At 47.0% G+C, this 140,194-nt stretch overlaps 5 protein-coding genes across 7 annotated transcripts; all 5 read right to left on the bottom strand.

Moving 5' to 3' along the window:
• Positions 1-11,176: 11,176 nt before the first annotated feature.
• Positions 11,177-12,043, bottom strand: RNF186 (ring finger protein 186). The gene has a single exon (XM_063145431.1). The coding sequence runs from the start codon at positions 12,041-12,043 to the stop codon at positions 11,177-11,179; it is 867 nt and encodes a 288-aa protein (XP_063001501.1).
• Positions 12,044-30,755: 18,712 nt separating this feature from the next.
• On the bottom strand, positions 30,756-41,766 carry YBX1 (Y-box binding protein 1). Its single transcript, XM_063145367.1, has 8 exons — positions 41,502-41,766; positions 39,255-39,318; positions 35,815-35,848; positions 34,258-34,347; positions 33,789-34,091; positions 33,173-33,255; positions 32,820-33,085; positions 30,756-31,134 (listed from the first exon to the last, which is right to left on the bottom strand). The coding sequence occupies exons 1-7, from the start codon at positions 41,749-41,751 to the stop codon at positions 32,851-32,853; spliced, it is 1,059 nt and encodes a 352-aa protein (XP_063001437.1). The 5' UTR covers positions 41,752-41,766; the 3' UTR covers positions 30,756-31,134; positions 32,820-32,850.
• Positions 41,767-46,280: 4,514 nt separating this feature from the next.
• PPIH (peptidylprolyl isomerase H) lies at positions 46,281-69,195 on the bottom strand. Of its 3 annotated transcripts, XR_010026347.1 has the most exons (11): positions 69,102-69,195; positions 68,954-69,018; positions 66,004-66,027; positions 64,376-64,420; positions 62,637-62,679; positions 54,651-54,743; positions 52,529-52,616; positions 50,217-50,257; positions 47,701-47,801; positions 47,085-47,259; positions 46,281-46,396 (listed from the first exon to the last, which is right to left on the bottom strand). XR_010026347.1 is itself a non-coding variant. In XM_063145299.1 (10 exons), the coding sequence occupies exons 1-9, from the start codon at positions 69,165-69,167 to the stop codon at positions 47,733-47,735; spliced, it is 534 nt and encodes a 177-aa protein (XP_063001369.1). In that variant the 5' UTR covers positions 69,168-69,195; the 3' UTR covers positions 46,281-47,259; positions 47,701-47,732. The 3 variants fall into 3 exon arrangements, 2 of the variants coding, with proteins under 2 accessions (XP_063001369.1, XP_063001368.1); XM_063145299.1 differs by having other exon boundaries at positions 46,281-47,259; XM_063145298.1 differs by lacking the exon at positions 47,085-47,259.
• Positions 69,196-71,378: 2,183 nt separating this feature from the next.
• Positions 71,379-113,289, bottom strand: CCDC30 (coiled-coil domain containing 30). The gene is made up of 21 exons (XM_063145308.1): positions 113,205-113,289; positions 111,195-111,248; positions 109,673-109,788; positions 106,387-106,497; positions 102,693-102,772; positions 100,788-100,980; positions 95,782-95,877; positions 95,498-95,623; positions 94,325-94,462; positions 93,226-93,395; positions 90,551-90,797; positions 89,056-89,229; positions 87,125-87,334; positions 85,246-85,403; positions 82,905-83,070; positions 81,081-81,202; positions 79,160-79,301; positions 77,382-77,518; positions 75,706-75,820; positions 73,659-73,726; positions 71,379-71,638 (listed from the first exon to the last, which is right to left on the bottom strand). Exons 3-21 carry the CDS (start codon positions 109,784-109,786, stop codon positions 71,431-71,433), a joined length of 2,775 nt encoding a protein of 924 aa, XP_063001378.1. The 5' UTR covers positions 109,787-109,788; positions 111,195-111,248; positions 113,205-113,289; the 3' UTR covers positions 71,379-71,430.
• Positions 113,290-119,335: 6,046 nt separating this feature from the next.
• On the bottom strand, positions 119,336-135,773 carry LOC134411564 (involucrin-like). The gene is made up of 5 exons (XM_063145428.1): positions 135,652-135,773; positions 130,203-130,385; positions 125,326-125,446; positions 120,529-120,719; positions 119,336-119,446 (listed from the first exon to the last, which is right to left on the bottom strand). The coding sequence occupies exons 1-5, from the start codon at positions 135,667-135,669 to the stop codon at positions 119,336-119,338; spliced, it is 624 nt and encodes a 207-aa protein (XP_063001498.1). The 5' UTR covers positions 135,670-135,773.
• Positions 135,774-140,194: the final 4,421 nt, after the last annotated feature.

The following is a 140,194-nucleotide window of genomic DNA, read 5'->3' as shown; positions in this document are numbered from 1 at the left end:
GAGAATTGTAGCTCCAGATATCAGCTGCCTCCTGTGTGCATTTTAAGAATTATTTTGCTCAACCAAGCTTGTTTCCTTCAATTTACTGTGGTCAGAGGAAGATTTGTTAAACCAGAGTTGGATGCCACATCTGTACCATTGATGTAATTGAGAAAAGGAGACCATATTTCATTGAATGGGTCATAGCTAAGTTGGCCCGACGAGTTGGTTCGGCATCTACAGAAATCGTGTTTGTGTATTTATTAGAAACGCTGTCTGACTTGTATGTTTTTATATATATTTTTAACTTTTTTAAAACTGCTTTGTTAAATAGAGTTTAATAAATAAATATTTTTTAAAAAAGAATTATTTTGCTCACTGTATTTATAGACTATGTTTATCTCCATGTGCTCTGCGGACTTTGTGATTTAAAACCATTCCTTTCGCTCTTCACAGGCATGATTCCTGTATTGAGTGGGGGGTTGGACTCAATGGCCTCTTAGGCCCCCCTTCCAACTCTACTATTCTACGATTCTATGATACAAAAGAGGGGGAAGTGACAGCGACAAGAAGAGGTGCAGAAGCCACTTTGGGTATTAACGTTTTCACAGCGTCGCATAGTGAGATTAGAGAATGACCAGGGGTGTGTCCATACGGCTTCTTTACCCCAGCCTAAATGCGCATATTCACGTTTTAGGTTACATGACACAGCCGTCCATTCGCCTCAGCACTGGCTTTTAACTGCAAAAATGCACAAATTTGCATTCACAGTTTACCGTGACTTAGATCGGGTCCAAGTTTGCACCGCGTTATGGCTGTGTGTCTTTGGGGGAGTTATGTCGGATTTTGACACGTGGGCGGAGCTTTGAGGGTAGGATAACGTGATTGGCCCATTTCCCGATTTTGTACCAATCTGCTGCCTCCTTCGTTCACGCCGATTTTAGTTTGAAGTCTCTCTGCGGAGCTCTGCAGAGAAAGCTTAAAACAAATTCATTCCTCTATTTATATATAGATTTATTGCATTTCTGTACCGCCCAGTATGGGAAGCTCTCTGGGCGGTTCACAAAAAGAAAGAGAGGGAAATGGGCAGACAGATGAGGAGACATGTTCAGCTGCCTCCTTCCTTTCCCTCTGTAGCCTCGTTGTCATCCCCCACCCCACCCCAGCTCGATTTGTGTGTTATATTAGTCTGCAGAGCTCCGCAGATAAGGTTTATAGCTTTGTTGGCTTCTACTCTTTATCATCGTATATGGGATAATGTGCATGTGCACATTAATAACTCACTATAAAAAAAATCAGGAAATAAATTGCTCCTGCTGCAGTGTGACACTCTTTACCGACATTCAAATCAACAAAAAATCAGGTTTTTATTTAATGAGGAGCTATCCCACTGTCGTATAGACAAGGGCAAAGTGGAAAAGCCACGATAATGGCTCAGGAGTGAAGAAATGTCTGGTGCTTGAAATATCAAAACGATTTTTTTTTATTGTAATCCAAACTCTGAGAGAGTAAATCTTAGTTTAAAACTTGCCACAGAAATTGTATGCTGCTCAACGTTTCGGGTCCGAGCACCCTTCATCAGGAGCTGTATAGCGTGACAGTTTTTTCTCTATAGTAGTCATAAATTCACAAGCCTTCTAAATAAATTTTAACAACTCGCAGTTGAGTTCATTCACTCCTTCTTGACTGCTTAGAAGGAGTGAATAAACTCAACTGCGGTTTGTTAAAATTTATTTAGAAGGCTTGTGAATTTATGACTACTACAGAGAAAAAACTGTCACGCTATTCATCTCCTGACAAAGGGTCCTCGAACCCAAAACGTTGAGCAGCATACAATTTCTGTAGCAAGTTTTAAACTAAGAAGATTTACTTTCTCAGAGTTTGGATTACAATAAAAAATCATTTTGATATTTCAAGCACCAGAGCTTTCAATCTCTTACTCACACAGTTTCCCTCCCCCCACACCACTTTTTTCGCATCAGGAGTGTGAAGAAGCCAAATGGCAGAGCTGACAGTCACCTTGTAGAATTACAGAGTTGGAAGATTATTATTATTATTATTATTATTATTATTATTATTATTATTATTATTTATTTATTTATATAGCACCATCAGTGTACATGGTGCTGTACAGATTACACAGTAAATAGCAAGACCCTGCCACATAGGCTTACAATCTAATAAAGTTGTAGTAAACAGTAAGGAGGGAAAGAGAATGCAAACAGGCACAGGGAAGTGTAAACAGGCACCGGGTAGGGTGAGGCTAACAGTATAGAGTCAGAACAAACTCAATATTTAAAAGCTATAGGGAAAAGAAAAGTTTTTAGCTGAGTTTTAAAAGCTGTGATTGAGTTGGTAGTTCTCAAGTGTTCTGGAAGAGCATTCCAGGCGTAAGGGGCAGCAGAAGAAAAAGGACAAAGCCGAGTAAGGGAAGTGGAGGTCCTTGGGCAGGCAAGAAGCATGGCATCAGAGGAGCGGAGAGCACGAGCGGGGCAATAGTGTGAGATGAGAGAGGAGAGATAAGCAGGAGCTAGACCGTGAAAAGCTTTGAAGGTCAGCAGGAGAAGTTTATATTGGATTCTGGAGTGAATTGGAAGCCAATGAAGAGATTTCAGAAGTGGAGTGACATGGTCAGAGCGGCGGGCCAAGAAGATGATCTTAGCGGCAGAGTGGTGGACAGAGACCAGCGGACTGATGTGAGACGAGGGAAGGCCAGAGAGAAGAAGGTTGCAGTAGTCCAACCGAGAGATAACCAGTGCGTGAACGAGAGTCTTGGCAGAAGCGACAGACAAAAATGGTCGAATCCTGGCAATATTATAAAGGAAGAAAGAGATCTTGGAGGTCATCTGGTCCTACACCACCACCCCACACACACACCCTTGCAAATGCAGATCATCCTTGGCTGCAGCATCCCTGATTGATGGAGCCATCCAGCACAATAGTCCAACAGTCGCTAAGAAATACCTCTGACAAAAGAAGAGTCCACGCCCCTCCACGCCAGTCTATTCCACTGTCAAGCAGGTCATCAGGAAGTTTTTCATAATGTAGAGTCAAAGTTCCCTTTCTTGATATTTGGACCTATTGGTTTCGGTTCTACCTCTTGGAGGAGGAAGGAAAAACAGGAGAAAATATGCCCCATCATCTAGCCTTCAAATATTTGGTTTACCATCTCACCTCTTTTCCAAGCTAAACATAATAAAATCATAAAACATTAGAGTTGGAAGAGAACCTTGGACATCTACTCCAATCTCCTGTTCAGTGCAGGATCTGCAAAGCAAGATGCAGCTAGAGCATCCCTGACAGAAGACCTCTGCTCAAATATCTCCAGCGAAGGAGAAACCGCCCCAGGCAGCCTGTTTCACTGCCACATAGCTCATACCGTTAGGAATTTTTCTCCTGATGTTTAGCTGAAATCCGCTGCTCTGCCATGTCCAACCATTGTTTTTGCCCTCCGGAACAAGAGAAAATTCTTCTCCGTCACGTGTGTGACAACCCCTCACAATGAAGGCCACTAACATGTGCCCCTTTAACCTTCTCCAGACTAAACATACCAAGTGGTTTCAGCTGCTGGTCTGTCGGGTGCTAAACTTGCACGTAGACATAACGTGATGAAGCCGTTGTGTGATAAACTTGCACGGAGGTTGATAACGCCACTGTGCGATAAACTTGTATGCCGTTTGAACCCAGGCCACCCACAGATTATCATGCAGGTTACATGGTTTGGATCAACCTTGAGACACTTGCAACCGTTTCTAACATCATTCCTGCCGTCTGCCTGCCCTCTTCCAGCCTGGCCTTTGTATGAAGGCCGACCCACCTGGCACCAGTTGGAGTTTTACGCTCTTTCCCAAGCAATAACCTGTGTTCAATTTATTTATTGCCCCGACCTCTGTACTTTAATTATTGCCTTGTTGTTTTCATTAGCTCCTGATAACGTTAATAGAATTCGCCAAGTTTCAGGACCACTTCACTGACTTTCTCCATTTCATTAGGGCAGCCTTCCTCAACCTGGGGTGCTCCAGATGTGTTGGACGGCATTCTGGGAGTTGTAGTCCAACACATCTGGAGCGCCCCAGGTTGAGGAAGGCTGCATTAGGGTGTGCACCCAGGGAATATTTTCAAAATTTTTTTTAAAAAAAAAGGCAAACATTTATTGAATACTCCCGTCGCCAAGCACATTATTTTGATTCTTTTTTATATTAAATACTGAGGCCATACTCTGCGCTCGGCTTGCCTGACCATGGGAGGGCCATTGCTGGTGAGAGGGGGGGGAGAAATGAGAAGACACTCTTCAAGCCCCAGCATTGGTGGGACTTTGTGGTGACACTGACCAGAGGAGGGTCTTATGAGGCGATATTAGCCTTTGGGGGACCTCCTCCTGGCCTTTTTGAAGCACGGCTCCTGGCAAAAAGGCTCCCAACAGACCAAGGGTCCATCCAGTCCAGCACTCTATTCACACAATGGCCAACCAGCTGTCAAACAGGGACCAACAAGGCAGGACATGGTGCAACAGCACCCTCGCACTCATGTTCCCCAGCAACTGGGGCACATAGGCTTACTGCCTTGAATAGTGGAGACAGCACACAACCATCACGGCTAGTAGCCATTGATAGATCCATGGTGCCTGTTCACGCCCGTGAGTGGCATACGCTCAAATGGTCACCTGTGACCTGATAACCTCCAGACTAGACTACTGCAATGTGTTATACGTGCAGACGGCCTTTGAAGACTTCTCAGAACTACAGTGAGTTCAAACTAGAGTGTGTTGATTCTCTTTCGATACTATCAGCCGTGGTATCCTTTCGGATTCGTTGTCTGGGTTGGGAGTTGGAGGCACTGCATTGCAGAGGTTCTGATCCTACTTCGATGACCGATTCCAGAAGGTGGTGCTGAGAGGTTATTGCTCTGTGCCTTGGAAGCTATGCTATGAGGTTCAACAGGGTCCTTTTCTGCCCCACATGTTGTTCAATATCTACATAAAACTGCTGGGGGGGGCGTTATCTGGAGCTGTGGGTTGAAGTGTCATCAATATGCAGATGACATCCAACACTATCTCTCCTTTTCATCAAATCCAGGTGAAGCAGTAGCTGTTCTGAATCCATGCCTGGGCACAGTAATGGACTGGATGAGGGCCAATAAACTGAGACTCAATCCAGACAAGACGGAGGTACTCTTACTGGGTAGTTCCTCTGTGCAGCAACAGGATGCACAAGCTGTTTTAGAGGGGGTTGCGCTCCCCCTAAAGAAACGGGTTCTTAGTTTGGGGGTGCTCTTGGATCCAGAACTGTCACTTGAGGCACAGATTGACTCAATGGCAAGGAGCACCTTTTATCAGCTTAGGCTCATACACCAGCTATGTCCTTATCTGAACAGAGATACAGTTATCCATGCTCCGTTACCCTCATCTGGATTACTATAATTTGTTACGCAACTGACATCATTTTCCCGACTTCAGAGTGAGAAAACTCAGAAGCTTTTTCATGTGTGTGTGACCCACTCAGAGAACTCTTCCATGTCATCTGAATATTGGGTTTCTTTACTGTTCACTGATCATGTTGGTTTAAAAACTTTTGTTGTTGTTTCTGCTTCTTTTATGCCTTGAATGTTTTGATTAGGGTTGTGTTAAGTTTCCAAGTATTTGAGGATATGTCGAGTGGCACTGTTATTACAACGGTAACGTTATTGCATTGTAGTAAACCAGTGTTTTTCATTTGCTGTCAACTGGCCTGGAAATGTTTTAATTGAAGGATGGCATAATCATAAATAAAACCATAAAGGAATTGTCCTTGGTTTTGCAATTTGGGGAATGCTTGGGGTTGTGGGCCTTTTTTCTGTCTAAACATGCATACGATTATGCTCTAAGCTGAATGGCTGCAGCTCATCTTTCATATACGTAGGATTGCAGCACTAAGGCTGCAATCCTATGGTCCCCGGAAGGCCATCCCAGAAAGCCGATTGGTTTTCCCCATCCAAAGGTGGAGAGAGAGGTCAGCCCCTAGTTAGAGGGACAGTTCCATGTTCTTGTTAATCCCCTTTTGGCTTTTATTAAGCCAGTGGCTATTGCAGAGCAAACCAATATGGTACACAATAATGGGGTTGGCTGTGTGCTCACACGGGGATCCTTTGGATGAGAACTGGAGTGTTCCGAGCCGAACCCCCGTTTTTATCTGTGAAATGTTAAGAGAGAATGGAATAGCAGATGCTGAAGAAGTGTTACAAAGATAGCTTCAGGACCACTTCTGATAAGAAGAAGCAGCTCAACAATTTAAGAGATTTTCCTACTTCCAGTGGCTTTATAATGGGAGCTTAAATAGAGGGATTTATTATCAGCTTGAGAGATAATTTTAACAGTGTGTGCCTGTCTGTGTAGAATCTATAAAACTACCTCCTAGGGGAAAGGCAAATTCAAAGTATCCTGAAAAGGAAAGGGGGAAAAACAGACATACGCCCTAAGAGAAATATAGGAGTGAATTTCATTTATGTATGTATTTGTTAGTCTATTTATCTGGCTGCCCCCTAACAGAAGTTCTCTGGCAGTCTCTCAAACAGGCACACCATTCAAATGCAGTATAAAACTAAAACACAACAAAAAATGGATTTTAACCCAGGCAAAAAGACAAATTGTGTTAAAAGCCTGGAGGAAGCTGAAGGTCTTCACCAGGCACCAAAAAGACTGTGAAGATTGGTGCCAGGTGAGCCTCTCTGGGTAGGCTGCTCCATAACGGGGTGCCATTACTGAAAAGGCCCTCTCCTTAGCGGTCAACCGCCTCACCTCATTTTGAGGGTGTGCTTGGAGCAGGGCCTCTGGAGAAGATCACGTGGTTCATGTAGGTACATGGGTGAAGGTGGTCCTTCAGGTAACCTGCTCCCATGCCGTTCAAGGCTTTAAAGGTTGGCACCAGCCCCCCCCCCTTTTTTTAATATATTGAGCTAGCCCATGATTTGCAAAAATAAAATCTTAGAATCATAGAATAGTAGAGTTGGAAGGGGCCTATAAGGCCATCCAGTCCAACCCCCTGCTCAATGCAAGAATCCACCTTAAAGCATCCCCTGACTCCAGCTGCCACTTGAAGGCCTCTAGTGTGAGAGAGCCCACGACCTCCCTAGGTCATGGCTTCCATTGTCATACTGCTCTAACAGTCAGGAAGTTTTTCCTGATGTCCAGACCAAATCTGGCTTCCTGTCACTTGAGCCCATGATTCCGTGTCCTGCACTCCTCTGTGTAACAACCTTTCAAGGATTTGAAGAGTGCTCTCATGTCTCCCCTCCATCTTCTCTTCTCCAGGCTAAACATGCCCAGTTCTTTCAGTCTCTTCTCATAGGGCTTTGTTTCCAGACCCCTGATCATCCTCGTTGCCCTCCTCTGAACACACACAGTTGATTAATCATTTGCCTTCTGGATTAATCGATGACTTTTTAATAAACCTGTATGTTACCAAACCGTCCATGTTAGACTCTCCTTGTGAGACTGAAGGAAACATGAGAAAAATGCAGTAAAAAAAAGCTGTCAGACTGGAGAGGGGGGGTCATCTTTCACACGTGTGGGCTTTTCCATTCCTGCTACAGCCCTACAGATTAAACTCGGCTCACGACCACTTTATCATCGCTTAACATTTACAGATTAAACCTTTATTTATTTGAAGCATTTTCCCCTTGCCCTTCAATCAAAAACAGAGTGGCTTCCAGAGATAAGTAATGAAATGACCCTTGTGCTCCTGGTTACAATCAGAAAGACATGGCACAAAAGGAAATGCAGTTGGGAGGGAGGAGGAGAAAGCAAACACTGGCACAGGTTTATTATGGACAACGTTGCTATAACAACCACCTGGAATGGAAAATAGATCAAGGGAAAATAGATTAGTACTGGCACTCTTATGCAGGAAGAAGGCCTATTAACCTCAGTGGGGCTAAGAATATGTTGTTGCAATGCTTATTATTCAAGATCTGCCAGACCGATTTTGCGTATTTTTTTAAAAAATGAAACTTCAAAAAAGTTCAAAGTTTGAGCTTTAATAGCAAAACCAGTAAGGTTATTTGCTCTGCGTCTAACAGTCTCCTATTACTCTACGGTTCACTGCCAGTTTATTTCCTCTGCGCCAAACGGCCCCTGATCTAACATCATGTGTTTTCAACCTGAAACTTAAAGAAATGCTAAATTAACTTTTTTAAAAAAAGAATGTCATTTGTTCTCACTTTTGCTGGTTTATTTGTGTACCAGACACATTTTGCTCACTTTTGGTTTTCCCTCTGAAAAGCCGGGTTCAGTGCTGGTTTTGCGTATCGGACTAGTTAAGCTAATTTTTGTTTTGTGTTCTCAGATTACTAGCTCTATGGCGACACAGGATTTTCACTTAGGGTGACCATATTTTGGAAACCAAAAAGGAGGACAATATGGCTGCCCTCAGGAGGCTTGGCTGCCCCAACATGTCCAGCCTCCAAGGGGGCGTGGCCTTGGTTAGCATTCATTGTCATCGTCATCCTCATAATCACCATCATTAGCTGTTCTCACCGCCGCTGCCACCACTGTCCTCTTTCGCCAGCTGGCCAGGTGATCTGGTCTGCCGCCGCTGTCCCGGTACCTCCGCTGCTGGTGTCCACCGCCTGGGTGGTCTGGTCCGCCACCACCGGGCCAGGGAGCAAACTGACCCCCGCCCCTTGGCTCTCGTTGCATGCGACGAGACCCAAGGGGCGGACCTCTGTGTTCGCTCCCTGTCCTGGGCGGCTGGGCCTGGCCCAGCCGGCCAGGGCAGGGAGCAAACTGCTGCGCTGAAGGGATCATGTCAGCGCAGCAGAAGGGCTAGATCGACCCTGGGGAGAGGCAGGGGCTGGGAGATGCATTCCTGGAAGTCCAGGAACGCGTCTTCCAGTCCCCGTCCCCAATACCAATCTAGCCTTCTGCTGTGCTAGATCGGCACTGGGGGAGGGCTGGAGCACCCATTCCAGCCCTTTTCCCCAGTGAATTGGGGGCCAGTCCCGGTTGGCCCGGAGACCTCCATTTTTCCGGAGGTCTCCGGGGTTTCCTGGTGCATCTGGTCACCCTATTTTCACTAGTAGTGGCATAGCGATAGGGCTAATGTTGCAACCCACCTTAAATCAGCCTTGTCTATGGGACATCACAACGTCTCTTAAATAAGGGTTTGTTTATGTCGGCTAATTGCTGGAGGTGTAGCACAGCTACTGCTTCTTTTAACCATATGTGTTGGTTAGCAGTAGCTGTGCTACACCTCCAGCAATTATTTGGGGAGAAGCTTTATGGGAGAAGATTATTATATGGATAAACCTTGTATTGGAACATTCTTTAGTATTTACTGATGTACATGTCCTCTTCAATTATCTACCTACATCCTGGAAGTTAACGCACAGTCGGCACAAATGGATTTTTCCGCACCATTTTGACAGTTAAAAGACTGATATCACATTGGAAGGAGAAACACTCAACTCCTATTGAGGACCTAATTAAGCATTCAACATCTGAATGGGTGGGATATGGACACCACTTGCGAATGGTTACACATATGATTACACATTTGGTCTGCTTTTGTTGAAGTTTATGCATAATTCCCAGAAAAGTGTATTTTCTATCCCTAACCTGTGGCTCCTTCATCTCACCTTCATTTGGAGGTACATAGCAATGAGAAAGATAACTTGATAACTGCAAGGAGATCTTTGGGTTATTTGCAGTAGATAACGAGAATTTCTGACTCTTTTTCTTTTCTTTAAACAAAAGCAATTCTATCCCACTACCCCCTGCAAAAAGAAAAAGAAACCCAGCTGCTGAAACAAATAAAACTTGGGGAAATCCAGGAATGGATTTTTGTATGAACCGAGTTCTGGTACTAGGCTGAGATGCATTCTTAATTCTCAGTGTATGTCCTCCCATCTGTCTAAGCCACTCTTTTATTCTTGGCTACAATTGGTGGACTTCTGGGATCGGAGTGGTGGTGGGGAATAAAGTAGATCCCATAAGCTTGATGTGCACCCACTACCGGACTAGAATACCCCACTCAGTGGTGCTGACTGCCAGAAGTGATTCTCCACCCAACGCCCGAGCAAAATCTTTTATCACCACGTAAGAACCTCAACCATCACAGCAGTAGTAACAGCAACAGCACCATCATCTGGGGCTATTTAGGTTTTATTTAGCTAGTTATAACGTCTCAAAGCTGTGCAATACACAAAGCTCTCTGGCGATTCACAAAACGAAACCTCAACCCAAAACATTCAATATCGTAGTCCAACGGAGTATAAAAATAGATGCATGATGGATTTGCTGGGAGCGTCCCTGAGACATCAACAGCAAGGAAGGAGAGTCTTCTGCTTCTGGCACCTTCATGAGCAAAGCACTGCAGAAATGCTGCCGTGAGGTGGAAGAGGAGAGGCAGCTTTTATCTCGATCATGATGATCAGCGGCATTAACAACAGGAATAAAAAGCAGTACTTAGAGTCCTGGCAAAAGGAAATCTTGGAGAGGCCTAAAGCATCCCTGGGTAAGGAACCTGCCCTGCTGAGCGCATTTTGCTCCACAAGCACAAAATGCTATGGAGTCAGGAAACAACCAAGCCTACAGGTGGTTGGCCGATGGGGTCCAGGCTGCTACAGAGGTGGTTTAAATGCAGGCAGAAGTCAGGACACAGGCAGTCAGGCAGACAAGAGGGATCAGGCAAGAATAGGAGCCATCACAATCATAGGCAGGAGGTCAAACACAGTAAATCAGTCGGGTACATTACACAGTCCAGAAGCAGAGTCATTAGGCAGTCCCAAAGATCAGAGCATCAATCACAGGCACAATTCAGGAGACACAGCAAAAGCAGGTTGAACCCAATTGTTCCAACACCAGCTAGGTTTCTAGCGAAGGCTTTTAAGCCAAGAGCCTGCTGGGCCCCACCCAGGGCTCAGCTGCAGTCATCAGAGCTCCTTTTCTAGAGCCCCGCTCCTGAGGAGTCACTTTCTCCTGAGGAGACCTTTGTTGGAGGTGAGCACTCCTTCACACAGGAACCCTACTAGCCTGGCTCTTGAGATGAGGACACTTCCGGGGGCCAGAGGGTTGCTCAGCCTCTTCCTCAGAGAGGCCCAATCCCTTTCTCCTGACAGGAATGGTCCTGCAACCACCTCCCCCGAGGGCTCAGGCTCTTGTGGGTCTGGTGACAGCCCCTGGTCTGGGGTGCCCTGGTTTACTGGGGCCTCCCGTGGGGGCAGATCAGAATTTTTCAGACGGTGAGTGTGATGTGGACGGCTCTCTTTGGCCAGGATGAGATGGAAACGTCTGAGCAGCTGCACAGCTGTTTGGGTTCCAACACAGCACCCCAGACATTGCCAGGCCCCAACCGACGGCAAAACAAAGGGCCCACTTCAGCAGTCCGGCGTACAGGAAGGGAAGCGCAAGGATGACAAGGAACACTAAGAGCAACAGGAGGAAGAGGAGTCTCTTGGTGGCCACCCTATTGTTATTGCTGACTTCAACATCTGGGTCAATATAGAAAATGCTGTGAGGCTGGTGCTTCGCGCCCTGAGCGTCCAGGGAGAACGCCGCCTCTCCGTTTGGACCGGGGTTGGGCAAAGACCCCTGGAAAGCCTCCTCCTTCGTGCGCAGGCTGCAGACGAGGCCTCCGAAGACGGTGGTGGCTTTCCGACAGACGGGACAACTGATTCTCCACGCGTCGCCTTCGTGGTGTACGAGAAGCTTCAGGCAGACAGCGCAGAAGACGTGCTGGCAAGCGAGGAGCTTGGGCAGCCGGCTAAGGCTGTACTGGTTAACGCAGATGAGACAGTTGGTGTCCGTGACTGAGCCGTCGGAGAAACCCTGGGGGACCGCTTTCTCCGCCGAAATCTCAGAGCCACCTGGGGGAAACGACATGGACAACGGTGGCGTGAAGGAGGCCGGAGGCTCCGTGTCCGTAGTGGATTCGTTTGGGCCAACCGGACCCTGGCGTGCTGCAAGAGATGTTGAATGCACTACCTCTGAAATGGGAATCCCAACGTCGGCCGCATTTTCCATCCGTCCGTCGGGGGCCTCCCTTTTCTCCACCCCTGCAGCTGTTTCTTCAGCGGTCTCGTGCTTGTCCATCTCTCCCCGTGGCGGTTCCCGGAGCAACGGCTCCCTTTCCCAGGACACTTCCACGGGGAAAGGAGAGATCGTGCATGAATCGCCCCTGACTACACAGTAGCAGCTGCACCTTCCGCGGCTCCTTCTTTTATGATTATCACGGTGGCGTTACGATTATCGGTGAGTTGGCTTGAAGCCACTTCAGCGTCAGGAAACCGGTGACAAAAACAGCATGAATCATTAACCTCCCAGCCACACGCGTTCCTAATGCTTGGAAATAACACAAAGCCATTCCGCCCTTGAGTCCGTCAGGGATCAAAACATGCAACCGCAGCTCTACCATCAGCAGATTCTGTTCGATTTTCTAAAAGTGCAAGTGCTTTGTAATTCTTATCAATTTTCTCCTCTCGTGACTCCAGCGAGACAGGATTAAACTTCGGAGCGAAGAGCGTAGATCAGACCAAGGGTCCACTCCTTCCAGCGTTCAACACCCCATCCTTAATGATTTGTCCACAGCCTTCGGTGTTCAGAAGCGTACCACACGCGGGGTTTTCTTTTAGGCCAGTGCTGCAGCTAGGTCATTTTAAGCCTCAGACTTGAGGCACAATGCATGATTAGACAGAAAAAAAGCTCTACAACGTCCAGCATTCTTCAGCCAGCCACGCTGGCTCGGGCATGCTGGGATTTGTAAGCCTTTTTTTTTTCTCCCTCTCCCATAATACTAGAACCTGGGGTCCTCCCATGAAGCTGAATGGTGGGAGATTCAGGACAGATAAGTTCTTCTTCTCACAGCTCATAGTTAAATTCTGGAATTCACTACCACAAGGTGTGGTGATGGCCACCGATTTGGGTGGCTTTAAAATTAGATAAATTCCTGGAGAAGGCTATCCAGTTACACCAGTTTTAAAATCTCTTCACTGGCTGCCCATTAGTTTCTGGGCGAAGTATAAAGTGTTGGTGATCACCTTTGAAGCCCTACATGGTTTGGGTCCAGGCTACCTGTGGGATCGCCTTCTCCCATACAATCCGCCCTGCACATTCAGGTCCTCTGGAAGAATTTACTCCAGCCAACAGGCTGACAACTGTTACCCAGAGGACCTTTTCTTCTGCCACTCCCAGTTTGTGGAATGGCCAGCCGGGAGAGATTCATCAACTTAACAGTCTTCCAGAATTTAAGAAAGCCATAAAGACTGATCTCTTCCGGCAGGCCGACCCAGCTGAATTTTAAGATGCCTTTTAATAATGTGCTGCTTTTAATGATGTATTAGTTTTGAATGTTTTGATTATATGTATTTTATGGCATTTGAATTTGTGCTGTACCCCGCCTCGATCCAGAGGGAGAGGCGGTGGGTAACAAATTATTATTATTATCCATGGCTACTTGGGCCGATCTACACCAAGCAGGATATAACACTTTTAAAACAGTATGGAAATGGTATATGTAATGTGTCCTGGGCCTGAACAGTTGTCATAACCCTTATAAACCGTTATAAGCAGTAGTGTAGATCCTGCCCTGATGACATCACAGCCACCAGCCTGCACTGTTAACAATTCATTTTACTATAACAAACAAAAACTATCACACCCAGCATGGCAAGGAGGCCAGCCCAGAGCAGTGCCTCCTCCAGAGACACAACAGGCAGCCTCTGACAGAGGGTAATTCTGGTTCAATCGCACCCCATGCGAAACCATAGCAGAATTATGCATCTCCCGTAAAGTTCAGGGGTACCACAGGCAGCCCCCTTAGCTGATAAGTGTATGGGGAGTTTGGATGCTTTAATATATATATTTTTTGTGACATGCAGCAGCTTTTTTGCTGTACAGGTGTGGGCTGGACTTGCCAGTTTCCCCCCTTTGTCTGGTTCATGTTTTCCCCTGTGTGTAACTCCCTCAATTCATCATTGTGGAATATCGTGTAGCTGTTCTTTTTCGTTAAACACAGCCACTTTAGTTACTCGGGGTGGCTTGCCACCCAAACCTTTCTCCAGGAGCCAAAACCCAAAAAAAAAACACCCTGTGGGCCAGTTTTTTAAAATGGCTTTGGCGACTTGTTTTGCTGGCCGCGTCCCCTGCAGATGCAGCGCGACATTTTCGCTTTGCTGCAGGACGCCCAGGATCAAGACGGAGGCCCCAAAGCGCCGGCGTGCTTCTCTCCAGAGAGGCCTGCAAAGATTTTTGTTAATGTTTAAGCAAGATTGATTTGCCGGACAACCTCCCCAGGCACGTGGAGCTGTTCAAAAGCAGGAGGGAGAAAACTGAACCTTGAAGAACCCTGTGGAATGATTTGTAGCGGAGAGGAGAAATCAGTGTCCCAGAATCGCCCTCCGGAACCCACCTTGCCTTCCATACTCCAAAATCTGTGTTCAACCTCTGACCCATCACCTGTTTCCTCCTCTTGCTTTGGATGATGGCAGGATTGGGGCCCCTCTGGCCCTTTCCCTCAGCACCATGTCACCATCCAAAGCCACCAACCCTAGGAATAATTATTATTATTCATTTCTATACGGACCCATGCCCAAAGCTCTCTGGGCGGTTTACAAAAGATCTAAACATCAAACATTAAAAAACCGATATGCAAAATTTTAAACCACAAAAACGTAAAAACAGAAAGCTTACAAAGACAACGTCCATTTGAAAGCAACTTTGAGCTCTCAGGCAGACCTGGGGTCGATTAGAAAACTCATCGCATGCTGCTTAAATGCCTGGGAGAAAAGTTTTGACGTGGCACTGAAAAGATAGCAATGTTGGCGCCAGGCGGGCTTCGTCGGGGAGATCATTCCACAGTCGGGGGGCCACCACTGAAAAGACCCTCTCCCTTGTTGCTGTCCTCCAATGAAGGCAAGTAGAGCCAGAAATCAGCTTCACAGAATTTTGTGAGGCACAGACAGAGCCTCAGGCAGAAAAGACATTAATGATTTTACAAGAATGTAGCAGAACATGCACTCAAAAACAGTTACGCACTACTCTTATCTTAAGTCTGGGCTTCCAGCCCAAAAGGGGCAAGGAGAATAGACGGATTGTGCGAATTGAAAATGAGATTTGTAAAACAAGGGGGTGCTCTACAAATGAATCATAAAAATGAGTTACGAATAAAATGATGTTTAATATAGTTAAATAATGAGAAAGGGTGTATGCATGTTTAGACAGAACGAAGTCCTACAATCCTATGCATGTTGAGACAGGAAAAAAGTCCTATCATCCTGTCCATGTTTAGACCCAAAAAAAGTGCTACAACTCCCAGCATGCTGGCTAGGGAATGCTGGAAGTTATAGGACTTTTTTAAAAAAAATCTAATCGTGCATAGGATTGCACCCTAATTGCAGTACCAGAATGCACTGATCATTTTTGCTCAATATCTGGAACAACAAATGTCATTTCCCATCATTCAAGTGACGAAGCAGGTTGCAAGGGTGAAGAGGTGAAACAACTCCAGGGCGACCAGTGACCTCATGGACCAGTAACATCTGGAGGCTGGTGCCTTTTACTGAAGAAGCACCTCTGACACCCTGCGGCTTGCTGGCTTCTCTTAGATCTGCTGCCACCCAGTGGCCACTGTGAAGATGACATGGCTCGAAAAAACTAGAACTTTACACATGCCGAAATAAAAAGGTAAAATTATTTTGCATTTCCACCTTTCCTTCAAGAGTCTCAGGGCTCAAAAGTTTGTTTTCAAGATGATTTTTTTCTGTGTTCTCATGTACAGATTTGTGTGTGCATGTTGTTTATTTTAAGACGGCCCTAAGCTGGCTGGGGATGCTAGAAGTTGTAGTCCAACAGGTCTGGAGAGCCCGAGGCTGGAGAAGTCTGCTCTAAAACATTTTACCTATCTCACCGGCCCACAACATAACTTATTTAGAACCAGTTAAGGAGCAGGAAATGATGAATACTTTAATAGCAGCAAGAATCACAATAGCTGGAAAGACCAGGGGCTGGAGCAATCTTATGCATACTTAGAGAAGGAAGGAAAGGAACCTCTTGTGCAAGCACTGAGTCATTACTGACTCTTGGAGGGACGCCAGCTTTCACTGCCATTTTCTTGGCAGGCCTTATAGCAGGGTGGTTTGCCATTGCCTTCCCCGGCCGTTATTACCTTTCCCCCAGCTAACTGGGTACTCATTTTACCAACCTCGGGAGGATGGAAGGCTGAGTCGACCCGAGCCGGCTGCCTGAAACCAGCTTCCATGGGGATTGACCCGCTGAAATCAATGGAGCTTAAACCACCTGGCACTGTCCTGTCCACGTTGGCATTCAAGAGGCAGCTGGACAACCATCTGCCAGGGATGCTTTAAGGTGGATTCCTGCACTGAGCAGGGGGTTGGACTCAATAGCCTTGAAGGCCCCTTCCAACTCTGCTATTCCATGATTCTAGATGAGACAGCCAGGCTGCAACAGGCAAAACAGGGGTGCAAATTCAAGAGGAACAGTTTGCAAGAGAGCTGAGAAGAACCATTTCCCAGCACCCTCTTTCTCCTCCCCCGCCACCCCGAATCTAAGGTGGCTGCTTCGCCCTGCTTCAATATCAATGTATTTTTGTTTGCACACCCACCTTGACTCAGATGCAGGATCCATCTTCCATGAGTTTTGGGAGTTCTCCTCCCCCCACGATACTTCAATCCCATTCAGCAGGGTTTGACTCTGTGTAGCATTAGCACAAAGCCATCAGCAACTGGCATACGTGGGCTTACTGCCTCTGATACTGGCAACTCCCTTTAAAAGCCATCACCACATCTTGTGGTAGTGAGTTCCATAGTTTAACTCTGCGCTGTGTGAAGAAGTCCCTTCCTTTGATCTGTCCTGAATCTCCCACCAATCAGTTTCATGGGATAATGACCCCACTGGCTTCAAATATGATAAGAGGAAAAAAATGTCTCCCTATCTGCTTTCGGATCGCTCAATTCCCAGTCCAACACACTCCCAACCACTACAGCATACAACATTACTACAAAGTCAGAATCGCTTCGTAGCAATCCTGGAACGGTTATTTTAATCCCAATTTCATAGCATTATAGAATTGTGGAGCTGGAAGGGTCCACAAGGATCATCTACCAGTGGTTCTCAACCTGGGGCGCTCCAGATGTGTTGGACTACAACTCCCAGAATGCCCCAGCCAGCTCTGCTGGCTGGGGCATTCTGGGAGATGCAGTCCAACACATCTGGAGTGCCCCAGGTTGAGAACCACTGATCTAGTCTAACCTTCGGCAATGTGCATGAAAACCAATTCCATCATCCATGAGAGGTGGGCTGTCCAGCCTTTTCTTAAAAACCTCCAGAGATGGAGACCTTGCCAGCAGGAAAGTTGACGTGTGAAATATTTTGAAACATAAATATGCACGATTTCATCTGCTAAACCCCATTTTGAAGGGTTATCCACAGAACTAGTCTACTGTCCTGATTAACAAACAAATCCAAGCCGATTCTCTGCTGTTGCAGCTCAGTTGCCCACCCTGTTTACTCACTGGTGATTTCCATGGGGCTTACTTCCAAGGAAGCATGCTGGCTTTCGCAGCCTTCAGATGCCCCCAGATCCACTGACAAAGAGTGTTGTAAGATAGTATGCGGACTTAAAATATCTTCCTACGATCATTCCATGAAAATGGACACGGGCTGCCTGTTTATGTGCTCTTCTCCATCACCTGAACATCTAGGAACAGATCCTTTGTCGCCCTGAGCTTTCAAGACTTAATTCTTACTTCACTCCCCACACTTTGTGTGTGTGTGGAAGGGGGGGGGCGGGGGGGAAGTCATCTAAACTAAAAGAGGGCAGACAAGGTACCTAGGGAGCTACCTAGGGAGGTTGTGGGCTCTCCTACATTAGAGGCATTCAAGAGGCAGCTGGACAACCATCTGTCAGGGATGCTTTAGGGTGGATTCCTGCATTGAGCAGGGGGTTGGACTCGATGGCCTTGTAGGCCCCTTCCAACTCTGCTATTCTATGATTCTATGATTCTATGAAGGTTTGCAGGATCTACTGTTTTTGTTGTTTTACTAGAACCTGAGATCCATCAACCGAAGTCCGGTGCAAAAGAGCAACTCAAGCAAGTGGACATCACACTAGGAATGAAGGAACGGGTGCTATGTCTGCCCAGGGATTAGTGATCAGTCCCAGAAGGAAGCTCCCCAATACATTTAACAGCATTTAACAACATATGCTAAGTTTGTTTGTTTTTTAATGGACCCCAGAACTGTTGTTGTTTAAAATGGATACTGTATATACTGTTGTTTTTATATTTTTTTTGATGGTTTTAAATTTTGTATACTTTTAAATGTCTGCTGTTTTTAAACTTTTGTAAACCGCCCAGAGAGCTTCGGCTATGGGGCGGTATATAAATTTAATAAAATAAATAAATACTTTGACACAAAAATGCACTTTTCATCCAGTGCAGAACCATTCTTTTTCAGCAACCTAATTCACGGAGTGGGGGCTCTCCCGTTGTTGCGATGGTTAAGACAAATGCGAGTCAGAAATTCCTGTTTAGATGTTGCAGTGATATGGAGAGAGCCTTTAGAGGTCTGATTGAATCCCAGAGTGGATTCCCCACCCAGCTGACATTGGAGCCACCAGCATCCCCTGGACAGTTAGGATTCTAGGCAGATCACACAGATCCACTAGTAGTGCCCACTCATAGGCGTGCACACAGTGTGTGTCCAGGTGTCCAGGCACACCCTAATATCTTTGGGGTGGTCTGCTTCCCCCCCCCCCCCACCGCTCCACTGTAACTTTTGCCTGTCCCTGAACCAGATTAAACAGATGTGGTTCCCTCATCCTGTCCTTGTCTGCTCTGCAAACTTTTCCTTGCTCAGCTAAGTTATCAACACATACTTCTTGGAAATGCAGCCGGCTCTCCACCCACTGCTGACTAAAGCGATCCCGTTGCAACCTAAAATGGCAGCATTGGTCATACATGGCTCCGTGTCACATTGTTGAGTCATGTCCCGTTTGTCGACTAAAACAGCTGGCTCAGATGGAAGTGCTGAGCAAATTGATTTCATTTATTTCATTTCTATACCGTCCAGTAGCCAAAGCTCTCTGGATGGGTTCACAGAAGTTAAAACCACAAGTACAGCAGAAAATATAAAATATGGAAGCTTCAAACCACAACATAAAACCACAATATAATGCTGGCCGCCTGGGAACAATACCGTAAAGCCTTTTTAATTCAAAGTGCCTGTTTTGAGCTACAAAAGCCCTACATAATCTAGAATCAGGGTAACTCTAGAACAGACAGCTCCTCCCAAGTTTATTTATTTGAAGGATTGATAGCTCAACCCGTTGGGGTGGCAAAGGGGTCATTTGAGAAGGATTACACAGCATTGATCACACCGGTTTCGTATGGAAATCATAGTGTTAGAAAGGACCTTAGAGGTCATCTGTCCCAACCCCCTGCTCAACACAGGATATATTACTGATTTTGTGACAGCCTTTACTTAAATGCTTCCAGAAAAGGAGAGCCCCATCACTTCCCAAGTCAGTCTCTTCTATTGCCGAACAGCCTTGACCATTAGGCAGCGCTTCTCCTAATGTTCAGCCAAAATCTGCTGACCCGGCAGTTTCCACCTGTGTTTATTACAGGGAATATCAAAGGAGACAAAAAGCAGGATGTTAAACAGAACAAAATAAAAGCATACCATAAATCTAGCTAACCTGCGCTGTACTCAAAATTAGTAACTCGTGGCACACAGCTAGCTTTAGCAGGAAGGGATTAGGATTCAGAGGAACGCTATCGGTACATAGAAAACAACTCATTCTCTTCCTGCTAAGCTAGGCAGGGGAGAGCCAGGTGTTCATTAAGAGAGGTACTTCACCCAGTTCCAGCAAACAGGTTATCTTATCAACAAAAGAGGCTTCTGGTTTGCATATGATGTGGAGAACGTGATTGCCTCCCAAGAGGGCGCAGAGGCAAACAGAAAACGGACCAGAAAACTTGCAGCTAGTAGGGAAAGCAAGAGGCAGAAGGCAAGACCCACGTTCCACCGTGTTAGTTCAAGATCCTGATCTTCAGCAGAGCAAATTAAGACTTGTCTACTTGGCAGAAGGGCACGTTTTGCCTGCTCAAAGTCCCCAGGTCATCCAGGTAGGACTTAAGAACATCAGAAGAGCCCTGACGCTGGATCAGACCAAGGGTCCATCTAGTCCAGCACTCAGTTCCCACAGTGGCCAAGCAGCTGTCGGCCAGGGACCAACAAAGCAGGACATGGTGCAACAGCACCCCCCCGCCCATGTTCTCCAGCAACTGGTGTACATAGGCCTACTGCCTTGGATCCTGGAGATAGCACACAACCATCAGGGCTAGTAGCCATGGATAACCTTCTCTTCCTCCAGGAATTTATCCAACACCCTTTTAAAGCCATCCAAATTGGTGGCCATCACATCTTGTGGTAGCAAATTCCATAGTTTAACTATGTGCTGTGTAAAGGAGGACTTCCTTTTATTTGTCCTCAATCTCCCACTTATCAGCTCCATGGAATGACCCTTTTTGGGTTCTAGTACTTTGAGAGAGGGAGAAAAATGTCTCCCTGTCCACATTCTCCACACCAGGCATGATTTTGTCCACCGCTCTGTCTCCCCTCAGCCTCCTTTTTTCCAAGCTAAACAATCCCAGCTGTTGTAACCGTCCCTCATCGGGGAGATGCTCCAGTCCCTTAATCATTTTAGTTGCCCTTTTTGCAGCCCTACAATATATTTTTTTACTTGTGGTGGCCAAAACTTGGGAAAGACTCCTGCCTAAATCCAAGGACAACTGCTTTCTGTTAGTGTAGACAAGCTAAACGGACCTATGTTCAGGTAAGCATTGTTGGGGCTTGGGTCTCAGCGACGCCTCTCATGAGTTGTACCTTTATTTATATTTTTTTTTTTTTTTAATAATTTTTATTCATTTTCAACACTATATAAACATAAATGAACATTTCCAAAATATAATTGAAACAAACACAATAAGAAAAAGAAATACATCAAATATCTGCTTCATACATATTGAATAATTGTTGAGTACAAATATCAAAAACTATTACATATGCCTTATCACACTACAACATTTTCATTCTTAACATAAAAGTGCACCCCCCACCTCGGGATCATTCTTGAGTCCAAAATCTAATCGTTTCTTCTGATGGTGGTTTCCCATTTCCCTTAGTAAACACGAACACTAGGAACTGTTTCCAAATTCCTTCGAACTCATTTATTTTAGTTACGCCTTTTCTCCACTTAATATTACATGTCAGTTTATCATTAATGGCTATATCCCATACTACTTTATACCACTCCTCAATAGAATATTCCCCTTGGATCTTCCAGTTCCTAGCTATCATCAATCGTGCTGCAACCAACAAACTCGATATCAGCTCTATAGTTCCTTTTCCACACTTTATATCTTCAAATAGTGACAGCAATGCTATTTTTGGTGTTTGTTCTATTTTCATTCCCACTATTTCTTCAATTTCTGAGAACACCATCTTCCATAATCTTTGTACATATTTGCATTGCCACCACATATGTAAATACGTTCCTTTTTCCCCACATCCTCTCCAACAATTTGCTGAATGTTGATCACTTATCTTGTTCAATCTAACCGGGGTTAGGTACCACCTCCATAAAATTTTAAAATAATTCTCCTTTAATCTTACTGATAAACTTCTCAACACTCTTTGTTTCCATAGTCCCTCCCAGCTCTGTCGCCCTATTTGTATCTTCAAATCTGATTCCCAAATCACTTTCTCTGTATTCTCTCTAAACTCCTTCTCTAACAATATTTTATATATTTCACTCATTAATCCTTTTGAAACTATACTACCTCCTTTTCCTTTCTCCTTACTTACTACTAATTCTTCAAACCTCGTCATCTTTCTGCACATTCTATTATCTTTAATCCACTTTTTATTCCATTGTTCTAATTGACCATATTCTAGCCAAGATAGCTTCTTCTCCTTTAACAAATTTTCCATATCTTCTCTTGTTTTAATATCACTTACCCAATCCTTTAATTTTATTTTATTTTTCTCTTTTAATATTTTACATAATCTACCCTTTAGATCCTCTGGGAAATTCTTTAACATTATTATCGGTGCTAAGGGAGAGTTGCTCGGAAGCAGCTTCCCTTTAAATTTGCTCCAAATTTCCCATTGAGTCCTCAGGAGTGGATTATCTATACTTCCAACCCATTTTCTTCCTCCATCTTTAAAAAAAACATTCTCCAGATTCATCTCTACCTTACTTATGATTTTTTCTTCCATCCAGTATAAATCTCCTACTCCCATAATTGCTTCTACAACATGTCTTAATCTATTTGCTACGTAGTATAATTTTATGTTTGGGAGACCCATTCCCCCCTTTTTTTGGCTTAGGTACCAATTATTTTTATTCACTCTTGCTCTCTTTTCTCCATTACAATATTTATTAATAATATTTTGCCAACTTTTTATCTCGGTTTCTGATATTTTTATAGGTAGCATCCTAAATACGAAATTAATTTTAGCTAATATCTTCATTTTTATCAAAGCTATTCTCCCAAACCAAGATAAATTTAATCTTTTATATTTCTCCAATTTCTCTAATACCTCCTTCTTTAACCTCGTTAAATTTCCCTTTCTAAATTCTCTAGATTTTTTGTAATTTTAATTCCCAAGTATTTAATCTCATTCTTAACTTTCAATTCCATCCCCTTAAATTCCCAATCCTTTTCTTCCTTCTTAGTATAGTTAAACAACATCATCTCTGATTTAGACCAATTTATTTTTAACCCTGTAATTTCCTCAAATTCCCTCAACTGATATTTAATTCTTTCTAATTTTCTTAATGGATTCTTAATGGTCAATAAAGTATCATCCGCAAACATGTTTAGCTTTATCTCCCTTACCTCTCCAATTCCTTCTAATTCTTTATCCTCCCTTAGTGCCTTCGCCAAAACTTCCATAACCATTACAAAAAGGACCGGCGAGAGCGGACATCCTTGTCTTGTTCCTCTGGCTAGTCGTATCTTTTCAGTAAGTCCGTCATTTACCACCACTACCGCCGTATTTTGGGAATATAACTGTTCTATTACATTTTTAAATTTATTTCCAAATCCCAATTTATCTATAATACTCTTTAGTGCCTGCCAGCTCACACAATCAAAAGCTTTAAAAATATCTAATGCCATAATACCTGCCTTAATATTTGCTTTTTTTATTACATTTATTACATTTAAAACTCTACCCACTAAATTATGCATATGTCTTCCTACCACAAACCCACATTGATCTGCTCCTATATATTCTGCCAAAAATTTATTTAATCGTTTGGCCATAATAGATGTAAAAATTTTAGCATCCTGATTTATTAAAGAAATAGGTCTATAAGAATCAGGATTAGTCAAATCTTTATCTGGTTTTGGGATCAGAATTATCACTGAATGTTCCCATGATTCAGGTATCTTCTCTCCTGATAATATCCTATTATAAAGTTCCATTAATTTTGGAACTAAACAATCTTTGAAGACCTTATAATATTCTGGACCCAAACCATCTGCTCCTGGTGATTTACCCACTTTTAACTTATCAATAACTTCTTCAACTTCTCTTTGAGTTATTACTGACTCCATTAACTCCTTATATTCTAATTTTATTTCCTTCTTTATAAACCTTCCAATATACTCCTCCACCTTTTCTTGTTGAATTTCTTTACCCTTGTACAATTCCTGATAAAATTCCTGAAAAATTTTTATTTTAGCTTTCATTGCATGACAATAATTCCCTCGACTATCTTTCAACGTTTCTATCCCATTCCTCCCTTTTTCTTTTTGTGTGAGCTTGGCAAGCAACCTCGAGTTCTTGTCACTGTTTTCAAAATATTCCCTTTTCATATACATTAAATTCTTTTGAATCTCTTCTATATTTAAATTTTCTAATTGTTTCTTCTTAGCTTGTATTTCCACTAATTTATATTTATCTTTACTTCGCCAATATCTTTCCTCCAAGTTTTTAATTTCTATCTCTAACTTTTCCTGTTCTGCACGTTGTTGTCTTTTTAAACTACATGTTTCTCTAATACAGATTCCTCTTGCTACAGCCTTCATGGTGTCCCAAATGACTGACCCAGCTGTTCCTCCTTTTTCATTAATTTCCCATGCCTCCGACAGTTCCTTCCGAATTTTATCTACTATTTTATTGTATTTCAATATCTTTGTGTTCAACTTCCATCTATATGCCTCTTTATAATCTTTCTTAACTGTAAATTCTAAACTTAACAAGGCATGATCGGTTACTTTTATTACCCCCATTTCCATTTTACAAATCCTCGTTGCAAAGTCTTTTGAAACAAATATATAATCTATCCTGGAGTATGTATGATGAACTGGGGAAAAGTATGAAAATCCAGGCCTATTCCCGTAAAGTAAGCGCCACGAATCTAAATAATCATTTTCTTTTACTAATTTATTCAATATAGTCATATTGTTCCTCTTTTCAGCATTAGTGGGATTTGACCTGTCCCTTTTATTATCCATAACCATATTAAAATCCCCAGCTATTAATGCATACCCCTCCTTAAATTCTTCTATTTCTTTGAACAGCTTTATAAAAAATTCTCTATGCCTCTCATTTGGGGCATAAACATTAATCAAAGTATAAACCTTTCCCTCAATTTTACCTTTTAACATAAGATATCTACCCTTATCATCCTTTTTTACCTCTTCTAATATAAACCCACTTTTTTTTGAAATCAAAGTGGCCACTCCATTTTTTTTTGATGTCCCTAATGATTTTTCATAATAGGCTAACCACTTTAATTTTATCATATTCGAATTCTCGGAGCCTTGGTGTGTCTCTTGGATCATTATAATATCTGATCCCTCTTTATTTAGCATTTGTTCTATTCTCTTCCTTTTCACGACTGCCCCTAAACCTTTAACATTGAGTGTTGATACCTTTATCTTTTTATCCATAATCACCCTTTTGAAATCTCTTCCGATCCCTTGTGCTCAGCAATTCAAACTTGCTTACATAAAAACACAAACTCCATACATAAAACCCACACCCTCCTACCCCGATCCCTCCTCCCCTACCTTCCCCCCCTCCCCACCCCCCCACTCTAATCCCCCCCCCATATCCCCGTGAGTCTAATACTCCAGCCATCTACTTTAAAGGGGGAGGGGGGAGGCAGTGCTGTGCCTGGCCGGCAGGTCTCTATATTAGCATTTTTATTTGCAATTATCTCCAACATAATTAACAATTCTCTTACTCTCCAGATGTCCCAGCCTCATTCCCTCCCCCACCCACTCCAGCCCCATCTGCTTCCCCATCCAGACCCAGCCTCTTCAGCAAATCTTTACCTTGATCCAATGAGGTTACTCTGTATTCCCTCCTCCCATATGTAAATCTTAAGAAAACCGGGTAACCCCATGCATAAGGAATTTTATTCTTCATTAATGTTTCCGTTATTGGTTTAAGACTACGTCTCCAATTTAATGTGCGTTGAGAAAGATCATTGTAAATTTGCACTGGTTTACCTTTACACTGTATCTGAACCTTAGATCTCAATTCTTTCATAATTTGCTCTTTTTTGTAATAGTTGCCAAATTTCACCAATATGTCTCTAGTCCCTTTGTAGTTTTTCCCCCCCACACGGTGGACTCGGTCCAGATCCGATCCATCTATTGGAATGTCAGGCGTCAGCTCCTTGAACCAGTTCACGATAATTTCTCTAAGATCTTCTCCTTGCGTCTCCTTCAGCTGCTTTATTCGAAGCGAAGATCTACGAGATTGATCTTCCAAGGCGATCAAACGCAATTCCCATTCTTTAAATTGTATATTAGTTGATTTTTCGAAAGCCTCTTGTTTCTTCTGGTCCAGATCCACTTTAGCCTCTATCTTTTTGATCTTATCCGAATTTTCCATCGTTTTATCCATAATAGTACGCATTTGTTTTCTGAATTCACTCATTTGCTGATCCATTTTTTTAAAAATAATCATGTTATTTTCTGCTATAATAGCCTTGATTTCCATTAAAGAGGGAGGGTTACTACCACTTTCTTTCCCCCCTTCTGCCATGTTTCCTTCTTTATTTGGTATTGTATCCAAAGAGACTGGGTCTATATCTTCCTCTTCCTGTTCAACTCCAGGGGCTGTACTTCCCAGGAAGGAGAGGTAAGCCAAATTATGATTTGAAGGTTTCTTTTTTTGTTTATTAAGCTTTTCCCAACTTTTGATCTTTTTTTTAACGTTGGGCATGGGTCCCTTCTGGGTAGGGCATAAATCTTAGAGTCCAACTCTCTTCCTTAGCAACTTATGCTGGCTTCTCTATTATATAGCACTCACAGCTCCTTCTTCACGAGGAGGGGGGAAAAATCCAGTTCACAACAGCATTCACTAGAGGGGATCAGATTTAATCACTCAAAGTCTCTCACATCCCACATCTCCCTCACCGAATGCCAAATGCAGCTTTTTTCACCCCTTCACCCCCCTTCTCGCCACGCCAATAAATCCAGTCAACCACTTTAACCTTAGAAAGCCAGCATTCCAATCGTTCCCATGTGAGATAAAGATGAGAGGTTATAACACAGATCAATGTCCAGCAAACATAAATTCCTTCTTTTTAAACTGCGTCAGTCAGCGTTTACTTTCACTTTTCATAGAGTTGCCGTTTAGACAGACATTGCATTAATCATAGTTCATCTCACCTCCCTTCTCCAAATCTCTCCACTTTCCCGGCTCCTGTTGGTTTTATAATCATTTTCTGTCAGTTGCTCAAAGATTCATGCCCATTAAAAGAGAGATAATTGCCTTTTCCGGCAAGCGCCGTTCAGAGCCTCAGAAGAAACCCGCCATCGCTCAGGCTGCCAAGCTCCGCCCCCCGTACCTTTATTTATAGCCCTCCAAGGAATCCAAGACATCTTACACAGCCCTTCTCCCCTCTGTTCTGTCAGATAATAGAGTTGGAAGGGGCCTACAAGGCCATGGAGTCCAACCCCCTGCTCAATGCAGGAATCCACCCCAAAGCATCCCTGACAGATGGTTGTCCAGCTGCCTCTTGAAGGCCTCCAGTGTGGGAGAGCCCACAACCTCCCTAGGTCACTGGTTCCATTGTTGTACCGCCCTAACAGGATGTTTTTCCTGATGTCCAGCTTCCTGTAACTTGAGCCCATTTGTCTGTGTCCTGCACTCTGGGATGATCAAGAAGAGATCCTGGCCCTCCTGTGTGACAACTTTTCAAATATTTGAAGAGTGCTATCATGTCTCCTCAGTCTTCTCTTCTCCAGGCTAAACATGCCCAGTTCTCTCCACATAGGGCTTTGTTTCCAGACCCCTGATCATCCAGGTTGCCTGCCTCTGAACATGCTCCAGCTGGTCTGCGTCCTTCTTGAATTGTGGAGCCCAGAACTGGACACAATACTCTAGATGAGGCCTAATAGAGAGGAACTAGGACCTCACACGATTGGAAGCTATACTTCTATTAATGCAGCCCAAAATAGCATTTGCCTTTCTTGCAGCCACATTGCACTGTTCAGCTTGTGATCTACAATTCCAAGATCCTTCTTGCTTGTAGTATTGCTGAGCCAAGGATACCCCATCTTGTAACTGTGCATTTGGTTTCTATTTCCTAGATGTAGGAGTTGGCATTTGTCCCCATGAAATTTCATGCTGTTGTTTTCAGCCCAGCACTCCAGCCTATCAAGATCACTTTGAAGTTTGTTTCTGTCTTCCAGGGTATTAGCTATCCCACCCAATTTTGTGTCATCTGCAAGCAAATTTGGTAAGTGTTCCCTGTACCTCCTCATCCAAATCATTAATCAAAATCTTGAAGAGCACTGGGCCCAGGACTGAGCCCTGCATTTACCTCCTCTGAACACGCTCCAGCTTGTCTGCGTCCTTCTTGAAGTGTGGTGCCCAGAACTGGACACAGTACTCAAAATGAGGCCTAACCTGTGCCGAATCGTCGCATAGGAGCCGTGCTGGATGAGACCTCTCATTTGCTAAGATGGCATCTCTTAAGTCACGACAGAAATCACAGGCCCATACCCACCATCTCTGCCTCCTTTGCCCGGCCCAATCTAGCAATAAAAGATCCATAATGCTGCAGATGTTCACACCCTTGCAAATGGGGTGGATTTGTCACATTTTGCACCGCACAAGACTATCGCTTCCAAAAACGGCCACTCAGTCCAGTTACATACTTCCAGCCAGCCTATGTGTTTTAGCTGTGACTTCTTTCAATCTTTCACAAATCCATCTAAACCCATTCTGGTCAGACTCTGTAGACATTCATCTTCACACGAACAGTTGTAATTAGCTATGCCTGAACTACCTGGCTCATGCCGTAAGGTATTTCCATTTTTGTACAAAATTTTCCGAGCCATCTAAGCGAGACATTGTTGGCGCTGATGAATTTTGGGATTCTTGTCATTCATAATCCTCATTCATAATCCAAAGGCTTTCTGCTGAGAACACAATGTCCCCAGTTCAGATCATTAGAACAAATTAAAATTCAGATCAGAACCACTCATGGTTGTTAAAGTAAAGCATTTCATCTTTTTGCAATTCCTCAGGCAGTAATTCAATATATTTTGGTGTTTGGATATTCATTGTTTTTGGATTGCTCCAACAATTTGGGCTCCTCTTTAGACGCATGTAAACGCAATTCAACAACCGAACAAAGTCAAGTTGACCACAAATATTAGACGTTCTAGCTTTTCCTCCTGAGAAAACTAGCTCTTTAGGATCCAACATCGAAGATAGCCTCACCGGTCCAATCTACCACCCAGCTCAAGTTTTGGAAGGAAGGTTTTTGACACTGGCAGGAAGAGTCAAACTGGCCTAAGACAGAAGTATCGATTTTGAATTGATGACTCCCGGAAAATTCCTTGACGTTGCCGTTTTAGTTTCTTCGTATGTATTAGATTGTTTGGAAATAACATAAACATTTCCCCTCCTGCCACTGCTGCATTTAGATGTTTATAACGAAGGCAGGCGTAGGTGAAGCAAGGGCTAATACTTTAGGGAAATTATTTTTATTTTATTTTCAGTTAACATTGTTTTAATTTTTCTGTTAAAATTATTAAACTATTTTTATTATGATGCATTTTTATGAATTGTTGCAAATTGCCCAGATACAGGGCAGCATAGAAATTAAAATAATACTCAACAATGCTGCGACACCCACCCACCCCAAATTACCCCCCCCTGCACTGCAATCAAGCTTTTTTTAAAAAAAATTACATTCCTAAATTTCAAGGTGCATTTCTCATTCTGTGCAGCCCCTCTTTGCTTCCTTGCTGTTAAAACCAGGTGGGCTTAGTTCTTTCAAAGTGCTACCCAAGAAACCTTCCACCCATTCACTTGTACACCTAGCGGAAAACATCCTGTAAATAGCTTAGGAGAGAAAAGCGTTTCGCAAAGGTTCAAACAATGAACGAGTTGATTCACCAAACCAGCCCAGCTACCCAATGCAGTTTTCTTGCATTAACTGCATGCGTGCGCAGTTAATGCAAGTTTTGATACATGGGTATCTCAAAACTCGAGCAGCAGTAGCACAGAAAAGAGAGCAGAGCAATGGCAGGGGAAGATGAAAAGGACTTTGAGCCAAAAGATACACTGGGTTCAGACAACACGATAACCAAATAGTCGCTCGTTGGTTATTTAATCCACCATTGGCTATCGTGTTGTGTTTTCCTCAGCCATTGGTCATTTCGTCAGCCACAGAGTTGCACACTGGCATCACAAACCACCCTTTTCCTCCTGCACTCATTTGCTCTCCCCCTATCTCCCCAATCACAGCAGACACCAGAAGGTAGGTTTTTCCTCCCACTCATGAATAGGGGGGTTTCCATATGGCTCACGTGAAGGTAAGAGTCACAGGAACCTCCCTCTTGAACAGCTAAATATGCATCTCGAGTGGGAATCCAACCGTTTGCTCTTCAGGGCAAGGGAGATGTCTTCCTAAGCTTTATCTTTGCCAGGGTAAAATAGTATCGTTACCTGAAAAAGGCCATTCCCAAGTATCAGTACTAAATATTTAAGGTGACCATAAGAGCCAAGGATAGTCGCAGATCGGCAGCTGCAGAAATGAAAATGCAGAGCGCAAAAACCGAAATACACCCACACCTGTAAAGTTCTCACTCATCTTTCTGGTCATTCCTCAATTTGTTGAGTGCTGTGCAGAATGAGAAGGTTTGGAACGTGCTGCTCACCCTATATGTATCCACTGGAGGATTACGGGCATCTCCAGGCTTAATTGTAAGGGACACCGGATACAGAAAAGCGGCCTGTGAAGCTGGTGGTTGAACAAATTTAATTAGTCTAGATGAGTGCAAAGTGGCCTCAAAGCACCTGCTCTAATACACTGGAATCCCATGACTCTTAAAAGGCATTATGGTATTTATGACAGGCTCAAAGAATCCGTTCCTTTAATATTTGGTGCTCGTTACCTGTGGCTGTTTTTAAACTCACCACTTAAAACCTCCTCGTGCTGCTAAACTGTCCTGAGTAGACCTCAACATAGCAGCCGAGTTTTGATGTTTCTAACCTGCAGTTCCGTCAGGATCAGCTGCAAAGATTTCCAGAATCATGATTTTCCAGAGCCTTTTGGTTTTAATATCCAATTAGTCTATCTCAGAAGGTTAATTTCATCACTAAGAGCACATTAAACTCACAATACAATACGTTCTGCAATTTGGAGGAAAGGTTCTCTCCTCTGAGCTTTTGAGATGAGCTAGGTTGGAGAAGGGGGGGTGATCAGAATAATGAGAATCGTAAGCACACCACGCCAGGCAATTCTTAAGACCTTTATTAAGAGATGCTTGCAGTTTGACTTGAAAAAATCAGGTGTATATTTCATACAAATTAAAAATGAGGTTCTTAAAAATCCCAACTTGACCAGATATGAAACAATTTAAAAACCTTTAAAGGTGTATTGAGAAAAAACAGGCCTTTAAAAAACATGTTTGTCGCTCCCAAAAGGAGCAGACTGCTTTAGGTAAAAATAATAAAAATCCCATGCTGCATAGATAATGCAGAGAGTTCGAGTTATCTGGTCAACAGCAAAAAGCAAGCACTTAAGGTCTTCAGTTCCAATTCTTCTGTTCATTTCTTATTGCTGGAATTTCATACTCTTTTTATTTCATATTCTCTCTTCTTTGATGACTAAACTGGAAAGAGGAAAAAAAACACGAATATTAAATTACCAACACTCCATAATCAGAAATGGCAGGATGCCCAGATTTGGGTTTCTCATGCATGACACCACCACGTAGCAACATCACAGGTATGCAACGAAAGCCAGGAGCCTTCACAGGACGGGATGCTACTCCAACACAAAAACATTCATTGTTTATACAAAAGCAGATGTAGCCTTCATTTTGATAGGAAAAACTCAGAAATGGACCCTATCAGGTGAATCTCTACCTGCAGGCTACAATCCAGACTCGGGTTAATTGCCTCAACCGCTGCTTGAAAATCTACACCTGTCACAAACTCTCAGCCAGACCACGTGTTTCAGCAGCTCTCCGGGGGCCACGATTCAAGGATCTTAACCAATAATGCGTTACTACTCCTTGTGAAGCCATTCTTCACTTCTCAACACAATTCTAAACTTGAACTCAAAGACATAGTGACTTGAAGCAAATCCTGTTGAAGCCTTTCAGTCAATCTTCTCAACGTGTGCCTACTTTGACCTCAAGGAGATTCGTCAGACATGTTCCAAATGCCTCCCCTCGTGTAGAGTACACCACAGGCATGCCTTCGCCCCTTCCGATTACGCAAAAGCCATCTCAATTGTAGGAAGACCTCCCCAGTTCACGTGCATCTATGGTTCCCTCGTCCTTTCCCCAAATCCTCTAGGTGTGAGTCAGTCTGATCTGGCAACATGAGAGATCTGTGCAGGTTTTCTGTCCTCAATTCAAGGTCTTGGTTTTAACCTTCAAAGCCCTAACTGGCTTAGGGCCTAGTGAAGGACCGTCTATCTTCGTATGAACCCACTCAGTGACTAAGGTCAGCGGAGAGGTCCTCTTAAGGACACCCTCGCTTGCGGAGGCCCACGTGGGAAAGGCTTTCTCCTGCGTCGCTCCCAAACACTGGAACACGTGCCATTGGGAGTTACAGCTCTGGATTCAGGAAGGGGGGGGGGGTCAAGACACATCTTTTTAATTCGGCTTTTTCAATTGTTGCGGGTTTTAAGATTGTTTTAAACATTTCATTATGTTTGGATTTGTTATTATTATTCTTGTCTTGAATTCTTGCCAACCGCCATGGCTGATTATAGAAAAGTGAAATGCAATCAATAAAACCAGGAAACCAAATGCCTGGCCCAAAACACACTTGTGGCTTTAATCTTGGTATGACCCCTATGCTTCAGGGAATGAAAACCAATCCGTTCTCCAACAGGTATGATTTAAGAAGGATCAATCCAGAAATTCACATTCTTGAAGACAGCCATCTGAATTGCACAAATGCAGCAAGACTCTATCCAGCCCTAGGCACATCCTACCACCGAGGCTAATCCAGTAATGCCTGCAGGCCCCCAACTACACGGCACCTTAAAACAGTTATCAAACTGGGGGGAATACCCCAGCCTTCCTTTGTTTTGCTTACCCACCCACACTGATGAAGAGATCTGGAGAACTCAAAAGTTTGCTCGTGATGTTGTCATGTTCAGACCAACCACAATAAAGGCTTTTGATTTTTTTTCCATATAAAATTTCTATTTTTATAACCAACATTGGGCGTATTTCAAGCCCGTAGCGAAAGGTAAATGCAACGTGCCTAGGGGCTGCCTACTTCATGGGTGGCTGAATTCGCTCCCGTCTCTCCTGGCCCTAACAGAGCTCACACTCACCCGGATGATGGTAGAGATGGTAAGCCGGCATTTACTCAGCCCCGCCCTGCTCGGCCTCGGGAGCGGACGTGTTCTCAGCTGATGGTTCGGCTGCCTTTGTCTCTTTGCCATCTTGTGGTTTAGGGTTTTCTGGACGTCTGCGTCGGTAATTGAAGTTACGGCGGTACCGACGTTGGGTTGGCTGCTGACCCTGGGCCTCATCACCCTGGTTCTCTTTGTCTTCTTCATTGCCTTCCTCCCTGGGCTGCCGTTGACGAGGAGGGCCTCTGAAAAGGGCAGCAAGGCATTAAGCATCTCAACTCCGCTTCTGATGGGAAAAGCATTTCGAACGTTTCAGCGCTGAAGATGCTCACCTGCGATAGCGTGGTCTGTAACCCCGATACATGTTCTGTCTGACAGGTCTGCCTTGTTCTCCTGAACCCTGGCTGTCGGCACCCTGAAAGGTGGAAGCGGTAATGATGAGTAGAGTGCTTTTAGCGGAAATCCTGCCCTCGGCAGACTGAGAAGCTGCAGCAAACAGTGAATCATTTTATATGAAGCTCACTTTCAGCCGGAGACACGCCACTATTAAACTGAGGGTTATGCCAGTTTAATAGAAATAGAGCGGCATTACTGGACTTAATTGAGAGGAAAAACAGACGCCTGGGAGTTACTAAAACTAGGAAAAAGCAATAGTGTTGTTACTGTGTTCTCTGGAATACAGGGAATGCCTGGACATTTCAGACAGTCCAGCATGGGCACGACCGGAAACGATCCCCATTTTTCAGGCTAGCTCTGCACTAACTGGCAATGCCTACGGCAAGTGAGAATAGCATGCATATGCTGTGTCTACTAAGAAAAGGCATTTTCTAACAACACCTGGGTTACATTTCTACAATGCCCAAGAAGGAAAAATGTTAAATCTCACAGATGCAGAAGTACCTGCAATCCCTCCCCTTGAAACAACCACCCATCACGAATTCATGTTACCTCCACTATCTCTCCTTGCACAGGTGCATTGGAATACTGCGGCCGCCGGCCATAGGGCCGACGCATGTAGTAAGGTGGGTACCGCCTCCTGCGGTAGGGGCGGCGCTGTTGGGATTGGCCTTCCGGCAAGCTCTCCGACCCCTCATTCTTCTCCCCACTCTCACTATTTTGGTAATTTTGCTGGTAGTTGCGTGGAGGACCTCTACGCCGTGGATATCGTCTGTACTGGTTACGGTCTGCTGCATATTTACTGCCTTGCACTGGAACGCCACCAGGACCTGTAACGTTGGCTGCCTCCGCTCCCTAAAAACGGCCACCAGGAGACAACGCGAGCAAAGGTCAGCTACGCCAGCACAGGCACACAGAAGCATCCACCCCAGGCGAAAAGAAGCCGCCGGCCTTCGTCGCAATCCATTATTTGGCCGACATTCTGAGACGCAAAAAAGGCGCCCCAAATTGGCCCACTCACCTTTTCGCCTTCGACCACATCAAACTCCACAGTCTCTCCATCCCCTACACTGCGAAGGTATTTCCTGGGGTTATTCTTCTTTATAGCAGTCTGATGAGAAAACATTTCAGATTTAGTCTTGAGCACAAGTTGCGGTGGTTTAACAAGCATGGGTGTTTTCTAGGTTAATGTACCTGTGAAAAACGATGTTTGAGAAGAGGGTGGGGCGGACTTAAAGGTAAACACAGAACACGTGGCAGTTTGGCTCCCAGCAACTGTTCCGGGCAGCCCTGGGAGTAGGTGCTTTGTGGCACGCAGACATGGACCTCCGCCGTGCCAGGGATGAACAGGAAGCGTGTGCCCCCTTCCAGCTCTAATCCTCTCTTCCGAAGGGAAGAGAAAGGGGAGCTGTTCTGTGCCGCCTCCCAGAAGTCCATGTGTTGCAGGGAAATCAGTTTAGAAGCTCACACGAGGGCCATAAGTTAGTCTCTAACTGGCCCCCATAGAGTAAAATCCTGCCTCTGAGTGGCAGACGCTCGTATTCACAGCCACTCATGTGACAACACTCAATTAAACTGACCTTCATAGTTTGCTTACTAAGCGCTTTTTGGTGTCAATAGTAACAGCTGCACTTGGGAGCAAAGTTAAATACTGCTGACAGCATTTTCCTGGGACCCTGCCTCTGCACAAGCAAGCACACAAACCTTGTTTAACAGTATTCACAGTCCTAATGCCCTAGTTGTTTAGAAACTATAGAACAGAGAGAGACATGTGTTGTTCCACAGGAGTTCTGCATCCACCTGAGCCTTTCAGCTAGAAAGCATCAGTCAACCCAAGGAAACCTGACCAGTACTGAGAACAGATGGAAACATTTTACAGCTTGCATGAGCACAGGAGGCAAGAATGATACATTCCTTCTAAAACCAAATTACAAATTCTGAATACTCTCGAAAAGCAGTACTGAATTGAAAATTAGCATGTTTTGCTTAACCCTTTCATTGATTTCTAAAACATTTCTCATGTCAACGGCTTCAGGGCTTCTACCCTATATAAGGCACCCCTGTCCAATGGACTATGGGGAGTGCAAGGGCAGCTTTTAAAATTCTGCCCGCGAATCCAGTGAGACAAGAGGAAAAAACAGGTGCAAGCCGCTGTGTGACCCAGAATGCGAATTCTGGGGCGCAAAAGCATAATGAGGTGTACACAAAGCAGCTAAGAGAGTAAGACCGAATCAGGGGCCAGGAAGTACTTAGGTGGAAACCAGGGGATTTCTGTCTGCTTAGTCTCTGCAGACAAGGAACGTAGGGAAAGAGAACCAGGATTGAGAAAGAAGGGGCACGAGACATCAGGAAAGCCAGCACTAACTATGCTGGGGGCACTTGTAGAATCTTAGAATCATATTTTGGCTACCCTACACTATCGAGAGTTTACCGTAGAACTTCACACCGCATGAGAGAACAAACGTCTCTTTTTTTCTGAGCCAACACTGACTTTTCCCCACATCAGAGGAACTCCTGCTCTTCCACACCTTTCAGCCAAGAATCAAGTACATCTAGTGTTATAAACAAGCAATCTCACCTGGTGGACAAACACATCTTCCTTGGTGTCATTCCTGCAAAATAAGGAGTTTTCGATTCAGAAGACATGATACAAAGAAACAGCATTCTCCAGCAAGGAGCGGTCGTAAGCTTTGGACAGAGGCCAGCATGTCGTGTTGGGGTACTGCCAAAGAACAACATAGATCACTCCCCTAGTCAACGCCCATGACTTTCTTGCGCTAAAAATACAAGGAGTGTATTAACTTGGAAGTTTCAGATTTCTTTTTGCAAACTCTTGCAATTCTGCCTACAATGATCAAGCAGGCTAAGGTTAAACGCTAGCCAAAATGCCTTTTTGGACACACGGCAGCTCTTTTCCACAGAAACATTTCCATTAATATTGGATATACAGAAGCTCTCTCATGGGAACACAAACACTGACTGAGGAATAATCCAATAGATGCCCCGTTATATTATTTTACATTTCTGAAAGCAAATTCTATTGCCTACCAAAGTCAGGTCCATGTCTACATAGGGATCAAAACAGAGAACAAAATAAAAACAGTTAAAGTAGCTGGGTCGCAAAGCCCCAAGCATAGCCACCAACCCTTTGCATACTAAAATCACTATACAGCTTGACATTTTGCAGCTGAAAGCAGATGGGATTTCCGGACATGTATTTCCCATCGACTTCCAGAAGCCTCATACCAAACTGTATACTACAACAGAAGAATGCGCTGGACAGAATTTACAGCAGCACATGGAGGAGGCGACAGGTGGGACAAAGGTTTTGAAGGTCCGCTGCATGGAGAATTGACTTTCCGCAAAGGATGGCACGTGATAACGTGTTCCAGCCATCTAAGGCAGGGCTCCGAAACCTCTTTCAGTTCTCATGGGCAACACACAGTGGCCTGGCTCAGACAACACGCTAATGCTGCTTAACCACAAAATGGTTAATTGAATACATTAAGGTCAATGCATTCCGTTAACCATTTTGTGGTTAAGCAGCATGGTTTAGTGTGTTGTCTGAGCCAGGCTACTGTGTGTTGCCCATGAGAACTGAAAGAGGATTCAGAGAGAACTGAAAGAGGTTGTCACACAGAGGAGGGCCAGGATCTCTTCTCGATCCTCCCAGAGCGCAGGACACGGAATAACAGGCTCAAGTTAAAGGAAGCCAGATTCCAGCTGGACATCAGGAAAAACTTCCTGACTGTTAGAGCGGTACGACAATGGAATCAGTTACCTAGGGAGGTGGTGGGCTCTCCCACCCTAGAGGCCTTCAAGAGGCAGCTGGATAACCATCTGTCAGGGATGCTTTAGGGTGGATTCCTGCATTGAGCAGGGGGTTGGACTCCATGGCCTTATAGGCCCCTTCCAACTCTGCTATTCTATGATTCTATGAACCAGGCCAGTGGTGGGTGGCTCAAGACAGAAGAGATGGGCCAAAAATACCAGTGCGTTTTCAACCTTTTACAACGGGGAAAGAACTGATCAGAAACCAGGAAACAACCAAACCATTAATGGATGGGCTCAGGAGGTGGGGCCAAGGCAAGGCCTTATGGCCTTCGGGGGAGCCCTGGAGGGGCAAATTAGGCAAAAAGGCCTGAGGATCCGCAGCCCTGATCAAGGAAAGCCGCTAACGTGCCAACGTGAATTCAAGGAACTGGCTTGTTTCAGTGGCGGGCTTTCTGAAATATTTCAGTCGTGTGCCTTTATCTTACATTTCTAGCCCAGTTCGTTTTAGTCATGCCCAGCAAGACCCTCTTCAACTGCTTGACCCCCGGAGATCAACAAGAGATCCACCTTCATAGAGACCAAGACATACCAGAAGAACAATAGCTTCAAGCAGTTAGAGTGAATGGTTTTGCTGCTGCTATTCAGCGTGTTTCATTGCCATTAAGATTACAAGTGTTGCCAGATGCAAGAGCAAAAAGGGGGAACTGTTAGAAAAGGGAGAAAGCAGCAACCCCCATTCACCGTCCGATTGACTTTGCGTCTAATAGCAGCCGTGGGGCAAGAAAAGAGGAGCCCGGGGGGGGGGGGGGGGGGGAGACCGGGACAGTATGAGGCTAATTCCTGGCAGGCTAAAATCACATTAGCCTGTGACCTTCACTGAAATCAACACCACTCACACCACAGATTATGTACGGCGGGCTATCTACAGATACCTCAGGGTGGACAATCTGCCATAGAGCAGCCTTCCCGAACCTGTTGGTTACAGGCTAACGTTTTGGACTACAACTCCCACAATTCCTGACCTCTGACCATGCTGGCTGGGGATGCTGGGAGTTGAAGTGATGGAGGATGTATGCAGAAGAAGTGGAAGAACAATTTCAGCTCCAAGTTTTTGTTTTTTCATTAGCGACCTGTTTCTCAGTTTCTCTGAGCTATTAAAGAAAATCAAGTCCCTGAAGCGTTTCTCTGGGTTAGTTCTAATGACCTGTAATCTAATTAATATAGGGCACTTCGCATTTCCTTTGAAATCTAAACCACTAGACAGCTATACCATTTGAGGCACTTTTCTCTTTCTAGTTGATGTGGCTTTGGTTTTAGTTTAAGCTACTTCTCATTATAATTTCTACAAAATAACGAGGGAAGTTGATAAAAGCTTGAACAAAGGAAGGCTATTATCACTGGAGACAGACCTTGCCAGCAGAATCTTCTAGACCTTTGGACCACCCGTTCTACTCTATTCTCCAACTTCATTCTTAGGACTGTGGTGGCTACAAGTGAACGGAAACACCACGTGCTTTACTAGCCCTAAACCAAGGAGTACAATCATTTCCTATGTCTGGATTTCTGTCATGACACTTACGTTGAGTCATGCTCAGCTTAGCCCTCAAACTCTTTCATAAGTACTACTGTTTGGACTTCTCTCTCATACTCTATATTTAGCTCATATTTGAACTGTGGTGCCCAGATCTTGGCACCTGGGCTAAAAGGACAGCATTTACAAAGAAATGCCAAGGTACAATATATCTGTAAATAAACACTGGTACTTGCACGAAGTGATGCAAAATCAACCAAAATATACAGATAAGAAGTTTAAGCTGGATGAATAAGCAGTGTATTTGTGAGCACCTGGGCGCTGAGACAGAGACCTTTGCCAGAGAACAGTTGTGGATGGAAGACACTTATACTCCCCAATGATATATATATTATACTCGCCTGGCACCAACACTGTTATCTTTCAGGTGCCAGGTCAAGACTTTTCTCTTCTCCCAGGCATTTAACAGCATTTAACAATGCTAAGTTTGTTTTTTAACGGACCCCCGGAACTATTGTTTTTAAATGGATACTGTTGTTTTTATGTTTTAAAATTTTGTATACTTTTTAAATGTTTACTGTTTTTAACTTTTGTAAACCGCCCAGAGAGCTTCAGCCATGGGGCGGTATATAAATGTAATAAATAAATAAATAAATATTTTACTTGCCCAAATCAGTTTAAACACACACAAGGCACATTCAGCTTTTTCTCACCTGTTGATGAAGCCATAGCCGTTCCTTACATTGAACCATTTCACTGTCCCCAAAACCTTCGTTGCTACAGGAGAGAAAGGGCGATGCAAGTTAAGACATGCAAGGCCTGACAAGAACTCCACCCCCATCCTTCATCATGAAGAACCCATTTTTTCTGCATGCAAAAGGCCTGGTTCACATTCTTAACAGTTAGGAAGCCTCAGTTATGAATCCAGTGAGGAGGCCATAGGCGGGTTACTCTCGGCCTCAGTCCTCCTATCTAAAATAGGGGGAAAGTGTTCCACTTTACTGGGTTGCTTGTGGTTAAGGATTACTGAGAATGCATATGCAAGTATTATGTATATTTGAAATATTCCAGGTACATAAAGTGCAGCAATCGTATAAGCCCCACTAGACACAGTGAGACTGACTTCTGAGTAAAACTGCATAAGATCAGGTTGCATTATAAGTGAATATTTTAATTATATATAAAAACCACATTCTATGCCTACCACATTCAATAAAGCGTATTCCCAAGTATGTAGGCACATCAAAGCATATGACTGCATACGTTTTTTCTCCCCTTAAGGCTGCAACGTGCTAAGTTGCAGCGTATAAATGCATAACTGCATCCAACAGGCCTTGCAGATCCCGAATGGCTGAATAACCAAAGCATGGGAAATGAAAGCATGTGCAGGTTTGCCGACAAGTCAGGAAAAAAAACCTTAACAAAACACAGCCTGGCCTGTTGATCTGCAGAAGTCAGCAGCTGAAGGTTTTCACAGCAAGCTGCTCGTGGCTGCCAGCCTCACAGCTATTTGGAATGACACAACTTAAAAAGGGGGCAATCCTTAAAGTACGAACAGACTCACCAAAGCAGTGTCACGTAAAATGCTACTGCCACTGGCTTGAGCTTAAGAAGTAAACAAAACATTGTTCCAGACTCTATGTCTGCCTATTTCAATGGCAATCCCATAATGAATTCAATATATTGGGAAATTCCTGCCGGAAATCCCGGAGAGCCACTGCCGCCAGCCAACCAATGGGAGCAATCCCAGGCTACGTGGACTAAAGGGCCTGACTCAGGAGGAGGCAGCTGCCTGGGCGCCTTCAGACCTCGACCCTAGCCTAGGGTGACCCTATGAAAAGGAGGACAGGGCTCCTGTATCTTTAACAGTAATGTAGAAAAGGGAATTTCAGCAGGTGTCAATCGAAGGGGGTGAAATTCCCTCTTCATCACAACAGTTAAAGCTACACTAGCTATAGTAGAGTGGCCAGATACAAAAGAGGGCAGGGCTTCTGCAGCTTTAACTGTTGTGAGGAAGAGGGAATTTCACCTTCTTCAATTGACACCTGCTGAAATTCCCTTTCCTACATTGCTGTTAAAGATACAGGAGCCCTGTCCTCCTTTCCATAGGGTCACCCTACCCTAGCCTATTCTGTGGCCACTGCCCGCTTAAGCAAAGAGTGCTTTGAAAAGAGGGCTGAGGAAGAGCTCTGTCGAACGCGAAAGCTTGCACCGCCTTTATATATCTATATATATCACACACACACACACTTTTCCCCTCCCCTAATAAATGGCGCTTAAAGCCTCCAACAGCAGCCCCTGGTCATGGCTGGCATTAATATCAACACTAATGAGAGCCATTAACAACGATTAAGAGGCCTCCCGCAGCTCCTTGCCCACACACAAAGGCTGGGCGCATGGCGGACATCTTGAGCCCCCTCGCCGGCCACGCCCCCCTGGCGTAAGCACGCACGCACGCACGCGCTGCCCCGCCGGACTCCCCCCTTTTTTCCCCTTTGCGCAGGCGCGTTAGCGGGAGCGAGAAAGGGAGCGCGAGGCGAGGCGCCTCAACGGCCGGGGCACGCGCTCGAGCCCGAGGGGAGGGGGGAGACAGAGAGAGGGACAAGGAGGAAGATTAGGATACAGCGAACAGGAGGGGGGGCGCAAAAGCCCACATCCAACCAATCAGAGGCGAAGAGGAAGGGAGGGAGGGGGGATTAGAATGCAGGCGCGAGACACGCGCGCGCGGTCCAATCAGCGGGCGGGGAGCTGAAACCCGAGGGAGGGGGAGGCATGAGGGATGAAAAGGGCGCGCGCGGCGGCGCCTCACGGAGCGCGAGGAGGGGGCGCCGCCCGCCCGCCCGCCCTCGCCGAGGCCCCGCCCCCTCCTCCTGGTCCCCCCGCCCGTCGTCCCTTCTCTCTCTCTCTCTCTCCCCCCTCAGGCCGACTCGCCCGCGCGCGCGCCCTTTTCTCCCCCTCACCGATGACCTTCTTGTCCCCGCCGGCGGGGGGCGCCGCCGAGCCCAGGCCGCCGTTGGTGCCGTTGCCGCCGCCGCCGCCTCCTCCGCCGCCGCCGTTGCTGGGCTTGGCGTCGGGCACGGCGGGGGCCGGGGCCGGGGCGGCCGCCAGGGGGGGCGCCGCCGGGGGGGCCGCCGCCGCTACCGCCGCCGCCGCCGCCGCGGGTAGAGGGGCGGCGGAGGGGGGCGCCTGGGTCTCGGCCTCGCTGCTCATGGCGTCGGTGGCTGTCGGCGGACGGTGGTGGTGACTGGCTTTCGCAGCAGCAGCAGCAGCGCCGCCTCCCGCACGGTGTTGATGGTGACTCGGGGGCCGGCCGTTGGCGGGGGGGGGCTGCTCCCTTGCTCCGGGCTCGCTGGGCTCCGCTCTCCGCTCCCGATACCGATCGAACTGGCCACAATGGCGGCGCGCACTCGCTAGCCACCCCGCAGGCGCCGCCCACCGCCCCGGCGCCATTGGCTCGCCGCGGCTGCCCGTCAGGCGCCCGGCGCGCCCATTGGGCCGCCGCGGCGGGGCCGCGCGCTCGGCGGCGCCTCGTTGGCCCGGGCGCGCCGTCCGTCAGAAGCCTCGCTCGGCCATTGGCTGGCTCGCGGCCCTCGCCCTCCCCCTCCGCCCCCTTTAGGGGAACTGGGGGCTTGTAATGCCATGCTTGCTGGCTTCGCGCAGGGCGCTGGGTTCTGATTGGCCCGGAGCCCTCGCCAGCCCCGCCCCCAGGAAAGGCGCAGTCAGGAAATGCCCTTTTCGCCCAGCCTGCGGAGGGGCCATGTGGCCGAGGCGGCGTCCGCCGGGCTGCCCGAGTCGCCTCCCCTCCCCGGCACTCGGAAGCAAGCCCCACTGAGTTCAGTGGAGTTTACTCCCAGGTAAGTGGGCCTGCACGATTGCAGCCTCGGGGCCCGTTGATTCTACCGCAGTCCAAGGCATATTGACTCAGGGCTGAACCCTGGATCCTGACTCCTAAGTAGACCTACCTGGAACACAGGATTTGCTTCTGGGAAAACAAGCACGCGCTTGCAGGACTAATAACGACGATGATGATGATAATAATTTTATTTCTTACCCGCCTCTCCGTTTTGATCGAGGCGGGGAATAACAGTACTCTGTACCGGGGAATTGGCCAGCGCCAGAGATCCGCCGCTGCTTTTAAGTTTTAACTCCACTAAAGGCTGCGAGCGGCGGTGCAACGAAGGGCCAACGGGGCTTTTCTTCCCACCCCGAAATGACCCCCCAGAGATGAGTGTATCCGGAATCAAACTCCCTTTTTACCCCTGTAAATTGTGGTGCTATGATTTAAGGGGGCATAAAATACAGGACTGCATAATCTCAGGAGTATGTTTTTTGTGTGTGCTTAGGTCAGGGTTGGCTAACATTTTGACATGTTAAGGAACATACAAGCAGTTGTAAAGCAGGCGATGTAGGGGAAGCGAGAAATGAGAAGTCGTGTGCTTCACAACTAAATACACATGGCTGTCTAATTACACACACACACCCAAAAACCACTCAGTCCAAGATCTGCAATTACCTAGCTACCCTATATAAAGCCACCTGGAGTAAGGTTCATTGAATGGTGGGATCATCTCTGGAGTAGCCATACATAGGATTGTGCTGGGCATGAATTCCAGAGGGCTACCCCTGGTCGCCTACAACTGACCTAAAACTGTTTCATGGGCTACAGCCAGGTCAAAACGGCAGCTGGGTTCATTCGTTCAGCTCTACACCAAGGGCACTGGCATAAGGAAATCCTTTTGGAAATCAGAATTTGGAAAACATTAAATATGTGCAGCAGCATGCTACAAACGTTGAGATTTAATCTGCAAAATCTATTTCCAATATTAATATCCCATCTTTCTGCCAAAGATATTAAAATCAGCCAACAAAAGAATTTTAAACACTACTGGTCCGCTCTTGCTTTGATCAGTATCCTGCCGTTCCCATTTCACTCTTCTTCCAAGAAGCTCACAGGTGGCTGCTCCATCTTATTCTCACAACGACGTTAGGAGGTAGGTTGTTCTGAGAGCCCCTGGCTCCAGTTCATCTGGTAAATCTCAAGGCTGAGTAGGGGATTTGAATCTTAAGCTTCTGTAAGAGCAAGATCTTTTGGTTGTCCCTTGTAACAATTCCGTGAACTAAGGCACGATTTCCTGTTTGTAGACAGGGCAGTGGCAGCTGAGTCATGAGCCAGGGTGTGTGGATTTGGGCAAAGTCACAATAAAGTACATTACTGAAACAGCTTTTGATTCTTGATTGAAACCAGGAGTGGGGAGTTGGACTCCCAATTCCCATCAGCCTGAGCCACCATGGCCAATGCTCAGGAATGATGGGAGTTATGGCCCTCCAGATGACAGGATTGCCTGTTCCTTCCTCCTGAACCAAAATAAGAACGTAAGACGAGCCCCATTGGATCAGGCCAAGGGTCCATCTAGTCCGGCGATCTGTTCCCACAGTGGCCCACCAGCTGTCGACTATGAACCCACAAGCAGGACACGGTGCAAGTGCACCCTTCTGACCATGTTCACCAGCAACTGCCTCTGCTCCTGGAGGTAAATTTTGTGGTTGCTTAGATTTTGTATTCTTGGCTCAGCTAATTCTAGTCTTCAGCCAAAGGGCAACGAAGGGCAGGAACCAAGTCCTCCATAAAGACTAATTGAGAAGCCTCTCAGCGATAATGAGTGGAACCTCCCTGTTCAAAGGCAGGATACCACTCAATAGCAATTGGGGGCGTGGTGTGGGATGCTCTTGCCTTCAAGCCCTGCCTTTGTAAGCTTCCCCTTGTGTTAAAAAAAAAAAGTTCTGGACCAGGTGGAAACGGTGTGACCCAGCAGGGCTCTTGAAGGCCCTCCGTAAACCACAAAAGCTTCCATACAACACTGATCCCTGAAATGCAACACTAGGAGAACGTATTCCTTTCGCACGGGACCAATGGTTAAAAGGGAGGCTCTCTTGCCTCCTAGTTCAATCCCAACATATACTGGGAGGGAAATGGGAGGAGCTGGTTTCTCCCCCAGCCCCACCCTATATAAGCATTTTTCCCATTCCCCTGCTGCCCTAGACCTTGGGGGTTTCGTTACCATGCTGTCAGACAGTATGGAGATGCACCGTGTTACAATGATACATCGGAAAACGCCAGGGGTGCAGCTATGCCAGTCTTCCTCAACCTGGGGCGCTCCAGATGTGTTGGACTACAACTCCCAGAATGCCTCAGCCAGCTGACTGGGGCATTCTGGGAGTTGTAGTCCAACACATCTGGAGCGCCCCAGGTTGAGGAAGGCTGATCTATGCCCATGCACACCCAGACTAACACATTTGGGGAGTTGTTTTGCCCAGGGTCAGAGAAGCAGGTGGATGAAACGTGGGTAGGTTCCTAATCTGCAGGTACCTTCCACAACCTACCTGCAGGCTTTTAGAGAGCCACGTGCCTATGTCAGTAAAAAAAATAATCCAGGTAAGGCAGTTTCTGTAACGCAAGAGCATTGGTTATTCTCTCTGCCCTTTTCTGGTTTTGTTCATGTGGATAGACATGCAGGCTTGCAGAAAGCGTGACATGGGTGCCATTTTTTGTACACACGGCTGCACTGTGACCTGCATGGGCCTTTTCGGTGGTGGCCCCCAGACTATGGAACGATCTCCCTGATGAGGCTCGCCTGGCGCCAACGCTGCTATCTTTCCGGCGCCAGGTTAATACTTTCCTCTTTGCCCAGGCATATGGCAGCACATCTTAATCACCCACATGTTTAGTTTTTTTAACAGTTTTTAATGCTTTGTGTGTATTAAAATTTCAGTGTTTTAAAATGTAAAATTTGGTATACTTGTTTTTATCTCAATTTTAGAATTTCTGTAAACCGCCCAGAGAGCTCTGGCTATGGGGGCGGTATATAAGTGAAATAAATAAATAAATAAATTCACATCCTACTTACGTTTTCCGCGAAGAGATCCTTTTCACGTCCTGGGCCAGTCCTATTAGCATCTCTCCCTGCCCCCCCCCCCCCCGTCCCCAACCCCTCCGCTTCGGCTGGAAAATCAGCATGAAGACAGAAGGCCAAAACAAAATTCCAGCTGTCATTTCGAACACGGTAGTTGAGCTGCCCGCGGCTTACGCGTTATCTGCCACAAGTCATTGTTTGAACTGTTTTGCTGAGTTTTGTGCTTTTTAATGGTTGCGGCTTATTAAGATGCAGCTGATGACATCAGTTGTATTTTTTCTGCCTGTCTGTCAGCCACTTAGAGAGGCTCTTCGAAAGAAAGGCAGGGCAGGAAACGGAGTTAATAAATACAATTATTGTTGCTACACACGGGGGGGGGGGGGGCGGTTGGAGATCATGCTGTCTTCAACACTGCTTTCATTTCCCCCCTGTTCTTTCGGGGACGCACTGACCAAACTCCGAAGCACCCAACACTTTCACTAAACATGAGGTCACTCAGGGTTTCTTATTAGCCTGTCTGATATGGGCTCCTTTCCTCCCTTGTCCTCTTGAGTGGGAAACAGCACGCGTCGCAAAACAGTGCTATAAAGTAGCAAACTGTTTTCCAACTGAATTGCACCAAAGGGATCAGGGGAACCCCATGATTTGCAGAAGTACGGAAACATTTTTAGGAAGGCGCCCTAAGTCGAAAAAAGCCCAGCCAGCACGCTCCGTGGTCTGTTGGGGGCAAAGTCCAGAAAACCAAGGAGAAGGGAGAATTGATGGGAATATCTTAAGAGGGCGTCCCCGGCTGGTAATTCTGTGGGAAGTCTGACAAAAGACCAGGCATTTAAACAAAGCCCTTTATTTACAAGGAGGAAAAGAACAGGGTGGAATGTGGAAGGGATGAGGCACCAGAGGAGCGACAGGAAAATGGTGGCGATCCGAGATGAAGGGAGGTGAACCTGGAATTGGGAAGAGGCAAGGGTCAGTCGTAGCAACACCGCTGTACAGAATACATTCTGCCCCGCCAATAAAAGAGGCCTCGTGGCTGGATTCTCTTACCCTGGCAATCCCTCCAGAGCTCAGCCCTGGGCACTTTCACCCGCCTCTACAGTGAAGCAGGGACTCAGTGTGTGCCACAACCTCAGGGCCATGTGTGTACTCGCCTTGTGCCAACCCACACTGCAACAATGAATGCTATAAAGTCTGCGGCTGGATTCACACAACACATTAACCCGTGTTGGTGAACCGTGGGCTATTGTGTTGTCCGAACGCAGCGCGTTTTCCGCAGGGAGTCGTCTTAACCCTGTAGCATGGCTTCTGAACCACCTGACAACAAACTATGGGTTCTCAAGGTGGCTTCTTCAAGAAAAATATGCCACGCTGCAGGGTTGACAAGGCACCCTGTAAAAAACGCTGGGTTCAGACAACGTGATAACCCACAGAACAATAACAACCTGCAGTTCAACAACAACTCAAATTCAACCACTGCATGTAGGTTAGCGTGTTGTGTGAACCCCAGCTGCAAGGGAGCATGATTCTGGATAGTATTTTCTGCATTATTTCTTTTCTACAATATGTTCAGCTAGGCATAAGGTGGCCCAAGGAGTTGTGAGGGGGACTGAAGCCCCGTGCTCAACCACAGAAAACCTTGCATGTAGCGACTCCATTGGCGATGCTGCCTGGGAATGATGGCAGTTGCAGTCCAACCCATGCGGAAGGCAGCCGGTTGCGGAAGGCTGGCATACACTCAATTTCAGGGCTAGCAAAGTGCTTAAGGGTTACATTCGGTACGAGATGAAAGCGAAGTTTTCTAGGACGCATTCTACGCTTGCAGAGAAAAACAGCATGCATGAAGTTTTGGAAAAAGAACAGCTCTACCTACTCCCATAGATGGGCGCATGGGGTGTGGCCAGGCACACCCTAATTTCCCCGGGGCCATCTTGGCTTTCCTGCCTCCCCTGCTCCGATTGGAGTGAAAGGAGGGGAAAGCCCGCTTTCCAGGGCCTCCGGAAAGGGTGTAATTCCTACACACACAGTAATGGCAGTAATGGCCATTAGCGGGGTGGGGGAGAATTACACATTTTCTGGAAGCCCTGGAAAGCGGGTTTTCTTACCACCGTCCTCCTCTGCTCCAATCAGGGCCTTATGATGCACCCCCTAATGGAATGAGCTGCGCACGCCTACACCTCTCTCCCCAAACAGGATTATTATATCCACTGGCGGCTGCCGCCTCAGCCACATGGGTGAAGGTGGGTACCCATACCTGAGAGGTCCTCCTCCGCCTCCTCCTCCTCCTCACATCTCGCCGCACTGGGCAATAACCACTGGCAGCTTAGGCTTGTTATTTGGGCCGGTGGGCACGTTCTGGAAAAAGAACCATAACCCAAAGTCCAGGGTTAGCATCAGTCTCTGGGAGGAGCCAGTATAATCCTGGCCCAGCCCACAAATAAAAACTCTGGCCTGTAATGCCCTGCCTTTAACTCTCTGGGTTTTGTATGCAATGCCCTGGCCGTGCTTGCTCACGCGTCTTCCGTAACGCTGATACTCCGACGGCCAGGCGACTCCAATTTTAGGAAAGCCCCAACTGCTTTACAGAGCATTCTAAGAGCCTCTGGTCTCCAGAGTGCGGTCCAGATCCTGGAGAAGACAACCTTGCTGCAGAAGGCCGCCAACGGTTCGACGTGGACCACTACTCTGGAGAGAGGTGTGACAAGGGGAGAGGCCACAGCTCTGTTGTAGATCACAAGCTTTGCACAGACAAGGTCCTGGTTCAAACCACAGCAACTGCAGCTAAAAGGGTCCAGCTGAAGGTGATTGGAAAGAATTTGTTTCTGCCCAAGATCCTATAGAGCTGCAGCCAGTAAAGCAGACCCTTCAGCCTGGGCAGACAAATAGGAATTTTGCTTCTATCAGGTCAGACTGCAAGAAAGGCAAATGCTATTTTGGGCTGCATTAATAGAAGTGTAGCTTCCAAATCACGTGAGGTACGGGTTCCTCTCTATTCGGCCCTGGTTAGGCCTCATCTAGAGTATTGCGTCCAGTTCTGGGCTCCACGATTTAAGAAGGACGCAGACAAGCTGGAGCATGTTCAGAGGAGGGCAACCAGGATGATCAGGGGTCTGGAAACAAAGCCCTATTTGGAGAGAACTGGGCATGTTTAGCCTGGAGAAGAGAAGGTTGAGGGGACACATGATAGCACTCTTCAAAGACGTAAAAGGTTGTCACACAGAGGAGGGCCAGGATATCTTCTCGATCCTCCCAGAGTGCAGGACACGGAATAACGGGCTCAAGTTAAAGGAAGCCAGATTCCAGCTGGACATCAGGAAAAACTTCCTGACTGTTAGAGCAGTACGACAATGGAATCAGTTACCTAGGGAGATTGTAGGCTCTCCCACACTAGAGGCCTTCAAGAGGCAGCTGGACAACCATCTGTCAGGGATGCTTTAGGGTGGATTCCTGCATTGAGCAGGAGGTTGGACTCGATGGCCTTGTAGGCCCCTTCCAACTCTGCTATTCTATGATTCTATGATTCTACCTCTGCCTTGTTCATTCTATTTCTGGGTTCAGATTTTCAAATACTTTGGCATCGTCTTTCATCAAGGAACGGGGTGACCAAGAAAGGACGTTAAGATTCGATATTAAGGGCGCAATCCTATGCAGGTTTAGACAGAAAGAAGTCCTACAACTCACAGCGTTGTAGGGCTTTTTTCTGTCTAAGAAAACTGATAAAGACATTATATCAAATTTTGGTATGTGCTCATTACAATCCTGCATATCCCTGTCTATATTCGAGATATTAGTTATGCAACTAGATATTACTTGGGAGTCGAACTTCTTGAAGACAGGAGGGAGTACCTAGTTCCCCCATCTTTTTTGTTGCATGCTTGAAGATTTACAGGAGCCAACTTTGGGTCCTATAGGAACTCCCTAAATCTGGGGCATAAAAAGTTGTTTTAAACATTTGTATATAGTTTTAAAAATCCACACATTATTTTCTTCCCCCTGACGGAGACCTTTTATGGTTGAAACGCATTTGGGATTTGCGTTTGATGTTGGTTGTATGTGGACTACTCTGTTTAAATTTTAAATGTATGTATTTGTTTCAAGATTAAAGTATTTTCTACTAATAATATGATTTTTATTGTAATAAGCATAGTTATATCAAAATTTGATATATTGTCTTTATCAGTTTTCTTAAACTTATTTGGTTTTGGTTTAAGATAACTTTTTCACATTTGTTTTTTCTGTGTAAACATGCATACGATTACGATTATATAGCGTGAAACAATTTTGCCCTTGTGGGTCTCAAAAGGTTGAAACAATCACTTACATGGGGGTGGGGTTTGTCCCCTTGTAACACTTTAGACATTTTTCATAAGTTCCCAGTTGGTCTCTATGCTGTAAACTTTTTTTCTGTGCTGCTACCAGATACAAATATGTCACCTACAAAGTTGTGCAGGCTGTGGCCAACGGCCACAGTGTCTGGGCAAGTTGGTAGATACCGGTTGGGTAGCCTGCTATACTCAATAGATTGATCAATTGCCTTGGATGGTCCTAAAGACAAGCCAATGCAAGGAACGAGAGCGTTAACCCTGAACAGTCAACGCTATCATGTTTTCTGCCACAATGAGTGCTGGGATGTTGCTTCAGAAAGCTAACATTCCCAAACTTAGAAAGCTAAGATTCCCAAACAAATTCCGGGTGGGATTATCAGGATGGGCACATGAGAACTCAAGCCACAAATGAACACAGCAGTAAGACTAAAGCTAAAATACTTACTTCAATTTTTCTCATGACCAGCAGTCCATCAATTATTTTACCTGCCGGGGTTAAAAAAAAAAAGGGGGGGGAAGGCAAATAAAAAATACAAGAGAAAAGGAAGAATTAATTTTAGACCAACAGGTTTACCCCTTCCTTTTTTAAATTATTTTGGTCAGGAACAACGGTTACTGGGAATGGCGTGGTGGGAAGATTAGAATTCGACGGCCTGGGCAGTCAAAACGGCAGCGGAAGCATTGAGAGAGAATGTTGGTTATTGGATGGATTAGAGAGGGGGGAAGGAAGGAAGGAAGAAAAAAGAAAAAGAAAATGGGAAACATTCTGGACTACTGGCCAGACACTTTTGTTATTATTATTATTATTATTATTATTATTATTATATTTATTTGCATCCCGTCTTTTGCCCAATACTGGGCCTTTTGCGTGATTCCCCTATACAGCCAACATGGGAACAGAGGGCTAACGTTTGTGGGCTTAGTTATAAGGCTGCCACTGACAAGGAAATAGTTTCTAGAACTGTATAGCCAAGATATGCCTCCCCTGTACAGTTTGGGAGACAGGAAATGACCCGCTCTGCACGACACGAGCCGTGATGTGAGCAGCGGCCATTTTGAATATGCAACCCCCAACTGGGCATTGCGTCATGTGCAAATCCAGCCACCATGGATTTGCATAACCCTTGATTAGTAGTGGGTTATGTGAGGGCGGTTTAACCCGCAAATAACCCACAGTAGCTGCGTTTGCGCAACGTGGTGCAACCCCAAACTAGAGGTTGCATATTCAAAATGGTGGCCGCACACCCGCGGCATGCACCATATTTTAAATTTGTAATTTTGCATTGCTGCTGTTTTTATCTGGTTGAGCTTTTATATTGTATTTTATATTATGGTTTTATACTGTTGTTTTATACTTTGCATGGTTTTAATTTTTGTGAGAGAGCTCCAGCTATTGGGCGGTATAGAAATGTAAAAAATAAATAAATAAATAAATAATAAATATCTCACGAGAGCCTGGCCAGGTCATCTGAACCGGCCCAACATAGTGAGTTTTAAACGCCTCCTGAAAACGTACCTGCTTATGCAAGCTTTCCCTGGCTTATTAATATATTTTTTTATACTGTTGTTTTTATGTTTTTGATGCTTTTTAAATTTTGTATACTTTGTAATGTTTACCATTTTTAACTGTTGTAAACCGCCCAGAGAGCTTTGGCTGTGGGGCGGTATATAAATGAAATAAATAAATAAATAAATCGTGATACTGTTCTATTCCATTGCTTTCTATTTGTTTTTTAATCGTTTTTATTGTTTCCGCTTACTTTTTTTGTTCTAGCTGTAACTGTTCACTGAGAATGTTAATAAGTGATTTTTAATACGTCGACATGTAAGCTACTTAGGGATTTTCTTATCTCAAGCCGTATGCAAGCATTGTTAATAAATAATAATAAATACAGAAATATTGGCGACCACAAAAGATTCCCGTTGTCAACGTGTGGTGAAAGTACGGTACAAAACGAGGCTTTGGTATCAACCTAAATGATGGGTTAACCTTAACCTAAATGATGGGTTAACCTTAAAAGGACCTTAACAGAAAGTTATACAAAAATGAACACTTGCTAAAAAGAAAAAACCCAACTCCCTGGGCATTCTTTATTAGATTCTCGTAATTTGTTTGGTTGAAACTTGAACAGGGTACCCTGTTTTATTGGGTTATGTCAACGTGGTGCAAAATGATGGAAATTCTGCAAACCTAAAAATTAATAGGGGTAGGAAAAGTAACATCACCACACTCACTGCAGTCCTGAAGGCAAAGGATAATGAATAAATTTATTTATTTATAAATAAATAAATTTTAACTTGGTGTTTTAAATTTGTAATTTTGCATTGCTGCTGTTTTTATCTGGTTGGGTTTTTATATTGTATTTTATATTATGGTTTTATACTGTTGTTTTATACTTTGAACGGTTTTAATTTTTGTGAACTGCCCAGAGAGCTCCGGCTATTGGGCGGTATAGAAATGTAAGAAATAAAGAAAGAAAGAATCATGCAAAAAGTGGTGGGAGTTGGGTTGGCATGGTGAGGCACTGATGTTGCATTTCACAAATAAAAGGACCCCTTCCCAAGCAATTTTGAAATTGAGGAATCTTTCCGAAGCAGACGGTGATATGGTCGATACTGGTGTGTGTGTGTGTGTGTGTGTGTGTGTGTGTGTGTGTGTGTGTGTGTGTGTGAAGGCTATTATTCCAAAGAGTCCAAAACACCTTATCAGCCCAAGGGCACCTCTGAAGTAGCTCTTTGGATCCTGGCCCTACTCACCAAACACGACGTGCTTGCCATCCAGCCAGTCGCACTTGGAGCACGTGATGAAAAACTGGCATCCGTTGGTGCTGGGGCCGCTGTTTGCCTGGCAGAGAAGCCACACACACAAAATCACGGGAGGGGAAGCGCCGCCTGGCTCCGTCACAAGCGGACAAGGGCACAGAGGGCGCGGAGGAGGGCAAATGCAACCCTCGGTCCCGTCCAGCACCCCCTACCAACACCATGGCACGGCACGTCTACTGGCAGAACGGCTCTGATTTGGATAAAGAAATGAAAGTTCTTTTCCTTTCAGGGTCATCCAACTCAAAATAATGGGGTTGTTGTTTTTGGGTTTTTTCCTAATCTGCCACCCTGCAAGATGTTCAGGTGGCCACAATCAGTTTTCACTGGTTTCGATGGCTGGTGGCTACCTTGAGAGGAACAGGGGCAACTGCACCTGGATCTGCCACCTTTCTACACTCCGCTTGCCAAAGTATCGATCCCCTCCCAAAAATTGGATGTAACAGGGTTCCTTTTGAGGGGTGGGGCTTGGAGGAATCCAAAGCTCTGTGGATGGGATGAGGCACCTCCCTGGGTCAGAGAATGCACACCCCTGAATTAAAGCCTTCGCTGAGCCCACTCCCTGTTGAGCTAGTTTTCTTCTTGCAAGGCGATCTCTATGTCAGGGACGTTCTTAAATGCCGCCTGAAATGGAAAGATCCCCTCTGCATCAAGGTGCTGCACGTCTTGGCCAGGGCCTGCAGAGACACCTTAGGGTTGGCAAAAAAGGTTTACGGGAGGATTTCTGGGCTGCGAAGCCCTGATAAAAAGGCAGCTGTTTCAGGCAGGGAGCGCGCCGTGGGGATCCACCGGCACAAATCTCACCGCATGTGGAAATCCCACACAGGGTTAAGCGATGGCTCCCAAGAGAGTTTGCCAGAGCTTCTCCAAGGGAGGGGCGTCACCCCCAAACAGAAGCAAAACCAGCCCAGCGGCGCCTTGATCCGAAATATCCTCAAAGCCCTTCCCCCTCCCAGGCTTCCGTTCGGAATAATTGCTTCCAAGCCCAGCTGAGGATGAAGCCCGGCCAGCAAATTATCTTGCCACGTTAATGCCCGGGATTACGGCTTAACTCCGCCGCAGACGTGCTCCGGCGATTCCCCTCGGCCCGTAAGCCGCTCCGCTCCGTGGTCAGTGGCTCGCTTCGCACAGCATATGCCTTCCCACAACTGAGGAGGCGGCCTTTGGTTAACCGAGGCTGCGTTTGCACGGAGATTCTGTGCGGAAATCGGCACTCTTTTCTCCGAGGGGCTGGGGGCTCCCGTGAGCCACCCTGCGAATCTGCAAGCAGCCCAAGGTCACCCAGAAAGTGTCAGTCCCAGGTCGGTAAGGTGGAACCCGGAGCTTCCTCGGTCCAAAACTGAAGCCGCTTGTATGGAATATTCCACTTAGGGCAGTGGAATATTAGGGCAGGGGAATATTAGGGCAGTGGAATTAGCTCTGCTGGCTGGGGCATTCTGGGAGATGCAGTCCAACACATCTGGAACGCCCCAGGTTGAGGAAGGCTGCCTTAGGGCAAAAAGGCCGACAACTCCCAGCGTGCCCAGCCAGCCCCGCTGGGAAAGTATGGCTGGCTAGGCCATGCTTATTGGGGGGCATTTTGACTCGGACTCTGTGTTAGCAGAGAACACAGAGTCAAGGGGCATGTCTAGACCTACGGAGGGGAAGGATCTCACGAGATGGTGATCGCGAGATCCTCCCCTTCAGTCCACGACGTCCCGGGAGGAAGGAGGATGCCACGCCCACCATTTTGTTTTTTTTATATTATTGAAGATGAGCACTCCATCGAAAAGGTTGTTGTTGGGTGTGTGTGTTTTTTTAAAAATCCCGCTGCCCCCCTCCCACCCTCGATGGGCACAGAGCTCCTGAAGAGCTCCATGCCTCATGCCCGGCTCCTCACGTTTACTCACGAGGAGCCAGGGCGGCTGCCCTTATGTCCTGGGGTCTCGGGACGATCCCAAGACTGCATCCCCTGTGCGTCATGTGGGCACACAGGGATGATCCCGGGTCGATCCCTCGTCTAGACATGCCCCAAGTAAACCACCAAATCGGCCCCAATCCTTTCCACCTGTTCACTTACCATGGACAGCAAACCAGGAGCCGAGTGCTTCAGTTTGAAGTTTTCATCTGCGAAGGGCCCACGGTAGATGCTCGCCACTCCGGTACCGTCTCCCTGTTGAAGGAAAGAGCAGCAGGCGCTCAGTTCCGCTCCCGTAATTGAGGGAGGAGGCCAGAGTGCATCTTACACATTACGCAGAAGAAGGTGGACGAATTCGGGACTGCACCAGTCAGTCGTGTTCTTCAAGAGCTCCCTCGCGGAAAGAACTATCTACATCTGCCTTCCTCAAACTGGTGGGAATGATGGGAGCTGTAGTCCAAAAACATCTAGAAAATCAGGCTAATCTATATGAAAGGAAACGATCCAGGAGGATCTTCAAATGACCAAGGCTTACCATTTTAGGAAATTTTCCTCCATGGGCACTTTATGGAATTCGATCTTAATTTAATTAAGAAGCTCATGAGAGCATGCGCCGCCACCTTGCCAGGGAAAGCAGAAAATTGGCAGTTGGGGCTATAGGGGAAGTGAGTTTATTCTCAAACTGTCTCTCTCTCTCTGTGTGTCTTCCTGAAAGGGGGAAGCATTAATTTCCCTTTAAAAGCAGTTCAAGTGAGTCTATATCCTCCCAGTCAAGAAGTTTTCAAAAAGCTTTCCCAGGAATTTTGAGGTCTCCTCAATGACACGCAGGGCCGGCATTCACAGAATCATAGAACAGCAGAGTTGGAAGGGGCCTACAAGGCCATCGAGTCCAACCCCCTGCTCCATGCAGGAATCCACCCTAAAGCATCCCTGACAGATGCTTGTCCAGCTGCCTCTTGAAGGCCTCTAGTGTGGGAGAGCCCACAACCTCCCTAGGTAACTGATTCCATTGTCGTACTGCTCTAACGGTCAGGAAGTTTTTCCTGATGTCCAGCCGGAATCTGGCTTCCTTTAACTTGAGCCCGTTATTCCGTGTCCTGCACTCTGGGAGGATCAGGAAGAGATCCTGGCCCTCCTCTGTGTGACAACCTTTCAAGTATTTGAAGAGTGCTCTCATGTCTCCCCTCAATCTTCTCTTCTCCAGGCTAAACATGCCCAGTTCTTTCAGTCTCTCTTCATAGGGCTTTGTTTCCAGACCCCTGACCATCCTGGTTGCCCTCCTCTGAACACGCTCCAGCTTGTCTGCGTCCTTCTTGAATTGTGGAGCCCAGAACTGGACGCAATACTCTAGATGAAGCCTAACCAGGGCCGAATAGAGAGGAACCAGCACCTCACATGATTTGGAAGCTACACTTCTATTAATGCAGCCCAAAATAGCATTTGCCTTTCTTGCAGCCATATCGCACTGTTGGCTCAAATTCAGCTTGTGATCTACAACAATTCCAAGATCTTTCTCGTTTGTAGTATTGCTGAGCCAAGTATCCCCCATCTTGTAACTGTGCATTTGGTTTCTATTTCCTAGATGTAGAACTTGGCATTTATCCCTATTAAATTTCGTTCCCCGAAAGCCAGACGGCCGTCGCCCAAAAGCAACTTATTTGTCCAGTGGTCCGCAGAGGGGAAAGCCAAACGGCTGCGTGGCTCTAAGGCAGAGTCTGGGGCTTCCACCCAGATGATTTGGGAGCCCGGCACACGCGCCTCGCCCTAGCAAAGTCGGTGCCTTGTAATCTCAGCTGTAAAACAAACAATAATTTCTCAAACACTTCTGGGGCAGTTGGCAGGCTGACACCGCACGGAACGGCTTTATCCCCCACGGGAGCGGTGCCGTCTCGCCCGGAACGCTGTTGCTTGCTTAGCCAACCTCGTGCGGCGTGCCTCGAACCATTCCCCAAAACTTCAGAGCCTTCAAATCCGTCCCGTTTTGTTCAGCACGCCACAGGTTTGCCCTCCCAAAGGTATCGGCACCGTCCCTCCTTCCAGCGTCGTCTCACCCAACAGTAAGACCCGCGTGCAACAGCAACCTCTCACGTCAGGGCCCTTGAGTTTAGGGCTTTGTTCTGGAGAATGTTGAAGGCCCCAATTCCTCATCCTGCTAATCCAGCCTTCCTCAACCTGGGGCGCTCCAGATGTGTTGGACTACAACTCCCAGAATGCCCCAGCCGCCTGGCTGGGGCATTCTGGGAGATGCAGTCCAACACATCTGGAGCACCCCAGGTTGAGGAAGGCTGTGCTAATCAGACCGTTAGAAGAGCTGTATGTCTTCATTCATATGGTATAGAACGCAGAATTTTGCTTCCAAGAAATCCGTCTCTCCTTCCTGCTCTAACAAACCAAGTTTCTAGTCCTTAAGTCCTGTGAAGAGCCCGTGGGCAATACCTGCTGAAAACCCAGGAGCCAGTGGGGCAGGGGGTAATAAAATTTCAAGGGGGGGGGCTGCTTCAATACCGTGCAGAGCGCCTTAATCCCCCTCCCATGAACAGCAAAAACAGAATAAATTATGCAAAATAATTTGAATAGTTTCTCTAAAATGCCAGATTTGGACTGTCCGGGCATAGAAAATCCAACATTTTAAAGCAAACAAGGCTTTGAGTGTTTTCCTTCACATGTTCGCCGCTCCGCAATCTGTTTTAGATATGGAGCGGTCTGCAGCTTTTGTAAATAAAACGTGAAATCAATAAAATCAACAAAGCCCTGGAAACTAGTCTTGCGGGAGGGGCTGCTTTTAAGAGGGGGCCGGGCTGAGCTCTGTCCAACCTCCCCCCCACCCCGGTTCTTCTCACTTTCAATACAGTTCTTAGCAACTCAAAGGGGGTGGATTTGGGAGCTGGTATTAAAATGTACATTTTACCATGATGGAGTGGATCCTGCCAGGGTCGGGGCTGCAATGACTTTGAGCTAAAGCAGGAGACGTACAAGATACGCAGAACTCCACCGTTCCTTTACAAAAGAGGTGGGAACAGCAGCAAGTCCAGGGGTCGTTTTATGCCCCCTGGGTGCTCCCCCAGGATGCCCAAAAAAGTGTTGTTGTTTTAAAAGAGAGAGAGAGAGAGAGAGAGAGAGAGAGAGAGAGAGAGAGAGAGAGAGAGAGAGAGAAAACCCTGTTTGCTGACAAAATGCAGTGGAAAATGCTCAATACTAGGGCTGTGCACGGACCCCCCTGAACTGCTTCGTGGCCCAATTCGCAACTTTCAGATCGCACCAATCCGCTTCGGACCGATCCGACCCTCCCCCGCTCCGCGAAGCGAGATCCGGAGAAGCGGACCAACATTTTGCCCCCACTCCTTCCCTACTTACTTGCCTCTGCAGTGGAGGCAGGTAAGTGAGGAAGGGGGGCAAAATGGGGGCCCCTCCCCCCTTACCTGGCTCCGCCAGCGTCGCCACACAAACTGCAGCAGCGGAGTCAGGTAAGTCCCCCTCCCCACCCCCACTTACCTGCCTCCATCGCGGTCCGGTGCAGGCTTCAACTGAGGCCCAGGCCTCAAAGCGGAAGCAAGCCTGCTTCCGCTTTGAAGCCTGGCCCTCAGTTGAAGCCTGCACCGGACCGCAACGGAGGCAGGTAGGCCCTCCTGCCCCCTTACTTGGCTCCACCGCCATCACTGCACGGACAACGGCGCCAGGTGAGCCCCCTCCCCCCCCTTACCTGTGTTCGGAGCTCCGGATGGAAGCGAACCGCTTCGCCTCGATCCGCAGCTCCCCCGACCTGATCCAGATCCGCCTTTGGCAGAGGCAGATCGGGTCGGTCTGCTCCGTATTCATTGTGTGAGTCGGAGCAGTGCACAGCCCTACTCAATACCACTAGAGTGCTATAAGGAATAAATTTAGCTCACGTCCAAGCTAAACGTAACCCTTCGGTGCTCTGCAGTGGCCACAAATGCCTTTAACATTATTATTTTTTTAATAAAAAAAATCTCAAATTTCAGGAGGCCGCAGGGTTGGCATTGTTGCTCACCCCTGCTGTAAAACAAGAAGAGGTTCCTAGTCCTCATGTCTGCTGAGGAAACAAAACAAATACAAACACGTTTACTGCATTGATCCCAGATGGAAGCCCGAACGAAGGAAAGAGCTTGATTTGGGATAGAGCAGAAAATCACCCTGAATCAAGGCACGAGTCCAATCCTTAGCTACAGGTGCATCGGATCCCTGTTTCAAGCCGGTCGTTTCTTGTTTCGCTTTTCAAATGGCAGCAGGACACAGAAACATGCTCCCGCGAGCCGCCCACACGGGTCCGCGGGAAGAAGCTAAAATCACCAGCAAGACAGATGTTCCCGAGCACAGATTATTTACACACTGATTCAAGCGGAAACTGCAAAGGCTAATTAGACAGGAAATACGGACAGGGAATAATGTCTTTTTTTATATATTGTTCGTTTGCGATGGTCCCTTGAAAAAAGCTGCTGCGTAACTCATCCAGCGTAGAACCTCCTTCTCCGCAATGCCACGTCTCCCCATTCCTTCAAACCCTTCCTCAAAACCCACCCTTCCTAAGCGACCTTTGGCTTATCCTCCTAAATCCCTGATCCCAACATGGATCAAGCTTTAAGAACACACTGCGGGATTCTTCCATGTCCCTGCCGCCCCACCGTCAGAGAAGATTGAGGGGAGACATGAGAGCACTCTTCAAATACTTGAAAGGTTGTCACGCAGAGGAGGGCCAGGATCTCTTCTCGATCCTCCCAGGGTGCAGGACACGGAATAACGGGCTCAAGTTAAATGAAGCCAGATTCCAGCTGGACATCAGGAAAAATTTCCTGACTGTTAGAGCAGTGCGACAATGGAATCAGTTACCTAGGAAGGTTGTGGGCTCTCCCACACTAGAGGCCTTCAAGAGGCATCTGTCAGGGATGCTTTAGGGTGGATTCCTGCATTGAGCAGGGGGTTGGACTCAATGGCCTTAGAGGCACCTTCCAACTCTGCTATTCTATGATTCTATGATTCCCTCTGTTGTTTCCCCGTGGCATATTTTAAGGGTTGAGCTCTGCAGGGTCTGGGGATTGTCTAGCATACTGGTGGATCTCTGGAAGGGGACACAGATGAATCCCTCGATTTCTGATGTTCAAACGGTGAGTGTTGTTGCTTACGCAGCCAAAACGGCACCACCCACACAGAAAGACGGAGGCATCGGGAGGCCTGGGGAAACCTCCCAGGTTTGGCAGAAGTACGAAAAAAACTTTTTTTGGGGAAAGAACTTAACGGGGAAAACAAAACAACCCATTTAAGACTGAGCTTGGCCAACGGCCATGGAATATTTACTGGCTGTTATGGGGGTGGGAATGAGGAGCGGCGCAGGGAGAAGGAATGAAACAGAGGCTGGAACCTTGAAATGCAGCTCTACACGCTGCAACATTACGTTGCAGGAGCCACTTGTAATAATACATAAACACCAACTGAATTATTTGTCTGTTTTCTTTGTTTGGTGTAGCTTTTCCGGAAGTCGGCGTTATGGGCTGATCATTTATTTTAAATTAGAGACACAGTTTTCTAGCTTGACTGAAGTATCCTGTGTGACCCCGAGGCTTGCATATCCAGGCATCAATATAAATATGTCTGGCCAAACGTATTAATTGTCTGTTTTGTTTAAGGGGGTCTATGTTTAAGCTTAAGGGGGTCTATGCAGAACTTTGTGTAGCCTCCATGGGTGTGTGTGTCTTCGGCTTTGGGGAGATGAGGTTTGCTCCCACTAGAGAACATGAAGACGAGTGCAGATAGAACCATTTGGTGGAAAGAATTACAAATTTAGGGCTCATCTACACCAAGCTGGATATTCCACTATGAAAGCAGTATATAAAAGGCAGGAGCCACACGACTGCTTTATGGTGGTACTGAAGTGCACTGAGAACTGTTGGGGCCCAGGACACATCTACACCAAGCAGGATATAGCACTATGAAAGTGGTATTTGGTCTGTGTCAATGGGCCCCAACAGTTGTCAGGGCACTTCAATATTGCTATAAAGCAGCAGTGTGGCTCCTGCCTTTTATATACCGCTCTCATACCACTTCCATAGTGCATTATCCTGCTTGGTGTAGATGAGCCCTAAATTTGTAATTCCGGTGGCACGGAGTGCCTTTTACAAACTCCGGTTGGTGGCCCAGCTACGCCCCTATCTGGACAGGGATAGCCTGGCTTCAGTTGTCCATGCTCTGGTAACCTCCAAGTTAGATTACTGCAATGCCCTCTATGGTCCTACCTACGGGGTCGTTTTCAGAGAGTAGCATTGGGTGACCACTCCTCGGCCTCTTGGCGATTGAGCTACGGAGTGCCGCAGGGCACCATCTTGTCCCCAATGTTATTCAACATCTATATGAAGCCGTTGGGAGCGGTCATTAGGGGATTTGGAGCTAAATGCCATCAATACGCTGATGACACGCAGCTCTGTCTCCCTGTGACAACGGAATCAGGTGAGGCTGTGCAGGTCCTGGACCAGTGCCTAGACTCAGTGATGGGCTGGAGCAGGGCCAATAAACTGACGCTGAATCCTGGCAAGACGGAAGCCCTGTGGGTGAGTGGTTCCCGAGTCCGGGAGACAGGCTCATTGCCTGTTCTGGATGAGGTTGCTCTGCCTCTGAAAGAACAGGTTCGTAGTTTGGGGTTACTCTTAGACCCATTTCTGTCGTTGGAGGCTCAAGTAGCCGCCACGGCTCGGAGTGCCTTTTACTATCTTCGGTTGGTTCGCCAACTGCAGCCGCTCCTGGACAGGGATAGCTTGGCCACGGTGGTACAGGCATTGGTAACCTCAAGATTGGATTACTGCAACGCGCTCTATGTGGGGCTGCCCTTGAAGCTGCTCCCGAAGCTGGAGCTAGTGCAGAATGCTGCAGCTCAGCTGTTGTCGGGAGCTGCCCCTTTCCAGCATGTAACTCCTCTGCTGAGGGAACTGCACTGGCTGCCTATTCGCTACCAGGCCAGGTTTAAGGTTCTTGTACTTGTGTACAAAGCCCTAAACAACTTGGGACCAGGCTACCTGAGAGAGCGCCTTCTCCCTTATCAACCTGCCCGGTCACTGAGGTCATCCGAGGGCCTGCTCCTGGTGGTTCCACCTAGAGCCATCCTCCGATTGGAATCCACCAGGGGAAGAGCCTTCAGCGTGGTGGCCCCCCTCCTGTGGAATTCCCTGCCTCTGGAGGTCAGTCAGGCGCCAACCTTGTACTCCTTTCGGCGCCTCCTGAAAACATCTTTATTCCAAGAAGCCTTTCTTTAACATGCAGCCTTGGATTTCTGTTTTTGCTTCTTTTAAATTTTGTTTTAACTGTTTTATTCTGTTTCTATTTTCATTTTACCTTGTAAACCGCTCTGAAATTTTTCAATGGGGAGCGGTATATAAATATTCTAAATAAATAAATAAATACGTGGGGCTGCCTTTGAAGACGGTTTGGAAGCTGCAGCTCGTGCAAAATGCAGGGGCCAGATTGATTTCGGGAACCAGAAGGTTCGACCATGTAACACCTGCTCTGGTCCGCTTGCACTGGCAGCCTGTATGTTTCCGAGCCCAATTCAAGGTGCTGGTTTTGACCTATAAAGCCTTACACGGCTTGGGACCACAATACCTGACGGAACGTCTCTCTCGACGTGAATATACCCGGTCACTACGTTCAACATCTAAGGTCCTCCTCCGGGTGCCTACTCCGAGAGAGGCTCAGAGTGTGGCAACAAGGGACAGGGCCTTTTCGGTGGTGGCCCCCAGACTATGGAATGATCTCCCCGACGAGGCTCGCCTGGCGCCAACGCTGCTATCTTTCCGGCACCAGGTTAAGACTTTCCTCTTTGCCCAGGCATATGGCAGCACATCCTAATCACCCAGGTTTATTTTTTTAACAGTTTTTAATGCTTTATGTGTGTATGTTCTGTGTTTTAGAATTTAAAATTTTGTATACTTGTTTTTATCTCAATTTTAGAATTTCTGTAAACCGCCCAGAGAGCCCTGGCTATGGGAGCGGCATATAAGTGTAATAAATAAATAAATAAATAAATAAATTTGAGCCCATAGGTCCCAAGAGGGAGCACCACATTTTTCTTCACCTACATACACAGCAAAGCAGAATAAATTTTAAAAAAAGGAAAGGAAAGGACAGCAAGAAACATGGAATACCTACATTTACAAAATCGCCTCCTTGGATCATGAAATCTTTTATAACCCTTAAAAAGAAAAAAAAAGAAAAAGATGTTTTGGAACAGCCGTATAAAACAGTTACTCTTTAACACAGGCTGGGCAAGGTTGCCGGTTGACTGCCTGCCACTCCGTGGCCTTGCATTTGGCCAAACAGCAAGGTTTCCACCGCTGGCTACCTGTCCTTAATTGTAGGCGTCATAAAGCCTTTCAGCATTTCAGGAGGCTCACAATGGTATTTCCATCACGGCCGTAAAAGCTATTCATCATGTTTCTCACACACCTGCCTTAAGAGCCCAATCCGAGGCACGTTTAAGCAAAAGTCCTACAACTCCCAGCATTCTCCAGACAACATGGCTAGCTCGGGAATGTTGGGAGGTGTAGGACTTTTTTTCCTCTGTCTAAACAAGTATAGGATTGTGCTCCAAGTCTAGATTTCCACACCAACAGAGAATTATTCAAAAAGAACTCTGGGAAAACCTTCATGGCTGCCCTTAAGAGCACCGGTTCCGAAACACTGCACTGGACATTCGATTCTGGACAGGCCAAAAGAAAAATCGTGCGCCTAGTTTATGGCATGGTTATGCCACTTTTATGGAATCTACTGGCACAAGAGGTGGTGATGGTAGCCGCTGGCAGGGTGGGCAGACGGTGAGGTTTTGGACTCCAACTCCCAGAAGCCCGTGCCAGCATAGCCAACGGTCAAGAACACTGGGAGATGGAGTCCAAGAAAACCTGGCGATCGACCTTCTGCCCGTCCCTGGCTTGGAGGGCTTTAAATCCGTTAGATAAATTCATGGGTGGTGGAGCTATTCATGGTGACTAGTCAGGATGGCTACATGGAGCAGCTTCTATGTTCAGTGGGCAGATAGCTCTGAATACATGCCGCTGTGGGGGCACCAATGAGGGTGGACACCCTCACGGCTCTAAGTACGTAAGAACATGAGAAGAGCCCTGGATCAGACCAAGGGTCCATCTAGTCCAGCACTCTGTTCACGCAGTGGCCAACAGGGACCCACAACCAGGACACGGTGCAACAGCACCCTCCCGCCCATGTTCCCCAGAAACTGGTGAACATAGGCTTACTACCTCCAATCCCAGAAGTAGCAGATAGCCACTATGCAAGCAGAATTGACAAACGTGCAGTGCTGACCTGTCTACACATGTTCACACAGAGGTGTTCTACTCTTCTATAAGCACTCTTGGAAAACCAAGGGCAGCCTTCCTCAACCTGGGGCGCTCCAGATGTGTTGGACTACAACTCCCAGAATGCCCCAGCCAGCTCTGCTGGCTGGGGCATTCTGGGAGATGCAGTCCAACACATCTGAAGCGCTGCAGGTTGAGGAAGGCTGACCAAGGGGGAAACAGTTGGTCTGTGCCACCGTTGGGTCAGGGGCTTGTAAACCGCCCAGAGAGCTTCAGCTATCGGGCAGTATATAAATGGAATAAATAAATAAAATAAATAAATAAATAAACATGGCCTTCATGGTTGTCTCAGCGATGGCTGCCCTCTGATAAAAGGGGTATGAAACATCAGAAGAGCCTTGATGTTGGATCAGACCAAGGGTCCATCTAGTCCAGCATTCAGTTCACGCAGTGGCCGACCAGCTGTCGACCAGGGACCCACTAGCAAGACACGGGTGCAACAGCACCCTCCCGCCCATCTTCCCCCAGAAACGAAGGTATGTGGGTTTACTGCCCTGGATACTGGAGGTAGTGACGTACCTGTGAAAAGTGCTGCCTTTGTAACCGATAGGAACGCCGTCTTTCCTAGGAGACAGATAGAACAAGCACGGTCTCAGAGACTGTGCCCTGCAGTGGCCCTTGAACTGGGGATCCAAAGGTAAGGATACACCTGTGCGCTATCAGTGAAGGGATGCAGGGAGATTTGACTTATTGGGATGAAGAAGCACCCTTCCCCAAACCTGGTGGCCTCTGGATGTCTTGGACTGCTGTTCCCATCATTCCCAGCCAGCTGGGAATGATGGAATTGACTGCCCAAGACATCCGGAGGCCACCAGGTTGGGGAAGGGTGATGTACGGCCAAGGGGAAGCCCAGCAAAAGCTCCCAGGTCTCTTTGTCACCGTGGCTTTCCTGTGACAAAGAGAGACTGGCCTTCAGGAGGAAGGGCAGGAAACAGCCAGGAGAGGTGCAGCGTCTTCACCCTGCCTCCTCGAGGGCAGTTTGAGACTGCCTTGCATAGGCGTGCACAAGGGGTGTGCCCAGGCACACCCTAATGTCTCAGGCAGTAACGCCTCTCTGCCGGAAGCCATATTTCAAAGGAGCCAGGAAGAGGGCCCCCAAAGGCTAATATTGCCTCATACACCCTCCTCCGCCCAGTGTCACCACAAAGCCCTGCCAATGCTGGGGCACGTGGAGTGTCTCCTCATTTCCTCTCCCTCCCCTCACCTGCAATGGCCCGCCCACAGTCAGAGTAGGGCATCGGTATTGAATAAAAATAATGTCCTTTATGATTGAGAATTCAATGAATGTTCACCTTTTTTAAAAAAAATCCCTGGGTTGCACGTCCTAATGAAATGTGCTGCGCACAGCTATGCTGCCTTGGCAGACGTTTTAGCCATCCTTCCCAACCTGAGCACCACGGAGTCGACCACCCATCACGCCATGGGGCGGGCAGTGGGGCAAGGCCCTATTCTTCACAGTCTTCTCGCTTCCTTGGAATCTCCCAAGTCCAGATCAAATTACGCAACAGACTCGCCCTTTTGCTCCCCAGTCAGCACATCCCAGAATACTGCCCATAGTGACGCTGGCCTTTCAGTTACATTTAGAGCTTATTAGGCTAAAATTCAAAAACCCACATGGGACTCAGATGGGAGAAATAGTCTGCTGTGGGCGTAAATCAGGTGGGGAAGGTGTCTACGCAAACCATCTAAGTATCTAAGCATACTTATTTAAAATAAGTTTCTAACTCTCAAGGTCTAAACAGGCCAAACAATTTAACAACTCCTGGCTACTATAAAGGAAATTCAGTGTGAGTTCCTCTTTTTGAGACTTTCCTTTTGCACTCTCAGCGACTGAAGATTAAAAAGAAAGAAAGATCCAAAGAAATTGTGTACACATGCAGGGATGAGCCATGCGCAAATCCGGATATGCTTTCGGTCACTCCTGGATATGCTTTCTTTTGTTTTTGCATTACCAAAGAGGCAAGCCACCATTTCATTTTTTAAAAAGGCTTGTCTCCTTGATAATGAGAATCGCTGGATGGAAAACAACAAAGAGAGATGCAGCATCTCATGCATACATTTTACTCCTGCAGAACACTGTGTGCACTGCTGGCTTTCCAGATTGCTCAAATATTTATTGTTTTGAGAGATCAACAAAACCAACATACCTGAATTCACCTGTACAAAACTGCCTGAAAAGAAGGAAAACAGCTCTATGTTAAATCCACTCACAAAGACGCCCAGTTTTCTGGCCACTGATTTAAGTTCTGCTGAATATTGGAACAACAGTAAGCTTTACAATTCAGAAGGAAGGATGTACAAAAAAAGTGTTAAATCATTTTACTATGCAATGATATAAATATCAAGTCGGAAAGGACCAACGATAATGAAGTCTACCCCTGGGCAAATAGTTTTCGACAGTGAGCCAAGAGGCATAGAATCAGAGAATCAGAGAATAGTAGAGTTGGAAGGGCCACCGAGTCCAACTCCCCTGCTCAATGCAGGGATCTACCTAAAAGTATCCCCGACAAATGGCTGTCCAGCTGCCTCTTGAAGGCCTCTAGTGTGGGAGAGCCCACAACCTCCCTAGGTCACTGATTCCATTGTCGTACTGCTCTAACAGTCAGGAAGTTTTTCCTGATGTCCAGCTGGAATCTGGCTTCCTGTAACTTGAGCCCGTTATTCCATGTCCTGCACTCTGGGAGGATCGAGAAGAGATCCTGGCCCTCCTCTGTGTGACAACCTTTCAAGTATTTGAAGACTGCTACCATGTCTCCCCTCAGCCTTCTCTTCTCCAGGCTAAACATGCCCAGTTCTTTCAGTCTCTCCTTTGTTTCCAGACCCCTGATCATCCTGGTTGCCCTCCTCTGAACATGCTCCAGCTTGTCTGTGTCCTTCTTGAATTGTGGAGCCCAGAACTGGATGCAATACTCTAGAAGACAATTTCCCTTTCCGCTTCCATGGCACAGCATATTCTTTCAAATGCAGACAGAGAATCATACTGAAAGTGACTTTCAGCTTAATACTAGAAGTTCAGGCTGTGTCCAACTCCAGCCTTTTTCTCTCTTCTCCACAACCTGTGGCACGAAGTCTTCCTTTTGTCCTTCTTCACACACTTATCTTGCTCACCTTCCTAGCTGGAGAGGTCAAAGCAGAGAATGTCTTGATTTCCACCTACACTCCTTTTGGGGGGGGGGGGGGGGAGACAGAAGAACGGCAAGAGGACAAATGCTCTCTCATACCCCCGTGTGGCCACTGTGAGGAACAGAGGAGAAGGATGGGTACCTGGCAGTGGTTGGGGTAAGAGGTCAGCCTCCCACTGGCCAGGTTCAGCCAGAAAGCTGCCGCTTGAAAGCCTGAACTGAAGGGCTCAAGCACAATTCATGGGGAAGGCCGGGAAGTCACCACCGAGAAGGCCGTGACTCTTGTGCCAGGCAACCTTATTGGTTGGCACAGGAGTGCGGTTGCAAATACTATGATTACCAACAATAAACCAGGCAAATTACGGACACGCCAGTCACTGAGTCGGAGGGAGAGAATGAATAAGACTTCAAAGGGTTTCACATTTCACGAATTTAAGCCAGGGATGGAAGTCTGCATTAGCGGCTGCAGAACCCTTTGGGGGCTGGGGGTTGGAGTGGGGCCAAGATATACATTCATTCACACACTCTTGCCTGCAGATATTGGGGGGGGGGAGATAAAGGCTTCTCCCCTCCTCCAATGATTCCTATTGCTAAAAGCAGCACCAGATCAGTGCTCTGTTCCTGGATGCCTGTCTGATCAGGTAGGAGTGGTTGGGGCTCCCCTGGGCCATGTACAGAGTGCCCACCTATGTCCTACAGCAGGGCAGTGCTGCTACCACACAGTGTTTCTGCATGGAGGGCTCCTAGCATTAGCAACCAAAGGTCACCTTCTTTTCTTCCTTAGGGCACAATCCTACACACGTTTAGACGAAGGCCTAAAACTCCCAGCATGGCCCAATTGCCAGGCATGCTGGGGATTTTAGGACTTTTTTTCTGTTTAAATCAGCACAGGGTTGAACCCGTAATGGCCTCTTTTTTTTTCTTTTTTGGTAAGAAGGGCTGGACAACCATCTGTCGGGGATGCGGTAGGGTGGATTCCTGCCTTGAGCAGGGGGTTGGACTCGATGGCCTTGTAGGACCCTTCCAACTCTGCTGTTCTATGATTCTAAGATGTGACGGGGAAAACACAGGAGGGTAACAAGCGGACGACGGACGGGACCTCCTGTAAAATTCCACGAACGAGCCTGGCCGCAAAAGCCTCATCCAGAACCACCCCGGAACATGTCAAGTCCTTAGGCTGAACCATCCCGCGCCGTACACGTTTGCTGTGTTAATTATTACACCGAAGACAGGTTTAATGGCATTTCTGTTAGCTACCCAAGGAATGCGGGAGGGCAGAAGATGCAGAAGATAAATAAAAATCAACGGCACGCGCCACTAACTGAGTTGGGACCTCTTTGCTCTTTCTTACACAGCTCTTGTTTGCAAGTGGGGAAAATTGATTTGATTTTAATGCAGAGGGAAATCATGGTTAGTGTGTGTGTGTGTGTGTGTGTGTGTGTATGCATATATGTGTATGTATATATATATATATATATATATATATATACATACACACACACACACACACACATATACATACATATATACATATACATATATATATATATATATATATATATAGTGTGTGTGTGTGTGTGTATATATATATATATATATATATATATATATATATATATTTCCAGACGAAATGACTCAAGAGCTCCTCCCTTTGCTGGTACCATTTACTCGGGGATGCATTAAATCACAACTATATTAAAATCTTCGGTTTCTATGCAGAGCACGAAAGAGTTCTTTTGAGGTCGGAAGCCAGCCCTGCGGTTCACTCTACTTTTTAACGTAAGTCTATAAGCACAGAGGCGTCGCTCTAGGCGTGTGGCACCTCAGTGGTGAGCGCGCGCGCGCCCCCGCCCACCCACCCACCCCGGCTTCACATTGATAATTCTCGGCCGGAAGTCCCGAGGAATAGGGGCAGGAAGAGCCGCTCCAACCAGACGTCTCTATGGCTCCTCCGCCGAGGCCTTCTGAGGCTTACCTGAAGTTCTCCGCCGTCTTGGGCACCACGTCGGCGAAGAGCTCCACCTTCATGCGGCCGACCTCCTGAGCATGGACAGAGCGTCAGAACCGAGAGCGGGGCTCCCTCTTCCTCCTCCTACCCGCCCCCCTCCAGCCCCGGGGCCTACCTGGCCTCCTATCGTGACATCGAAGAACACCACGGGGTTGTTAGGGTTGGAAGCCAGCACCGCCATGGCGACCACCTCTCACCCGGAAGCGGAAATTCAGCCCCTCCCAGTCGCAATAACACGGGCTGCCGGAAATCGCGTCACTTCCGGTATCATTACAAAATTTTAAAAAGGAATTATTTAAGTAGAATTCTACTTTAAAAAAAAAAAAAAACTCGTAGTTTTGGCGATGAAATATTTTACTTTTACCGGAAGTTTTGAATAGAGAGTCGCTCTACCCTCTCATCTCTATAGTGCCTCGCCTTCTTCCTTGCTGTGCGCCTGCGCTGGGAGGGACCTGAAGTGTTAACTGTGGATTTGTGGACTTTTGTTGTTACTGTGTAACAAATAGGCATGTGCAGCGTATGTTCCTTTATCAGCACAAACCAATCCAAAGCTACAGAGCCTCTGAGCATATGCAAAGTGCCATTCTATGGGAGGCAGATTTTAGGAAAGAGTGCCGTTGAGCTTGTACAGAAAACCCCACTAAAGACTGCTGTCTGTTGTTTGAAAATGCACTACCCATCCTAGCTCCACATTCTTTTGTTCTGACAACTGCCTGAGAGGATGCAGTTCCTAGCCTGTTAGCAGCCTTTTCCTTCCCGAACTAAGTTGGTGAGGACTCAGACTCCAAAGCCTGCGCATTGGGAACAGGACGGGGGGCACCGATGCCATTGCCAGGTCAGGCCTTGCGCGTCACACTTGACACTGCTTTGATATTAATTTTGGTGCCTTGCAGTCTCTTCATTTGGGCTTATGCAACACTTTATCCTAGATATTGAGGCTGGCAAATTCCAGAGGGGAAGCCTGTCAAAGACTGTTAGAGCAAAGGCAGAATGAGTCTTGTGGCATCTTAAAGACTAAGAGATTAATGTGGCATTGAGCAAAGTTAAGACGGCTGTCTCTCGCACCAAAGTGTGGATAGGAGCAAGTTATTAAAACAGCAAGACCCTTTTTTAAAAAAAAAAAAAAAAAACTCTCTGTTGTCTTCTCCACTGTTAGAATTGGGATTGTAAGTAGATCCTGACTTTCTTTTTCCTTGTTATAAAAATACCTAGATATAAAAACCGCAAGAACTCCCATCTGAACTGTCTTTTTCACAGTGTAACTAAAAGGCACATTTCCAAATAGTTCTGTGAGCTTAGGAGTTTGAACAGAATTCTAAGCCTCCTCACCAAGGTGTACAAATCTGTCATGCTGATGATGAAATTGTGTGACATACATTCTAGGAAAACGCTTCTCCGATGCTTCATTGGTTGGGTTCATGCATCACTCTCTCCGGAAATACGCGGCTTCACACAAGGAAAGGTTAATGTAAGTTGCTTCAGGGTATGTGAACCTGGAGACTATGGGTTACTCATGGGTTAAACAAGTCAAAGTTAATCTACAACTAGTTGTTAGTTTAACTTTGGGTTGTTTAACCCACAAATAACCCATAGTGTGCGAGTTTGCACATCTCAAAGTAACTTACAATTGTGCCAATCGGAGGTTGCATATTCAAAAGAGCAGCAGCAGGCAACCCAGCAAATCGTGGGTTAATTAACCCACGCTTTATGCCGTTACATGTGAACAGGATCTATATGAGTCCACTCTCCATGTTATAATGGAAGGCATAGGACTCTGCCCTAATGAATCCAAGATAAATGTCTTGAGATTGAGGGGCTATGATATGACCCCTCATTTATTCTGCGCTGAGTGCATACAGCAGCGTTGAAGAATCTCAGGCACAGGGGCTGAATCCAGGTCTCCGGGATTTCCCAGATGGCCATACGCCTGTTCTCGTGGCCCCAAACCCTTTCCTAGCTTTTAAGTGGGTTTTCCCCTTTCTAAAAGGTCGAAATGCGCCTCTTTGGAAGCCTTAGTTACTGGAAGCAAGAGCTTGATGCTAAAATGTGGTGGGATTTTGGCCTCGCTCACTGAGAGCTTCTCTGAAATTAAAGAGATTCCACCCTCCTGGCAGTGAAGATGGCAACACGTCCAATCTAAGTCAAGTTTTTACAGCCATGAGAAGGGAAGACGCACGCAGAGACTGGCGCTGCTGAGCCCCTCTTGGTCCAGAAAGTCAGTTGCAATAGCAGAAAACTTTTGAGAATGTATTTTTTAAAAAACCCAGCACAGGATAAAGACTCATGGCTACTAGTGTACAAGTCAAAAGTTTTTTTAAAAAAGGTAAGGTATTTTAACACTGTAGCTCTTTGTTTACAATTAAAAGTCTCATAAAGCCGTCTGACAAATAGGAAGCCACATCTCAGGGTCTCTGCGGTGCTCTTCAAAAAGCCTTTCTTTGCCCCTAGACGTGATCACAGCAGGAAGGCTGACTCGGTTCCTCCTTGCGGACGTCTGCGGTATCCCCCGGAGAAGTGACGTTTAAATAGCCAATCTCCGACGGCTGGAAAGGCAACGGTGAGAGGAGGGACCGTTCGGTGGCATCCTCAGTCCTGCCATCCTGGATGGCTTTCAGGAGGCCGCAAGAGTCCGAAAGCCCCGTCACCGAGAACCTGAAAGAGAAGTCATGAGCCTTGGGTGGGTCCCTCCACGTCACAGCGTCGTCTCGTCCGTCTCCATTCCTCCCCACCCCACAAGAGATCAGCCTGCTAAAGAGATCAGCAGAGGCTTAGATTTTAAGCCCAGGACCAGTTCTCGCTACGGAAACACTGGAGGCAGTTGTAGAAAAAGGCAGTGTCTCTGAGCACACTGAGAGTGCATTTCTTAACCCACAGCTAGCCCCACATATCAAAGATCCAGGGCTTGGTGGCACAAACGCTAGAAAACCACCCAAAGGTCAGCGCTTGGGGGGGGGAGCATCCAATTAATCCCTGTGCCTGAGGTTTTCCACCCCTGAAAAAATGTAATAAAAGAAATGAAAAAATGAAAACACTTTCTGTTTAATAAGCATTGCAGTGTTTTGAGAAGTGCTTCACATGCATTTTTTTAAAGATTACATTTATCTCCAGGATTTTCCTCCCAAGGAGCTGAGGGCAGCACCACTGGAGTCCTTTCATTGTACCCTCACAACAACCTTGTGAGGTAGATTGAGCTGGGACAGCAAAAGCATTATACTGGGGGGCAGCGAACCTTGCAACAGTTCTGTAAAGGGGGGGGGAGTGGGCAGAAAGCAGATCTCCAGATGTTCTGCACTTCTGCCCCCAACACTCCTGACCACGCTGGCAAAGGCTTCTGGGAGTTGAAGTCCAAAACACCTGGAGATCTACCTTCTTCCGACCCCAGCTGTAAGGAAGGCCAGTATCGATATTCCCACAATGTAGACATAAAACAGCCTGAGAGACAAGCTAATCATCTCATCTGTGGTTGGATTTGAACTCAGGACACGGCAGCTCTTGGCAACTAAATGCACTGCATTAGCACTAGAGCAGATGGACTTGGGGGCAAGGCCTCATTGTCGTTGCAACCTGCTTGTTCACCTGCCTCTCACTCTGGCCCAGACAATGGTGCAGAGGAGGAGGAGGAGACGCCATGGCCTGCTTGCTCACTGTCTCTCTGTCTGTCACGCAAGCAAGTTGGTCACAGTGATGAAAAAGAAAATGAGCCGCAGCAGGTGATGACAACGGTGATAAGAAGGTAGACTCATTGAGGAAGGGGGGGCACGGAAGGTGTCTTGCCCAAACACCCTCAGCCGACCTTAGGGTAATAGTTTCTCCATCCGCTTGCTCAGCCCTACACTGAAGCCATTCTAACCCTTTCTGCCTAGCACAGAGAAGCTACTGTTAGAGCAGTACAGCAATGGAACCAATGGCCTAGGGAGGTCATAGAATAGCAGAGTTGGAAGGGGCCTACAAGGCCATCGAGTCCAACCCCCTGCTCAATGCAAGAATCCACCCTAAAGCATCCCTGACAGGTGGTTGTCCAGCTGCCTCTTGAAGACCTCTAGTGTGGGAGAGGCCACAACCTCACCAGGCAACTGATTCCATTGTCGTACTGCTCTAACAGTCAGGAAGTTTTTCCTGATGTCCAGCTGGAATCTGGCTTCCTGTCACTTGAGCCCGTTATTCCGTGTCCTGCACTCTGGAAGGATCGAGAAGACATCCTGGCCCTCCTCTGTGTGACAACCTTTTAAGTCTTTGAAGAGTGCTCTCATGTCTCCCCTCAATCTTCTCTTCTCCAGGCTAAACATGCCCAGTTCTCTAGGGAGATCATTCCACAGCCAGTGTGCCGGAGTGCAGGACACAGAATCATGGGCTTAAGTGACAGGAAGCCAGATTCCGGCTGGGCATCAGGAAAAACGTCCTGACTGTTAGAGCAGTACAATGGAACCCATGGCCTAGGGAGGTTGTGGTCTCTCCCACACTGGTGGCCTGCAAGAGGCAGCTGGACAACCATCTGTCAGGGATGCTTTGAGGTGGATTCCTGCATTGAGCAAGGAGTTGGACTCGACGGCCTTAGAGGCCCCTTCCAACTCTACAATTCTATGATTCTAAGCAAGTGCTTTCCTTCTCCATCCAACCGATCGCTGCCTCGCAGCACTGCCCAACCCACACACCCGAGTACCTGGTACAGTACCTTACGTTGGGAAGAGGCAGCATCTTGCTTTGCAGCTGGCAGTCGGAGAAACCGAGGCTTTTCAGTTCCTGGAAAAGGGTAACATGCACAGAGGAAAGCACTTTGAACAAACCAGGATGCTGTCTGTCAGAGTGACGGCGTACTAAACTCCGGGGTACCAAAGATGGAAAGAAAATAGCCCTCTTGTGTGTGGATGTGCGCGGGTGGTCTGTTTCATTGATATTTGATTTTATTCTTTTATAAACTGCTCTGAAATTTGGTTCAAATGAGAAGCAACAGATCAACCTGCCCGGTCTCTGAGGGCATGTGTCTGGTGGTCCCAACGTAGACATACTGTCCAACTGGAGTCCACCAGGGGAAGAGCCTTCAGCGTGGTGGCCCCATCTTACGGAATTCCCTGCCTCTGGAGGTCAGGCAGGCGCCCACTTTGTATGCCTTCCGTCGCCTACTTTTAATGTGCTTTTATTCTGTTTGTATTTATGTTTTATTCAATTTCTCCATCACTCCGAAACTCTTGAATGGGGAGCGGTATATAAATATGATAAATAAATAAATATTATAAATAAATACCACCACCACTGAGATGCGGATGGGGATAGATCACATCATGGGAGAAATTCTAACTGCTTTCATGCCTGTTTATGTGTTGTAACACTGGCCCAAAACTTGTGCTCTTAAAAGTCCTGTGAAGAAACAAAGAACACTCAGGATCCTGACAACACTACATTTCCCAGGATTCTTTGACCGGAAGCATGACTGTCCTGGCTGTGCTTCCATGCCTTCACTTTTTTTCTGTCTAAACAAGAATAGGATTGCGCCCTAAATGTTGCAGCCGTACTGCCACAGTTTTCAGAGTGGGTTTCAAAATTGCCTGAACAGCAACACTCAACCCAAATTCCTTTCTGTTTTGGAGTGGGGTTTTGTTTTTTTGCAAACGTTTGTTGGCAAATAAAACACTATGAGGGAAATCACGGCTGAGATATGAGTGCAAATTGCCTTTGGTTGATCGTCTAAAAATGATTTTTGATGTATGCTGTCTATGTTGGTATGTTTTTATGTAAATGGGTTTGTACTTTGCAAAACGTATTTTTAACGGCTTTTAATTTCTGCGAGAGCTTCGGCTATGGGGCTGTATAGAAATGAAATAAATGAATTGAAATGAGTGCAAGTAATTCCTAGAGAAGGCAGAGGGAAAGCGTGGAGGGTTGACGGACTGCCGTTTGCCCTGAGGTAGGCCATAAAGACGTCCTGTCTTGGGTCAATCCGCATATGGCAGCCAGGTTGGTCACTGGTACATCTAGAGGGGGACCACATTACACCAGTTTTAAAATCTCTTCACTGGCTGCCAATTAGTTTCTGGGTGAAGTACAAAGTGTTGATTATCACCTTTAAAGCCCTACATGGTTTGGGCCCAGGTTACCTGTGGGATCGCCTTCTCCCGTACAATCCGCCCCTCACACTCAGGTCCTCTGGAGAGAACTTGCTTCACTCAGCCAAAATTAGTCTGACCACTGTTATCCAGAGGACCTTTTCTTCTGCCGCCCCCAGACTGTTGAATGGCCTGCCGGAGGAGATTCATAAACTTAATACTCTCTCCAAGTTTCAGACAGCTTTAAAGAGTAGCCTCTTCCGGCAGGCCTACCCTAATAATAATAATAATAATAATAATAATAATAATAATAATAATAATAATATATTTATTTCTTACCCGCCTCTCCCTTTGGATCAAGGCGGGGAACAACATTAGAACAGGAATCAATACATCTTACAAATTCTTGATTTTACTTCGATCTGGATAGGCCTGCCGGAAAAGGCTAGTCTTTAAAGCCGCCTTTCGATGAATGCAAAACCAAGAATTTTTAAGATGTGCTGATTTGTTGCACTAATGTTGTTCCCTGCCTCGATCCAAAGGGAGAGACAGGTAAGAAATAAATATATTATTATTATTATTATTATTATTATTATTATTATTATTGGAGAGAGATGGCGGGTCGAGGGTCCGGCAGCCAATTCTGCCGCGGACGAGATTAAACCAGCGTTTTCTTACTTCCAAGCTGTGGCTGTGAATGTTCCTCAGCGCGCGCTCTAGGACTCCAACCTGAGTGGCCAGCTGGAGGGTCCGCTCCTGGAGCTGCTTGTTTTCTTCATCCAAAAACCGCACTCTGGAAAATGCCGCGGAGAGAAAGAAGCGTCAGCGCCACGCTTGCCAATGCTTGGAGTCCAGTGTTGCCTCTGCTGGCTGGCAGAAGCTCTTCAGAGGTTCAGAGAGGGGCTTTCCTACCCCTAACCTGGAGAGGCCAAGACCTTCTGCATACAAAGCAGGCGCTCTCCCACTGGGCGATGGGCCTCGTCCATAAAGTGCCTGCCAAACCTCTACCCAAGAAACCGCGTGGAGGTTTGAGGCCTACTGAGGCCTAGAGTTTTTCAGTTGGGAGAGGGTATCCCTGAGAGGAATTGTTTCATTGCCCCAGTGAAGTTTCATTTCTTCAGAGATGGAGCCGTGCATTCTGTTTTGGGGGGAAAGGGTATAAAACAGTGAGAGAAGCAGCCAGGAAAGAGACAGAGAAAAACCAGAGCATAAGGGAGGAGCAGAAAGAAGCAGCTTGAAGGAGCATAGGTGCAGCTTAGGGTAAAAGAACTTGTGTTTTTGCAACTTCTATTTTCTTTTAATGCCCTTTGTATCCCTCTATTGACTAAGTACCTTCATTGTAATTTGGTTGTTTAATTCACTAGTAAACTGTTGTGTTAAGCCACAAGTGTCTGGGGTGTCACTCGCCCCACGTTATTGGGAAGGGGAAGGTAAAAAGAAGGAAGGTGGGACTCTTTAGGAGGCAGAGATCATTAAGGTGTTGCTCAGAGGGTCCAGGTCAAAGAAGGAATCCGAATAAGCTGCCTTGCGCTGAGTCAGACCTTTGGTCCACCTGGCCCAGTATTGTCTACACTGACTGGCAGCGACAGCTCTCCAGGGATTCATACGCAAATCTTTCCCTGCCTATCTGGAGATGGCGAGGATTGAACCCAGGACCTTTTGCATGCAAAGCAGCGGCTCTACCACTGAAGGAGGAAAGAAATCAAGGGCTGCTGTTACGGATGCTTAACACGTGTCTACAATCCAGAAGCAGAGACATGGCCTGTTCTGAGTCGTATACCGGAGATGATAATGGCTTTATATCAAGCAACCTTCCCCAGCCTGGTGCCCTCCAGATATGTTGGACTACTACTCCCATAATGCCCCAGCAATTACAGGAATTGTAGTCTCAATACATCTGGAGGATGAGAAGATAGGTAAGGCAAAAAGTAAGTAAAAAGGAAAATAAATAAATATAAAAGCGGTGCACTGCCTTGGCTGCTTTTGGAGAAAAAAGTGCAATGTACACATTTTAATAAATAAATAAAACTAGCTTAGTTTAATGTGCGCTAGTACATTAGCCTACTTTACTGGCTTTTCTGCGGGTGCTTGGAATAGCCGGGTGCGAGGCCACTGGTTCAGCAATGATAAGATTCAATGCCAGCTGAATCAGTTGTGTTTATATATCCTGTTGCTGAGCAACGCAAAGTTCTTCTCATAGCGCCTGTTGCTGAGCAACGCAAAGTTCTTCCTTGGAATTGTGCCACGCATCGCCTTAGTGTTTTATAGAGAGAGACAAGACCAAGGTGGTCGGGGTAGCTCTTCTGAAAATTGTGGGTTTGTAATCCATTCGAGATCATTGAAGCTGCTGTTACCTGCTCTGGATGGTGGAGAGGACCTGTTTGTTGCTCCGCTCGGCTTCTTCGACGTCATGGAGCTGCTGCAAAAGGTTCCTTTTCTCTTGGAGCAAACTCTCGTTCTCGGTGGTCACCCGCCTGATCAGCCCGTGGTCCTGTGTGGAGGGCAGTCGGGTAGTAAAGGTCTATCGCTGGAACCAGTTTCCAGGTTTCTACATTCTCCTCGCCTCTCAACCTACCCACCCCAAATCCCCTCCAGAACATAACCACTACACCACACTACCCATCTGCCAGGCGAGACATCTACTGGTGCAGCCTTCCTCAACCTGGGGCGCTCCAGATGTGTTGGACTGCACCTCCTGGCTGGGGCATTCTGGGAGTTGTAGTCCAACACATCTGGAGCGCCCCAGGTTGAGGAAGGCTGTACTGGTGCAACAGGGCTTTTGCCATTCTAAAAATAACCCCAGAAATGAGCGGGAACTCTGTCCCGATCCAGAAGTGAGCATTTCTGCTCGTTTCTGGGATTGTTTTTAGAACTGCAACCCCCCACCACCCCCATTGCGCTAAGCGGCCACCATGGCTGGCACAACAGGCACAGTGGGAACGCAGTTGCAGTATATCTGACCAGTATACCTGGACAGAGATAGCTTAGCTACAGTTATCCATGCTCTGGTAACCTCTTGTCTTTACTGCAATGCCGTTATACGCGGGGCTGCCTTTGAGAACGGTCCAGAAACTTCCAAAACAGGGCAGCGAGATTGTTAACGGGACTGGCCAACAAGTCCACGTCGTGCCAGCATTTTTCCAGCTGCGCTTGTTGCCAGTTCATGTCTGGGGTGCTGGTATTAGCATTCAAAGGTTTAAATGGCTTGGGGCCAGGCTATCTGAAGGAACGCTTCCCCCCATATGTACCTGCCTGGACCCTAAGATCATCTTCAGGAGTCCTTCTCCGTGAGCCCCTGCCAAAGGAAGTGAGGCAGAACGCTACCAGGAGCAGGGCCTTTTCTGCCGTGGCACCCCGGCTGTGGAATGAGCTCCCTAAGGAGGTTCGCTTGGCACCTACATTATACTCTTTCCAGCGCCAGGTGAAAGCCTTTTCTTTTCCCCATGCATTTTAGCATCCCCGTCTCGACTATTTTAAATCTTTATTTTAAATCTCTGCATTGCTGCTCAGTTTTATTCCGGCTGTATTTTTTTACATTGTAGTTTTAAGCCTCCATGTTTTATATTTTATGCTGTATGTCGTGGTTTTAATTTTTGTGAACCACCCAGAGAGCTTTGGCTATCGGGCGGTATAGAAATGATATAAATAAACAAATACATAAAATGTAAGATACTTTAATTTTTGACGTGCCGGCTACTTTGCAGTACAAGACACTGTATTGATTAGTAGATCGTAGTGGAAATTTTATTTATTTTGTCTAATGTTTTGGCTGACCAAACTAAATGGGATCAATCCAGAACTAGTCAATTTTAGAGTAGACCCACTGAAATCAACAGGTCATGACTAATTTTAAGTTCTTTTGATTTCAGATGCCTCTCTCTAAGCCTGGATACAGCACCAATATACATGTATGAACTCTGATTTAATAGGATTGAAGTTGGAGTTCTAAAATTAGCTTCAGATGATGAGGTTTTGCTGGAAAGAGGATTTTTGATAGGAATTCATTTTTTTTTACACACACGCAAAACACTTCCCCGACCTGTTTCCCTCTGGGTGTGTTGGAGGAACGTCTCCTCCTAGTATCCCCTTTTCTCTTCTCCTCGTATCCCTCCTAGTATCCCCGAGTTCTCACCTTTTCCGCTTGGTTCTTCGACAACTTGGCTTCGTTTTCAAGGTGTCGGATCCGCCCGTCCCGCTGCCTCACTTCGTAGATGAACGTCTCCTTCGCCCGCCGGAGTTTGGCCTTGTGCCGAAGCTGCCGCTCGTTGTGCTTCCTGAGGATGGAGAGTCCAGCCGACAAGAGCGTCAGAAACAGCTCAGCCGTTGCAGGGGGTTTTTGAAAGCAAATTTTCCAACTGCGCAAATGCCCTGTCAGAGACCCTCCCACCACTGCCCCTGCGCCCAAGCCAAACACATTATTTCTCTTTCACGACTGGACAGATGATCACCAACACAAGTAGCACCTTAAACTTCAAGACAGATTGACAGGGCCACACCCAGGAAGGACGACAGACCAAGAGAAGCACACCACTGGTGGTCACCTACAGCCCCCAATTGAAACCACTGCAACGGATCATCAGTGAACTCCAACCCATCGTCAGCACAGACACTTCGTTCTCACAAGCCTTGGGAGGCAGACCGGTCCTGGCCTACAGAAAACCTCCCAACCTGAAGCCGATGCTAACCAGCAACAGGACACAGGACACAGAGGGACCAGACCATGCAATAGACCCACGTCTATTCAGGCAACCCAGTCACAGGACCCAACAACGCCAGTCACACCACCAAGGGCTCTTTCACCTGCATCCTTATATAATCTGTGTCACATGCCATCCCTGACTTTGTCTGTTGTTAAGGTCTTAATAAACACATCCACATAACACGTGTCTTATTTCCCCCCGCTACTTTTTTCAACTGCACATTATCAGATTTCCAACTGCACATTTTTTTCCCCGACTGCACATTTTGTGTCCAACTGCACACTAAAGAAAACCCTGTGCCGCGGGACCCAGGCAGCCACATCCACCTGCCAGGCATGTGCAGGATACAGCCGCTAAGCTGCAGCCCCACAGCGGCTACTGCTATGGAAGTAGTAGGGGGATTGGGGCCACCCAAAAGGGCAAATCCCCGCCACACTTTCTGTAAAACAGCAGCAAGGAAAAACTATCAAGCTGAACCAAGATGATGTTAAAAACATGTCAGATCTCACTTGCAGCCGAAAAGGATAAATACATGAGAGAGTTTATTTATTATTTCTGTTACATCCTAATAATAATAATAATAATTAATTAATTTCTTACCCGCCTCAGCCTCTGGATCAAGGTGGGGAACAACATTAGATACAAATACCATAAAATACATAAAACTGATTAAAACATATCAAACTAATACAATATTAAAATAACAGTCCAATATCTTAAAATTCGACTGGGTAGGCCTGCCGGAAGAGATCAGTCTTTACAGCTTTTTTTAATTCAAAAAGAGTGTTAAATTGGCAAATCTCTCCCTGCAGGCCATTCCACAATCTGGGAGCGGCAGCAGAGAAGGTCCTCTGGGTAACAGTTGTTAATCTAGTTTTGGCTGACTGAAGTAGATTCCTCCCGGAGAACCTGAGTGTGCGGGGCGGATTGTATGGGAGAAGACGATCCCGCAGGTAGCCTGGACCCAAACCACGGCCATAGCTAGACCTAAGGTTTATCCCAGGATTGTCCTGGGGTCAAACCTGTTCATCTAACTGCCACACAGGGGATCCAGTGCTCAGGCAGGGGCAAACCCGGGATGATCCTGGGATAAACCTTAGGTCTAGCTATGGCCCATGTAGGGCTTTAAAGGTGATAACCAACACTTTATACTTCACCCAGAAACTAATTGGCAGCTAGTGAAGAGATTTTAAAACTGGTGTGACATGGTCACCCCCTAGGTGTACCCCACATCCTCCCCTTTTAACTCTTGCGAGGAACCCCAGGGGAAACCTCCTCTCCGTTTTATCCTCACAACAACCTTGGGAGGTAGTTTCTCTTGCCCTTCGCTGCAACGCCTGTGCCGCCAGTCACCTGATAGACACGTCCACCTGCTTCAGGATGTTCCCGTACTCTTCGTGGAGGGTTTCTTTCTCCTGCTGCGACGTCAAGAGCTGCTCCGAGAGCTTCTGACTATACTTCTGGCAGTGGAGATGCTGGAAAAAAAAAAGGAGATTCGGGGGTCTCAGACGGTTTCCGACCAAGCGCCGTCTCAAGGGAGCCGCTCTGAACACAGGGCAGCGATCACGCCGTACACATAACAGCCGTTCTAAAAGAATGGTGCTGGTTTCCAGTTAGTTCTGCTGGTTGCAAACTTGCACAGTTTGGAGACAGCCCCTGAAAGTCCAAGCTGAGTCCCTTCCTGTGCTGCTCGCATCCTGATTGGGCTGCAAGCCGTGTGGGAAGGAGCAACACCACTTGGCTGGGGCTTGCAGGAGCCAGCCCCTGCAAGACCCTGCTAAACCTCTTTCTCCGAGCAGAGCGAGGCACAGAGTTCCATGCCTCTCTCTGAGCGGAGGGGCTTTCTTACAGTGGGGCAGTGGCATGTGATGTCATGGGGACGGGCCTTCAGGGTGAAGCCCCACCCCCTGGACGTCAACCAGCCCAATAGTTTGCTTGTTCCAGAAGAGATATCTGGCCCCAAAACCAATATGGAAAACCATATATTTGGCCGGCCTGTCTGTCTGTGGTCTGAAGAAAAACGCAGAAAGCAGCGTTTTTCACAGCCTTCAATTGGAGGGGTTTTCTCCCCCGTGATAAAGCCTTTGAGGACGTTGAATATTCCATAACTGACGGTTTAACCTGATATGGTGTTCATTCCGATGAAGCTTGAGCAGCAAAAACGGGAAATATATTGCAAAATCCTGTCAATATCAACTTACAACGCTGGAAAGAACAAAATATAATAAGAACAAACCTTATTTACATTATATCTGTGAATATATGTTTATGTACTGATGTTATTGCCAAATGTGTCTAATACACTAAAGTGTGTTAGTGTGATTTTGTTGGGCTATATTATAGACTTGTATGGTCTTTAAGTAGGAATATCATTCCAATTATTGGTTTATTGTATTATAGTACCCAACACCACTATTGTTAAACAACTATGGGATACATCAGCCTTTTTATAACTTTTGTATAATAATAAATAGGTTTCTTGTTGATCATCTCTCTTCACTAGTGGTTTGGGTAGTTGTGTGCTTTCAGGCACCTTATATATATTAGTCATTGTATTTTATACCATGAGCTGCTTTTCAGGAACTAGCTGGGTTTATTAACGGGAAACCTTTTTTTGTTTTTTGTTTTGTTTTTAAAAGACCAATAATAAAGTGGTTCCGATATCCATTTGTTTAATTTATAAATCACATGTTATATAATCCTTCCCAGCGGTCTGAGGCAGAATAACTTTGGCAAAATAAGAGAAAAGGGGGAGATTTCCACACTTTATACTGGTTGCAGAATCCAGGTTTTCTTGAAGCAAAATATTTACTTTTATTTTTAAGGGTGCAATGCTATGCAAATTTAGATCAGAAGAAAGTCCTTCAGCTCTCAGAATTCCTAACTAGCCATGCTAGGAGTTTAGGTCTTTTTTCCTGTCTAAACAGGCATTGGATTGCAGCTTTAATTTGTTTTGAGTGCACGCAGGGTGTCCGGCACCTTGCATTGGGTGCAATCCTATGCCTGTTTAGACAGAAAAAAAGTCCTACAACTCCCAGCATTATGCTGGGAGTTGTAGGACTTTTTTTCTGTCTAAACAGGCATAGGATTGGGCCTCTACTCACTCCGTCTCTCAGCCTCACTTCTCCATCTGTAAAATGGGAGCAGCAACCGATTCTGCGGGGTTTCTCTGCTTACCTCATTAGAGAGTGTTTTCTTCTCTTCTTCCAAGACCCGCAACTGGGCCTCCTGTTGCTGACACTGGACCTGCAGCTCAGCAAAGGTCCTGGCCAGCTGCGTCTCTTTCTCCCGCGAGTGTCTCAGCTGCTGCTGCAGTTCTTCTGTCTGCTGGTCCAGGAGCTTCCTGGGAGGAACGTCACACCATGAAGAAGAAGAAAAAGCCAGAAGGTCGTGGCTAACGTGCAGCAGGAGGAACAAAAATGGCTGACGCCCCCATTTCGGGTAAGGCTGGAACCGCAATGGGGGACGGTTAGGGAAATGAAAGTGTCAGCACCTTGGAGCGCTCCTTTAGATTTCTGACTGACAGCCAGAGTGGATTTACCGCCCCACTGACCTCGAAGCCACCAGCCTTCACTTTATTCAGCCTCTAGTGCCATCGAGTCCACTAGTCTTGACCAGGGCACTTAGAATCATAGAATAGAAGAGCTGGAAGGGGCCTCTAAGGCCATCAAGTCCAACCCCCTGCTCAATGCAGGAATCCACCCTAAAGAATCCCTGACAGAGGGTTGTCCGGCTGCCTCTTGAAGGCCTCTAGTGTGGGAGAGCCCACAACCTCCCTTGGTAACGGGTTCCATTGTTGTACTGCTCTAACAGTCAGGAAGTTTTTCCTGATGTCCAGGCGGAATCTGGCTTCCTGTCACTTCAGCCTGTCGTTCTGGGATGATCGAGAAGACTCCTCTGGTGTCGTTCACGGGCTCCCCCAAATGCAGGGAACAGAACCTGAGATCGCTCATCCCTCTGAACGGCAAAAGGGGGGCACAGCACGGGGCCTCCCTGAAAAGCGACACGCCGACCTCATGAGCCAGCTGTGCCGATGAGCAACCAGTCAAAGGGGAGATCTCTGCTGCAAACAAGAGCACCTTCACCCTTGTGCTTCGCCTTGATATTCCGGACCTTTGTGGATTCCTAGAGCCTCGCCTGCCCATCTGGACCTTCTCTCAGATACTGTGATGCTTGGCACAAATGTCTTATCTGGACTGACCCCTGGACCGCTTTGGCCTCGCCTCTGCCGTCTCCTGCTAACTCTGCTTGGAATCTCGTGCCTGGGCCTGGCCTGGTTTCTCTCTTGGAGCCTCCTGGGACTACCTGAGTCTTGACCAGGGCACTTAGAATCATAGAATAGAAGAGCTGGAAGGGGCCTCTAAGGCCATCGAGTCCAACCCCCTGCTCAATGCAGAAATCCACCCTAAAGCATCCCTGACAGATGGTTGTCCAGCTGCTTCTTGAAGGCCTCTAGGGTGGGAGAGCCCACCACCTCCCCAGGTCATTGGTTCCATTGTCGTACCGCTCTAACAGTCAGGATGGAAGGAACGCCTCCTCCCATATGTACCTACCCGGACCTTAAGATCATCTACAGGGGGCCTTCTCCATGAGCCCCTGCCAAAGGAAGTGAGGCAGGTGGCTACTAGGAGGAGGGCTTTCTCCGCTGTGGCACCCCGGTTGTGGAATGAGCTCCCCAGAGAGGTCCGCTTGGCGCCTACACTGTACTGCTTTCGTCGCCAGCTGAAGACCTTTTTATTCACTCAGTATTTTAACACTTAATTTTAACTTAAATTTAAATTTTACTGTTTTAACTCTGTATTTTAATCCTATATCAACTTTGCTGTGTGGTTTTATCCTGGTTGCGCTTTTTATACTGTATTTCGTAATTGTGTTTTAAACTGTTGGATGTTTTACTGTGGTTTTAATTTTTGTGAACCGCCCAGAGAGCTTCGGCTATTGGGCGGTATAAAAATGTAATAAATAAATAAATAAAATAAATAAATAAATGTTTTTCCTGATGTCCAGCTGGCCTTGAAAGAGCACAGCCAAGCTGACGGCGACACGGCAGTGTATGGGGCCAGCGGGTTCGGCCCCACTCTTCCCACTCACGCCCCTTACGCCTGGAACGCTCTTCCAGAACACTTGAGAACTACAAACTCAATCACAGCTTTTAAAACTCAGCTAAAAACTTTTCTTTTCCCTATAGCTTTTAAATATTGAGTTTGTTCTGACTCTATACTGTTAGCTTCACCCTACCCGGTGCCTGTTTACACTTCCCTGTGCCTGTTTGCATTCTCTTTCCCTCCTTATTGTTTACTACAACTTTATTAGATTGTAAGCCTATGCGGCAGGGTCTTGCTATTTACTGTGTAATCTGTACAGCACCATGTACATTGATGGTGCTATATAAATAAATAATAATAATAAATAATAATAATAATACATGAGGGCGATCGCCCCAAATAGGGCTGCACACACACGCCGTTTTTCAGCTTTGTGGAAGGGGAAACTGAGGCACCTCGGGGCCTTGTGCTACCTTTTCCGCTGCTCCTCCTGAAACTGTCTCTGGGCCTTCGTCTCCTTTTCTCTGGCCTCCTTCACGTCCTCCTCCAGTTGCTTTCTCCCCAAGATGTGGGTCTCGGAGAGCCGCACCCGATGGTGGGATTCCTTCAGCTTCCGCTGCAGATCCGCAACCTGGGAAGGAGAAGAATGAAACCGTGGGTGAAACATTTCAACTGGACCAGAGAGGTAACAGTTAAAAACAGGGGGAATTGTGGAGAGAAGACGTCTCTTGTAGCTCTTGAAGACTGTTTCCCCCCTCAGGCCCTTTGGCACTGCTGAGGCATGGAAACAGAAGCGTGACGGCAGGTCTATGCAACACAGAAGACAGAGCATTATTATCTGACAAGGCCCAGCCCTGTGGTCAAGAAGCTTCCAGAAGTAAGTCTTGTACAGCAAATGTCCCCTGCAACTTTTAAAGTAGAAGCTTCCTGTTTGTATATGTGATATATAAGCGCACCTTAGTCGGTTCCTATTCCTTGGAATGGGGGCAGAGGTGGCTTTAATTACAGGCTTCCTCTCCCTATTTTCTTTTTCTTTCTTTAATAGAAGACCAGTACTATAAAAAAAATCATTCTAAAAATGAAAAGAAAAAATGAGAGAAAATCAGTAAAAAAAAGCCCATCCCTCCGGAGTATTTGTCACTAACGTCATAGTTGCCTGAACAGGAAGGCGCAAGGAGGAAGCTTCAGATTAAAGGCACAGTAGCCCAGAAAAGCCTCAATGGCCCTGTCCAATTCACACGGGACAGGCTAGCAGGGCAACTGCATATTGTTGTTTGCTGTTGTTAAATTTTAAACGTTGCAAAACAGCTATGAAAAAACGAACCAAAGAAAACACAGGAAGGAGGCAGGTTTGCCAGAGAGCAAAAAAACGACAGCTGTAGACTAAATGGCTAGCGTAGAAGCAACCCACGAGTTATTTTTAAAAGACGGGCCAAAACAGAAAAAAAGACCTTGTCAGTATCCAAGTCATACTGTCATGAAACCGTTCTCTGTGAACATCAGAGTTTCATCTGATATATCCCATAATCCATCTGCTCCCTCCCAATCCCCATTCCTTTTATGTCATGTTTTTTTAGACGGTAAGCCTGTGGGCAGGGACTGTCTTAAGAAATATTTTTGTAAGCCACCTTGAGAGCCTTTTTGGCTAAAGGGTCGCATAAAAGTGTTATAATAAACGAGCTGTACCCGGTGTAACATACGCCGTTGTAGCATATCTTAAAGTTTATTAATTAAATATCATTGCGGGGGTGCGGGCTGCTTGGAGGCCGCCGATACAGCGCCGTCTGGCAGACCTGGGGGGCAGGGAGGTCGGGGGGAGGGGGAACAGGTGTCCCCCTCTCCCCCGGGGTTCCTGTCAGCCTTGGGCCGCCCGCCCAGCTCGCATGAGATTAGGCCAGGGTCTCAGCTCGCAGTAGGCGAGCGGCCTTCCCACCTGGCCACCAAGGGCCCTGGCCGTGCCTCGCTCATGGACCGTGGCACTGCCTCCTTCGTGGGAGGGGGGAGGAGCGAAGAGGCAGAAATTGGGGTAGGATTACCTTGGAAAGCCCGGAGGAGTCGGGCGAGGGGCTTATTTATTTATTTATTTTATTTATTTATTAAATTTATATACCGCCCCATAGCCGAAGCTCTCTGGGCGGTTAGCAACCTGTATCAGCTGACATACATGTTGTTACTGTTGCTTAGCAACCTGTATCAGCTGAAGCCTTTACGGAAACATACCTAAGCGTTTTAGATAGATAGATAGATAGATAGATAGATAGATAGATAGATAGATAGATGAATGAATGGATATCTCTTCCTCCTGCCACTGCAGAATGGCTGGAGGTCACACGCTCAGCTTGGCGCACTGACCGTTTTCTCGGCCTCGGTCGCTCTGGCTTTCTCCTGGGCGAGTTTCTCTTGCCAGCCGCTTTGCTGTTTGGCGGCTTGGGCCTGTTTCAGCAGCTCCAGCTCCAGCTCCTTGACCTTCTGGTGGCTGAGCTCCCACTGGGAGGTGAGGGAGGAGCACGCCTGGGAGGAGTCGGACAGCTTCAGCTGCGCTTGCCGCAGTTCAGCTTTGGTCTAAAGGAAAAAGTCCGGTGACAGTTTTAGCAAGCGGGGACCGTTTTGGAGCAAAGCTCAATGAGCCGCTCGCCCCGATTCCTGCTTCAACGCAACGCCGGAAAACCAAGACCAGGCGTGGCCTCCCCAGCTTCTACAGAGAGGCCGCTACCGGCTGCGTTAGGGATACTGCATAAGCCCAGCTGGAGCAAAGCAATCCAGAGAGATGGCCTTCTCAGGGGTGGCCCCCCCAATCGTGTAACGCTCTCCCCTTTGAGCGCCACCTGCCACCGACACCGCCATCCTTTCGGGGCCAGCTCAAGACTGTCCTCTATGCCCAGACATTTGATGGCAAACCGAGGGGCTTTTAAGGCCGGTTATTTCATCACGTCCTAGTATCTTATTGGAACTGTTTCTTTAGCTCTTTAAAACTGTTTTTATATACATAAAAAATGTATTTTAAAGATTTTATATTATGTTTTCAATTAGGTTGTATTTTGGGGGTTGTAATGTTTGTGGACCGCCCAGAGAGCTTTGGCTATTGGGCGGTACAGAAATGAAAGGCAGCCAATGAGAGCCTTGCTTGAACGGCTGCTGCCTCAGGCCCACCTCCCCCGGCGGAACAACTGGAAAGATGGAATTCCCTCTCCGGCCTCGATTGGACTACACCGCCTGCCTTTGAGGAGTGGCCTCTTGACCCTTTCGTGGCTCCTTCTGATTTGTGCCTTCTACTTGCCTCTGGCCCCTCAGATGGAGCCTGCCGGGCCTTGACACTCAACACTGTCACCCAGGGGGCACACATTTGGCAATTCGAGAAATTGTCCCGGGCACCACCACAAAATGGCTGCCACGAGAGGCGTGGCTAGTCAGAAAGGGCAAGTAACCCGCCCTAAGGACATGGCAGAGGCGGGGTCTGAGCTCTAACACGCTAAACGACGTCTTTGAAGCCAGTTTTCAGTACCAACTGAAGAACCCAATTTCACAGAAGGCCTATTTCTCTCCCTACATCTGCCTGACAACTGATTTCTTTTTCTCTCCCACTTTGGATCACCACCCATAGATGTGTGTTCTCTCTCACTCACACCTACAGCCACACATACACACCTTGCTTTAAAGTGCTCCCAGCCGCCAGTAAGTTAATTTAATTTTTTTTTTAAATGAAAATTAAAAGTTCACCGTGGCGGGCACCAAGAAATGCACCCAGCGTTACGCTGGTGTCCAGGGGGCACGGCGCTGCCCACCACGGCTGTAAGCAATAAGCAGCTTGGGACCAGAGTGCCTTAAGAAATGTCTTCTTCCAAATGAGCCTGCCCAGCTATTATGAACCTTTTGGAGGTTTTCCTCTGGAGCTACCCACCTCCAGAAACTAGCCAAGTGGAGACTTTCAACAGGGCCTTTTCAGTGGTGGCATCCTGAATTTTAGACCTCTTTATTCCCCCCAACCCTGGGCCATTTTTAGCTACTATGCTTTTTAAAGTCCTGTTTTTTTTAACCTGGCCTCTCCCGCTGCTCTGCTTTTATGAATTCTTTTTCATCCGTCCATTCACTTAACCGAGCAGATTTGTCGTTGGCCGACCTTCGACCTAAGCTCTCAGCGTGGCACGCAAGAAAATGACGCCTTTGCCACTCTGAGAAGTTAGCGGGCTATAAATCTTCCCACTAGGTCACGTCGCGATCTCGTCCCCAATTGCGCCACGGCGGCGGCTTGCGTTTCCTGCAGCCGCGAAGAGCGGAACGCCCACCTTGATGTTTTCTTGCTGGAGAAGGATGTTGTGCTTCTTCAACTCCAGGTTCTTCTCCCTTTCGTACCTCAGCTCCTTCTCGGCGGAGCTGCACAGATTCTGAACCCGCTGCACGTCCTGACGGAGCTGCTGCAGCTCCTCTTGCTGCTGCAGGAGACTCTCTCTGGGTGGGCCCTGTGTGCAGGAGACGGAACGGGAAGCGTGAAGAGAGCAGCCCAAAGCGGACGCGAAGAGGTCCGGGCTGTGAAACGGCTCTGCCCAGAGCCACAGGGTGCAAGACAGTGCTGGCGCAACTTCTCTGCTCCCTGCTGGCTGGAGGAGGGAAGTGTCAGCAATGCAACCCGGGTCACTCCCAGCACAGGGCATATTTTGCCTCATTCCCTAAACGGGAGGCCACAGCAGAAAAGGCCCTCTTCATGGCAGCCGCCATTGGTCTGGCAGTTCCTAGGCTACCGTGTCGTTTCGTTCCCCATTCTAAAAAAGCAAAATGACTCTCCTTAGAAAGTGCTTTGAGCTAAAAGGCGATTGCCTTTTCCTGGGGGCTTGACCCACTCTGGGATATGGCACGGTTGTGGAGGAAAAGGCAAAATGCTCAAAAAACAGCATATACAAGCATCTAAAAAGAAGAAAATATTGTCGTTCTTCATAGAATCATAGAATAGCAGAGTTGGAAGGGGCCTACAAGGCCATCGAGTCCAACCCCCTGCTCAATGCAGGAATCCACCCTAAAGCATCCCTGACAGATGCTTGTCTAGCTGCCTCTTGAAGGCCTCTAGTGTGGGAGAGCCCACAACCTCCCTAGGTAACTGATCCCATTGTCATACTGCTCTAACAGTCAGGACGTTTTTCCTGATGTCCAGCTGGAATCTGGCTTCCTTTAACTTGAGCCCTTGTAGCTAAGGGATTAGGTTCTGAAGAAGGAGACGTCTTCTCCGAAATGTCCAATACATTTTCTTCCTTCCTTTGAGTTTGCCTCCTCCACTCTGGGATATTCCAAACACACACAAAAACAAATTAAAATTTTGAATTAAAAACAAAAAAACCACCGCCTTTTGCTTGTGGAGCGGTAAGACAAATGTATGATTCTAACCAATCGTTCAAGACGCAATAAACATCCGCCTTCCTACCGGCGTTCCGGCCACTGAGAGCAAAGGCGCTGGGATGATGGACAACCGGTACAGCCTTCTGTACAAAGGACCCAAACAAATTGCATTTTGTTAATCTCTAATGCAGCCTCCCCCAGCTGAGTTGGACTGCAACACCCAGCATCCCCCAGCCAGCATGCTGGGAACTGTAGTCCAATGCATCTGGAGGTCACCAGGTTGGCGGAGGCTGCTTTAATACAATGAAATCGCTTTAAGGACACTAGGCTGCCTGAGTTTGTGCCTTGGTCTTCCGCAAGAATCCCCTGTCGATTGAGACCTCCCCCTCCCCACGATTCCGCCGAGGTCGGAGTTTCCCCCAGGGGGATCTCTCCTCCAGGAAGCCGTTTCACCTGCTTTGTGTCTCCGTCTGTGCTCCCCATGGGACTCTGCAGCTTGCGGGCCTGACTCTCCCCAAAGCCGCCCTCGTGCTTTGGCCGTACGGTCGCCGCGCTGTCGGTGTTGAGCTGGTGCCGGAGAGCAAGGATGTCTTTCCGTAACTGAGCGTTTTCTTCCCACAAGAGCTGTTTTTCTTCATGGCTGCTCCTGACCTGCTTCTCGAGCTCCTCTGTTTTCTTATTGCTCTCTAACAACTTAACACTAGGAGTTAAACCCGGGAGGGGGGAAGAGACAGGCGGAGGAAGGCAGCGTTTAGAATAATGACACCAATTAAACCGGACCTACTTTACATAATTGTGCATCGGGAGACATTTTTCTCCCTCTCTCATAATACTAGAACCTGATGGGGTCATTATCCCATGTAGCTGATGGGTGGGAGATTCAGGACAGATCAAAGGAAGGACTTCTTCACACAGCGCAGAGTTAAACTATGGAACTCACTACCACAAGATGTAGTGCTGGCCACCAATTTGGATGGCTTTAAAAGGGGGTTGGATAAATTCCTGGAGGAGGCGAAGGCTAGCCATTGCTACTAGCCCTGATGGTTGTGTGCGATCTCCAGTATTCGAGGCAGTAAGCCTGTGTGCACCAGTTGCTGGGGAACATGGGTGGGAGGGTGCTGTCGGACTAGGTAACTGATTCCATTGTCGTACTGCTCTAACTTCCTGACTGTTAGAGCAGTACGACAATGGAATCAGTTACTTAGGGAGGTTGTGGTCTCTCCCACACTAGAGGCCTTCAAGAGGCAGCTGGACAACCCTCTGTCAGGGATGCTTTAGGGTGGGTTCCTGCATTGAGCAGGGGGTTGGACTTGATGGCCTTGTAGGCCCCTTCCAACTCTGCTATTCTATGATTCTAGGCAAGGAAGAAAGGGTTAGAATGGCTTCAATGTAGGATTGAGCAAATATATGGAGAAACTATTACCCTAAGGTCAGTTCCAGGTTTCTGAGGGTGTTTGGGCAAGACACCTTCAATGCCCCCCCACCCCGCTTCCTCAATGAATCTCCTTGTTATCACCATTGTCATCACCTGCTGCGGCTCATTGGACTTGATGGCCTTATAGGCCCCTTCCAACTCTGCTATTCTATGATTCATGCCTAGTTTGTGGGTTTCCAAAGAAGACAAGGGGAGGGGTACCCTCGACAGAAATATCAACCAGAACAAAAGGACCGCAAAAAAGTAAATAACAAGGCTAATATAGACAATTACAAGGCTAACAGTGCTAACGTAAATCAAAGTGTAATTATAAATTCACAAGAATCGTTCTAAAGTATACATACAGATGACACTGCCTGAAATTTACAATAATAAATGCAATCATATACAATGAATGCAGTTGTCTTTTCAACCCAAATTGTCTTAGGTGAAACTGTACGGACTGCTACCTCCAGTATTAGTGGCAGTCAGCCTGTGTACACCAGTTGCTGGGGAACATGGGTGGGAGGGTGCTGTTGCACCTTGTCCTGCTTGTGGATTTCCATCCATATCTGGTTTTCCACTGTGGGAACAGAGTGCTGGACTAGATGGTCCCTCGGTCTGATCCAGCAGGGCTCTTCTGATGTTCTTAATGCCCTGGGACTGGGGCAAAAAAGATAAAAATGGGATACGCCCAGAGCTATGCTGGAACTGGAAGGCCTGGCGACGCCTCTGCATGGTTTGCTGAACCCAAAAGGGGAGAGTTCTCCTCCCATCTACCATCCTGCAATTCCTCCGGTCCTTATCAAGAATCTCAAATGCGGGATTCGTGCAACAGTAGCCAAGCTCCTTCCTTGCTGCATGGGCTGGCCAGAACATGGGACTTTGGGGCTGGTCTCAACTGCTCTTTAGTGCCACCCCTGCAGATGGTGGGAAGTAGTACTGCAGCTACCAGATAGCGAGGGACATAAAAGAACAACAGGGTTCCACTCAAGAGGCAGCTGGACAACCATCTGTCAGGGATGCTTTAGGGTGGATTCCTGCATTGAGCAGGGGGTTGGACTCAATGGCCTTGTAGGCCCCTTCCAACTCTGCTATTCTATGATTCTATGATCCTCAAAAGCTTCTCACTCTGGCCTACTCTTGAGTGTCCCAAAGCTGTTCCTGGACTACCCATCCTGGCAGACCTGCTCGATTACCCCTAGGTTGGCTGAAGCATGCTGGGATTTGTAGTCCAACACATCAGGTTGGGGACGGTTGATCTAGGGACTTGTGAGTCAGACAAAGACTTTGCCCTTTGAAGCTGAGCGTGGCGCACCCGTGAGGATCTGTTCCAATTTGGAACCACTTCCTTTGTGTTTAATTCTCCCTCCACTTCCCTGTTCACAAACAACTGGGAGAACATGCCAATACAGATAGAATCATAGAATAGCAGAGTTGGAAGGGGTCTACAAGGCCATCGAGTCCAACCCCCTGCTCAATGCAGGAATCCACCCTAAAGCATCCCTGGCAGATGCTTGTCCAGCTGCCTCTTTAAGGCCTCTAGTGTGGGAGAGCCCACAACCTCCCTAGGTCACTGGTTCCATTGTCGTACTGCTCTAACAGTCAGGAAGTTTTTCCTGATGTCCAGCTGGAATCTGGCTTCCTGTAACTTGAGCCTGTTATTCCGTGTCCTGCACTCTGGGAGGATCAAGAAGAGATGTGTCAGGTTTACCACAGTTGCTCCCTTTCTTCCTCCTGGCTGTGGATCTGATCTTCCAAAACCCGCTCTTTCGCCATGAGCTCAGTGCACGCCCGTCGGCTTGTCAGAAACCTTTCCCCGTCTTTTTTCTCTTCTGTGACGAGCCGGTTCAACTGCTCACATTCTTGGGAGAGCTCTGACACCTGCAAGGTCAGGAGTGTAAATCTCGGAGGTTTCTGGCGACGTCAACATGAATGAAGCAGGCCGGCTGGGACCCAAAGGATTCCTGCGGCCAGGCCGGTGGGACTCAGCTTGGATATCTCAACAAGCAGCTCCTCATCCCATATCACGTGGCAAGAAGCTCTTAAAATGGAGAATTGCAAAAGCAGGCTGTGATATGGCATGGGAAGGGTTGTGGGGTTTTTTGGGGGGGGGGGGGCGGTCTTCCTAGTTCAAAGCTGGGCGGCACAGATGATTCATCGTAAACCCTCGGGGAGACTTTGAATAGCTTTTAGATTAGTGAATGAGGCTGGGCAGTTTCTGTTGCCCTCATATGAGAGCCAGTTTGGTGTAGTGGCTAAAGTGTTGGACTGGGATTTGGAAGATCCGGGTTCTAGTCCCCACTTAGCCATCGAAACCCACTGGGTGACTCTGGGCCAGTCACAGCCTCTCAGCCCAACCCACCTCACAGGGGTGTTGTTGTGAGGATAAAAATGGAGAAGGAGAGGGATTATGTACGCCACCTTGGGTTCCTTGGGGGGGGAAAAGGTGGGATATAAATACAAAAATAAAATATTCTGCTTGCAGGTCCCTGGTTTTGCAGGTTTCAATGTGCAGCTCGTTGGCCACTGTGTGACCCTTGGTCTGATCCAGCAGGGACCTTCTGGTGTTTTTAATTCAGCTACAGTCCCAAAGGGTGTCACCCTACACCCACTTCCTAGGATGAAACCCCATTGAGCTCAATGAAACTTGCTTCTGTGTAGACAGGGATAGACACACAGTAAAATGAATGATCTCGGGAAGGGGGGAATTACAAGTGGACAGAACTGAGCTTGAGGAACCCACCGTCCAACTTAAGAGGCAACGCCACACTCCTGAAGTCCCGGCCGCTGACGCTTCTCGCAAGACCCACCTTTGTTTCCAGCAGCAAATTCTCCTGCTGCAGTTTCTCGTGCGTCACGTGCAGAAAATCTCTCTCCTTCGCCGCCCCCCGAAGCACCTGGAGCTCACTGTAAAGCCGCAGAAGTTCCGATTTCGAATTGTGCAACTCCTGGAGAAACAGTCAGGGTTGGAAGTGAGACACTGATCCAATAAGAGGTCTTTAGCTGACCTGCTCTGCACACTTTCCTCCTCCCTAGTGAGGTCCATCTGGCACCAACATTGCCGTCCTTTCAGTGCCAAGTGAAGACTCTGTACCCAGGCGTTGGCGGTAGCGTATGAGGAGGCTTTTGCATATATTTTTAATCAGCACCTGGTAGTTTTATTGTCAATTGCTTTTAACTTGTTTTTAACCTGTTTCAACGGTTTGGAAACTAAAGGCTTTGTATTATTATTATTTTATCATGCTGTCACCCGCCCAGAGAGCTTTGGCTCTTGGGCGGTATAGAAATGTAATAAATCATAGAATCATAGAATAGTAGAGTTGGAACGGGCCCATAAGGCCATCAAGTCCAACCCCCTGCTCAATGCAGGAATCCACTTTAAAGCATCCCTGACAGGTGGTTGTCCAGCTGCCTCTTGAAGGCCTCTAGGGTGGGAGAGCCCACAACCTCCCTTGGTAACTGGTTCCATTGTCGTACTGCTCTAACAGTCAGGAAGTTTTTCCTGATGTCCAGCCGGAATATGGCTTCCTGTCACTTGAGCACATTATTCCGTGTCCTGCACTCTGGGAGGATCAAGAAGAGATCCTGGCCCTCCTCTGTGTGACCACCTTTCAAGTATTTGAAGAGTGCTCTCATGTCTCCCCTCAATCTTCTCTTTTCCAGGCTAAACATGCCCAGTTCTTTCAGTCTCTCCTCATAGGGCTTTGTTTCCAGACCCCTGATCATTCCCAAATGAACGAATAAGTTCCATTGAACTCAATGAGGTTTAATTCTGAGCACACATGCAGAGAACCACACGGTCAACAATCCGCTGGTCTTATTCAAAAGACGTTTCAGTAATATGCAAGTTATTATATATATATATATATATATTAACAGACCAGAGATGTGAACCATCCAGAAAGCTTTGGCGATGGGGCGGTACAGAAAGAGAATGAAATGAAATATGTTATATATTTTTAATTATTGGGGGGATGCAGCACCTTCTTTTCTTCTTTCAGCGCTTTCTGCGTCACTTCGAGGTCACCTGCTAGTTGTTTCCTCCACTCCGTCTCCTCCAGTAGTTTGCTTTCCAGCATGCCAACTTTCTCCGTGTGAGTTTTCAGCACCTGGGACCAGTTCAATATTACGGTCGGCCTGACGAGAAGGCCGACGGGGTCTGAGCATCCCAGGGCGGGCCTCCGCATTCATCCTCACCCACCCTCCCCTCCCATCTAGGGGGACCAACCCCCCCACCCCCAAATCCCCACTGCCCATTGCTCCTTGCCTCCTGGCAATCCGCCGCTGCTTTCGCCGTTTCGCCGTCAGCCATGCCCGATTTATCCTTCTGCGCTTGGCTTAACTCTGCCTCCAACCGTGAGATCTGGAGTGAACAAAAGAAAGGAATGTTTTCGAGGAGTTGCATCGGGTTCCTTGTTAAATGGAGTCTCTGGAAGGGATCCAGTAACACACACACACATACACACACCGCAAGCCTCTCCTTCAGTCCCCGACGTCTCTTCTACTCTGATGTTAAAATCGAAGCGGAGATCTCACAAGAGCTGGCAGAGATGTCAGCCTAGAGCGCACGGGTTCGAATGTCGCCTCTGCTATAACTCAGCTGAGCTCCGCCGTGCGTGCGCTGCGCATGGTCTGAGCTGCTACTGTTTTCAGGGGCTGGCAGCTCCATTTAAAAGGAGGGCAGGGAGCAGAGCCGGAGGAGGCCTCTACCTCCACGGGCAACTGGAGGCCATGGCACCAGGCAAGGCAGGCCACGGGTTGGGCTCGAGGCCTAAACAGACAACACGTTCAATCCGCCTTCCCCAAGCTGCTGCCTTACAGATGACTGCAACTCCCATCTTTCCCAGGCAGCATGCTGATTGCATGGGGTTCTAACTCTTCCTCTTCACCCTATCAGAAACTGCCCACTCGGGCAAGTTGCTTCTTGGTCAGTGATGAATAGCAGATGGGGACGACGATGACAATAAGGTCAGAGGAAGGGTGACTCTCATAGAATCATAGAATAGTAGAGTTGGAAGGGGCCTATAAGGCCATCGAGTCCAACTTCAGTGGAAACGAAGCCCTATGAGGAGAGACTGAAAGAACTGGGCATGTTTAGCCTGGAGAAGAGAAGATTGAGGGGAGACATGAGAGCACGCTTCAAGGACTTGAAAGGCTGTCCCACAGAGGAGGGCCAGGATCTCTTCTCGATCCTCTCAGAGTACAGGACACGGAATAACAGGCTCAAGTTAAAGGAAGCCAGATTCCAGCTGGACATCAGGAAAAACTACCTGACTGTTAGAGCAGTGCGACAATGGAACCGGTTCCCTAGGGAGGTTGTGGGCTCTCCCACACTAGAGGCATTCAAGAGGCAGCTGGACAGCCATCTGTCAGGGATGCCTTAGGGTGGATTCCTGCACTGAGCAGGGGGTTGGACTCAATGGCCTTATGGGCCCCTTCCAACTCTACTATTCTATGATGCTATGATTCTATTGTTAGACAAAGGTTCTTTTGCCCAGGGGCGAGATCTAATTAGCCCCAAAGCACGACTCTACTTTCATAATGACAGAGGGTTCAAAAAGCGCTTTATTGATTTAAATCAAGATCTGAGCTCTAAAAGGCGAGTGGTCAGACAAAGAAAACGCAAGTTAAGTACCTTTATATAGTTAGTGTCTGGGCTTTGCCCAGTGACAGTGTTAGCCAATCAGAACATAAAGTATAGCATAACAGGTGTCTTGCTCTGTATTCCTTTCGTCTTACAACAACCAACACTGTTCCTTTGTTCTACATCAACAATGACCTTCCAGGCCGGAGCTAGGAGTAACAGCTTTTGTTAGATAAAGGGGGGAACAAGCTGACACCTATGGATGGACGTGACTTCTCGCTTGCTGTGAAATGCCGGCAATTCTACTTCCTTTCTAAAATGGCTTCACTTTGGCTAACATAGCTTTCTTTTTCTAACACTATGATCCCTCCTCTCTCACTGTGGTCCCAACCCCTCGCCCAGGGCGGCTGTTGCTCATGTCATCTGTAGTGGCCCTCGGAGAAAGCCGCTTCCTATGTTTACAGGCCCAATTCCAGGTTCAGCTGGGTTTGTCCTGCGGTGGCGGCCCAGATGTTCTCCCTCCCTCCCTTGACCCAGCTTATTCCTGCTTGTCTCCCTTTCCTGCACTTTATTATTTAAAAACAGACCTCCCCAACATGACAACCTCCACATATGGTGGGCTACAAAACCCATTGTCCCCAGCTGGCACTGCCCATCGCCCTGTTGCCTAGGGATGATTTGAGTTGTACTCCACCTAGAGATGTAAAATTTCTGGAAGGGGGGGGTTTGGAGGGTTGGAAAAATTTAAAAATTTGGGGGGAAATGAAAAGAATAAGCAATATGTATTTTTAAAAAATTGTTATTTATTAAATTTATATACTGCCCCATAGCCGAAGTTCTCTGAGCGGTTTACAAAAGTTTAAGGCTCTTTACAGATCTGGGGACACTTTGTTGCTTTAAGATAGCCTTCCCCAACTTGATACCCTTCAGATATTTGGACTACAGCTCCCATCACCCTCAGGCAGCATGGCCAAATGCCAAGAATGCTGGGCACGGTAGTCCAAAACATCCAGAAGGCACCAGGTCAGGGAGGAACATAAAGCAGCCTTTCTGGGCCAAAAGTTATTTTATGTATAACTTAAGTTTGCTCACAAAATTATTGTTAGAATTTAAAATTTCTAAAAGTAAACTCAGTTAGTAAAGTTGTAGTTATTGTCTGAATAAATAAGAACGTTAAATGGCTGCAACAGCATCAAAACGCAGGACTCTATAGAACAAAACCCAAACCGTCAAGAATGCACATTTATTGTCAAGGATGCGTCACATCTGGAAGCCACTGGGTTGGGAGAAGCTGTTTTAAAGCAGGCCGCTTGCAACAAAATCTATCATATAACCCTACTTGGGTTATTTGTAAGTGTTGGGTTGTTCTTAAATGTTTTTATCTAATGTGAACCACCCAGAGAGCTATGGGGCGGTATACAAATGCAATAAATAGAATCATAGAATCATAGAATAGCAGAGTTGGAAGGGGCCTACAAGGCCATCAAGTCCAACCCCCTGCTCAATGCAGGAATCCACCCTAAAGCATCCCTGACAGAGGGTTGTCCAGCTGCCTCTTGAAGGCCTCTAGTGTGGGAGAGCCCACAACCTCCCTAGGTAACTGATTCTATTGTCGTACTGCTCTAACAGTCAGGAAGTTTTTCCTGATGTCCATCCGGAATCTGGCTTCCTTTAACTTGAGCCCGTTATTCCGTGTCCTGCACTCTGGGAGGATCGAGAAGAGTTCCTGGCCCTCCTCTGTATGACAACCTTTTAAGTATTTGAAGAGTGCTATCATGTCTCCCCTCAATCTCCTCTTCTCCAGGCTAAACATATGCCCAGTTCTTTCAGTCTCTCTTCACAGGACTTTGTTTCCGGACCCCTGATCAATAATAATACTTCTGCTTTACGACAGAATACTAAACATCAAAATGGGAAAACGGTCCCGGAAAACAACACTGAAAACGTTCAAATAATATAGCGTGGCTCTCGTCACTCTTCCACGGACTTGCACACTTTTTGTGGTAGTAATTAGAGAGAACTGGGCCGACGCTTTCCTCTCTCTGTACACCCTGACCAGGAAAACCAAGGCCCGGTGGGCCAGAAAGATGCCTGTAGGCCACGGTCTCTCATGGTAGCCCTTTATGAGGAAAGACCGAGCTGCGGCCACCAGGCTGGAGGCAAGACCTGTAGGCCACGTCGTCTCATTGTTCACTTTCCGCTTAGCTACTCTGGGCCGAGTCGCGTCTCTTCTGGGCCCTCCACCCATGACAGGATCCTGGCGCTCCTCTTACGGAGTCCCGTGCCCTCGGTTCAAGAGGATTCCAACCGCTCTTGACCGTTGGGAGCCCGTCTGCTCGGCTTCCAGGATTCCATACCTGAACCACAGCACTTCCTTTCCTGCCCAAGGGTTCGTTTCGGCACAGGGTCCCAGGGGTCGTACCCCAAAGCGAACCTTTTTACCTATCAGAGCAGAACCTTTGTGCGTCGGGCATTAGGGTACTGCCTCTGAGTCGGGACAGAGTTCTCGCTCCTTGAACAGCTGCATTGGAAAGTCGGGGACGCCTTTCCTCACGCCAGCTGAAGCCTCGGGGAGTCCGGATACTCAGGCCCGAAGTACCTGTTACTTCAGCCAACGTGAGGTTCCCAAAGACCTTCAGCGAGCGCTTTGCGCTATTCAGAAGGATAAAGTTATCAATGGTCAGCCATCAGGGTTTCCACTGCCGTGGCCTTGTGGAATGACCCTCCCTCAAGCGGGGTTCCTCTCTCAGGGCTTACAGAGAGCTCTGTAAAAGGCCATGTGTTCAGGAGTGGCCTGTTCCAAGGAGTGTTGTTGTGGTGAGGGAGAGATGTACTTTGGTTTCAGTGATACAATGGCTAGAATGTTGGCCTTAGACTGAAGAGACCCAGGTTCAAATCCCTCCTCAGCCATGAAGCCTTGGACCAGTCTTTCAGCCTAACCTACCTCACAGGGTTGTTGTGCAGATAAAAATGGGGTACGAAGAGCCATGCAAACTGAAGGAAAGACTTGATCTACATGCCATAATAACTAAAAAATGTTGGGATACCACACAACTGGGAATAGATTTGATTCAGTTTTGAAAACATAGTATAGAGGTTAGAGTAGCCTTGCAGGATTGTAGGACTTTTGTCTGTCTAACATGCATTGGATTGTAGGATTTTTGTCGGTCTAAACATGCATAGGATTGTAGGACTTTTGTCGGTCTAAACATGCATAGGATTGTAAGACTTTTGTCTGTCTAACATGCATTGGATTGTAGGATTTTTGTCGGTCTAAACATGCATAGGATTGTAGGACTTTTGTCGGTCTAAACATGCATAGGATTGTAGGACTTTTGTCTGTCTAAACATGCATAGGATTGTAGGATTTTTGTTGGCCTAAACATGCATACGATTGTAGGACTTTTGTCGGTCTAAACATGCATAGGATTGTAGGACTTTTGTCCTACAATCCCACCCCAGCCTCTGCGATTTCCCACAGCTCACTCCGTGCCCGCCAACCAGCTCACTCACACATACATTCAAGCCCAGCAGGAAACAAGCCCGCACAGAGCAAAACACAGCCCGCTTGCAATCATGTGAGTTGGACAAAGGCAACGCCTCACCAACCCCAAGACCCAGGAGAGCAAACCGGCGGCCGCACGACCCGCAGAAAAGAAGGGGTGTAAAAATGTCTGGATCTGGATTACCTTCCTCTGCAGCCCGTCCACCTCGCCCTCAAACTGCTCCCTCTCGTCTTTGGTCTGGTTCTGCGTCTCGCCCAGGAGCGACTCCAGCTCTTCGTTCCGCTCCACCAAGTCCTCGTGCTCTTGCTCCAGCTTGTGCAGCTTGTGCAGGAGCTGCGCCTTCTGGCACTCGACGCCTGCGACGGCTTGGCGGCACCTGCGTCAAAGCGCAAGAGGTTGGCGGGCCGTTCCCGAAATCGTTGGTCTCCACACCAGGAGCCCATGCGGTGAACGTGGTTAGAGGACTTGAGTTCGAATCACCCTCTAAGCCATGATTATGGCCAATCACGGTCTCTCCCCCTTCTCTTCCAACCAGATCCCCCCCGGAAGCCCATCAGCACCTTAGATAGAGGTGGCAACCAGTGAAGCGGACCGAGCGTCAGCATAAAATGATCAGAAAGTTTACCACTTTCTCCGATGTGGGAACTACACCCAAGACTGAAGCAAAATGGTGGTAACCAAGCTCACAAAATTAAGTCTGCAGAAGCATGGCTCATGGAGAATTATTATTATTATTATCTCGTGTGGCGCAGAGTGGTACGCGGCAGTTACTGCAGCCGAAACTCTCCCCACGGCCTGAGTTCGATCCCAGCGGAAGCTGGTTCTCAGGCAGACGGCTCGGGTTGACTCAGCCTTCCATCCTCCCGAAGTCGGTAAAATGAGTACCCAGCTAGCTGGGGGAAAGGTAACTTCTGAAATCTCTTCATTGGCTTCCAGTTCACTCCAGAATCCAATATAAACTTCTCCTGCTGACCTTCAAAGCTCTTCACGGTCTAGCTCCTGCCTATCTCTCCTCTCTCATCTCACACTATCGTCCCGCTCGTGCTCTCCGCTCCTCTGATGCCATGCTTCTCGCCTGCCCTAGGACCTCCACTTCCCTTACTCGGCTTCGTCCTTTTTCTTCTGCTGCCCCTTACGCCTGGAACGCTCTTCCAGAACACTTGAGAACTACAAACTCAATCACTGCTTTTAAAACTCAGCTAAAAACTTTTCTTTTCCCTATAGCCTTCAAATATTGAGTTTGTTCTGACTCTATACTGTTAGCTTCTCCCTACCCGGTGCCTGTTTACACTTCCCTGTGCCTGTTTGCATTCTCCTTCCCTCTTTATTGTTTACTACAACTTATTAGATTGTAAGCCTATGCGGCAGGGTCTTGCTATTTACTGTGTTATCTGTACAGCACCATGTACATTGATGGTGCTATATAAATAAATAAATAATAATAATAATAATAATAATAATAATAATAATAATAATAACTGAGACTGGGGAAGGCGATGGCAAACCACCCCGCTACAAAGTCTGCCAAGAAAACGTCAGCGAAAGCAGGCGTCCCTCTAGGAGTCAGCAATGACTCAAGTGCTTGCACGAGAGGTTCCTTTCCTTTCCTTTTATTATTTGTATCCTGCCTTTCCCCCCCAGCACTGGGACTCAAGGCGGCTTTACAAAATTAAAACATATACAATTAAAACCTATAAATAGAAATATACAAACGCTAAAAATATAATTAAACATGCTGCAATATTAAAACATTGAAAATACAAATAACTTTTTTTAAAAAAAGACATCCAATGCATAAACAGAGGTCCAGACGATTCCCCACAGGCCTGAGGGAACAAGAACGTTTTTGCCTGCCTCCGGAAGGGCCTCCCCTGAAGATCTCAGGGCACAGCTCAGGAGACTGTGGTCTTTCAGATAACCTGGACCCGAGCCGTATAGGCCTTTATAGGTCATAACCAGCACTTTGAATTGCACCTGGAAACAAGACAACAACACCAAAAAAGGTGCATTTGCAAGATTTAAGGAGCAGACAGGAAATAACCTGTTTTTTATTACATTCGTTTCGTTTATAATGTTTATGTGATTCACCTTTTGTGGTTATCGTCATGATCTGTGTTAGCTTCCTCCAAAACGCTCGCCTCTTCGGCCTTTGCCGTTCCCTTTTCATCCTAGAACCAAGGCATAGATAGGAGCATTAAAAGATGCTTTAGGCATCTGGACCGGTACTGTCTAGACTTGCTTTCCCCATCCTCCAGATGGGTTTCATAGAATCATAGAATAGCAGAGTTGGAAGGGGCCTACAAGGCCATCGAGTCCAACCCCCTGCTCAATGCAGGAATCCACCCTAAAGCATCCCTGACAGAGGGTTGTCCAGCTGCCTCTTGAAGGCCTCTAGTGTGGAAGAGCCCACAACCTCCCTAGGTAACTGGTTCCATTGTACTGCTCTAACGGTCAGGAAGTTTTTCCTGATGTCCAGCTGGAATCTGGCTTCCTTTAATGTGAGCCCGTTATTCCGCGTCCTGCACTCTGGGAGGATCGAGGAGAGATCCTGGCCCTCCTCTGTGTGACAACCTTTTAAGTATTTGAAGAGTGCTATCATGTCTCCCCTCAATCTTCTCTTCTCCAGGCTAAACATGACCAGTTCTTTCAGTCTGTCTTCATAGGGCTTTGTTTCCAGACCCCTGATCATCCTGGTTGCCCTCCTCTGAACACGCTCCAGCTTGTCTGCGTCCTTCTTGAATTGTGGAGCCCAGAACTGGACGCAATACTCTAGATGAGGCCTAACCAGGGCCGAATAGAGAGGAACCAGTACCTCTGGAAGCTATACTTCTATTAATGCAGCCCAAAATAGCATTTGCCTTTCTTGCAGCCATATCGCACTTTTGGCTCATATTCAGCTTGTGATCTACAACAATTCCAAGATTCTTCTCATTTGTAGTATTGCTGAGCCAAGTATCCCCCATCTTGTAACTGTGCATTTGGTTTCTATTTCCTAGATGTAGAACTTGGCATTTATCCCTTTTAAATTTCATTCTGTTGTTTTCAGCCCAGCGCTCCAGCCTATCAAGATCACTTTGAAGTTTGACTACACCTCCTATCATTCCCAGCCAGAATGGCTGAATCTTCAGTCTCGAAACAGAAGCGGTTGGCATCCCGTACACACCCTATTCATATCTAAAATTACATGAAACTCCCGTTTGAGTGACCGGTGTGGGAAGAACACAAAGACGTTGCCGGAAGAACGCCAAAGGCAATCGGAAAAGTGACAAAACTATCGATGAGAAATTATTCCATCATTAACTGATTGTTAACAACGTAATGAATTATGGTTAGCGGTTTCCAAAGAAATAAGCTTTAGGTCATCTTACCTGCCTCTCTCAGTTGTATCCAACGACATCCGTCTGCTACCCAAACGGAGACCAATGGCAGGATGGATTCCCCCCACCTCCTCGCAGCCCCCCATGTGGGTGGGGGTCTACACAGGGGAGGGAGGGAGGGAGGGAGGGGGAAGTTTGCCCACAGAAAATTGCATGTAGCCCTCTGTACTTTCCCTGTGGAACCAGGCTGAGTCGGTTTCTCAGAAAGCCAGGGCTGCTTATGAACTAAAGTTTCAATCCCATTCAATTCCATAGAGCTGGGAAAAGTGCAGAAAAGGGCAACTCAAATGAAGAAGGGACTGGAGCATCTCCCCTACAAGGGAAGGTTACATCAACTGGGATTGTTTAGCTTGGGGAAGAGGAGGCTGAGGGGAGACATGATAGTGGTGTACAAAATTATGCCTGGTGTGGAGAAGGTGGAGGGGGAGACCTTTTTCTCCCTCTCTCAAAGTACTAGAACCCAATGGGGTCATCCCATGAAACTCATTGGTGAGAGATCCAGAACAAATAAAAGGAAGGACTTCTTCACACAGCACGTAGCTAAACTATGGAACTCACTACCACAAGATGTAGTGTTGGCCACCCATTTGGATGGCTTTAAAAGGGGGTTGGATAAATTCCTGGAGGAGAAGGCTTTCAATGGCTCCTAGCCCTGATGGTTGTGTGCTCTCTCCAGTATCCGAGGCAGTAAGCCTGTGTGCACCAGTTGCTGGGGAACATGGGTGGGAGGGTGCCGTTGCACCATGTCCTGCTTGTTCATCCCTGGCCGATGGCTGGTTGGCCACTGTGTGAACAGAGTGCTGGACTAGATGGACCCTTGGTCTGATGCAGCATGGCACTTCTAATGTTCCTTGTGCTAGGGTCTGAAACCAGGTGCCTAGTGGTTTAAGCAAAACCCAACAATCAAAAGGAATGATGATTCCACTAAGTAAATGACTGCTAGAGGAGCCAGGTGGCCATTGTAGTTTCAGCGTACATCTATCTGAGACAGGAGGGAGGGGGAGAGCGACACTACTGAGCATGTGTCGCGCTATGGGTGAAGCCGGCCTTTGTATTCACTCTAATGGGGCAAAGAAATATTCATTAAAAATCAACCGAAGGGATTTTTTTAAAAAAGAAAAGCCATTCCACCAACTACAAGGAAGGAGGAAGAAGACCCCACCACTGGATTAATTACTAAGCATTTCCTGACTTCAGAAATCGTGAGCACATATCCTCGCCACCCTATGTTATCAGAGTCATTTTGATTCAGAGAGAGCTTTTTTTCCCCTTTTGTTCTTTAAACTGCTCTCCTTCCCTCAATCTTTCACCAATCTTCTTGAAATTTTCAGGGTATGTAAAACCAACATTTCTTTCTGGCACATGTAAATTTCAGCAAGATTGGTGAAACATTTTTGATTTTATGAATGTTAGAGTGACACACACACACACCCAATTACTGCTTTATAATGGTGGAATGCAGAATCGATGCATTTAAGGTGGTACAGAAGGCAGATCACCCCTATGGAACAGGAGCGACTCCACCAAAAATCTAAGAAGTGGTGGGGTTACTAGTCATATGTTGCTAAGTCTAGGACTAAAGCATCAGAAGGAACAGAGAGCAGGAGGGAAATGAATCATAAAAACATAGGATTATAGAATAGTAGAGTTGGAAGGGGCCTCTAAGGCCATCAAGTCCAACCCACTGCTCAGTGCAGGAATCTACCATAAAGCATCCCTGGCAGATGGTGGGCAAGGAAGACCGTGGTCATTCCCACTTCCAAACTGCACCCTGCCCTTACCTCTTGACCCTGACTGGGAGAAAAGCACCATGCTCATGTGATGTGCATCATCATCAGATGAGCGTTTTATAGCACGCCCGTCACTGCCCACTCACGGACGTTCACAGGTCTTTTTCACAACATCCTGCTCCGTCTGCTGGTTTTTCCATCACAAAAAAAGACCCGGAAAATCCGGACTTTTGGGGGCTGAGATGAAACTTGCCGCCATTTCCTGCTGTGTGCAGGAGAAACAGCGGGATAAAAACAGACACCGAATGGGCCACGTGGTCGTTGCTTCCTTCCTCTTTCTTCCCCGTGTGAAGAAAGAGGAAGCTGCTAGTCCTTATTGTGGGACAGGAGCAAGAGGCAAAGCGCCGGGAGGGAAACGCAATTTCCCCTGCCCCACCCCCCACCCCCCGGGTTGTAGTGGAAAGTCATAGAACCTGGAGAGACCAAGGTTCAAATCCTCCACTCAGCCAAAAGGGCTTACTGGGTAATTGTGAGCTAGTGACTCTCAGACTAACCTACCTCACAGGGTTGTTGTGAAGAGACAAAGGGGGAATCCACTTTTTGACAGTAAGTGGAGTATCCACCACTTTAGGGGATGAGGAAAGAAGAGAGAGGAAATTTGAAAAAAGAAAATACCTGCAACAAGCAGACTTCAAGCTCTTCGACTTGACCCATCTCAGCTAATAAATGTCTCCGCTCCTCTTCAGACTTCTGATACTTGGGGATCTCCTCGTCAAGCTTTTCGACCTTAAATGCCCCCCAAAGGAAATAAATTCAAGCTTCCAACGGCTTCACCCGGAAGGAAGGGGCTGAGAAAGCCTCAATCCTGCCTTCTTGTTTCCAATGAGAACTGAGCTTTCCCAAAGGGGGCTGAGTCAAAATAACTGACAGCGGAACTCGCCCAGCATCCCGTGGGCCCGTTCCCCCCACCCCACCCCGGTTAGAAAGATCCCTTGGGGCTCTTCACGGCCTCATGGGGTTTCCCCCATTCAGAATGATTTGGTGGAATCTGAAAACACAGGAGACTTCCCTGGCATTTATTTATTTATTATTTATTTAGAATATTTATATACCACTCCCCATTGAAAAATTTCAGAGCGGTGTACAAGGTAAAATGAAAATAAAAACAGAATAAAAACAGTTAAAACAAAATTTAAAAAGAAGCAAAAACAGAAATCCAAGGCTGCATGTTAAAGAAAGGCTTCTTGGAATAAAGATGTTTTCAGGAGGCGCCGAAAGGAGGACAAGGTTGGCGCCTGACTGACCTCCAGAGGCAGGGAATTCCACAGGAGGGGGGCCGCCACGCTGAAGGCTCTTCCCCTGGTGGATTCCAATCGGAGGATGGATCTAGGTGGAACCACCAGGAGCAGGCCCTCGGATGACCTCAGTGACCAGGCAGGTTGGTAGGGGAGAAGGCGCTCTCTCAGGTATCCTGGTCCCAAGTTGTTTAGGCCTTTGTACACAAGTACAAGAACCTTCAACCTGGCCCGGTAGTGACAGCTGGACAACCATCTGTCAGGGATGCTTTAGGGTGGATTCCTGCATTGAGCAGGGGGTTGGACTCGATGGCCTTGTAGGCCCCTTCCAACTCTGCTATTCTATGATTCTATGAATAGGCAGCCAGTGCAGTTCCCTCAGCAGAGGAGTTACATGCTGGAAAAGGGCAGCTCCAGACAACAGCCGAGCTGCAGCGTTCTGCACTAGCTCCAGCTTCCGGAGCAGCTTCAAGGGCAGCCCCACATAGAGCGCCTTGCAGTAATCCAATCTTGAGGTTACCAATGCCTGTACCACTGTGGTCAAGCTATCCCTGTCCAGGAGAGGCCGTAGTTGGCGAACCAACCGAAGATGGTAAAAGGCACTCCGAGCCGTGGCGGCTACTTGAGCCTCCAACGACAGAAATGGGTCTAAGAGTACCCCCAAACTACGAACCTGTTCTTTCAGAGGCAGAGCAACCCCATCCAGAACAGGCAATGAGCCTGTCTCCCGGACTCGGAAACCACTCACCCACAGGGCTTCCGTCTTGCCAGGATTCAGTCTCAGTTTATTGGCCCTGCTCCAGCCCATCACTGAGTCTAGGCACTGGTCCAGGACCTGCACAGCCTCACCTGATTCAGTTGTCACAGGGAGATAGAGCTGCGTGTCATCAGCGTATTGATGGCATTTAGCTCCAAATCCCCTAATGACCGCTCCCAACGGCTTCATATAGATGTTAAATAACATTGGGGACAAGATTTAAAACACCCCTGATCGCCTAACCATGGTTAGGACTAGGAGGCTGGCTTCACGGTGCCAAGTTGACACAGCTCCGCCACCAAACCGGTGCTGCAGGGTGGCAGCGAACAATCCCCACTCGGGGAGGCAGCGTGGGCTTTCCGGAAGGCATTAGGCTCGCTGGGCCCGACCCATCCCCCTGGCAACCAATGGGAGGTCGCCTTCTGCCCGGGAAAGACCCCGGCGCAACGCCGGAATGAGGACAAACGACGGGGCAAGACCCAAGTGTTCTGCTGCGCATCTTCGGCTCTGCACTCCGGGGCGGCTCCGAATCGACGGCTGCGTCGTGTAACTTACACGGTGCAGACTCGGAGCCCCCCTGGGGCAAAGGCGACGTTTAGACAGCCCCTGGGACCAACCCACTTCTTCCTCCTCTTATCCCACGCAAATTCTCCCTCTCCCTTCCCTTTAACTGGGGCCAAAGCTCATGTAACCCTAAACCGCAGCTCAGGCTGAGGGAAGCAGTGCGGTGCAGCGGATCACGGCAATCTCCCGCTTCGATGACTGCAGAGGCGCGCAACCTTTTCAGCTCTGAGGGCCACATCTGGCATTGGCTGGGAGACCGAGAGCCACACACGTTTGTGTGTGTACATAGAATCATAGAAGAGTTGGAAGGGGCCTATAAGGCCATCGAGTCCAACCCCTGCTCAGTGCAGGAGTCCACCCTAAAGCATACCTGACAGGTGGTTCTCCAGCTGCCCCTTGAAGGCCTCTAGTGTGGGAGAGCCCACCACCTCCCTACATAACTGGTTCCATTGTCGTACTGCTCTAACCATCAGGAAGTTTTTCCTGATGTCAAGCCGGAATCCGGCTTCCTGTCACTTGAGTCCGTTATTCCGTGTCCTGCACTCTGGGAGGATTGAGAAGAGATCCTGGCCCTCCTCTGTGTGACAACCTTTCAAGTCTTTGAAGAGTGCTATCATGTCTCCCCTCAGCCTTCTCTTCTCCAGGCTCAACAGGCCCAGTTCTTTCAGTCTCTCCTCATAGGGCTTTGTTTCCAGACCCCTGATCATCCTGGTTGCCCTAACACACCCACTCCAGCATCAGAGGCAGTAAGCCTCTACATACACCAGGGGAACATGGGTGGGAGGGTGCTGCTGCACTCATGTCCTGCTTGTGGGTCCCTGGTCGACAGCTGTTTGGCCACCGTGTGAACAGAGTGCTGGACTAGGTGGACCCTCGGTGCATCTTCTGTTCTTCTTCCCACGCACCTGAACGTGCAGTAATGGGACGGTTTCAGCCTCCCCTCCCTGCCTGCTGAGATCTAGGGATCGTTGTGGGGGAAGGGAAGGTAATTCCTCTCTTATCTCCCAACGATTCCCAGCGAGATCGCGGTCAGTAGGAATGCTAGAGCAGCATTTTTCCCTTGCTGCCCAGCTGATCGCCTGGACTGTGGGGGAAAGCGGTAGGCCACACCAGATGTGGGTTGTGCACCCATGGATTCCTGCACTGTGTTCTGCGTGGGGCTGCCTTTGAAGACTGCCTAGAATCTAGGCTTCCTGTGAAACGCAGCTACCCAGACGCCAACTAGGACGGCTCACTCAGAACTTCTCTTTCCAATTTTAAAAGAGCTTCCTTGGCTATCAACAGGGCTCTCTGCCCAATTCCAAGTGCTGCCGACCCAGGCTGAGCTGTAGCGTCCCAGACTTACCCGTTCCAAGAATATTTTTCTCTCCGAGTCAAGAAATCGGACCCTGTTGCGCAACGCCAGGATTTCTTTGTCCAGTCGGATATTGTGCTCTTGGGCCTTCTGTAGCTCAGACATTTCTAAAGGCAACCACAAAACTATGAGCCGGGGAGCATAGTCCCAACCTGCCTTCCCATTTGCTAGCTTGTTTTTTTTAATGTTTTTAACTATATACCAGGTCCCTGAGAAACAAGAGGAAGATACCTGCATTCTCAGGAGCGCCCCAAGGTTTGTACAAATACAAATAAATAAATAAATCACTTTAAAACAAAAAAAACCTCTAAGAGGCAGAGAACAACAACCCCACAGCCTGCTCAGTAGAACGTTGAGCATCATTTGGAAAAAGCAAAAGCTGTATCTTATGGTTCTAATTTTTGTGAAACGGCCTGAGAGCTTCAGCTATTGGGAGAGTATAGACATGAAATAAATCAATCCTGGAAAACGGCGGGTGTTGTTGGGGAGCGAAGTGCCCTGACTGAGTTCCTTATAGCTTTACAACATCCTGGAGGGGGACATATTTGGCTGGTAGGAACCCAGAACAGGAGCTGAGGTCACGCTGCAACATTTTGTTGCAGGTGCAGCAGGCCAGGCTGGGGAGGGAGTGAAAGGAGACCGCAGGGGACGTTGCCTTCCTGTCCTGTTGTCTCATAATAATAATAATAATAATAATAATAATAATAATAATAATAATAATAATTTTATTTATTTATTACCCACCTCTCCCTTTGGATCGAGGCGGGGAACAACGTTAGAACAGGAATCAATACATCTTAAAAATTCTTGATTTTACATTGATCTGGATAGGCCTGCCGGAAAAGGCTAGTCTTTAAAGGTGCCTTAAAATCACACAGAGAGTTAATTTTACAAATCTCCTCCGGCAGGCCATTCCACAATCTGGGGGCGACAGAAGAAAAGGTCTTCTGGGAAACTGATGTCAGCCTAGTTTTAGCTGACTGAAGTAAGTTCACCCCAGAGGACCTGAGTGTGCGGGGCGGACTATATAGGAGAAGGCGATCTCGCAGGTAGCCTGGACCCAAACCATTTAGGGCTTTGAGGGTAATGACCAACACTTTGTACTTTGCCCGGAAACTAATTGGCAGCCAGTGGAGTGACTTTAATGTTGGGGTAATGTGCTCACCCCTAGATGTACCGGTGACCAACCTGGCTGCCATATCCTGAACTAGTTGAAGTTTCCGAACTAGGTACAATGGTAGCCCTATGGAGAGCGCATTGCAGAAGTCAAGCCTTGAGGTTACCAGCGTGTGCTCTACTGTCTTTAGGTCTTCTGACTCTAAGAAGGGGTGCAGCTGGCGTACCAGCTGAAGCTGATAGTCTCCTAGAAGCAAGTGTGAACCGCCCAGAGAGCTTCGGCTATTGGGCGGTATAAAAATGAAATAAATAAATAAACAAATCTTGATAGCCGATTCAGCCAGGATATTCTCATTGCTGAAAATATGCTAAGTTGATCGGTCAGCATGCAACTTACCGCTCTCTTTCACCTTCTCCGTCTCTTCTTTCAAGGTCTCCGCCGTTGGTGGAACTGATGGGAACAAAATCAAGAGAACAAAATGGTTGATTTTATTGGGGGAAACACTATAGGTTACTGCCACTCCGATTCCTAAACATTTACCCAGTCAGCTACAAGAAGCTGTCCAAGCAATCCCTGATCAGACGGATCACAGTCAATGCAGCCTTCCCCCTCCAGTCACTACAATTCCCATCATCCTTAGCTAGAATGGGTGTCATGGGAATGGTAGTCCATCACACCCAGTAACAGTGCAAAGAATCCTTAACTTACGTTTGAGACACAAACAGACGCAACAAAAGACATTCAGCCACCGTGCGCAAAAAGCACCGGGTATATTTTCTCTTCCTGTGCAAAAGGGGTCGGAACTGTCCTGAACGCTTTCTCTCTCGTGGCACCCCGGCTGTGGAACGCCCTCCCCTTGGAGGCCCGACTGGCGCAGACACTGGCTTCATTTGGGGGCCAAGTTAAAACGTGGCTTTTTATCAAAGCCTTTGAGGGCTAGATTTGCCTAAAGCTGCACATCGTTTAATTATTTTATTGTTTAAATTTTTTACTGGTATTAGTAATACGTTTCAGCTGTGCAAATTATTTATTGTTTCACACTGCTTGAATTGATTTTCTCTGTATGCCGCGCTGAGATCCCAATGATATAGGGTGGGATATGAATGTTTTAATAAATAATAATAATAATTATTATTATTATTCCCCTCCTCTCCCTTTGGATCGAGGTGGGGAACAACATTAGTACATCAATACAATATAAATCAAATACATAAAATTAATTAAAAGAGCATATAAAACCAATACAATATCAAAATAACAATCAAGACATCTTAAAATTCTTGGTTTAAAATTCATCTGGGTAGGCCGGCCGGAAGAGGGTAGCCTTTAAAGCTGTCTTAAACTCAGAGAGAGAGTTAAGTCGACGAATCTCCACCGGAAGGGCATTCCACAGTCTGGGGGTGGCAGAAGAAAAGGTCCTACACAAATGTTGTAATAAATAATAATCAATAAAATAATGCATCAGGTGTTTGACTGAAACACCTCACAACACACACACACAATCTCTCTCTCTCTCTGTAGACATTTGCAGATTTCACTAAATGCCACTACGGGAAGACCGGACCCCAGTGAAAGATAAAACAACACACACCCCACATGGAAGGAATTGGGATTCCTAAATGTCCGCCGCATGGTGAAAAGCTCATCCAGCAACACACATTCTCATTTATCAGATCCTATCCTTGCATAGGTGCGCTCCATGTTGGCATTCCTTCTAATGATGAACTCCGTTGCTGAGTGCCAACAGGACTGTTGTAAGTATAGGACCACTAAGAAATAAACTCCCTCCAATAAGGACTGAACATGTTCAGTGGCCACAGAACATTATTTTGGGATGAGGGTGGAGGGAATGTAATGGAGTTACCTAGAAGAGGACATGGCTGACTGGCTGAAACCCTGAACAGTAGCATTCTACACTGCAACATTTTGTTACAGATCCAACTTCTAAACAATCATCCCTAATACACTTTCATATCTCTGACAGTAAACCCGAATAACTTACAAATGTATACATATTTAGAAGTGTGACAATAACAATAGCAAGATGATTGACTTTGACTCTTAATGCCACATTAATAAAGGACTTTTTTCCCAAGCATAAGAGGGTTAAAATAAAATCTTAGTAATGGTTATACATCTTCAACAATTTATGGCAATCTAGGAAAAGGTACCATGGAATTGACCTCTTCATTCCTAAAACAAATCTGGAATCCAGATTTATTTATTTATTTTAAAGAAGGAATCTATTACAACAGGTTTCACACATTTTAAAACACAAACAAGTCTTATTAAGTCAGCCCAGATTAACCCAAAAAATCTAAAATCTCTGCCTCACATTAATGCAGAAGGGACCTTGAATCACAGAATGCCGCGGAAAGACTTGAAACGTAAGACAATAAAAGTTACCGATACACAAACAGGTCCTTAAGATGCTTTGCAAATCATCGCAATTTCCTCACTGGCTCGGTGCACTCAAGGCTCATCCAGAAAAGGAATCCGGCGGATCACAGCTTTGCCTGTGATCAGGAGGCGCAGCGTTGTCGGGAGGCTGAGACACGTTGCTGAGAACGTGTCCTGTGATGCAGAAGCTGCCCTAGAAAAGATATTGATTGATCCAGAGCAGGACCGGGGCGGGTGGGGGGTGTCGGATCATGCCAGGCGGAGCAACTGGGACTTGCTCTACTGTGGTTTTGCAAGACCATCTGCCCTAAGAGAAAGGCGTTTAGGCAGCTGCAAATCTCCAGGAAGAAACTCCTAGAAACAAGGAGGTCAGAGGTGCCCTGGTGGATCGCACTGATGGCCTGTCCAATCCAGCAGCCAACTTTCCATGGTGGCCAACCAGACGCCTGTGGGAAGCCCACAACAGCCCTCTGCTGCAGTTGATCCCAAGTGACTGGTGCCCCGAGGAATGCTGCCTGTGATCCTGGAGGGGGCACGTAGCCACATCATGGCTTTGAACTATTGATCGCCCTATCCGCCATGGATAGATGTCTAATTGCCTTTCAAAGCCAGCGATGTTAGCGAACTCCCCAAGCACATCTTTGCAGTGACAAATTCCATTTGGTTAATAGCGAATTTTTGAAGTTAATCTTTAAAATTGGTTTTCCTTTTCCCTACAGGGGCCATCTACCACCAACTTCCTTGTGGGAAGGATTCCAGAAAAGACAGGGAGAGAGGCAGGCAAAGAAGACCTCAGAGCCTGCCCTGGTTGGACTCTACACACACACACACATACTGGGCCACGTACCAACAACACCTATGTGGGAAGGAATCCAAGGGAGAGATCATAGAATCATAGAATAGTTGAGCTGGAAGGGGCCTATAAGGCCATTGAGTCCAACCCCCTAATCAATGCAGGAATCCACCTTAAATCATCCCTGACCTATGGCTGTCATATAAGAAATTACCAATTAAAGACAGAGTATGTGGATGTAATGCAGTCTCTGTCGAAGACTTAATTCATGTTTTGCTTGAATGTCCTATGTATAATGATCTTAGAAATATATACATTTCTCCTTTGCTAAAATCGCTGAAGGGCTCCTCATCACATGCTAAAGTTTGTTATTTGTTATCAGATGCAAAAAAAAAAAAAAATCTTTTAGAGTGTCAAAATGTTTAGCTAAGTCTATGCAGATACATTCTACACAACGCATGAAGGGTTTGGGTAGTGACCCCTTTTATGATGCTCAATTATTTTTATTGTAAACTGTTCTCTTTTATAACTTGTGTATAATGGCTAACTGCTTGTAACACAATAAATTGACTGACTGACCTATGGTTGTCCAGCTGCATCTTGAAGGCCTCTAGGGTGGGAGAGCCTAGGTCATTGGTTCTATTGTCATACTGCTCTAACAGTCAGGACGTTTTTCCTGATATCCAGCCAGAATTTGGCTTCCTGTCACTTGAGCCCATTATTCCGTGTCCTGCACTCTGGGAGAATCGAGAAGAGATCCTGGCCCTCCTCTGTGTGACAACCTTTCAAGTCCTTGAAGAGTGCTATCATGTCTCCCATCAGTCTTCTCTTCTCAAGGCTAAACAGGCCCAGTCCTTTCAGACTCTCCTCATAGGGCTTTGTTTGCAGACCCCTGATCATCCTCGTTGCCCTCCCCTAGACCCCTTCCAGCTTGTCTGCATCCTCCTTGAAGTGTGGTGCCCAGAACTGGACTCAGTACTCAAGGTGAGGCCTAACCAGTAACAAATAGAAGGGAATTAGTATCTCACGCAGATACATAATACCAAACACACCCACTCCTGTTCCAGCTGGACTCTCTCTGCCACCAGGGCCACCTTCCACCAAGAGTCCGGTGGGAAAGTTCTGGAGGGTTTTCATTTGCCTGTTTCTTTTATTTCCTAACATTGTTCATGTGATTATTTGTATGTTATTTGAAAGCTGCCTTGGTAGGATTTGTAGCCTGAAAGGTAGCATATTAATTAACTGTAATCAATTAATCAATGACTAAATCGTGGTCTTCAAACTGGATTCCATGCCAGCCTACATGGGGAGTGGAGGACTGGACTCTCACGGGCTCTTCATCAGCTGGGGATGAACCTTTGCCAGACCTTATCATTGAAAACGTTAACAACACACAGTCTGTGGAAAATCAGTATTCTTCAGAGGGGGAGGGCACCTCAGGACTAGCTGATCCTAGAGTCCGCTGCGGACCCTAACCCTAACCCTAAAGGAAGGTGAGAGAAGGTCAGCCCGGCTAGCTTCTTGCCAAAGGCTTCTTCAGAACCAGCCTCCTTGAAGTTAAATTGTTCTGGGAAAAGGCTTTCCCTTTTTCTTGAAAGGACAATTGTCTCGCTTAGTTTGCATAGTTTTGCCTACAGGAAAGTTCCTAGAGGTTGGACTCTCTTCAGGGGGGAAGAGAAAACAGTCCAGAAACATCAGCTGGTACAAAACAGGGCAGCCCGCCTACTAACAGGGACTGGCCGGCGAGATCACATTACGCCAGCCCTTCTACAACTTCATTGGCTGCCAGTCCAGGTCAGGGCCCGATTCAAAGTGTTGGTATTGACATTTAAAGCCCTAAACGGTTTGGGGCCAGATTATTTGAAGGAACGCCTCCTCCCATATGTACCTGCCTGGACTTTAAGATCATCCACAGGGGTCCTTCTCCGTGAGCCCCTGCCAAAGGAAGTGAGGCAGGTGGCTACTAGGAGGAGGGCTTTCTCCGCTGGGGCACCCCGGTTGTGGAATGAGCTCCCCAGAGAGGTCCGCCTGGCGCCTACACTGTACTGCTTTCGTCGCCAGCTGAAGACCTTTTTATTCTCTCAGTATTTTAACACTTAATTTTAACTTAAATTTAAATTTTACTGTTCTAACTCTGTATTTTAATCTTATATCAATTGTGCTGCGTGGTTTTTATCCTGGTTGTGCTTTTTATACTGTATTTTGTTATTTGTGTTTTTAAATTGTTGGTTGTTTTTATGCTCTTCATGGTTTTCATTTTTGTGAACCGCCCAGAGAGCTTCGGCTATTGGGCGGTATAAAAATGCAATAAATAAATAAATAAATAAATAAATAAGAGATGTTGATTGCCTGAATAAAGCTTTGTGGGTTATGTGGCAGACCTCATCACTGTCTCCCAAGCAGGCGGGAGGTTTTGAGAAACACGACAACGCCACAGAAAACAAGGCAGTTCGTAGCGTTCTGTAAAAGAAGGAAGTCCGATACCATTTGACTGGAACTCACCCAACTCGCCCTGTCCTCTCCTCTGCGCGTCCAGCTGCTCCGTCAGCCTACGGATCTCCCCGTGAGCCACCTGCAGCCTGTGTGCAGCTTCGTGCAGGTCGCGCTCGGCGCACTGGCGCAAGCCGCTTTCTCTCGCCAGCTCTTCAGCGTGAGACTAGAAGACAAACCAGAACTCGTCGCGGAACGGACATATACGCTGCTCTGCGTGAGCGCTTGGCAACTTGAGCTCACTGGTGGGGCAGGGGGCTTCCGTTCCCATCAGACGGATACAACCAGACAGGACGCAGGGCCTTGCAAACTACAGGGCCCGGAAAAGTTTCCTTTTAGTCCAACTTGCAAACAGGGGAGGGTCAAAAGTGTGGGTTTTCGTTATGGATTGTGAGAATCTGACTGGAAGGAGGCAAGCCCAGAGCAGCGACTCATACAGAGATGAAACACACAGCCTCTCCTCACTGTGGAGAACTCTGCTGAATCTTTGCATCAGGCACAACTGTGAGGCCTCACTGGAGTCTGAGTGGAGGGAGACTAAGCCAGAGCAGAGAATCATGCAGAGGTTAGACTCCCCTGCGGGGGGCGGAGGGGTACTTTGGTTTCTTAATTCATTAAATACAGATTTTGGGTGTTCAAGGGCAGCAAGGTGAGAGACAAAGCAGATCACAGACAACTTTACCAGGAAATTCTTGGTAGAGAATTCTTGTGCTTCCTATTATTTTGCAAGGCAAAACGTAGGTATGTATATTCATAGAATCATAGAATCAGCAGAGTTGGAAGGGGCCTACAAAGCCATCGAGTCCAACCCCCTGCTCAGTGCAGGAATCCACCCTAAAGCATCCCTGACAGATGGTTGTCCAGCTGCCTCTTGAAAGCCTCTAGTGTGGGAGAGCCCACAACCTCCCTAGGTAAAATTCTTTTCGACGCCAGGTAAAGACCTTATTTTCCCAGTATTTTCCCAGTAAAGACCTTATTTTCCCAGTAAAGACCTTATTTTCCCAGTATTTAAACATTTTACCATCTTTTAACCTTGCTGTTTTAAATCTGTATGTTTAATTTTTATATTGTATTTTGTATTTGTGTTTTTAGAGCGTTGGTTGTTTTTTATGCTCCTCATGATTTTAATTTTTGTGAACCGCCCAGAGAGCTTTGGCTATTGGGCGGTATAAAAATGTAATAAATAAATAAACAAACTGTATTTTAAATCTCTGCATTGCTGCTCGGTTGTTGATTTTTCTGGTTGTACTTTTCGATTGTGGTTTTAAATTTTGGTTTAAGTTTTATACTTTAAATTGCACTTGATGGTTTTAATTCTTGTGAACTGCCCAGAGAGCTTCTGCTATTGGGCGGTAGAGAAATGCAATAGATAAATAAATAAAGTATGGATATATATATTATTGGGAAGTTCTGTCTCTGCACCAAATTATCTTGGCTCAGCTCCACTTGTGCTCTCCTAGCAAAGACTTGGTGACAGATCCCAGTAGAGAAGACTAGATCAGAACACAGCATGTTTTCCACAAGGCCGGGTTACCGTGCTGTCTGAACGCAGCGCGTTTTCCTCAGGCTTGCTCGTTAGCCCTGCAAGTATGGCTTGTTAAACACCCTGAACAGCCCAACAACAAACCATGGGTTCTCAAGGCGGTTTGTTTGAGAAAAAATAAAACACACTGCACGGTTAACAAGCCACCCTGCTGAAAATGCGCTGCGTTCAGACAGCACGCTAACCCATGGTGGGTTAGCACGTTGTGTGAACCCAGCCATTTCCTGGGAAAGGAGGTGAAGTAACAACGCTGAGAAAAGGCCTCTATGTCCGAGATCTTGGAAATCCATTGACATTCGAGATAAACAATATTCAAGTAAATGGAGTAGAATATCGACTCAGAAGGCAGCTTTGTACGTTCACACGGATCTTTATCTAGCACTGGACTTTCCATCCCACTTCCCATTTCAGTTGGTACGCAAGTCATGATCCTGCCTAGAGAAAGCTTAGTTACATCTAGAGGAGACCACTATAATGCTCTGCCTTTGACAACAACTTTTAAACTTCAGCTGGGATAGAATATGGCCACGCGTGCACTTGTTGGGGCTGGACAGTCAGCTCGAATTACCACCAATTCTGTACCAGCTGAATTGGTTGCCAACGTGTTTCCAGGTCCAATTCAAAGAGGTGGTTTTGACCTTTCCATCTTAAATGGTTTGGGTCCAAGGTATCTGAAGGGCTGTCCGCTCCCGTATCAACCTGCCCGTGTATTGAGATTAGCTTCATGTAGGCCCTACGCCCTGCCCACCACTGAGATCAGTAAGGTTGGCAGACACTAGAGACGGAGCCTTCTCAGTAATGGCCCCTCGCTTTGGGGGGAAAAACCCTTGAGAAATATACCACTGGCCTCGTCTGTGGCTGCTTTACAGCTCATTTATTCTCCCTGGTTTTTAACTGAAAATATTTTACAGTATTTGCTGCTGTTAAAAAGATTTGAAATCGTATTTTATTTTAACTACCTTATTGTAAAAATTGTTTACGCTTCAGGAGTTTATAATTTGTTTGATCCTGAATTGTACTTTTTATTATTAAAAGCAGTGTTGGGAAGACCAGTTTTAAGAGACAGTTAATAAATAAATAAATAGGTTTTCCGTGACCAACCTTCAACTACAACCAGCACTGGTTCAAATACTGCAGATATTCCTTGTTTTTTGAGGTAATAGTCAAAACTTTTCTAAAATAAAAATAAAAACTTCAGCCCACTCTGTACACTGTCACCACCACATTACCCTGGATCTACCCAAGACGCAACGCTTCTGGATATCAAGCCACGCTACATAAACGGTAAAAAGATTGGACCAATTTCTTGTTCTATTTTTCTTTTTTTTTTACTTTATTCATTGTCTCTTTGGTACGCTGCATGGCTTCCCGTTGCCCTTGAAGCTCGTTTTCCAGTGTCTGGTGGATTTGATCCAATTCAACCTTGCAAAAGAAGAGAAAGACGAATGATTCAGAATGACTGCACTTGGGTTTCATGTCATGCGTTGTTCTTAACCTCTCGCTGCTGGTTTTATCTTAGGATGCACATAACGCCACTTTGAAATCATGGCGAATAACTCGTGTGAGGTATTGTGTATTATTTATTTATTAAGAATATTTATATACCGCTCCGCATTCAAAATTTCGGAGCAGTGTACAAGGCAAAATAAAATAAAAACACAAGAAAACCATGAACCATGGCTGGTCATTAAGGAATGGCTTCCTGGAACCCGATTTCAGGAGGCGCCAAAAGGAATACAAAATTGGCGCCTGTCTGATTTCCAGAGGCAGGGAATTCCATAGGAAGGGAGCCACCACACTGAAGGCTCTTCCCCTGGTGGACTCCAATCGGAGGATGGATCTAGGTGGGACCACCAGGAGCAGGCCCTCGGATGACCTCAGTGACCGGGCAGGTTGGTAAGGGAGAAGGCGCTCTCTCAGGTCCCAAGTTGTTTAGGGCTTTGTACACAAGGACAAGAACCTTAAACTTGGCCCGGTAGTGAAGAGTCAGCCAGTGCAGGTCCCTCAGCAAAGGAGTTACATGCTGGAAAGGGGCAGCTCCAAACAACAGCCGAGCTGCAGCATTTGCACTAGCTCCAGCTTCCGGAGCAGCTTCAAGGGCAGCCCTAGCGCCTTGCAATAATGTGTGGAGGGGCAGAAATGTCAGCTGATCCCATTTATGACGTGCCAAAACTTGCATGCTCAAGGTAACAGGTTTGATCAATGATATTTCCTGTGAAGGGAGATGAAATAACAGAGCTGAGAAAGGCCTCCCTGTGACCAAGACCTTGGAGATCCATTGCCATTCGAAATAAAGAATATTCAACTAGACGGTGTAGAATATTGACTCAGTAGGAGGCAGCTTTGTACATTCACACGGATCTTTACTTCCCAAGTAGGTACGTAAGTTGTGATTCTGTCTAGGGGTCGTATCGTGAATCTTTTGTCAGCCGCTTTGAAACCGTTCGGAGGTTGCAAAGCGTGATAAAAACGCCTTCTGAAAAAATAAAGAAATAATGATGTACCTGAAGCTGAGCAGCACAAAGGTTTTCCAAACAGCCGGGGGCGTCTAGCTTTTGCTCCAGCGCCTCTATTTTCTCCAGCAGAGCGCTCCGTTCAACTAGTAGATAAGCCACCTGTTCGCTGGGGCTGCTGTGAGCGATATCTAACAAGCCTTCCTGCTCCAGCATTTCTTCCACCTCCTTCCGCTGGGATTCTGGAGGTTGAGGGGGGGACAAAAAAATAAAATGCGAGTGCACGCACACTCACTCACAAACACACACACACACACAGCAGAACAAGGTTTTCCTTTTGAGAAACAGAATTACTGCGATTTCCCACAAGGCCTAAAAGAGAAAAGACACAGACCCCAACACCCGTGGCAAGAGAACGCGGCTTCCCCTCCCCTTCCCACAAAGAGTTGGAGGCAGTTTGAAAGAGGGATTGTTGCTTTTGCTGCGTTCACTCATTCCACTTCCTGTCTTGGTATTTATTTTTCACTCAATTTACATAAGAACATCAGAAGAGCCCTGATGCTGGATCTGACCGAGGGCCCATCTAGTCCAACACTCTGTTCACATAGTGGCCAACCAGCTGTCAACCAGGGACCCACAAAGCAGGATATATTTATTATTTTTATTTATTTATTTATTTAGAATATTTATATACCGCTCCCCATTGAAAAATTTTGGAGCGGTGTACAAATGAAAATGAAAATAAAAAACAGAATAAAACACAAATTTTAAAAGAAGCAAATACAGAGACTCAAGGCTGCATATTAAGGAAAGTCTTCCTGGAACAATGACGTTTTCAGGAGGCGCCAAAAGGAATACAAAGTTGGCACCTGCCTAACCTCCAGGGGCAGGGCGTTCCACAGGAGGGGGGCCACCACGCTGAAGGCTCTTCCCCTGGTGGATTCCAATCGGAGGATGGATCTAGGTGGAACCACCAGGAGCAGGCCCTCGGACCTCAGTGACCGGGCAGGTTGGTAAGGGAGAAGGCAGAGCTCTCTCAGGTATCCTGGTCCCAAGATGTTTAGGGCTTTGTACACAAGTACAAGAACCTTAAACCTGGCCCGGTAGCGAATAGGCAGTCAGTGCAGTTCCCTCAGCAGAGGAGTTACATGCTGGAAAGGGGCAGCTCCAGACAACAGCCGAGCTGCAGCATTCTGCACTAGCTCCAGCTTCCGGAGCAGCTTCAAGGGCAGCCCCACGTAGAGCGCGTTGCAGTAATCCAATCTTTAGGTTAACAATGCCTGTACCACCGTGGTCAAGCTATCCCTGTCCAGGAAAGGCTGTAGTTGGCGAACCAACCAAAGCTGGTAAAAGGCACTCCGAGCCGTGGCGGCTACTTGAGCCTCCAACGACAGAAATGGGTCTAAGAGTACCCCCAAACTACGAACCTGTTCTTTCAGAGGCAGAGCAACCCCATCCAGAACAGGCAATGAGCCTGTCTCCCGGACTCGGGAACCACTCACCCACAGGGCTTCCGTCTTGCCAGGATTCAGTCTCAGTTTATTGGCCCTCATCCAGCCCATCACTGAGTCTAGGCACTGGTCCAGGACCTGCACAGCCTCACCTGATTCAGTTGTCACAGGGAGATAGAGCTGCGTGTCATCAGCGTATTGATGGCATTTAGCTCCAAATCCCCTAATGACAGATGTGCACATGTATCAGTGCATGCATGCACATGTATGCTGGGCCCCTCTTTTCCAGCCCCTTGGGGATGTCTTGAAAAGGCTTCATCGGTTTTATTATTTGCTGCTCTCTTAGTTCCGTTCTTTTTTTGTTTCCTGCGCCGGCCACTGACTCTTGGCAAAGGATTTTAATTTCCACAAGCCATTTTGGGAGCTTACCTTGGTTGCAAAGCCGGGCACAAATATAATCAACGACAGGTAATATAAAAATATTTCAGAACTCCAACATATCAAGAAAAACTACCCCAACACTAAGCCCGTTTTGCTCAGTCTGTTTGAGCCACCGAGATTAGGGCCGTGTCGTTTTGCTGCCAAACAACCCCACCTCTCTCTCTTTCAGAAAAGCTGTTGATCCTGCCGCACGCAGCGTATCGATCCAACCACAATACATGAAGCGCAATTAAACGCGTAGCCGCAGAGGCCGGTTCTTCCTCAAGGTCAGGCAGAGCGCAAACGGAAACCCACGAGACCAAATGGTTTGGCTGCATCATCGGGAGTAAAAACAGATCTTTAACAACAACTCAATGTCTCGTGTTTTACTGACAACTCCTGAATCCCCTCGGCAGCAAAGAAGAATTTCCCCCCCAGGGCTGGTTCACACGGTCAAGCTGCCCTTCGTTCCTTGTCCAAAATGCAGTGTGAGGACTAGGACAGAGGTTTATAAAATTATAAAACGGCACAGAGAAGAGTGAAAAGATTCTCCCTCTTCCATATTTCTCAAGCTCACCCAACGAAGGTTTCAGGCCATCTCAACAAATGCCTCTTAAAAAGGGTAGTCAAAGTCACGGAGGGGAGATCTAACCACCCTGTTTGTAAGAGCAGCTCGACGGAACCTATAGCTCCGAATGACAGGTGCCAGAAAGCGGGCAGAGACGTCGGGGGCTGCCTGCTGCCTTCCAGCACTGCTTGGGAGCTTCCCAGAAGCATCTGCTTTGCCACTTTGGCCAACAAGGATGCTGGACTAGATGGACCCTTGGCCTCATCTAGCAGGGCTCTTCTGACATTTCCAGGGAGCAGGACTCCTGCCGCAATGCCGGCTTTGCACTCCAAACCCACCTCTGGAGGATTTGGCCCACAGGTCATGATTCGGACAGAGTGTGTCTCGTGACAACGGGCTGGGGGTAAAACAAGCCGGTGGCAACGGGTGGGCAACCCCTGTGAGAAAACGACCTTCGCTTTCCAAAGAGCCCTGCCACCGAGGCATGGAGCGGGAAACCAATTAAAAGCTAATTGCTGTGGGGAGGAAGAGAGAAGAGGCAGAAGAGGAGAGAGAAAGAAACGGGAGAAGGGAACAGAAGAAGAGGAGCGGAGGGAACAGAGAGAATGGGATGGATGGGTGGGGACATGAAATGTGTGTGAGAGAGAGAGAGAGAAAGAAGGAAGGCTGGAAGGGGAGGGGTTCTAATCGAGCCCACTGCTGTTCTGCAGCCCACAACAGTTTTCCCAGGACTGAACGTGGCTCTCAAAGGAAAAGATGACACTCCCCACCACGGGTTAAGAGGTACAGGCAACACAGGTGTATTTTTTTCTGCAGTCTCACATTTGGGCTATTCTATCTATGCCGTTCCTGCTGGATCCCAGTCTCCTCTCTGCATTGGCAGCTAGCAGCAGGGGAACTGGCATAGCCCCCGCAGAGCTTGGGGGCACAGCTGCCTCTCCCCCAAATCCCCCCATCCGGAACTGCCTCAGCAACCGGAGCAGCCCAGTAGACCATCTGCGGCCCCATGGCTCTCTCTCCAGGTCCCCGCACAGCCTTGGATGAATTATTCCCTCTCATACCCCAACCCCTGGGGACCAACCAACGAAAAGACTGTACACAATACCATTAAAAGTGCATTATAAACTGTGAACAGCAGCAATGCGGAAATACAGAGATGCTAATCTAGCACATACAGACACACAAATACCTTGTTTCCTAAAAGACGTCCCACAACGCTCTCAAAGGAGGCATTTGGGCATTCGCCACCGTGACCGACCTCCAAGTAATAGTGTCACCTCCTAACGCATCCACACACACCTGAGATTTGAAATCTTCTGAGGAAGCATTGCTCCAATTACCGTTGTCTTTGGAGGTAAGGGTTAGGGTGGCAAAGAGCAGGGCCTTTCTTGTTGTGGCCCCCTTCTTAATGGAACACTCTACCAAAAGAGGCTCATTTGGCCAGTGCCTTGAGCACTGTTAAAACCCACCCGTTGGGGAAGGCTTGATTGGACCATTACTGTTGCAGTTGCTGCTATTCCAAGTGCTACCGCTCTTTGGGTTATCTGCCATTTTCACCTGGGCTCATGACGCTGAATTGTACACACTTCAATGTGCTGCATGCGAGCAGCCATGAGAAACTTTTGGCGGACTGGTAGAACAACATTTCAAGAATGGCTAAAAAATGGCTAAAAATAAAGCCATGAAGATGGCCTGGCTAACTTGGATTGGGACACTGGGGATGGAGGCTGAGCTGTGACGATGTAAGAGAAGGAAGGCCGGCATTCCATTTTGAAGTCAAATCAAGTCCTCTGTCTGCACAATGGCAACGGTCACAGGGGGCGGAGGAGAGGAATGGGGGCTTCCTGTACAAATTGTTTTATATTTATTTATTTATTTATTTATTTATTACACTTATATACCACCCCCATAGCCAGAGCTCTCTGGGCGGTTTACAGAAATTCTAAAATTGAGATAAAAGCAAGTATACAAAATTTAAAATTTTAAAACACAGGACATACACACATAAAGCATTAAAAACTGTTAAAAAAAAACTAAACATGTGGGTGATTAGGATGTGCCGCCATATGCCTGGGCAAAGAGGAAAGTCTTAACCTGGCGCCGGAAAGATAGCAGCGTTGGTGCCAGGCGAGCCTCATCAGGGAGATTGTTCCATAGTCTGGGGGCTACCACCAAAAAGGCCCTGTCCCTCGTTGCCACACTCCGAGCCTCTCTTAGAGTAGGCACCCGGAGGAGGACCTTAGATGTCGAATGTAGTGACCGGGTATATTCATGTCGGGAGAGGCGTTCCATCAGGTATTGTGGTCCCAAGCCTCCTTTGGGAGGCTGGCCTCATCCTGACATCCTGAGGTCCCCAATTCCAAGACACTCATCACAGTGAGGAGAGGGGGAGGAAGGGAGAGAGATTACCGTGCTCCAACTGCAGTTGTGTGAACTCCATCCTGAGCTGCTCATTTTCTCTCTCATATTCCGTCGCCAGAACATCCCGCGCCTCCGTCAAGGTCCGGACGTGGCCCACGTAATTTTCCACCTGAAAGGAGAAGGACAGTCTAAGCTCACAATACCCAGCCCTTCAGGACACAGGAAGGAAGAGGGCCTTCATGGTGGTGGCCCCCTCAATTAGGTCAGCCTGGTGCCCAGACTTTCCTCTACTCCCAGGCACTTGGGAGCATATGATAGGTTTTTAATCAGGTCATGGGATATTGTTTGGAAAAGTCTCTGTGTGTGTGTGTGTGTGTGTGAATGTGCTTCTGCTCTGCCAAGATCTCTTCTCGATCCTCCCAGAGTGCAGGACATGGAATAACAGGCTCAAGTTAAAGGGAGCCAGATTCCAGCTGGACATCAGGAAGAACTTCCTGACTATTAGAGAAGTACGGCAATGGAACCAGTTACCTAGGGAGGGTGTGGGCTCTCCCACACTAGAGGCCTTCAAGAGGCAGCTGGACAAGCATCTGTCGGGGATGCTTTAGGGTGGATTCCTGCATTGAGCAGGGGGTTGGACTCGATGGCCTTGCAGGCCCCTTCCAACTCTGCTATTCTATGATTCTATGATTCTATGTTTGTAGCTAAACTGTTTTTTTTAATATTTGGCATATGCTGTATTTTTAAGGTTTTCATCTTTGTAAACCCGCACAAAGAGCTCGAATAAATGAAATAAATGTAGTAAATGAAATGAAATTATCCTTTCAGCTGCCTTCCCCAGTCCGGTACTGGCCAGATGCATTGGACTGCCGCACCCAGCATCCCCAGCCAAAGCATCTAGAGGGCACGGGGTTGGGGGAGGCTGCCTTCCAGCAACCCCATAAGGTTCTGACGTCAGTACGAATCTCCACCATACTGCACAGCGTCAGGTAAAATCGGGAGATGGGGGACAGCAAGAAAACCGAGAAACGGATGGCGGCTTCTCTGAAAGGTCTTTCAACTCCGCTTGAGTGCTGGCAGATGGCACTATTGCTCTTTGCTGCAACGACTCTCCTGCCTAAACCAAAGGGAGTCTGTGCACAGTTGCCCCCATCCGCTCAAGGGTTCGTCCACCTGGGGAATCTTCACATGCTGAGAAATCTCTGTAACCAGCAATTTGCACCCCAAGATGGGGCCCAAATCAGAACAGGGTTGTGTTTATTTCCTTTTACGCCAGCAACAAATACTAACTCATACAGAAGAGACTCTCCAGGAATTTGGAAGAGCTGGGTTTTAGTTGAGCCACAAATGGAAAATATTCTTCGCTTTGCCAACCAGAACTTTTCAACTGAGGGGATGTTTCGTGTGGTGCCAGCCAAGTTATTTACTGGATCTCCTCCGGACACAATGCTAGTTTTGGGGGTTCAGAAGCCCCCCCTTTTCCAGGTTTTTCAACTGCAACCGTCCAGGCATGCAAGGTGACCATACCGGTCGCCCCACCGGCTTCCCATGCTGTACAAGGAGCCATTCCAAAGCAAAAGGCTACTGAACTATTCCTAAAAGTCATTTCACATTCCGGGCCCTACGGGGAGCGTGGAAAATTGCCCTCTTGTATGCAGGAGGCAAATGGGAAACAGGATACTGAGCCCAATGGACCTTTCTGTCTTATCCAGCAGGACTGCTCTTACGTCCTTAAAGTCCCAGAAGTCTATTTTGGTCTTGTCCCTTCCATTACCCAAATGACAAACGAAAGGTACCCGGACGCTCTCTTCGTGCCTCCTTTGTTCAAAGCAGGACGGGGCCTGTTCCTGCTCACAGCGGGGTTGGGGGGGGGCGGTCTTCACAGGGCTTGATGTGGGCATCGGCTTTACTATGTGGAAAGGAAACTTTTGGGTTCCTGAGCCATATGTGAAAGATGTAGCTGTCGCCTCTTCAAGACGCGGACAGTCGAGACAGGAAATCAATCATTTGCGTCAGATACAAGAAAACCTTCACCCCTGCTGTCTCTTATTGTCTTCGCTCCTCACTTTGAGGGCTGCAGGGAAACAACCCACCCAGAATTATTCCTACAACCAGCCGTATCGAAACAAATGGGGCTTGCCCAGAAAACACAGTGAATCCCCTTCCACCGGAAAACTCCCCGTGGGCTGCGCTGCTTTTTCTATTGACAGCATACCAAGTACCTGCGACAACCGGAGGCAAATTGCAACACAAAAACCCCAAAGGAGAAACAAGTGGCCATGGGAAAAACGGACTCTCCCTGCTCCAAGATAAGCAGGAAATAAAATGGAACAAAAAGATAAAGCCATGTTTACGCGTCTCTTTTTAGGAGGCCTCCAACCTGGTGCCCTCCACATGTCTTGGACTACAGGTTCCATCACCCTCAGCCAGCACAGCCCACGGAGGGTACCAGTTTGGGGGAAGACTGCCCTAAAAGATGACAGGGATAAGCAAAAATTCCCAATCCATATAGTGTAATATCTTTATTAAGCCAACTCAAATATCACAAACAAACAAATAAATAATAAACTACAACATCCAGAGAGCCCTTCTCCCCCTCTGACCCCTTTCTACTCATCCCCTACGCCAGCCTTCCTCAACCTGGGGCGCTCAAAAAGCATCCCCGACAGATGCTTGTCCAGCTGCCTCTTGAAGGCCTCTAGTGTGGGAGAGCCCACAACCTCACCAGGCAACTGATTCCATTGTCATACTGCTCTAACAGTGAAGAAGTTTTTCCTGATCATAGAATCATAGAATAGAATCATAGAATAGCAGAGTTGGAAGGGGCCTACAAGGCCATCGAGTCCAACCCCCTGCTCAACGCAGGAATCCACCCTAAAGCATCCCCGACAGATGCTTGTCCAGCTGCCTCTTGAAGGCCTCTAGTGTGGGAGAGCCCACAACCTCACCAGGCAACTGATTCCATTGTCATACTGCTCTAACAGTGAAGAAGTTTTTCCTGATCATAGAATCATAGAATAGAATCATAGAATAGCAGAGTTGGAAGGGGCCTACAAGGCCATCGAGTCCAACCCCCTGCTCAACGCAGGAATCCACCCTAAAGCATCCCCGACAGATGCTTGTCCAGCTGCCTCTTGAAGGCCTCTAGTGTGGGAGAGCCCACAACCTCCCTAGGTAACTGATGTCCAGCTGGAATCTGCCTTCCTGTCACTTGAGCCCATTACTCCGTGTCCTGCACTCAGGGATGATTGAGAAGAGATCCTGGCCCTCCTCTGTGTGACAACCTTTCAAGTACTTGAAGAGTGCTCTCATATCTCCCCTCAGTCTTCTCTTCTCCAGGCTAAACATGCCCAGTTCTTTCAGTCTCTCTTCATAGGGCTTTGTTTCCAGACCCCTGATCATCCTAGTTGCCCTCCTCTGAACACGCTCCAGCTTGTCTGCATCCTTCTTGAATTGTGGAACCCAGAACTGGACGCAATACTCTAGATGAGGCCTAACCAGGGCCGAATAGAGTACCTCATGTGATTTGGAAGCTCTACTTCTATTAATGTAGCCCAAAATAGCATTTGCCTTTCTTGCAGCCATATCACACTGTTGGCTCATATTCAGCTTGTGATCTACTACAGTTCCAAGATCCTTCATGCAATTTTCATGAGCTCCTCTGTGGTGAGGGGACCGAAAGGTAAAAAAGCCAGAAAAAAGCAGGACTACTAACAACTTGTCTAACCAAAAAAACTGGGGATCTCAAAAGCTTGCACATTTTTGGGTGATCTTTTGAGTCGGCCTAATAAAAATATTATGCTATAGGGATTTGGGAAATGCTCATCCACAGCATGACCCCAGATGGTACTTTAACGAAAGATAGAGCATATCGCATGAACAAGCCCAGCCTTATATACCTCACTGCCAACATTTCAACCCATTTCCCCAGCATTCTGTCACTCCAGTACAAAATGGGGGAAGGGGCATTTGCAGCCCTCCTGATGTTTTAGGTTACAACTCAAACCAAAACATCTGGCCCACCCCCTGAATTACGGAAGGCAAGGTAGCCACCCTCTGATTCCCCCAAAATCACTCCCGCCTCAAAACCTTCTGAAAACAGTTACCTAAGGGAGATGTCATAGAAGGTAAACGGGATGGGACCATTCCTTTCCCCACATACGGAATTCACTCGCCCTCTAGGGCAGCCATGTCAGATTAAGAACACTGTCAAATAAGTCTTGCATGCCCACTAACTGTGGTCTGGCATCCCACATTCATAAAAACAGTTGTACAACTTAATGTTCTATGCACGCATCTAAAGACAGGGCTAGGCATATTTAGCAACTGACGGAAAAGTCCTGGGCACCACTGCAAAATGGCTGCCATGGGAGGTGCAGCAACCCAGAAGACTTAATATAAGGCAGAGCTGGGGGTGTCTGAGCTAAACAACCCCTTTGAACCCACAGTTTTCAGCACCGACAAAAACCTATTTCACAGCACACTCAGGCCTTAGCTAGACCTTAGGGTTATCCCGGGATTGTCCCGGGGTCATCCCTGTTCATGTAAATGACACACAGGATATCCCGGGAGCAGGCAGGGGCGATCCCGGGATAAACCTTAGGTCTAGCTAAGGGCCCAGTTGCCAGTAAGAAAATGCGTTTGTTTTTAAAAGGGGGGGAAGGGAAAGGCAATTTGGTGGATGCCAAGAAAGGCATGTCTGGAGGCTCATTGGTGCCACAGGCCCCTCACTGCCTACTCCTGAGCTAAATTGTAGTTGTCCTCTATTTCAAGAGAGTTTTTTCACCGCTGTTGACTTCTGTCCTGAAAAAACTGCCCACCCCCTGTTTAGAATAACTCGAAGGGCAGTGATACTAAAAGCAGCCACTTTGGGAAAACCCTTTAGAAGCCTATGGGATTACTCCAGGGTAAGTTTCGCTCCTAACCTCTCTCATTTCTTCCGCTTGCTGTTGCCTGAGTTTCTCTAACTCGCTGGCAGCCGAACGTAAATCCTCTTGACCGCGCAGGAACAAGCTCCACACATAACAGAGCTGGTCGTCCACGGGAGCTGTCGGGTCCACCCCTCCTTCCTTGAGCTGCTGCCTTATGTCTTCTACATGCACTTGCTCCTGTCGAAAGGAAGAAGAAAAGGGCTCAGCATGGCTGGCTGGGGATGCTGGGAGTTGCAGGCCTTCTGTAAACGAGCCATTTATAGCACGCTCGTGACGGGCCATTCAAAGAAGTTCGCAGGTCGATTTCATGACGTCGCCAACAACCAGGCTGTCTCCAGCCATGTGTCGTCCCCCACACCCCCATAATCCTGTGTTTTTATAACACAGAGATAATCCAGCATCTATTTATGACGGGATTTATTCCGCCAGTGAATGGTGCTATTTCATTGCAGCCTAATCTTTTCAATGGCATTCCCTTCTCAATTCAAAATCACGTGGGCACTGTCTGAAGGAGCCCATTTTGAACACAAAAAGATCTGAGACCTGGTACAGATGTGGGAGAACCTCATAGTCCCAACACATCTGGAGGGTGCTAGGTTAGAGAAGGTTAATAAAAATAATAAATTTATTTGTTACCCGCCTCTCCTTCCGGATCGAGGCAGGCACAACACAAATGCAACATCATACGACTAATTAAAACATTTAAAACCAATGCATCACTAAAAGCAGCACATTAAAATTCAAGTGGGTAGGCCTGCCAGAAGAGATCAGTCTTTATGGCTTTCTTAAATTAACAATCTAAAGAACTGTGCATGTTATGCTGACAACCACTCATCCATTTCAATAGAATTCAACTTTTCCCACTAAGGTTGTTGGGCCATTTTCAGTTTCATTGTCACTTCTTTTTATTTCCATTTCACACTGAGACAAAGTTGCATTTCAGTGACATATATGTATTCTCTCATATACTTGGCAGGGGAAATTACCTGAAAAATATTAATTACAGCTTTGAAAACGCCAGACTTGTCTAATTTTGTTTCTGCAACTGGCATCCCTTCATTGTTACTAATAAACTTATGGAACGGAAAAATTTCCACGGAAAAATAAGACTCTGGGAAATTATCTGTGGCTACTTTCCTGCCCTACACCTCTCATTCTCTCTTACTGTCAACAATGTCACGCTTACTCCGGTCAAGGAAGCTCGTAGTCTTGGCTTTATATTTGACTCCTCGCTCTCCTTTACTCCTTACATCGAGGCAGTAGCTAAATCCTGTCGTTTCTTCCTGTATAATATTGCCAGGATTCGACCATTTTTGTCTGTCTCTTCTGCCAAGACTCTCGTTCACGCACTGGTTATCTCTCGGTTGGACTACTGCAACCTTCTTCTCTCTGGCCTTCCCTCGTCTCACATCAGTCCGCTGGTCTCTGTCCACCACTCTGCCGCTAAGATCATCTTCTTGGCCCGCCGCTCTGACCATGTCACTCCACTTCTGAAATCTCTTCATTGGCTTCCAATTCACTCCAGAATCCAATATAAACTTCTCCTGCTGACCTTCAAAGCTCTTCACGGTCTAGCTCCTGCCTATCTCTCCTCTCTCATCTCACACTATTGCCCCGCTCGTGCTCTCCGCTCCTCTGATGCCATGCTTCTCGCCTGCCCTAGGACCTCCACTTCCCTTACTCGGCTTCGTCCTTTTTCTTCTGCTGCCCCTTATACCTGGAACGCTCTTCCAGAACACTTGAGAACTACAAACTCAATCACTGCTTTTAAAACTCAGCTAAAAACTTTTCTTTTCCCTATAGCCTTCAAATATTGAGTTTGTTCTGACTCTATACCGTTAGCTTCTCCCTACCCGGTGCCTGTTTACACTTCCCTGTGCCTGTTCACATTCTCCTTCCCTCTTTATTGTTTACTACAACTTATTAGATTGTAAGCCTATGCGGCAGGGTCTTGCTATTTACTGTGTTATCTGTACAGCACCATGTACATTGATGGTGCTATATAAATAAATAAATAATAATAATAATAATTATCTTGATGGTATATTCTGATTGTAAATATTGTTGTAGCCCATCTTGGGTGCTCAAGGCAGGCTACAAGTTTGATCATTCAAGCCAGTTTCATCTCAGAAACTTTTGGAAGGCAGATGGCTGCACGTTCTAGTATTATGGGAGGGGAAGGAATGTTTTCAGTTGGCAGAAGACAGAGGCATGAGAAAGCCAAGGTGAACACAAGAGAGGCAGCATCTGGGGGCTCCTCTACACCAAGCAGATATTCCACTATGAACGTGATATATAAAAACCAGGAGCCACACTATTGCTTTGAAGCTGTACTAAAGTGCACTGATGACTGTTGGGACCCATGACACATACCATATACCACTTTCATAGTATTATATCCTGCTTGGTGTAGATGTGTCCTGGTCCCCAACAGTTGTCAGTGCACTTCATTACCACCATAAAGCAGTAGTGTGGCTCTTGCCTTTTATATACCACTTTCATAGTGGAATATCCTGCTTGGTGTAGATGAGCCCTGAGATTAGAATACTGTGTTATCTCCAGTATTCGGGGCAGTAAGCCTATGTGCACCAGTTGCTGGGGAACATGGGTGGGAGGATTCTGTTGCACCATGTCCTGCTTTGTTGGTCCCTGGTTGATAATAATAATAATAATAATAATAATAATAATAATAATAATAATATTTCTTACCCGCCTCTCCCTTTGGATCGAGGCGGGGAACAACATTAGAACAGGAATCAATACATCTTAAAAAATCATGATAGCTGGATGGCCACTGTGTGAACAGACAGCTGGACTAAATGGTCTGATCAAGGCTCTTCTTATGTTCTTAAGACTTGGGTTCAAGTTTGTGACAAGGCAGGCAACTGCTGGCTACAATGCTCTCCCTTCCTCTGCTGCTTTTGGAAATAGGATGCTATATTAGCGAGATTGCTGGGATGATCTCACGGGGCTCTCATAGAACAGCTGAATTTTTAAGATGCCTTTTTAAATGGTGTGCTGCTTTTAACGATGCACTGGTTTTAAACGTTTGAATTAGTTGTATGTATTTTATGGTGTTTTTATTTGTGTTGTACCCCGTCTCGATCCAGAGGGAGAGGTGGGTAACAAATAAATATATTATTATTATTATTACCTAATAATAAATCAAGAGCATGAAAGAAAGCATGGATGGAATCCACACAGCCTTCCTCAACCTGGGGTGCTTCAGATGTGTTGGACTACAACTCCCAGAATGCCCCAGCCAGCTGGCTGGGGCATTCTGGGAGATGCAGTCCAACACATCTGGAGTGCCCCAGGTTGAGGAAGGCTGGAGAACATATGTTTATGGAACACCTAAAGTAAAGTAAAGCACAAGCTTTATTCCTGCTTTATAAAGGAGTAAAAATACAATTTCTAAAAACACAAAGGAGCATGCGTGATTGTGCGTTATCTTGTGTATAATAGTCAGGAAAAAACAGACAGTTGTACTTGGGTGGAAATTTGATCAAAAAGCTTGAAGAGCTTCAACGTAGGAAATCGAGACCTTCCTTAAATTTAGGATTGTTTGCTTGCTGCGTAAGCTTATACGCACAGTCTCCCAAATTTTATCAGCTCACTGCTCTTTCGTTGGTTGCTTTGCAGCTGTATGCCATTACTAAAGAAGGTCTTTCCACAAGCACCCAGGTTCAAAAAAGAGGAATATATGTCCTCATGGCTCTGGGTTCAGAGGCATCAGGATGCCTATGTGCACCAGCTGCTGGGGAACATGGGTGTTGTTGCACTTTTGGGTTTCCCATGTGGGCAGTTACTACATGGGCCCTTGGTCTGATCCAGCAGGGCTCTTCTTGTGTTCTTTAGCTAGGGTGACCCTATGAAAAGGAGGACCGGGCTCCTGTATCTTTAACAGTTGCATTGAAAAGGGAATTTCAGCAGGTGTCATTTGCATATATGGAGAACCTTTTGAAATTTCCTCTTCATCACAACAGTTAAAGCTGCAGGTGCCCTGCCCTCTTTTAAATCTTGTCACTCTAGTATAGCTCCTGCACCTTTAACTGTTGTGATGAAGAGGGAATTCCACCAGGTTCTCCATATATACAAATGACACCTGCTGAAATTCCCTTTTCTATGCAACTGTTATTATTATTATTATTATTTATTTATATAGCACCATCAATGTACATGGTGCTGTACAGAGTAAAACAGGAAATAGCAAGGCCCTGCCGCATAGGCTTACAATCTAATAAAATCAAAGTAAAACAATAAGGAGGGGAAGAGAATGCCAACAGGCACAGGGTAGGGTAAACAGGCACTGGGTAGGGTAAAACTAACAGTAAAGATACAGGAGCCCTGTCCTCCTTTTCATAGGGTCACCCTAGATAAAGCATCCATATTTAAGGCGCAATCTTATGCAGGTTTAGGGTGACCATTTGAAAAGGAGGACAGGGCTCCTGTATCTTTAACAGTTGCATAGAAAAGGGAATTTCAGCAGGTGTCATTTGTATATATGGAGAACCTGGTGAAATTCCCTCTTCATCACAACAGTTAAAGCTGCATGAGCTATACTAGAGTGACCAGATTTAAAAGAGGGCAGCTTTAACAGGTGTGATAAAGAGGGAATTCCACCAGGTTCTCCATATATACAAATGACACCTGCTGAAATTCCCTTTTCTATGCAACTGTTAAAGATACAGGAGCCCTGTCCTCCTTTTCATAGGGTCACCCTAGATAAAGCGTCCATATTTAAGGCGCAATCTTATGCAGGTTTAGGGTGACCATATGAAAAGGAGGACGGTGCTCCTGTACCTTAAGAGTTGCATAGAAAAGGGAATTTCAGCAGGTGTCATTTGTATATATGGGGAACCTGGTGAAATTCCCTCTTCATCACCACAGTTAAAGCTGCAGGAGCTATACTAGAGTGACCAGATACAAAAGAGGGCAGGGCTCCTGCAGCTTTAACTGTTGTGATGAAGAGGGAATTTCACCAGGTTCCCCACATATACAAATGACACCTGCTGAAATTCCCTTTTCAATACAACTGTTACAGATACAGGAGCCCGGTCCTCCTTTCCATAGGGTCACCCTACTTTAGCACCTAACGAGAAGAAGTCCCTGCCAGGAAGCAGCAACCATCATTGCCAAACTCCTGCGCTGCTGAAGCAGCCTCCGCCGAAGTTGAAAGCGTGAGCCGCTTAGAGGCAACAGAGCAGAGCTTCCATGGGCAGAAGCAGCCTACCTGGCAAGAGCAGCAGCCGCTACGGGGCAAGCACACGGCCCGGTGCGGCACCGACAAGGCTCTCGGGCCTCACTGCCGCCTTCCTCAATGGGGTTCGGTTTGGCCCCCCCGTTTCTGGGGAGAGGTCTCTCCCGAAACCCCTCCTTCGCCCTCCCCGTGCAGTGGGGGGACGGGGACGCAGCCGCCTCCGTCCCCGCGCCACGTACTTACCGGCCGGGCTCCCTCCATGCGGGCTCGGCGGCGCGAGGTGGGGAGGGGATTACGCGAGCCCGAGGAAAGGCCGCGGAAACCATGGCAACGCGGCCTACCCGCTAGGCCCAGCCTAGGCCGCAGCGGCGGGAGAGTTCCCCCCCCCCAGCAACGGAGCCATAGCAACGAGGCCACGCCCACCGCGCGCTTACTCGGGAGTAAGTTTCCAGGGCGGGCTTGCTTCCCCTAGCAAGCAGGGAGAGGGGGGCAGCAATGCGCCGCGATCCCAAAGCGCCGTGGAGAGTCTCGCTGCCAGCAAAAGTAGGGTGACCCTGTGAAAAGGAGGACAGGGCTCCTGTGTCTTTAACAGTTGCATTGAAAAGGGGATTTCTGCAGGTGTCGTTTGTATATATGGAGAACCTGGTGGAATTCCCTCTTCATCACACCTGTTAAAGCTGCCCTCTTTTAAATTGGGTCACTCTAGTATAGCTCCTGCAGCTTTAACTGTTGTGAAGAAGAGAGAATTTCAGCAGGTGTTATTTGTATGCACGCAGCACCTGGTGAAATGCCCTCTTCCTCACACCAGTTAAAGCTGCAGGTGCCCTGCCCTCTTTTAAATCTGGTCACTGTAGTATAGCTCCTGCAGCTTTATCTGTTGTGAAGAAGAGGGGATTTCAGTAGGCGTTATTTGTATGCACGCAGCACCTGGTGAAATGCCCTCTTCCTCACACCAGTTAAAGCTGCAGGTGCTCTGCCCTCTTTTAAATTGGGTCACTCTAGTATAGCTCCTGCAGCTTTAACTGTTGTGAAGAAGAGGGGATTTCAGCAGGTGTTATTTGTATGCACGCAGCACCTGGTGAAATGCCCTCTTCCTCACACCAGTTAAAGCTGCAGGTGCCCTGCCCTCTTTTAAATCTGGTCACTGTAGTATAGCTCCTGCAGCTTTATCTGTTGTGAAGAAGAGGGGATTTCAGCAGGTGTTATTTGTATGCATGCAGCACCTGGTGAAATGCCCTCTTCCTCACACCAGTTAAAGCTGCAGGTGCCCTGCCCTCTTTTAAATCTGGTCACTGTAGTATAGCTCCTGCAGCTTTATCTGTTGTGAAGAAGAGGGAATTTCAGCAGGTGTTATTTGTATGCACGCAGCACCTGGTGAAATGCCCTCTTCCTCACACCAGTTAAAGCTGCCCTCTTTTAAATCTGGTCACTCTAGTATAGCTCCTGCAGCTTTAACTGTTGTAATGAGGGAATTTCCCCAGGTTCTCCATATATACAAATGACACCTGCTGAAATTCCCTTTTCTATGCAACTGTCCTCCTTTTCATAGGGTCACCCTAGTGGGGCTTGCTTCCAAGTAAGTGCCAACAGGATGGTGGCCACGTGGCACAACCCTTTGCAGGGCAGGATCTACACGACTGCTTTAAAACAGTTTATAACAGCAGTGACAAATGATGGGGCCCAGGACATGCTCCATGTAGTTTTCAAACCGTTTTCAAAGTGTTATATCTTGTTTGGTGTGGATCTGGCCCCGGGCTTGTTAGGGAGTAAATCCGAATTGGTAGCAGCCAGACCTGCATCCAAGGCATCGTGCACAAGATTGCAGTGCCCTGGAAAGTGTGGCTGTGTTCGCACAACACACTAAACAACAGGCGGGGTGGAGAATAGGAAGAGACTAGGAAACAACCATTGATTAGGGTGTTATCTGAACTCAGCCTGTGTGTTTATTCAGGAATAAGCACGGTATGCATTGAAGCTTACTCCCAAGTAAACAGGCAGGGAATCGAAGTGGTGCTTACTGAGAAGGGGGGAAAGTCCAGAATTAACTGGGATTGCCCATGTGTGCATAGGGCTGAAGGTTTACAGAATGATATAGTCATACCTGTACCTATTTACTATGCGTGTTTGCGGGGTGGGGGTCCTGTAACCCAGCAGAGCTGGCTGGGTCATGGCTAGAGTTGTAGGACTATTTTTCTGTCTAAACATGCATAGGATTCCATCCTGGGGGAAAATATGCCCTTGCCCTATCAAGTCTCAGAGCAGCTGTAAACCTTCTCTCACTAGAAACATACAACCATTAATTCAACTTGTTTAAATGTGCTCCAAAGAATTACTGGGATTTAGTCCCCTAGAACACAGAAATTGCAGCATGCAAATGGGTCTGTAGAGTAAAAAATCCAATCCTATATATGTTTCGGAGCAAGCCCCAGAGACTTCTATGGTCTTATGCCTACATGACGTATGTATAGGATTGCAGTTAAAATCAATGGCTTTAGCCATTTCCAACTCTGCAAAGGATCAGGCCAAGTTTCCCTGAACTTAGTACAACTTAATTGTGTGTAAATATGCACAGGACTCAGTTGTGAGTAAATCAGCAAAGAAATCCCAGGGATTAAACCTGCCTGCAGAGATATATGCTGTATAATTTGGGTTCCTGTTCTCTATACATCTCTCTCTTGGAGCAAACATTTCAGATTGGGAGGAGTATGAAATCTCAAAACCCAAGTTTTGCTACCACCCAGTTTTGCAACATTACTGATCCATTTGCCTACATTCCAACAACTGAACTCCAAATGTAAGAAAATTATATTTCTGCTGGTGCTAGGAAATTATACTAAAGTTTTTTTGATACGCACATATGTGTAACTCACTACCTACTCTTCTTCTTGTGCTGCCCAACTGAAATTGTAGGCTTATGAGCTGGCCATGGACTTATTTCCAAGTTTGTGTGCACACACTGTCTGAAGTAGTGTACGCTCTATCATTGAGGTCAGATTTGGACAAATAATTTTGGGAAATCATAGGAACAGACACAAATTCTGGCTTATAATAATAATAATAAATTTATTTCTTACCCGCCTCTCCCTTTGGATCGAGGCGGGGAACAACATTAGAACAGGAATCAATACATCTTAAAAATTCATGATTTAACATTGATCTGGATAGGCCTGCCGGAAAAGGCTAGTCTTTAAAGCTGCCTTAAAATCACACATAGTGTTAATTTTACGAATCTCCTCCGGCAGGCCGTTCCACAATCTGGGGGCGACAGAAGAAAAGGTCCTCTGGGAAACTGATGTCAGCCTAGTTTTAGCTGACTGAAGTAAGTTCACCCCAGAGGACCTGAGTGTGCGGGGCGGGCTATATGGGAGAAGGCGATCCCGCAGGTAACCTGGACCCAAACCATTTAGGGCTTTAAAGGTAATGACCAACACTTTGTACTTTGCCCGGAAACTAATTGGCAGCCAGTGGAGTGACTTTAATGTTGGAGTAATATGCTCACCCCTAGATGTACCGGTGACCAACCTGGCTGCCATATTTTGAACTAGTTGAAGTTTCCAAACTAGGTACAATGGTAGCCCTATGTAGAGCGCATTGCAGAAGTCAAGCCTTGAGGTTACCAGCGCGTGCACTACTGTCTTTAAGTCTTCTGACTCTGAGAAGGGGCGCAGCTGGCGTATCAGCCGAAGCTGATAGTAGGCACTCCTGGCCGTCGCATCTATCTGGGCTGTCATTTGGAGCGATGAACAAGCTCCGTGCTTCTGCACACAGCCCATCTCTGGCTTGTTTAGCCAACTCTCACTGGCAGGAGAAACCAACCCACATAAATTAGCAATCATGGTAAATCTGGGTGTTAAAAACAAACAAACCTTGGGTTACCAAGCACACAAACTGGGCCAATGTGTAAAAAATATACCAGGTCTTCAAGGTGTTCTAGAAGTCGTTTAATCATCCCACCCTTTCAGTCCAAATGTGCCTAAAATAAATGTAACGCCTCTAAAGTGGTAAAGCTATTTTGGAGAACTGTGTGATTAATCAGGAGAGGATTGGGGTGGTGGGAACTGGACGATAGCTACAATCCTATGCACACTTACCTGGGAGCATCACTGAATTTAACAGGATTAGGCAACTGAAATTGCATTTCTGAATGCAACCCCCAACACACACGTGACACTACAGAGTTTGTTCTGACTCTATACTGTTAGCTTCACCCTACCCGGTGCCTGTTTACACTTCCCTGTGCCTGTTTGCATTCTCCTTCCCTCTTTATTGTTTACTACAACTTATTAGATTGTAAGCCTATGCGGCAGGGTCTTGCTATTTACTGTGTTATCTGTACAGCACCATGTACATTGATGGTGCTATATAAATAAATAATAATAATAATAATAATAATAGACCAGAGTTCTGTTCCCACCACTCTGAGGAATTAATATTAGCATGGAGGCACAGGGAAGTCTTCGATTCTGTTGACTGCCTTTACTGGGAACACTTCCCTGTTACCAGGAACGTAGCAGAATCATAGAATCGCAGAGTTGGAAGGGGCCTACAAGGCCATCGAGTCCAACCCCCTGCTCAATGCAGGAATCCACCCTAAAGCATCCCAGACAGATGCTTGTCCAGCTGCCTCTTGAAGGCCTCTAGTGTGGGAGAGCCCACAACCTCCCTAGGTAACTGATTCCATTGTCGCACTGCTCTAACAGTCAGGAAGTTTTTCCTGATGTCCAGCTGGAATCTGGCTTCCTTTAACTTGAGCCCGTTATTCCGTGTCCTGCACTCTGGGAGGATC

This window comes from Elgaria multicarinata, chromosome 20, assembly GCF_023053635.1.
Source record: "Elgaria multicarinata webbii isolate HBS135686 ecotype San Diego chromosome 20, rElgMul1.1.pri, whole genome shotgun sequence".
Lineage (NCBI taxonomy): Eukaryota > Metazoa > Chordata > Lepidosauria > Squamata > Anguidae > Elgaria > Elgaria multicarinata.
The sequence above is the reverse complement of the archived record's forward strand: the minus strand, read 5'-3'. Positions and strand labels throughout refer to the sequence as shown.

What these genes read in the sequence shown, in the direction of transcription:
- RNF186 (XM_063145431.1), bottom strand. Translation starts at nt 12,043, where the DNA reads ATGGACAAGCACGAGACCGCTGAAGAAACAGCTGCAGGGGTGGAGAAA.
- CCDC30 (XM_063145308.1), bottom strand. Translation starts at nt 109,786, where the DNA reads ATGTCTGAGCTACAGAAGGCCCAAGAGCACAATATCCGACTGGACAAA. An exon ending in CAGCGGCGGATTGCCAGGAG is followed by an intron (nt 95,624 to 95,781) that starts GCAAGGAGCAAT and finishes AACTGGTCCCAG; the next exon opens with GTGCTGAAAACTCACACGGA. An exon ending in TTCACAGCCACAGCTTGGAA is followed by an intron (nt 73,727 to 75,705) that starts GTAAGAAAACGC and finishes ACCCTTTTCCAG; the next exon opens with GAACTGAAAAGCCTCGGTTT.
- YBX1 (XM_063145367.1), bottom strand. Translation starts at nt 41,751, where the DNA reads ATGAGCAGCGAGGCCGAGACCCAGGCGCCCCCCTCCGCCGCCCCTCTA. An exon ending in CGGGGACAAGAAGGTCATCG is followed by an intron (nt 39,319 to 41,501) that starts GTGAGGGGGAGA and finishes TCTCTCCTGTAG; the next exon opens with CAACGAAGGTTTTGGGGACA. An exon ending in AAGATGTGTTTGTCCACCAG is followed by an intron (nt 34,348 to 35,814) that starts GTGAGATTGCTT and finishes TTTTCTCATCAG; the next exon opens with ACTGCTATAAAGAAGAATAA.
- PPIH (XM_063145299.1), bottom strand. Translation starts at nt 69,167, where the DNA reads ATGGCGGTGCTGGCTTCCAACCCTAACAACCCCGTGGTGTTCTTCGAT. An exon ending in ATGTCACGATAGGAGGCCAG is followed by an intron (nt 69,019 to 69,101) that starts GTAGGCCCCGGG and finishes GTCCATGCTCAG; the next exon opens with GAGGTCGGCCGCATGAAGGT. An exon ending in AAGGAGGCGATTTTGTAAAT is followed by an intron (nt 54,744 to 62,636) that starts GTAGGTATTCCA and finishes TTCCTTCAACAG; the next exon opens with GGAGACGGTACCGGAGTGGC.
- LOC134411564 (XM_063145428.1), bottom strand. An exon ending in AAGCGGAAGAAATGAGAGAG is followed by an intron (nt 125,447 to 130,202) that starts GTTAGGAGCGAA and finishes TTCTCCTTTCAG; the next exon opens with GTGGAAAATTACGTGGGCCA. An exon ending in TTTGTGCTGCTCAGCTTCAG is followed by an intron (nt 119,447 to 120,528) that starts GTACATCATTAT and finishes TTCTTTTGCAAG; the next exon opens with GTTGAATTGGATCAAATCCA.